Raw genomic sequence first — 144,179 nt, forward strand, 5'->3', positions numbered from 1 at the left:
ATGAAAAAGATTAGATTGCTCCTGAAAAACTAAAATCCTATTTCCTTGCTTTTCATGCATTTATCTCTTCAATATTTGTGTGAATGACTGCACTGCAGAATGTCTGACAGCAAGCAGCTCTCTCTGGTATCTTAAATGAGAAGCTGGTTAGACAGTCAGACTGTCAGATGTAGTGCACTGGAAAATGCTTCCCCACAGGAAACAAGACACTTTGGACCTGATTCTCTGCGCTTTGTTTTTCATTCCTTTCCAGGGGCTGAGAAGGGGGTGTCACTTTATAAGAGCAGGCTAATTTGAGCATTCACAGTAGCTTTTGATCTAGCTTAAACTTAAACTGCACTTGAACCACAATGTCTTTTATAATTTGTCACGTACAGCCATAAAGCATTTCATCATTCATTTTTAATCACGTGTGTCCATTTTGTATAATGGAAATTGACGCATCAGATTCAAAAGATTAGCAATGATTGAATCCTTAAAAGATAATTCCTTAGACCCCCTTCACTGTTAGTCTGTTTCTTAGTAGGGCTTTTTGAGCTGTAGCTCAAATGTCTTCAGAAAAGCCCCAAATCTCTGGGGTTCCCGTCCACTGCACTAGCTGCAGGCTCATATTTGGTACTGTGGTGGGTGTGAATTCAGCTCCAGCCGTCCTGTTGACAGTTCTACTGCACTAGCTTTCTGGGGCATGATGCGTTCACTCTGGATGCTTTCCAATCATTTTTGTACAGGAGAGCGGGGAGCCCAGCCTCCTGCAGTATTTTATGCCTTCAGACAGGTACAGGGGAAGATTCAAAAGGATACTGAAGGTTGCAAGAAATTTGCACTGGTAAACAATAGTGTCCAGTGACCTTGCCACCAGAGCACAGTGAAGGAACAAATCAGCTCTGAGTCTTGGCTGTGCTTTCAGTTGGAAATGTCAAGTCCAAATTATGTTTTTTTCACAGACAGATGGAGGAAAAATATTACTGCACTGTAGCTCGGCTATGACTTAATCCTTTCCTTTCCTTTCCTCATATTTTTTCTAAAATCTGTCCGTGTGTTTCTTCAAACTGGAGTGTTTCCAGCTGTCACACTGAGATGCTTCCCTCACCACTCCTTTGCCCTGCTGTCAGACCTCAGGAAGTTAATGATCTTCTGACACCACAATATGGCAAGCTATGGTGACATCATGCTCGAGTATGAACGTCTCAGCTATGGAGCGTTTACATTGGTGTGTCAAAGCTAAAATAACGAATAACTGAGGAAAATTTTTACCTTTGTTCAAAATAAGTATATATGTGCATCACAAGATATACATTTGAACAACAGAAAGCTGAACCACCCTTCATTGACAGGAAGGATGAAATTAAATCAAACACCCTCCTTCTGGGAGAAAAAAAAAAAAAAAGGTAAGCAGCAGTGCAGACTGGACACCGCTGAATGGCTTTCCTGCAATCCTTCACGCCCAGCTTTTGCACTCCTGAACTAAGAGGAAAAATAGCCATTCTCAATCACCTGCTGCACCTTCTGTTCTCTTCTCTTCTCTTAATTAGTAAGTAATGATTTCTATATAAAATTTCATAATTCGCCAGCACTTTCAACTCTCTTCTTTTTACTTTTTTTTACTTTTACTTTCTGAGTGTAGTTTTGAAGGGAGAAACCATGTAGTTCATATGAATTTGTGAATATGGGAGAAAAAAACAAACAAAGGGTGGATTGGAAGAATGCTTTTTAGTGTTCTTAACATAGTGAAGATCATCGCATTAACTCTAGGGCTGACTTAGATTGGTTTGATGAGGAAAGATCAGAACAATAAAGTAGATTTATCACAAGATGAAGCAGACCAGTGGGTCTGTGATTATGAGATGTGCAAGGGCTGTAAAAGCCTATAAAACCTATAAAGACAGCTCGGTAGTTAACTATTTTGACAGGTTGTTGTTTTTTTTTCATAAAGAGAACTGTACTGTATGAAACTCTGATCCCATCAGTCAACCAGTCAGTCATTCAGCATTTCAGTCAGTCACACTCAGTGTCTGCTCACTGCTTGAAGCTGTAATGCCTTTACGCATTGCAGCAGTACACACCTCCCAATGTCTGGGACTTCAGAGGTTGATGGACACACACACACACATACTCACACATATAGAGACACACACATAAATTACATGCAATCCCTCAACTGCCCTCCCCTCCTTTTTATCCCTCACTTCACCTCCTCCCTTTCATTCTTTCAGCATCTCTGAGGACCTCAGAGTGCAGCAGGAATGATGGACAGCAGACTAATATCCAAAGAAAACCACCCCTCCCCTCTGACTTCACAGAATAGCCGGAGAGAGGCCAGTATGCCCTTCAGAAAAAATAAATAAATAAATAACATGACCTACCACTGAAAGAGAGGAAACGCTGGCAATGATACAGCACTAAGAAAAAGGGGCGGGCTGAGAAGTCATCAATATTGTAATCTGTTCTTTAAAATATGAATACTGAACATCTGCTCTAGAGACATAGACATTTCATTGTCATGCAATTATCACCTTGTGAATGCACTGATTCACTGGGGACTTTAAATATGACTAATGCACACAATGTCCCCAGTGAATCATGCTATTTAACATTTTAAGACTACAATTATGGAAGTAGAATGGATCTTACGTTTTTAACATTGTGAAGATCATTAGAGGCACCTTTGACAACACACAGGAGGTGATGCATGAATGCTCTATGCTATTTTAGGACCGTAACTATGTAGAAACTTGCTTGGGTCTGCAAGGGGATAGAAATGAAAGCAGGGATATCATATGTAATGTGATAAAAAAAATTGTAAATAACAATAAAACAGAAATAACTTTTCAACGAAATACATATTTTAATCTTATTCAATTCAGTTCGGTTCATTTTATTTCAGTTCATTTTAGTTCAGTTTATTTAGTGTTAAATCACGAAACCTCAAGGTGTTTATATTCTTAATTTCATAATAACGCTTACCCTTATTCTTCATCGTGTGAAAAGGTCACACTTATTTCTGTGGAGGAGGTTTTTTAAGTATTGAATGGACCACCAGTAAAAGGTCATAAAACAGGGGCCTACTGGTTAGTCAATCAGTCTAGGGGGATGGGATTGGTGGATTTGGGTTGTCTAAGAAGATACAATCCACATATTTACTGATGTGTGCAGGCAGCATTTAAACATACAGCTATGAAGAAGAGTTGTCTGCAATGAAATTAACAGCTGGCTTTAAAAAAACAAACAAACAAACCTTTCTTTAAGAAATGGTACAGCAGCACTAAGGTTCTTCATGTGCCATAATATATAATTCAACAGCAGCAGTGCCATAAGCCAGAAATTTAGCACCCACTGTGTTGTATTTTACTGTCAGCTTCTCTATTTCCTGTGGCACCAGCTTAAGTAGACCAGGTCCAAGTAACAATTTCTACAATGGAAATTGAAGTTTATAAATTGAAGGCCATTGCTGATTATCCTTCATTTATTCTAACATTGCTGCCGTTTTCATTTATTCCATACTTATAACTATTCTCTGATGAAGATTTTCTAGCCACATACCTTCAAACCTGAAAAATTGCTAAACGGCAGATGTTCACACTGTAAACTAAGATGCTGGATAAGATAACTTTTGAGGTCACATTATGATGTTGTACAGTCATGTAAATAAATAAATATATGAAGTTGTCAATGACTCTATGGTGCAATGAAAAAAAAATACGAACACTGTGAGAATTAGAATGGACCATTCAGGTGTGTGTTGATATGACGCCAATGAAAAGACATCAGGAGCGAACCGATTGTTTCTGCTTATCTGAAAAGGATTATAAGACCAAACAGTCCGAAATCCATCATTCTACAGTAGATTATACACAAGTGGAAAACAAAAAAACTGTTGAAAATCTTCACCAGAGTGGACACGCCAGCAAATTAACCCAAAGGTCAAACCACAAAATGCTCAGAGAAATTGCTAAAAAAAAATCCAAAGTGTTGACAGACACAATTACCTCATCCAGTTGTCCCACACAGTGGTGCAGGGGTGCTGATCTGGACTTGTTTTTCAGCTACAGGACCTGTGCACCATATATGTAATGAGTTGACTCTGACCTCCCATTATTCTAGAGCCTAATGTGAGCCCATCAGCCTTACAGCTAAAAATTGACCAAAATTTAGTTATGCAACAGTACAATCATCCTAAACCAGCAAGATCTACAACACAATGGCTGAAAAAGAAAAGAATCGAGGTGTTGGAGTAGGCCAGACAAAATCCTGACCTCAACCCAAATAAATGCTGTGATGGGACCTTAATCGAGCTGTGCATAAAGAAATGCCTGAAACCCTAAATGGACTGAGTTAACGTTATGAAGAATAGTGGGCCAAATTTCCTTTAGAAGAACAGAGACGGTTAACATCTTCCAGAAAATGAATACTACAGTTAAAGGTGACTCTACAAGCTGCTGAATAATGATGTGTCTAAGTAGAAGCCTCAACCCAAACTAGAAGAAACACATTGTAGTGATGGAGGACAATCACGGGACAATGGCGTATCTCCGTGCGTATGCGGGATGCTATTGTTACTAAATATTCTTAGGTTGTAAACTGCATGATGGATGTGTGTGTCAGAGTGTGCTGACTGGACACAGCTTCCTATGTCTTGATTAATTGATGGCAGATTCAGCAGTACAAGCTCCCTTTGGTGCATAGTGTTCTCTCTGCCTGTCTGTCTCACCATGTCTGCAAAGTGTGTCAATGTTGCAATATGAAAAAAAAAAAAGCACGGACATTATAAGTAGTTACAAGGGCATTAAAAAAATCTTCTTTTAGAGCTGGAGGTTCACTAGGCCCGTAGCATCTGAAACAAGGTTAAGTTCAGGTGATAAATATATACTTTGTCCTTTATGTGGGTCATCTCCTAGGGTGTGTACGAGAGAAAGACTCGCATAAGGACAGACTGGAACAATTAAGAGTTTCTAACCTTAGAAATATACAAATGCCTGCAAACACAAGGGTCCACACAGTAAAACAGCTTGACACCGAAGCATAGACAGACAAACAGCCCCAGGAGGCAGTAAAACTGTGGCACAGAGCATTACAAACCAACGAGGAGAAAGGGCAAATATGGTGGTGGGCTGGTAGGCAAACAGGGAACAGGTGAAGATGTGGATTTCAGGTGGAGACAAAACAAGCTATAAACCTAAAAGAACTGACCTGATCCAGCTGCTGTGATACCTCTATATGCTTTCTGGATGAAAATGTGGATACTTTTTGGCTCCAGACATTGTTCACACAGACTGTGGCTCAGGAGAAATAGAGCGGGTTGCCCAGCATACAGATTGATCTGAACTCATCCAGTCCACAGGTTAAAGAAGGGGAAGATATTGAATCTCCAGTTGACGCAGCCATTACTGTGTGGGTGCGTGTGATAAAAGCACCATGCACACTGAATGTCACAAAGCACCGCATAAGTATGCGTGAATCTGACTTATGAATGGTCAATAAACCTAAAACATACAAGTTCAGACTGTGAACTAAAGTCATGGTACCGGCCTCCCTACTCAATTCCGAGCATTGCAAAGAAACAGTTACTAAAATTTATCTCATCAAATCTCATCAAAACTGGAGCATAGACTTCTTGAAGGGCCTGCATTGTTGTGTGTTGGAGTTCCTACAAGAGCCTACACAGAGCGTCATCTGCATGTTGCAGCTATGGAGTGAGACCAGGAGGCAGAGTCAGAAATATGTGGAGCCTCTGGCCGTACTTGTGTCTGTGCTTTTTGAGCAAGCTTCAAGTGGCTATTCCAGGAACTGCAGTTTTTGGTATTTCTATCTTCATTTTTTAATCCCTGAAGGTTGACATTTCTTTTACAACATGTTGTGTTTGTTACTTTACTTGTTATCCTGCTTCTTTAAATCCATAGTACTACATAAACTGGTGTGGACATAGCGGTACAGTGGTAACCACTGTCACCTCACAGTGAGAAAGTTCTTGTTTCAAATTGTATGTTATGTTGTTGTTACCTCCAGGAGCTGCAGCTTCCACAGTCCAAAGACATGCAGTTGGGTTAACTGTTAACCCTAAACTGATTATGGATGAGAAGCAGATAAAATGTTTAAAGTGTATAAGGTCACAAATCAGAATAAGGCACTGTATGAATGCATGTGAAATGTGTCTTAACTCTTTTAGTATGTCTGTGAAGGTTCTCAGTCATCCAGGTCATCGTAGTCAAAGGAGCTTTGACTACATATCTGGGACTCTCCACCATTTGACCTTAGAACTGAAGAAGCTTCTCGGATGAGAGGTGAAACGTCTTCAAGCAACTTAAAGAAGTCCAGACGCTTTTCTCTGCAAGCTCCTTTGACAACTCTTTTAGTAGTCAATAAGATCACCAAAGTGTTATATAAATGCTAGTCTGTAAGTACTGTGACACAGTGTATCGAGGAAATAATATGAGGACTCCTTCAGCATCATGACAGTAAACAACTGATACAAAACATCTGGCTTGACTCACTAAAAACAAAACTTGCAACAGTCTGATCTCAACAATGACGGAAGACGTCATATCTACTCAATAATACCTGTTTAGTATCTCGTCATAGCTTTAGTTATTCATTAATTAGTATTATTATTGTTGTTGTTGTTGTTGTTTATAATGAACTTTGTATAATGTGAATTCATAAATACTAACAAACAAATCTGGAGCATGTTTCTTTTGTGTGTGAACACTGGTCATTTCAATTGAGGTCAGTTTGTATTTATCTATGTATGAATTATTTATGTTAACCATTTCCTGTGCCGTAGTATTTACATTATGATTACGTTCTCTATAAAGAGATAATAAAAATACGAATTTTGAATTGTGAATAATAACGAATCAAGAGCTAATCAGTTAAGAGGTGTGAGAATATCTGAGGTAACGAACCAACGCTGTTATAGCTTACTTCTTGCACGTTGCACCGGGTAATTAAGGCGCTCTTGTTACTTACTGTTACTGTTAGTTTTTAACGTTGTTATAATGAAAAAGAAATGGAGTTTGGAAACTAGATAGACCCTCCAGTTAGCCCGGATTAGATTCATGAGCATCCCTCCTGCCCCCTCCCCCTCCCTCTCCCTCTGCATGTTCTTCCCTCGTCCTGCAGGAATAGTCTTTCCTCCTCCACCGCTGCAGCCCGGCATGTCCGCAAACTGAGAGCGTGAGCGGTGAGACACGGAGAAAGACACAAGCCAGCCTTTAAGACACACGGCTTGTATTTTGCGCCTTCCCTTTGAAGGAGAGAAGATTTTAACACCGCGACGAAGCTTTTAGAAGGGACTTGGACGAGGATCAAAAACAAGGTAAAGGATGTCCCGAGCAACCACTGGGATGTTGACGTGTGGCTTCACTGTACGGGACAGGGTGCGTGATTGGTCCGGGCACTTGGTACAAGATGCCGATGCTTCCGTCCACTGAAAAACAACAACAAAAAATAACAAAGAAACAAAAACACTGGCATGTGTGTAAGTTGTGTCCCCTGAAAAGAGTAGGGGATGCATCGCTCTAAGCTTGTAGAGTAGATAGTACATTCTGTGCACGAACTGTGGCGACATGCTGCAGATAATAATACAGTGTTAACTGCGAGGGTTCATATGGGGGGAAGGAAAAAAGGTGCAGCTAAGGAGACCGATGAAGAGGAAGGAATCCAGGAAATGATTTGAGCATCTGAGCATAAAATCGCTGACGAAAGAGCGATGCCGCAACCGTGCAGCAAGTTCTCAAGTGGATTTTTTTAAAATTCTGCTATAGTGTGTATTGCAATGTCAGTGGGATGGTGCGAATGCTGCAGAACTTTACATGGTTGTTATGTCCTAAAAAGGGACTTAACTCAGGCTTTGAATGCTGTAGAAATGTCTTTGGGACATTATAATCTTTTGAAATGACTACAAAGTATCCACTTGTGAGCCCCTTAGCAGCAGCGTAGAGAATCATAGCTTTTTTCTTTTTAAAGTTTTAAATGAACTGCTGATTTGTTCTGAATACCTACAAATCCAATGTAAATGATTATTATAGGAATAAGACATGCAGGAAAACGCCACAGTTACCAATATACTCACACAAAAGAATCAGACGTACTATAAGAAATCAGCAGAATGCATATTAAAAGCAGTGTGGTCAATCTTTCTAAGACCCATGCAGTGACACAAATTGTGCCTAGGTTTGCTCATCTTTGACCCCGTGTTTGTTTCCCTTTGCTTCTGGGAGTTATCTCCGTGAAGACAAATCGCAGGCAGTCCAGCACTGTCAGCATAAAATGCGCAAGACAGAGCGCAGTTGTAAATTGAGGGCACAGGTGCCTCAACCAAACTCAGGACACAGTGTTATCCTGAAGGGTAACGATGTTTTAACCGCTCGAAGTTTAACTATTCCCTGTTTTATTCACATTTTGAGATGGTTTCTGTACATTTTTAGCGCAGCTAATGGAAATAAAATTCCAGAGAGCTACTAAATATGAAGATATTCTCTTTAGAGTGACTCCTTTACCAAACAGGGATCTCCGTCTGAACATCGTGTTGTGTCCGCATTGTGCCTCGTCATTTCTACCCCCACCCCAAACCCATCCCATCAAACTTGTGTAAGAATCACTGGAGTGAAACAGTGGTGTTCCTACAGTCACAGCTTGTGTATTCTGTCTCCCTGGCTGCAGGTCTGTCCCTGTAACGCGACCACTGAAGGAGGAGAACACAGAACTGCTTCATCATGAATTTTGTAATGAAAGCTGCGCTGGGAGGTGAGTAGACTGCCCGGCGTGAGGTTGATTTAACAGCACTGCAGCGTAAAGGATTTAACAGGATGCTTGGCGGCAGTAGCAGCAGTATACTGGTACTGGCCTCATAGTTATGGAGACACTGGACTGCATCCAACATCAAACTACTCTCTATAGCATCATATTTCCTCTTTGTTTTATGCCAACTGTTTTTTAAAACCTCCAAGGCTGCAACATAACTTGTTTCAATAAATGCATTCTGTTGGCCAGTGCTTCATTATTGTCAAGAACTGCTGAGTGTTTTAACCTTGTCTTTATGGCCAGCATATCAGTCTGGAACCAGGTTAAGGACCGCTGCAGATGAAATAGGACGGCGGCAGCAGCAGTGATAGATCTAGTCATATACCAATAATACGTCTGTCAAGTGAAAAAGCCGCGTATCTCCAAAATGTCACCTTCTGAGGATGGAGGCAGCCTTACTGTAGGTTGATTTTAATGCATGAGGTTTTCACATGGTTTTAATACCCAAGCAGACTCGGCTTTTCAAGTCCAACCAGTGGCACCTTTTGAGGCAAGAGAGATAGAGAAGGGCGGTTTTGCCAAGAATTAATGCTGACTTTTGTCCTTTAAAGCCTTCAGGTATTATCCCTTAGAATATTATCTCAGCTATTATTTGCCCCCTAATTAATCCTCATTATAGCTCTGTAATTCATCCTTCTCGTCAGCTATAGCTTCAAGGTGAAGGGCAGGAAAGTGGTACCAGTAGCTACAATGCAGCGGTTTCACTCATACCTGGTCAGTCGTGCATGATGTTGAGCTGTTGTCCAGGTTACAGAGATGTTAGGCAGTTACAGCTGGAGTTAAAGCATAGCCCCAACTCCTCATTGGGATGCAAAGGATGCAAGCGCTGCCTTGTTCTGCATAGCTCCTGTGCTGTGCAGCTGTGCTGTGAATTCTTAAATCAACTGCACTGCACTGGATGTAGTTTTGCTCTGCATAGGTTGGGCTGCACTCCCCCTGCAGACATTGGGAATAGATTTGACAGTGTGGGTGTTTATCTGTGTACACTGCCAGTGCAGGGGCGGGGTAGTGTGTTATATAGATGTGTGCACCTTATAAAAGATAAATTACAGTGAATGCAAAGGCCTGTCTGCGTGAACAGATCCTTGTTGTATATGTGAGAGAAAGGTGAGAGAGTAAGGATGCAGAGAGAAAGTTTGACGATTATCAGGATGGGTGTCATATTTAATATTTAATAATTATTCCTTCTGGGATGCATTGCTGTTAATGCCTTTGTATGTTACACAAGCTGTAGTTCCAGTCTGGACACAGTGACCTCTTTCCACGAAAATGTCCACAAAGTATTGACACTGCAAAACATCATTAAAGCTCCCTAAGGGGGGGTGAAAGGTTAATGAAGGAGGCAAGCCAGTTAGCCAGTTAATCAATGAGCTCAGCTATCAATCTGATGCTCAGAGCCTGAAAATCAGTAAATCAATATTTGTGAAATATTATTTAATTAATTAAGTTGGATCATTGAGTCTCCTCCGTGCTTTAGCAGTTTGAGCTATACAGTGCTTGTGGTTTCATTCCAACCAGTGACCTTTGTTATGTGTCAAACCCCTCTTTCCCTTCTCGCATTTCCCCGAGGCTTCAGTGACAGCTATGAAATTAAAAAAAGAAAAGAAACAGAATAACATGTTTTATTAATTAGCAATGTCTTACAGTGGATGTCTAATTGAGACTGAAATATGTTCAGTAATACTGGGTGGATTTCTATGACATGAGCGTAACTTAGGTACCGACTCAAGCACCAACATCAGTTCTAAATTTAATCTGTGCAGCACTGTGCTTAATGAGATATCAGGGAAAGTATCAATCAAAATGCTGACCGTGCCATAAATATCACTGTTCCTGATTTCAGTTTTGTCATCCTTTTCAACATTGTCAACTTGTGCAGCAACACACTGCTCGGAGGCCCCCCTGCTATGTGTGGAGCTGTCAAACAATGACTTACAGGCTTAAACATATCCTATTAAATGGTCAGGATGCACAACCTGTAATGTGAAATGGTGTCAATGTAAAACCTCCAACACATATTTAGGCTAGCCTGCCTAGCATGGGATGTGGCATAGCTTGTCAGGCTAGAAATATCCTGGATGTCAAAATGGAGACTTCGACAAAAGCCTGGTCTCCATAGCACTAGACTAGAGGGAACATCTTGTGGTGCTGTTGGGGAAATATGCTTACAAGTAAGGGCGATCGTGGCTCAAGAGTTGGGAGTTCGCCTTGTAATCAGAAGGTTGTCGGTTCGAGCCCCGGCTCGGACAGTCTCGGTCGTTGTGTCCTTGGGCAAGACACTTCACCCGTTGCCTACTGGTGGTGGTCAGAGGGCCCAGTGGCGCCAGTGTCTGGCAGCCTCACCTCTGTCAGTGCGCCCCAGGGTGGCTGTGGCTATAAGCTTGCCATCACCAGTGTGTGGATGACTGGATGTGTAAAGCGCTTTGAGGTCCTTAGGATACAAATACAGGCCATTCACCATGTTGGAAGTTAAAAATGCTTTGAGTAGAACAGTGTTATATAAGAGCCAGTCCATTTACCAGAATGGATCTAGCTGAGGTATCTTGGGGATCTGATTAGAACTCCTCAACAATGTTGTCTCCGAGAGGTTGTGTAGTCATGGGCAACCTTAAGGAGACCCAGAAGCTCTGGCTTGGAAAAGCTTTGGTGTTCCCTCAGAAGAGCTGGAAAAGCTGGCTCGGGAGTGTTGACCTCTAAAATCCACACTAGCATGTATACACTGAAAAACTCCTGACAGAAACATTTATATGACCTCCATTTATTCCTGTGACTATTTCTTTTCTCCTTAAGTCAATATTCAGACAACCTTAATGAGACAATTTAAACAATCTGCAGAAAGGTAGCTTGCTGAGAGACAGAAAACAGAATAAATCAAGCAGCATTTCTTCATTTCTACAGCATTCGTTTCCATCCAGTGATGATTTTTTTTACCTGTTTTTGGATTTGCTATCCTGCCACTGAGTGTTTTGCTGAGTATGTTTGGCGATGTGCGGATGAGAGTCTGTGTGACAGAGGATGCTGCCAGTGCATTAAGTAATCCTCCAAGGCTTCTTTAGTTACAGATACTTGAAAGAAAACAGAGCGATGTTTAACTGTGATGATTCAGCAGGACTAAGATCCAAAGCTTGAAGAGTGCTGGGTAGTTTGCTGCATTTGCCACAATCGACACCGCTGGTCACGCGACTCCCAGACATATTATTTTTCCTCACACAACAACTAAAAAAAAAAAAATGAAAACCTACCAACGTATTTTTATACTGTTGCTGTGTGCAAGCTGCAGAAAGCTCCTAGATGGGATATACAAACAGTGTAACTGAAAAATTTGTAGGCACCTGCTTGGTGATGCAGACATTTTAAAATACAATGAAACTTCTTTTGTTTTTATAAATTTCCGTCTTACTGAGAAGCAAAAGAAATGCAAAGAAAAGAACAAGATGTAATGAGATGAAACAAGTATTTTAATCCAACTTAAGGAACTTCTCAGAGTAAAATGGCATGCACGGATGGGCACATACAGATGAGGGGTGCTTACAACCACTTGAACAGGTATGTTTAGGCATGTTTATCTCATTTAAAAAAATTATTAAATTAAATTAAATTATACAGTACCTTGAGCTTCTTGGACTACAGTTTAAAAGCCCACAGCATCCTAAAAATCTCCATTATGGAAACAAAAAATTATGCAGTTAGATTAGATTTTATTATTATGATTCATCCGTGAAGATCTGTTGCTAGTTCTGAGCTATGGTACAGAGTAATGCATCTTAAAATTCCAGATCCACTTTTGTCTCCTTGTTAAGTGATTGCTTCAACCTCTGAATGCTTGGGTGCTGACTTGGCACCTCCTGACTCCTAACTAAAAGTTGAAGTTAGTTTGACAGAATGGGAAGCTGTTAAATGCGCTAGTCATTTAGTCCCAAGGTCTGGAGCTCAATCAAACTCTGAAGGCCTCAGGCAACAGCAGTGACACCATGACTGCTGCATCTGCAGAAAAGTCAGAAGTGCAATCGTCTAGTCAATAGTCACATTTAATTACTCATTTAACGCACGTTAACGCAAGTTTTATATTTTTTCCATTTGTTCAACAATTTCTTCAGCTATGGGAAGGTTAGATGTGCCAAGAAGATTGTCTTTACACAGAAGTTTGCAATGCGTGTACACTAGAGTTTATGTGTTTGTCTGTTGGTGGCACCAAATGTGCAAAACACAGTCATGAAACTTTACAGGTGTGAAGTTCAAGTACACCTGAAGGCCAGCTTTAAAGATCTGTTTAGGGGGACTTTGCAGTACGACAGTAGACAGCTAATTGAATCGGCACAGTGGAATAATTATTGATATTGATATAATCATATTGATATAATCATCAATATGACACCCAAAGAATAAAAGGCAGGAATTAGAAATTAAATAGAGTGCATGCTTAATATTGAGTATTTTGTTTTATTTGTCAGATGTTGTGAATGATATGGAGACTTGCATGTGAAACCAATGAACAGAAAGCTGACCTTTGTTTGGGTGAAGATCAAAGTCCATGAATGGCAAAAGTCCATGAACAGGTGGTAAAACATAATGTAAGACTGACTAGAAACACAGAGGAGGTTAAACAGATGCTCTCACAAAGGAGAAAAGAACAGTCTGGGCCTATATACTCAAAATGGGAAAAGAGGCAAGGGGAGGTTAAAAAATAAATAAATAAAAGCGCAAGGAACATATGACTTTCAAAGTAACACAGGAGGTAACCAAACAGGAAATTGCCAATAGTGGTGAAAATTTTTACAATAACCCATAGAGAACTCAGGGGGGATAAACAAGGTAAGACTGAAAAATAAAACCAAATAAAAAAGATTTCAAGAACAAAGAAACTAAACACTGAGGCATGACAATTATATGGAAAAACCAGAAGGCCATAGACTAATGAAAACAATGAAAATCAAACTATAACCAAAAGCTGGAGCTAAGAAATCAGACTCAGTCCCAAACTTGAAATGCTTGGTCAAAGACCTGAGACCATAACATGAATAATGTCTCATAATTAAATACACACAGTTCCTTCATCATTAAATTAAAAGATCAGTATGCCAGCATAGCTGAATCGCTCATTTCTGCTGTTGTCTGGAAACCATTAAGGCTAGATACCATCGTCTGACCCATGAGCACCCAGTAATAATTTCTTCACCACATATCTGGTAGTTCCTGCTGCAGTAAAAGACTCCAAGACCACATTTTACCATGATCAAACACGCTTACACACAGACTGCTAACTGTTGGCTAAAAACTACAAAGAATTTACCGCTTCAGCAAATTAGTGTTCTACATATTGTAAACAAAATGGGAACATGCTAGTTTTTCCTGGTAAAAATATGAAACCCCATCGTTTCTCTGCTGTAATAATATTTAGTTATTTACTCTAACACATAAATGCGATCATAAGACATTTTCATTAGTTAAGTCTGACAAAACTGTGTTATTTGAGGTGGAATGAACAGAAGAGACACCTTGAGATTTTGCTTGCTCACCCCATCGCCTCAAAGTAGAGATAATCACATTTAGCAAGCTTCTAATATGATTGGCAAAGGGAGTGAGGCCGTCATTACTTGATTGGTGTGGAGGTCTACAGCTGGCACCCACACATAATTTTCCCATTTTCTTCTTGTGTTAACTCCAAGAAATCAAATCATTTGCAAAAGTGACCTTGAGCTTTTGCTAGAGTGCAAGGTGTGCGTGACTGCATGTCTGTTTGGTACATCCAGATTCAACAACTAAATTATTCAACCGTATAAGGCATGATTAGTGAAAGAGAGAGACGGGGGAGGGGTTCTGAGAAAGGCAAATTCACAGAAAGTATCACTTTTCGAATTCATAGCCTGACGATTGTTACATGCTGCTGCAGCATTTTTATTACTAATACCATTTTTCCTGTGCTGAAATGGCCATGTACCTTCAGAACGAATCTCAAGTCTTGCTTAGAAGACAGCTCATAAGCTCAACTGCTTGTTAACGCAACTATCTAATCAGCCAATCACATGGCAGCAATTCAGTACGTTCAGGCTTGTGGAAATTTTCAAGACGACCTGCCAAAGTTGAAATCAAGCACCAGAATAAAAAGAAGACTGACAGAACGATAATGAAAGTCTGTGTATTTCAGAAACTGCTGATCTGCTGGGATTTTCCAGCACAACCATCTCTGATTTACAGACAATGGTCTGAAAAAGAAGACAATATCCAGTGAGTGGTAGAGGAGATGTTAGACTGCTTTAAACTGATAGGAGGGCAACATAACTCAAATAACCACCTTAAAACGAAGGAATGCAGGAGAACACACATGTTGAACAGTGAACAAGACGACACCGGCTGCCAGTCCTGACATCTAAAAACAGGAAACTGAGAGTAGAGTTTGCATGGGCTAACCAAAATTAGAAAATTGAAGATTGCTCACCCCATCTTCACTTTAGCTGCAACGGTCAGGCTGCTGTTGGTGTAATGGGGTGGAGATGCTTCCTTGGGACACTTTTGGGAGAGGAATATAAGCTGGCATTAAAGCTGCTACCAATTAGTAGGCAAAAAAAAAAAAATCAAAATCACAGTTAACATGCTCCCCACCATCTCCTCCACCGTCTCACAAAGCTGTTATTGAGACAATGACTTATATCCCAAAGGCCAAACTTGCTGGAAATCTTTACAGCACACTTGTGAACTTTCTCGCCACACACTGGGCTTAGAGGGGATTTGCCCGAGAACTTTGAGTGGGAAAAGAGAGATAAGTACTGTTTATCTGATTCTGTCAAAAGTTGAAACTCTGTGAGAGTTAGCTAAGGTTAGTCTTCTTTGCCACTTTCCCTCAAGACTTTGGATTTAACAAAGATTTACTGAAGAACTTTCAGAAGGAAGGGATTAAAGAAATGACACTTCTTATTAAGCAGGAAATGCCCAAACATGGAGGAAAGAAATCATAGTATATTAATTAAAAAGAGAGGTGATACAGGAAATGACTTAAAATGTTGTACTTGGATTATCTTGGAATTGTATTTTCGATGTGGTCAGTAGCAAGATTATCTACAATATCCAGTGGCACAGCAGGGCATGTCTATGTCTGTTATGGATAAAGTGGCTGATATTACTGATTTTAATTGAAAAACATAGCTCACCACAGCTTTGTGATAAGAGCAAGCTAAATAAATTTACTTTGGTTTAAAAGGGCGTTAATGTATCTGTGGCAAATGGCTTACAAAACAACAGCCAGACTCATTGTTCAGTTTTAAAGCTATCGTCCTTTATTCTATTTGAACAAATATGATCTGAATGCACAAATAGGATTTTGTGAAACCAGACCAAGTTTATTTTGGTTTGATTTAGTGTTGTTAAAATAAGAGCTGAGGGCCCTTTTCACCGTGTTTTCCTAGGGAATTATTTGACAGTGAGGCTCAGCTAGTTGTGAGTCATTGCATTACTGACGGGATTCAGCGGCATTGTTTACACAGCTTCTGCTGGAAATATTCCAGATCTGGGCCATAAGCTGATCTTGAAGTCCATGTTTATCTGGGATTTTCTGACACTGACAGTATCGATTCATGTAAACATTTATTTCAGTTTCCATAGTTTCGCATAGTGCAGTGCCTTTTTCCTGACTAAACCAGTGGTCAAAGAATAGTGGTGTTTATTAGTAATCATTGTCTGGGCTGGTAACATTCAAAAAATTTTAACTTAATACAGCAGGTTCTCTACTAATTGGAAGGTCGGTTGATCCCTAGTTCCTCCAATCTATGTGGTGAAGCATCCTTGGGAAAGATACGGAACCTCGAGTTACCACCAATGCATCCATTTGAGTGTGTGTGTGAATGTTAGATAAAAGTACTATATATCTATAACTGCTAGTCCATTTAACATTTAAATGGCACCTTTTCTCAGCACATATGAAAGCAATACAATGTTTATCATCGTGTGAACATGTGTGCACATTTATCACTTGCATTCAAAGACATATAAAAAGAAATTGCATAACCATGCAAAACCTCATGTTTGACCATATATGTTGACAACTAAGGACTTTAGCTGTAACCTGCCTCTCTTTCACTGTCTGATACAGATGCAGACTTGAAAGGAGCAAGTATAGCATGCCAGATGTTGCTGTGTTGGCTTCTATGTGCTGCTCATCCAATGCTGATGCAGCTAATACCTCACTTTACCTTGTATTTCTTTCCTTCCCTCTGAATTTATTCTCTTTAATAAAGAGATTCTGACTTTCTCTGTCCTTTTCAGTTTAATACAAGTGGCTCATTAATGCTGTTGATAAATTGCTTTAAATGCTGAAAAAAGTGCTGCTATTGCAATGCTTAAAATCTTGGTTGAGAATAAACTCACTGCTGGTTGGGTGTGGATAAGCAGGGAACACAGATATGGAGTGAAACTAACTTGCATGAACATAATTTGTATTGATGGAAAAAGAAATAGAAGAAATTCAGTTTGGATTGTTTTTATTCTCATTGAATGATAGAACTGAAGGAATTTGGAGTATGAACTTTTTCAGCCTCTGCGGTGGGAAAAAGGTCTGAGAACCACTGAGCTTGTTAATAATTGTAGCTTTGCTGCTCTACACTTCCCATACAACACCTGTTCAAACTGTCTTGAGATTACAGTCTTCTTTCCTAGCCCCTGGGCTAGAGCTATTACTAGTTCTCCAGTTGTCAATCCCTTATTTTTGCAAGCCTAGCAAAGTATAAGCGGGTGAAACCAGCCGTAGGTGGTGTAGCTCCAGGGTTAGAAAACTTTTCCTCCCTGTTATAGATTTTATTTTTATGTTTTTTTAACATTAGAACATTAATGTGTTCCATTTCATGCACGAGTTGGAGCTTATTCCGTTGAGTGTACTTTTTTACATAAGCACTGGCACAGTATGTGTTTGCAACTTGAGCTGTCAGAGTCTTACTGTTGTTTTAAGTCTTCTTCCTTTGTAATAAAGTCTCTGAGAAGCTGTGGAGCCCCAGAGCCTTAGAAATAGCCTTGTAACATTTCTAAGACTGATGTCTTTCAATCGCCCTCTTCCTCATTGTGTCTGGAGAGCTTTAGATTTTGATATTGTGTTCTTCTAGGCGATCTTTCAGCATACTTAAGTGTAGCCACGGCCCTTTAGCTGAGGTCCTGTTTTGAAGCCTTATTGTGAGCTTTTTTACCGTCACCATCCTGTTTAGTTAAATCACGAGTGAGAAGTGGATCTGACTAAGAAAATGAGGACACTCAATACGCTTAAGTTAGCATCTTGTCAGTTAAAGTAGTTCTGTGCTAAATCGTACCCTATTTCCATTTTAGGACTATAAGTTGTAAATTATATGTGCTATAATGTGTATAATCTGTTGTATTAAATGTGACTTAAAATAAAAAATGTGACTTTTTAAATGTATTTTTATTGAGGTTATAGATCAAATGAGCTGTAGGGCCTTTATTACAATTAGAATTTTTGCAAAAAAAATTTTATAATTTGGGGGTTAACTAAGAGGGCAAATAAGCCTACTTCTCCATACAAGCTGTAATGATTCAATGTTACGAGTGTTGTCCCGCAGTTTTACTATTAGTCTGTTCTAACAAAGCCCAGATAACCTTTTTTGCTTATGGAAATACAGGCATCCTTTAAAACTTGTGTTTTGTGACTACTCAGGTTGCTTTTTTTTATGCTAAATTCTGTTTGAATATTTGATGCAATTTATTTTGAGATGTGAGCAGAAAAACTGGTGTCATTTGTGTTTTGTTAATTACCCAACACAAAAATGTGTTTTTCGTTTTCTGTCCTTCAGCACCCTTGTGCTCGCCCATTGCCAACTCATCTTTTCTCGTCTTCTGCCTTAGATGTCTTTTATCTCTCTCTACATTTTGCTACAGTTTGTTTTTATTATGCTGATGAATCAGAAAAACTAACAGCACCAGGGGAAGACTGAAGGAGTAGTCAGTCTTGTGCCTTGGTTGCTTGATTTTTCTCGTCCGACGTCCTTGCCCGCCTCTTACCTTTTCAATCCCACTCTTCGTTCTAACCTCACTCTCTCGTTTACTTCACTGTTTTCTAACACAACTTATTCCTTCATTGAGCACTTTCTCCATATTGCTTCCTTTCCAACTTTCCCTCTCTCTGTGTCACACTGTAACTTCACATGAACTGTTGGATAATCCCACTAACTGGAACACTTCAACAAATTGGACGATTATTTTTGACAGATTCTCTCCTTCTCATCACACTCTTCTTGCTTCCCTTCTTGTTGTGTCAAAATGTTCGAATGTAGACTGCCTTGATATCCTAGATTCCTTATTGTCCAGTTATTCTTTCCGCCTCTTCGCTACTTATCTCCTCCCGTCTTTGCCAAGATTCTTCAGACCACTGGTTTTTCTCCTAATCTTTTATATCATGATGCTTGATGACTGTTTCTACTGTTTTCTATTGTTCGTGTTTGCAGAAGTCAACATTTTCTGTACTGAAATCAGGAGGTATTATTTTATTAGATGTATAACTCTGACAGGCACAGGAAGCAGATTTGTGCAAAGCATATTCAAAGGCTTATGCCTTGTAGATTAATATACAGAACTGTGTACTCTCTGAAATCTGTCACCATTCTTTCATCCTGTGTCATACTGATTATACTGTTAGTCTCATGAGTACGTCTTTTTTTCCTGTTTGCTTCTGATTGTTGCAGAAACAGCGTATTGCCGTGTCATCTGGCAAATAACTGTATACATCAACAGTGTGCTATGCAAAAACCGTTTGATCCATAGCCTATCTGATATCATCTATGTTCCTCAAATTCCACATTGAGACTTATTAGGACTGCAGCCATTACTGGGGTCACTAACATTTAAACTACTTAGTTAATGCAGAATTCCATTCAGTTCAGTTATATTTACATAGCACTAACTCAGTGTGCTTTATATTGCAAGGTAAGGACTCAACCATCAGGCATTTACCTGGCAGCAACACTCGGCAACAGTGGGACAAAAGAACTCCTTTTCAACATGAAGATTCCCAGCACAACCAAACTCATCAGGGACAGGTTATGGGATGAGGGGAAAGAGAAGAGGGAAAAAAAGGAGAGCATAGAGACACAAGGACAAAACACAAACTGTGGGAGAAAAGACTGCATTTCATGGCGTTTACTAGCTGAAGGAAGTCATTTTCAGTGCATCATGGGTCATCTTCCAGCAGCATAAGGCAGATTAACAAAGGGATAGGTCAGCGTCACCTGCTGTAGCCCTCACTATGTGCTTCTTCAAAAGGAAAAATAGAAAAATTGTAATCCTGCTTTTACGAGTAGAGAGCGTGTCTGTTTCCCAAATACAAGCTGGGAGATGGTTCCATAGGAGAGCGGTCAGATAACCTAAGACTCTGCCTCCTGTTTTACTTTTAAAACTCTAGGAACCACAAGCAAACATGCTGTGTGGGAGCCAAATGCTCTGTTTAAATAATGTGATTCTATGAGGTTTCTATGTTGTTTGACTTTTTTTTAAAACTTTGTATATCAGGAGAAGTTTATTACATTCAATTCAAGATTTTTAGGGGCAAAAACAATAATCCCAGCTTTGTTTTATTTTAGAAGTGAAAGGTTATAGGTCATCCAGACCTTTGTGTCTTTAAGACATCCATTCACGTGAAGTATTCATTTTTCTGCCTTTTTAGATAATAACAGCTGGGTATCATCTGCATAATAGTGAACATGTATCCAGTGTTTTATGATAACATGACTTCAGGGAAGCATGTTTAATATAAAATCCATTGCTTTCAGCACAGAGCTCTGTGGACGACTGGAATTTAGAAGGAAAGGGCAAATTCAGCTATGTTTTAATTGCCACCAGTCGTCAATATTTGCTTTTTTTTAATTTTTAAAAGGCTTTTAATGATCTCATCTACAAGGAACTTGCAAATGCCTTTCCAGCAATATTAAATAGGGTCCAGCATAAGGTTCTATTTTGCTGCCTTTTTTGGTATACTTTGCTGTCCATTTCATCAAAATGTGTCTCAGTTTTGTATGAGTCAGATGATTGTTGGGACCAGATCATCTGCACTGGTCTTTTAAATAGGCTTTGCCTGATATGTTTTGGTTTCATTTCCCAAAATCAAGCAAAATGGGCCACACTGTGAGTTCTGAATTAATAACCAAGTGTTACCAGCAGAGGGTGAACATCATGGTCAATGCAGACATCCATTTCCCTCTATTTTATTGTGACACGACATGTGAGGGCACCAACTATAAACACATGTTCCCCAAATGGACTGTGAAACAGTATCTGGTTGGAATTAGAATAGAAGAATCAGAGAGCCAACAAAGAGCAATGACAATAAAGCGAAATTATGGGTGCTCCACGGCAACTGTGCAGGACTAAAAAAAATACAAATAGTAAAGACATCAGGAATAATTTCAGTCAGTTGTGGGTAACTGAAGACACTACAGTAGAGTACTTGTTTTTATTGGGTGCCCTTGTAATGCAGTGTTTGCATTCAACAAAGTGGATGGCATGCTAGATTAATAAGAAGAACTGTGGTGTCCAAAGCTAATCATGAGAAAAGGTAAGCCCTTGCTTTTGTGGTGTAGCTGGAAGTACCACATTTTAATTTAAACCATGCTTGTAACTAACTCAGGCAGCAAAGGAGCTGTGCTAAAACAATCTTTGAAATCAGCTTGTAAACATATTAGAGGTGCCATTAATAACTGCTCAGACAGTATCTGTTTAAGAAAATCAAATAGTGAGTGAAAAGGGCCAACAAAAGACCAAAAACGGAAATGTTTTTGCATTTGATGTCAAATAGCATTGGATACTGGCAGATAATAATAGCTCTAAGGTGAAATGCTGAAGGTTGTACCTGTGTTTGTGAAATACATCTGCCTCTATTTCATTCAGTCAGTTTATCTGCTTGTCATCTCGTGGCTCGCAAACTAATTTGACAGCTCAATCTTGAAAGCCTGCTGGAGCAGTTGTTGTGTCTAATGTGTTTCTTTTTTGTTTCGTGTCTCTCAGGAGGCCCTCCTGATGTTGGCAAAATGCTTGGTGGGGAGGAAAAGGAAGAGGACCCTGATGCAGCGAAAAAAGAGGAGGAGAGACAGGAGGCACTGAGGCAGCAGGAGGAGGAGAGGAAGGACAAATATGCCAAGATGGAGGCTGAGAGGGAATCGATGAGACAAGGCATCAGAGATAAGGTATAATGAAAAAAATGGATTTTGCTCTGTGGCTAGCTAAGGTAGTCATAAAGTAAAATTTACAGTTTTCAACCCAACAAACAGAACTATAGTAAGTCAGTCAGTCTTGTAAGGAAAACAACCACCAAAACAAAGACAATAAAGAAACAATTAATGTAGAATTAAATAATGTCATACAATGAGCACTGCTTACTGCGCGAGAGATGCATATGGGCAAAAAACTTGGATTTTTAGAAGCCATTCTCTCTTTTGTTTTTCACGTACCTTCTAAAGGCTTCTCATCTTGGTGGCTTGACAGCACAACTGTTTATTTATATATATATTAAAAACTTGTTTAAAATAGACTACCGTGACATTGTTGTGCTTGCTTTGTGCTATTTTTAAAGCTCTCGTACCCATGAAATAGATCAGTAGATCAGGAAGGAGCTGTAGAGAAGTAAAAAGCTGTTGAAAAATGAGATGAGATTAGATTGATTTAGAGAAAGTAATGGTAGCCAGGATACAATTGAAGCTACATATACATTATTAGGCCATTATTTGGACGTTTGTCTTTGTTCCATGATTACACACTGTATTTCTTTTATACAAACTAGTCAGGGCTGTAGAGACGCTGAAACTGCAGTGGCTGCAGTGTAACCACTTCACTGCAGTGTGAAAGGCAGGCAGTCTGTGGGTGGGACAGGTCTGAAGGGAATAGCCCACTGTGAATCAGCGGGTTGAAAAGCAGCACTCCTCCCTTGGTTCGTCACCTCGTCTATACTTCTTAAGTTCTCCTGGAGGAAAACAAAGAGTGAGGAACAGCTCCTAAAGTGCTTGTCACCAAAAGGATACTGTCAGTTTCCTCCACAGCTTCATTCCTTTGTGCCAGATTGTGTGAAAAATGCCCACACTATGTCCATGTCCTTGCTGGAGCATGGCAAAGCTAGCAGTGTCACATGCATAGCTGCTTTATTTTATGATTACCAAATTACTTGACTGACATTTGTCAACCAGAAATGGCATCTTACAAATGTAGTGTGTAGGCGTCTATAAAAATGTGATTCACAAGAAGCACTCACTCTTTAAAAAGCTGGCTGACAGCGCAATAATACTTCTTTTTCCATGATGTTTTGATTGAAACATGTTTTTTTTTTTAAATGGATGCTTTTTTTTTCTTTGTGTGCTTTTGTCAAATACAAATTTGCAATGTATTTTTTGTCTGAGCTCTTATCAGCAAACTTGTGTTTCTGTTTCAACTCTAGTATGGCTTGAAAAAGCGTGAAGAGGCCGAGGCTGAGGCAGCAGCTGCCCAAGAAGAGTCTGCAGCGGGCAGCTTGACTAGACCTAAGAAGGCTGTGCCAGCTGGCTGTGGTGATGAGGAGGAGGAAGAAAGCATCATGGACACAGTGATGAAATACCTGCCAGGCCCACTGCAAGACATGCTCAAGAAGTAAGCTAGGTAGCTAGCTAACACTATCTAGCTTAGTTCACAGGCTACAGTTACTTTAATTTAGTTTTTCTCATTTTTCAAACACATCTAAACAAATAACATGAAGTTACATTTTGGCAAGGTGTTATGTTGTTTGGCAAGTCAAGGTTTTGTGATGAAGAAATGCACCAACAGTGTGAACTGCAGCCATTGGACTAAGCTAGGCTGGCTTACCGGCCATGTGAACGTTAGTTATGTTAGAAAGCTAACAGCAAGCAGAGGGCAAAGACAAATCTTAGACGGTTTATCCTTCTAGTCTGAGAAGTTTTAAACTCCCTTTTCTGTCCCCTGCAAGGGATGCAAAAGCTTTCTTGCACCACTGGAAAATAATACCCTTGTACACCATATTCATTCAGTTTGTACATAAATAAGGCAGTGCATAACAACCCTCCATGTGGGCAAAAAAACAATCAAAAATATTATATATTAAAAATATTATTCTGTATGTCTGTCTTTAAAAGAAAAAAAGTAATAACTTGATAAGCCATATTTTAAAAAGGAACTTTAAAGACTACTCTTGTGTGCTCCTAAAGCTCGTTTTATGTTCAGCCTTGTCTAAAATTAATGTGAAACCTTTTGCACACAATGTTAAAATCTCTGTAAAACCTGTCGTCTACTTTCCCCACACACTCCCACAATGCCCTTCATGTAGTATAGTGTTTAAAATGTTTCCATTCTCACATTCTGTGTCTCTTCACGTCCTGCATGCCATTTGTCTGTAAGAGTTAGTCGTGTGAATATGTGCTCCCATCATCTCGGTCTCCTTTTATCCTCTTTGTTATCATGCAAAAAATAATATGGCAATAACACCTGAGTTTGACTGTGTTTTCATGTCTATATAGCCGTTAATATTATTAGTAATAAAAAGAAATATATATATATATATATATAAATAAATATGTATGCTTTCAGGAAGTTTAATTTACATGTTTGCAGGGTTTTTCTTTTTTTATTTTATTGTTTTGATGAAGAATGACTGCTTGGCTGTTCATATAATAGCCAAAAACCTTAAGCTTTCAGCCATAAAACCAGAATTTACAGTATATATACTATTACCATCAGGATCACTTAAAAGGGAAAGAATAATAACAAAACAGTGTGAATAAAAAAAAATGTGTTTTTGAATAAGCAGCGTTGAGCCGAGAGTGAATTATAAGACCAGGTTTCGCATTATACAATGATTTGTGAGAAAAAGACCGCCTTCCCTCGATACGCACAGACACACAGTGAATACTGCAGTTTGCCTTCTAATTTAGCTACACAGAAAAAAGCTGGTGTGTTTTCAAAGACGATTTAAAGTGATGCTTGATTCAGTTTCTTATTGTTGGCTTAGATATGATGATGGTCCAATGAGGTTGCCATGAGCAATAAAGGTTTATCATGTATGTTTCTGCCTGAGATTCAATAAAAACTTAAAACCTTGTTCACACATAAAAGTGTGTCGCTGTCTTATTTGTGATATTCCATATTTAAATCATGATGTAAGTTGCACTTTACAGTCTCAGTATACATGCAGTATTTGTTAGATTGGAACAATTAAGACGTTCTGCACGGTACAATAATAGAATATAAATATGTGTTTGTGTTTGCCATGTTGAATTTCACCAAATTAACAAAAACTAAAGACCTTCCTTCCTGAATTTTATTTCATTTGTTACTTTTGTAATAATAAAATTCCATTTCCATTCCACAATTATCAGGGATTGTAACATCTAGCCCTTTTACTGAATCAGTCTCATTTTTATTTTTTATCACGATTAACTAAAATCGTTTTAGTTTAGTCCAGTTAACTCTAATAACCTTGTACTGAAACAAATGATGCATAAAACTGTAATTTTTCCCTCCAATGAAATTAAAATAAATTTTTTTTTCCAGATCATTCTTACAACCTCCCTGGAATGACAATGAGAACCTGTAATTTTTCATAAATATGACATGTGGATTTTTTTCCTTGTTGCTGTATAAAATCAATTGCAACCAAGCGCCACCATTGAGGACCGTAGCCAAGAGAGCCAAGAGGGATGGAAAGCTTCACCAGCTTGGTGTAATTCTTCTCTTTCGCCACAGAGTGGCACTGTGGGCCCTGCGGTCTTTGTATCAAATGTGCTGAAGGTGTATAAACAAAGACAATTTTCAAGCTTTATTTAATTCATAAAACAGAACAAAAAAATGTGAACTATCTATGAAAAAACCGAGTCAAGCAGTACAATATGAAAAAAGCCCTACACAGGAGAAAAGAACATGACACACAGAGACTGTGAGAGCAGAGTCCTCTTTCACTTTTAGCTTTCAATTGTTCATCTTTATAATGAAGATATCGACCATTCACTGGACATTGTTACTGACAGTGTCAGTAACAAAGTGGTGATAAATAATAACACTGAATGTGTTATTAGCCCTTAAACATGCAATCAGAATTTTGAGCAAGAGTTGTTCACATTAGGAAGACATAAACGTTTCCTAAAACAAATAATTCATCGACAGCTAATAAAAGCTAACAAACCATCCTGTGATTTCTACTGGAACTGTTCTAATTCCTGCTTATATAACAGCTAACTCTACTTTTCCCTCATTGCACTGCTGATTTTTAAAGTTATGAGAAATCCCGCTATCTGCTCCAAAGTATACAGCAGCATAAAATCAACATTTATTCGGGTGTTTTTTTGGCCTATGATGAGAACCATTTCATTTTGATCTCCAAAGGATTACGGTGCAATACCATATCTCTGATTTGCAGTACCTGTCATAGCCAGACATGCTTGTAAATAGTCTGTTTTTCATACGAATAAGGGGGATTGTTATAGTCTGAAAGCTGCAAAGACATGAAAGGTTTCCTGCATACAAAAATACAACAAACCTGGATTTAGGGATTAATGTGAAACCTGTAGTAAAAAAGTCATTTCATACTAAAACACACATTGTAGCTCCAGTAAATACAAATCAACACAAACAATCAACAAACCAGACCTGGCTGAAAGTGTAAAACAAATCCATTCAAATATTCACAAGTTGCTTGGGTTAATATAATCTGGTGACTGTAAGCAAAAACCCTCTTGCCACTCGGCAGCTATGTAACATTTATTCTAAAAAACTGCATGTAAAGAATCTCATCAAATTATGTTTAAAATTGTTACATTTCTTTGCAGATTTTGTCCCATCACAAAGTTTTTCAAAAGCTTTTTACTCTCTGGGAGTTTTTTTTCTAACACCATCTTTAGTTTTGGGAATTTCTCTCAGAATTTGTTGAGCTTCTTGTCTCTCTCTCTCTCTCTGGCGCTCTTACAATGCCGCTGCTGTAAACACTTCTATATAACAGTGCCGTATTCGCTGGATATTTAAAGGAAAATATAAAGCACATTACACTGGCATTTGAATATTGCACATTAACAGGCAGCGAGTGCTAATATAAACACTGGATAACGTCACAGTGTAATTTGACAGTACATTTTCTTTTACAGCAACGTTTTTACTACTGGTTATTTGATTATCCAGCATAATCAAACCAAGTCATATGAATGGCTTCTGACTCTTTCCCAGGTCTGTTTCAATAAATACGTATGTAGTGACAAATCTCACAGTTGCCAGGTTTATACAGCCATTTGTAAATTGCTCAAGAATCTGTGTAGCTCAGTATCGAAATGAGTCACTAAATACTTTTTTTCACACTGAAAAATGAAAAGAGAAAAACATCAGAAGATGGGGGCAAAACCAGATGTTCATTTTTTTTCTCAATTCAATTTAAATGAATAATCTGACATGGCAGAAATTCGTAGTCTTGTAAGGTGTCCTGGAAGCAACAGCAGTAGTGACAACACCAGTCATTTACAGCACAGTAGTAATAATAATAATAATAATAACAACTATTAAAATTCAACTCAGCAGACTGCTAAAAGTTGCCCATCACTTTTCATATGGGACCACATTCAAAACCAGACCTTAAGCCCTTCACTGAGGTCTAAACACTCGATGAAGCATTGAAAGACTCAAAATTACAGAGTAGGAGTTGGTTTGTACAAAAAGCTGCAGTTATAGCTGTCCAAGCCTAGAAAATATGTCAAAATGCAAACTTCAGAGCACAAAGTAATAATATTAATGTCACTTTTTTTGTTGTTGCATGCACTGGAAACTCAGAAGGATCTGTTAATTAATCCAAATGGATCATTTAACATTTACTAAGTAAAAGTCTGTGAGTGAAAAAGTTCAGACACTGTCTCTGAAACCAAAACAATTGAACCTGATAGAGTGGAAGGGGGTGACAGATGGCAGGAGTTGAAGGTAGCCCTGGTTTCTACACATTTGTCCGACACTTTGGGAAAATGGGTCCTCCTTCAAGCCTTCTCTTTCTTACTGTAGACAGAGGGAAAATGGAAGGTTACAGGAAAAAGAAAGATGAAAGACAACATCAACCTCATCATCTTAAGCAACAGCACAGCAAAGCTGACCTCTTTAACTGACAGGAAGCAAGATAGCTGACAAAAAAAGCAAGGCAAAAAGAACATCACAACAAATTGGTGGCTGCAACGTGTAAGAAGAGTTCTTTGTGAATAAATACACAGGACAAACGTAAGCAAGTGGAAAGAACAGGACAGCGTCTTCTTAAACGTGATTACTTTGTGGTTATTGTGCACAATAAAACAGAATATATGTTCAGCTCTGAAGAAAATTCTGTCTCAAGATCACGTGATAATGCATGTTCAACAACCAGAAACTAATTACTAAAAGGTGATCAAATTTCAAAACAAATTTCCCACGTGTGGGACTAATAAAGGTTATCTTATCTTATCTTATCTTATCTTATCAGAGACTCCATGAGAGTCCTGTGGGTCCACTTTTGGGGCTTTGGAAAGGAGTGAAAAAACAGGAGGAACCAAATTCCTCCAAAAATGCAGATGAAAAGAGCAGAAAGACCAAAGACTAATCACTCAAAGTCAGTATAGAAAAATACAGCATAATTTCAAAGTCAAATTCTGTGCTATGAGATTCTTTCTTTTTTTATACAGGTAGTTATCTCATCTACATGTTTCCAGAATTGCAAGATTTTTGCACTATTTCAGGAATGCCGTGGGACTAAAGAGCAGTCTCCGTAAGCTAGAGATGATTAAAAGAGTGAAGATGTGGACAAGCAATAGAAACTCTCAGAAGAGTATGACAGAAGGCAGCAGAGCTTCCGGTAGTCCGGAAAAGAACCGGGAGATGTTGGCAGCAGAAAGGCAAGGCTGAGCGGTCATACAGTGTGTGACTGTACTGTACTTTTTTTTTTTTTTTTTACTTAGTCTTAGACTTGAACTTTTTCCCAAAGGCCCTCTCCAGCTCAGGGACAGATAGAGTGAGGGTGAAAGAGCCGTCTGTCTCCGACCTGACGACCCGGGCTTAAAGATGACGTGGGGAAGAGAAAGCATCATAAATGATGTAAAGTGGTTTTGAACATTATATATATACACAAAATACAAGAAGATAGTAAGACCATTTAAAACAAAACACAAACAAAATCATATCCACATCTAATTTAGTTTTGAAGCTACATTCTGTAGCGTGAATGTTACAGCAATCGAGTCAGAGAGGATTTATTCTGCCCTAGTTTGTTGTACAAAGTAAATATTTTGGGGGAAAAAAGTTGGAAATCAGGTCAGCAAACACAACAATTACTGGTAAAATTTGTGCATGACAGGAAACACTCCACTCACTCGCTTCATTATGTTCTCTCTCACGCTCACAGGCTTTTCTTAGTGCTGAGGTCATAACTCAGGAAGGTACTGTTATGATTGGCTGAGGCTGTTTGGCAGCTCTACTGAGTAACCAACTGATGATATCACTCTCATTCTTCTATTAGCCTCTGATTGAAGTAGAACTCAAGGAGATATAGTGATGATAAAGTGCACTCGTGCCCATACTAACGTCTAACTCTGCCAAATGAAACATTACAAAAAGACATAACTAAAAGAATGAAAATAATATTACTTGAGTATTTACTTGACGTTCTGTCAGTTCGAGACCTAATGCCACATCCATACAGTGATCATGCAGGTGTGTGTACCCACCCAGGTCATTGTTGTTCATCATGGCATTGGAGCCCCGGAGGCGTGGACCCTGCTGGGTGAAATGATACCCAAACTTCAGCAATGTGGTGTTTTTCTCCAGCATGTTGGCTATTTCCATCTCCACTTTGTTGCCTAAGGGCTGACTCTGGAGTTCACAGAGAGTGCAGGAAAGGATGGTGGAGAGAGGAAGACGAGAGAGGAGTAGATGATTAAAGGCAAAAAAAAAAAAAAATCAGTGGTGGGATTGAGGGTTTAAAAAAAAAAAAAAGTTGATTTCAATCAATAACTGGACTTGAAAAGCAAAAAAGAAAGGGCCAAGAACAAGGAGAGAAATAAAAGTAGGCATTAGTGGGCAATGAGTCACAGATGTCCAACTATGGCATATGAGACATTGCAATGCAATCAGCGAGCATTAGACCAAAGTGGCAATGATGAACTGTGTACACTGCATGACACATACATACTGTTCCAGTGTGTTTAAATCTGTCTGTACTCTATGGAGGGTGTGAGCTTTTACCTGATTGTCTATCTTGAGCTCCAGTAGTGTGGTGTTATTCTGCAGCGACTCTATGAGGGCCAGGATTCCAGTCCCTGTTATGAAGTTGGACTCAACGTTCAGACTCTTGAGCATCGTGTTAACTTTCAACATCTCTGCCAGGGCCTGAGAAAACACACAGCACTTTGTATTCAGGAGCAGCTTTGAAGCCAGGCTGCTCTTGTCAGGCTTTCGTTGTGGTTTGGTCCCCGTTTTGATTTTGATTTGGTTTTTCTTCTGTTCATATTGTACAAATGTCTCCACTGTTTCCTACTCTTAGTCTCTGTTTTGTCTGTGTTAGTTCCCTCGTCTTGCTTGTTTCCATCTCCTGCTTCATTTTGGTAACTGCTATTCCTTGTGCGTCATCTGTGCCCTCACTTCCTGTCTTTGTTTTTCTTCTCATTTCCTGCTTGTTTCCATCTGTGTCTTCGCCTATCCGAGTTCCTTCCACTGTGCTATCTGCCACTTATGTCCACCTATGTCTCATTCTAAAATCTGGCCACTGAGTATATGCAAGTCTTTTCTTTTTTTTGGGGGGGTGGCTGTAGCTCAGGTGGCACAGCAGGTCAGCCACTAATCAGAAGGTCGGTGGTTTGATCCCTGGCTGCATGCCAAATATCCTTAGGCAAGATACTAACCCCGTGTTTGCCTACTGGTGGTGGTCAGAGGGCCCGGTGGCGCCTGTGTCCGGCAGCCTCGCCTCTGTCAGTGCGCCCCAGGGCAGCTGGGGCTACAATGTAGCTTGCCATTGCCTGTGTGTGTGAATGACTGAATGTAGTGTAAAGCGCTTTGGGGTCCTTAGGGACTGAGTAAGGCGCTATACAAATGCAAGCCATTTACCATTTTCCCTTTGTCTGATCATCTGCTTGACTCCACATGTACTCCTATTTGCGTCACATTTCTTTTCTGTATTGTTGGGACGAATTTTCCTTGTTGCCTTGAGTTTGGATATCTTGCTCTTGTTCTGCAGAGCTTTTTCTTCTTTTTGTTTACGCCCTGCTTTTTTACCCTCTTGGTGTATTTTGATCTGTTTAGGAGGAACTTTGTCAAACCACATGTTTATTTTAATCTTCATATTGTTTGTCAAAATAGGACTCATCCCCATTAATGATAAAAAGTGAAAAACTGGGAAGCTGTTAAGATAAAAAGGGAAGAGAACTGAAAAAAAAAGCAAGTTAGGTTGAAAAGCATTAGACTTACAAATGCTACAGGGTCATTGCTCCTTGTTCCTACAATACTGAACCTCTCCACCACTGTGTTCTTCATCAGAGCCTCGGCATATGCCTTCAGAGTTGGGATAGGAATATTCTGGGTGCAGAAAAACAAAAAATTAAATGTTGGAAAAACTTATTTCTATGTATTTTTGCATTTTCCCTTGTCATAAACAGTAAAAAAAATATTAATTGCTGTGATTCATAAAGAAACAAATGCTTGAAGTTTATGTATAAAACTTGAAACCAAATCCAATATACATCCAAATTTAAATATAATTTTTATAATAGATATAGATTATTAAACCTGCACTGTCTCTCTCTTTTTTTTTTTTTTTTTTAACACAACCCAGCATTCTTACCTTGATGTTATTGAGGTTGACTTCTACCAGGTCGGGATCATTCCTCTTTACTCTCAACAGAGTTTCCTCTACATCAGTGGAGTTGGGCTCCTCATCAGGGACTGGCTTGTACTGGGTACACTGGATCACACCTGGGGTGCAACACACGTATAATATAAAAATATATTTACAAAATCAGACTGCTGATGGATAAATTTGCTTTACTCAGGGTCTGATTGGACTAAATCTCATTTCAAAAGCAGCACAAAAAATAACCTCTCCATTAAGTAGTTGACTCAATTTCTGAATCTGCGACTCTAAACACTGTAAACAGCATTTTCTGGATGATTGCTTGAGACTTTGCTTGTGTCAAGCAAAGAGAACACATTTATTTGGTGAAAGTATAGTTTTCCACATTCAGTGTTGCTTTTGGTCGTGGAGTACTCTGCTGGTTCAGAAATGCTGTTCTTCTTCTCCATGCTTGCCCCCTTTTTTATGGTAATCCAGGCTAAACATCTGTGTAGCTTCACATTTATTTTACTGACAGGGGATTGGTATCAATCTTAAGAAGGTGATTAAGCGTACTTCCAACGATAGTTTTTTGCAGAGCACAGTACTACAATAACCTCAGGAGATTTTCAAAATGATATTTTGTATACTTTGCAAAAGCTGCACAGAGTACCTCGTTGTAAGTGCTCTGCAGCAGAAGATCTAAAATACGGAAAAACTAGAATCCGTTTGGTTTACCAGCACGAGAAATGTGCACCTACTTTAGTAATGGATTGCAAATCTCTGAGATTCAGTCATTAAGGTTAATATGGACCAATGCTTTTGTAAAAAGGGTTTTTGTGCCCTCCTCTGTATCACTACTCAAAACAGAGTGACAACTTCAGCAGGAGACTGTGGGTTGCTTTATAAGGTAGTCATATTTGGATGTGAGATGCTCAGTCTCTGTTTAGAGCTGGAAGTGTAACTATAGGATGAGCCACCACACAAGATAAACAATAGCTCATTAACCTGTGAAGGAGAGCTAAAAGTAATCCCACAATTCAATCGTTTACACGATGTAGCATAACATGAAGTGCAAACAGATGAACCAGCGATAGTGTATTCCTGGCAGGATAATAGCAAAATGTATGTGTGCTTATACTCTTTTATCTACCTATCTATTTTACTTTAACCTGTTTTACATTATTTGTGCATGTATCAAGTGCAAAACAGAAAAAATATGAGCATACACTGTTTTTGGTAAAATAAACATTCTGCAAACATGAGATCACACTTTATTCCAATCCAACTGCAGCATTTTTCTTAAATGATGCAATTTTTTTGGTACTAGTTGAGTGATCTGCTTTATTTTAGAGTACTTTTACTTGTTCCTCGAAAGTCCCTATAATTCATGTGTACTTGTGTCCAGTAGTATACATTTCGGTAGGTGAGTGCAAGCGTGTATGTGTTTCACATACTGTTAAGGCCTTGCTTGTTGACTATAGTGCTGCTGGCCAGGGCTTCATAGTACTGCTGGTTACTCATCAGCGTGTGCATGCCCAGGATGGCTGGAAGAAGAGAAGGAGACTGAAGAATGAACATTTGAAAAAAAAAAAAGGATCGAGAAAGAGAAAGCAAGAGAGCAGTGCTGACACTGAGTGGACTTATTGATTGGCTTGCAACCTTAGACCAGACCACCATGCACCAGTCGCTTTCAGCATCGCAATCAAGGCAAGCATGAGGAAAAAAAAAAAAGAAAGAAAAAAACCTGCACACTGTATGGATTCAGCTCCCGTGTACTGGCTTTGACTTCTGCAACCACAGCTGACCTTCTGCTCTTAGCAGGCCGAAGCCAAATCAATGTGCAATATACTTTATTTGTTATAAAAAAAATAATGAGATATCAGCCAGCCAAGGCAAAAAAAATCTATGATGTGCTCTGGCAGCAGGAAATCTGAAATATGTTTCCAGCCAAGCAGTTACTCTGAGGACACAATTAACAGAGAGTCTTTGCCTTGTTTCTTTGTCAGAGAGATTGAGAGTATCTGACTGTTTATTCGATTACTGAATGCAGTGAAGTGCGTGTATTGCAACAAGCTAAGAGGCTTGTTCACCACGAGCATTTCTCATTTTAAATCTCCGTCTTCTAACAGCAGCAGGGTTGGATAATATTTTTGTCACACATGAAGTATGCATCGTCTTGTAATTACTCTGACAGTGGTTAAAACTAAATGTGTTTACATGGTATAAGTAAGTATACTTCCCACAAAGTCAACTCACTGTCATCATTAATATAATAAGTTCAGCACATTGACTGCAATAACTCAGGCAGGCTAAAAACAAAGAAACAAAACAGACAGAAAAAACCCTGAAACATCAGCAACACTGTTTTAATGGCAGCTCGAGTTTCTCCTGATGGTATGGACATCGAAAAAGTTATTATTTTATATTTTAAGGCAAAGAAAAATAACTTCAAACACTATTCAGACAAAATCCAGCAAATGACAATAACTGCAGTGTGTAAAGCAGAGCTGCGTCATATCACATCATACCTGCTATAGCGGTGTCATGCACTTACATTCCCAACTGCCGCCACCTGCAAGCTGCAAGCTGATAAAACACTGGGTGTTTTCTACATCGTCATTAATATCATTTTTACAATTTTTTGTGATGTAGCTTACATCGTCCTTCCCCACTATGCAAAAAAATGTACCAGCAGGTCCACTCGCCCTGCATGAACCAAGTTTTTTGTTAAATACAATGCACGGTCCGCACATGCAACAATACGACTACAAAGTAAAACAAAAAGCACAAATGTCACAGAAGACCAGTGTTGTTCCATGCAGGACTATGTGCAGCGTACAGATACCCTGGACGGTGATGAACTAATAGATAGAAAGATCCAGAAAATGAAGGTACGGATGATGATGATGAAGAGTTGAACGGTAAGAGTGGAATGAAGATGAAAGGAGTGCTAGAGGAAATGAGTGAAAGTTAGATTAACAAGGGCTAGTTACACCTATGGTAGTCTACTTACATTCATTAGTGAGAGCATGCCTAAAACCTTCATATAGAAATATATAGAAACAACTCTTGAAATGGAGAAAAGTTACAGTTCAGCTACATGTGCAGACGTAAAATCCAATTAAACTTAAGTACTTTTATTTGTTCATTTTCTTGGAAAAATTAGCCTACAGAGAGATGTTGTGTGATAGTTACCTGCAATATCACAGAGTTCAGCATCGGTAGCACTGGACAGGGCTTCTTCTAACTCCGGCTCCAGAGTCACAGACTCTATGATTGGATCCACTCTTGTTTTAGGCACCCAGGCTTTCCCTGCAATATGAGGGGATATATTTTATGCAAAGTAAGTGACTGCAAGCACTACTATTACAATGACAATTATCAGTAACTTTAATTTAGCATTTAGCTTACAAGTTACATTTGACAGACTCCAGTTTTTTCCTGGATTTTTGTCAATTTAGGGACCTCTATGGCTACAGATTTGCTTCTTAAGTAGCATTTTTTCTCAAAATGACCCAAAATTTCTATACATTCTGTGTGGTGTGACCGCATGTAGTGGAAATGCAGCTTCATAGTATATGCACTGAATTTCTCTCTAAGGTTGAATTTGTTGAACTGCTGTGTATTGAGGTTATTAAAGTTAAAAATATAACTAAAAACTAAAGTAATAAAAACTGAAACTAGGCATGAACACATATTTTTGTGAACTAAAATGAAAAAACAAACAAAACTACACCTTTGGAAAAAAATAAAACTGATGGAAAAGATTTTGTGAATTTGGAAAACTAAACTAAAATACAATTACAGATGAAATGTGTTTTCCTTGTCATTTATTATAAACTGCCTGATGAGGATTTGATGAATGCTTCTATTGAGGCCAAAAAGTCGAAAGGTTTGTATTTATATTGTATCTACACTCATTTTTCACAGTTCTTGCCTCTGGCGTTTGCCGTAAATGAAATAATAAGAATTAAAGATTGAAACGAATGAAAGCTAAACATTTTCAAACAATAAAAGCTAAACTGAAACAAGCAAACCCACTCTGGAAACAAACTGAAACTAAACAGAATTAACAAAAAGTCAAAATGAAGTAAAATTAAAAACTAGTAAGAAAATAATAATTTAAAAAAATCTATGATAACTCTGTGATATATTGTTTTATTTCTTAAAATAATGGCATAAACAACTTTGGATTGTCCCCTCACAGCGAGGTGTGTCAAATCCACTAGACAGTCGGGGTGTTTCTGTGTGACGTTAGCATGTTCTCTCTGTGCCTGTGTGGGTTCTCCTTGGATACTCTGGCTTCCTCCTGCGGTCCTCCCATGTTAGGTTAATTGGACATTCTAAATCGGGTGTAGGTGTGTATGTGAACATGAATGATTGTCTGTCACTCTGTTATTCCTGAAACACAGCAATCATTTTCATTGCTACTACCATTAACAAAGGCTCACTCTTTTGTCATAGAAAGTCATGTATAAAAAAGACAGAACAAAAGCTAAGTAAATGTGAATTACAAAAACAGTGAAGACCATCAACCTGTTAGAACCTATAACTAGTACTGAATACAGTACATACAGTAGTATGGAATTTGAATGTAACTGTCAGTCTAAGGTGAGGACATGTAAGACAAGGTCAGTCCAGTTGCCAAAATCAGTTCTGTTACACAAGCTGTGTGAGGTGAGTATGCTTTCATGTCACACCTGACAAGCGGCTGACTCTAGAAGCCCAGAGATGTCTTTACCGATAGGTTTGCTATGTCTGTATTTGTGTGGCTTGCTCCTCGAGTTTCAGCCAGACATTTTTTCTGATGCTCATATGAACACGTGGCTCTGTGAGAGGAGTTGTGAGAGCAGTTTTTGGAAAGTCACGTGTGACCTGTCTTGGTTAAATGTCATGGCACCGCTGAGGGCACGGCAAATGCTGCGGCAAGTGGAGTGAGTCCCAAAGCAACAACACCAGCAAATCAGAACGTAACAAAAGTCAGAAAAACAGAAAGAAACTTTACAGAGTTTAAAGAGTTTGACATGGCTGAAGTTCTTCACCACCAGTCAAGTCTGTGTCTACGCTGTGGATTTCTGATAAACCGAGTTTTAGTGTTAACACCTGAGCTACAGGTTGGCTGTTTTCACTGATCAATTTGCCTTTTTGAAATCCATCCAAGAGTCCAGAGATATTTGTTTAATTACAAAGTAACACCATCATTTAAATCATGTTTAAGGAAGCTTTAAACAGCTTTCATTTATTAATAATAATAACAATAATATCTTAATAAAAAGATTAATCATGAAAAGATTTGCCTGATTAACTTGATTTTTATTAAACACACCAGTTCCTACCTCTCTTCTCCCCGGTGTAGGGCACCAGGTCTTCTTTGTCAGGATGCTCTTTGGCCTGTTTCTCCAGATGGGCCAGGAGGTTGTCTCTTTGAAACGTCCCTGTTGGTGCTTTCTTTGTCTGGTCCTTCTGGCGCATCCCAGCAGGCAACAATGCATTCTAGACACGGATTAACATTTACAATATGTTGGTATTGCATGTTGGAAAAATAACCCATACTTTTGCTAATTTGACCAGTCTATGTGTGAAGTCTATGTGTGAAGTGTGAAGGAATTTTTCAATGCTTTTAGCCAGACTTGCTCCCTGCTTTACAATTCCGATCCAGCCTAATGTAACTCAACATTCATTCCCCAGAGAATGAATCCTTGAGTTTCCCAAAGTGCCTTTCTACTTATTCTATCATGTTAAAAAGGTTTTCGTTTTTTTTCCCACAGAACTTGGTAGCAGAGACTGTATTACGCTCCAAGAAAGAAGAAAGAAAGAAAATGTACTTTATTGATCCCCGTGGGGAAATTCCTCTCTGCATTTAACCCATTCACTCAGTGAAGCAGTGGGCAGCCATTGGGCGCATGGGAAGCAGTGTGTAGGGACGGTACCTTGCTCAGGGGTACCTCAGGGTAGCTGTTCAGGGGAATCGAACCCCCGACCTTCCGATCATGGGGCCACCACTCTACCTACTGAGCTATCCCTGCTAAGAAGCCAATCACATAGCAACAACTTGGTCTCAATCATGCAGACATGGTCAAGACTACCTGGTGAGGTCTAAATCGAGCACCAGAACTGGAGTCAAAGATGGTTTGAGCGACTTTGAATGTAACATTGTTCTTTTTGCCAGATAGGCTGGTCTGAATATTTCAGTGAGTACTCATCGACTGGGATTTTCCCCACACAGTCATCTCTGCTTTATAGCACAAGACCACACCTGCTGTCAGCTAAGAACAGATGAGATGATGTGAGATGATGAGATTTTTTGCTGCTGCAACATTAACGTTCCATGTCATAAAGTTCAAACCATCTCAGTGACAGTGAGCTCACTGCACACAAATGGCCTCCACAGTCACACGAGCTCAATTGAACATCTTCAGGTTGCGGTGATGTGCCGACAACAAATCCGAAGCAACTGTGTGATGCTATCGTGTAAACATGGACCAAAATCCCAGAGGAATGTTTCCTGCACCATGTTGAATCTGAGCTACAAAGAATTAAAGCATTTCTGAGTGCTTTAACTAAGTCCAACCAAGTATCTCATATCTCACCTCATGAGGTGTCAAGATGTATGTAGCTTCTGAAAAGTGAAGTGACTTACATCTGCATTCTTTCTAATGGTCAACAGAGGGCAGCTTCTTTGACTGCAAAAGCAGGGCAGTGCAAAGTCTATGATAAAATTACACTAATCAGGCTTTTCAATAACATCCTTCAAGCACAGCATAGCATATCTTTCTTTATATTAGGATTAAAGTCAGTAAGTAGCTGTGTTGGCACCGGATCACTTAGTTTATGTTTCCCTATGTCTCTGTCAGCAGTTATCTCATGCTAAAGTGGTCTCGAACAGGTGCTTATGTGGTTTTATTTTCTTTATCTTGTTCAAACTTCTCTTTTAGTTAAGTCTTGTAATATTTTGAAGCAAAACACAAAGCTAAGAACAAATGACTTTGATTTTTTTCTTCTGTAACAAGTTTTATGAGCTGCTGAGTGAACTGTATGATGTCAGGCCTAGACAGCATGACACTATATAATTCTCTCTCTCTCCTCTAGCTCAACACAGGACCAAGAAATTTCCCAGACCATTAGTGCACACCAAGTTATTTTGAACCTAAAGCAACATTCAAAACCATGCTCTTAGAAGTGCTACTTATAGCTGCATATCTTATCTGCTTCTCAGCACTTAGGGGCCTCCCTTTCTTTATAAGTCTGTTTCTCTTTTTGCTTCTCACTGTTATTCATCTTCAGTCAGACTCTCTCCTTACATTAGGAGCTTCCAAATAATAATCTGGTTGTACAGCAATTAAAAAAAAAAAAACCCAACCGAACATACCCGACACTTTGCGCAGTCAGCACAATCTAAGATATCACCAACACAAAGCTTATATCAGCTTTAGATTACAGCGCTCAGTCCCAGTATTTTATTTTTAACAGCATGAGTCGGCCTCTGTTTCTCTCCCATCAACTAACAGTCACATGTACAATACGTGTGTCTATGTGTCTATGAGCCTGAAGCTGAGACGATATCATTTCAAGATATATGACACATCAAGATTCATTTCAGATACCAGCATATAAAAATGCACAATGCAAATAAAAATGACCACCTGCAACAAATGCAAACAAACATCAGCACAGATTTCAACTTTCTCACGCTCTAATAAACATATCCAATAATACCTGCCAGCAAAACACCACCTCCACCTCCTCAGGAAAATATCCATCTATTCTGTAGCTACAGGCTCTCTACAACTTTTTGAAAATGGGAAGTTGCAGTCTCAGAGCCATTTTGATGGTTTAATCTATGCCAAACTTTTCACTTTGATTGGAACTTTTTCTACGTGTGATTTGTATTAATCCACACAAACAACTGAGTATGAAGCAAGCTTGGGTCAGTACACTTGTGAGGCAGTACTGTGTGTTGTAAAACACAAAATGTTCTTGTAATTGTTGCTGAATAATCAATAATGGCAGACATGCGTGCAAACTTTCAGTCTGTTTACTGGAACCGATGTGGGAAACCGTGCTGGGAATGTTACAGTCAGAGCAAATGGGCACTTTACTGTTGTGTAACAGGTGACCCTCATAAACAGGCACAAACAAGGTAAGGACATACGCACTGCTTCTCTCTGTTTCCTCTGTTTACGTCAGCGAGTCCCTGCAGTCACTCACTGCTGGCATGAGCCTCGCTAACAAACACACACACATATCTACTCCACATTATACCCTTCGAGTCATCCCCTTGGCACTGAGGGGGACTCCGGTCTCTTTATGAGGAGTTAGACATTCATCTGGCAGCTATTGCAGCAGCTGTCCACACCTTGACCCCTGATTTATTACTCGGTGGTCTGTCGGTGGACGAGAATCAAATGCAGAAATAAACATATCATAAAAAGCAGCAGCGAATTAACACGAGTGCTGATGTAGTATTATAAGTGCTTTAGCTGTACTTAATACAAAAGGAGAAATACTTTGAATAACAGGGAAGACTAAACAGTAACAAGAGGTTATTAATTTAAGGTTAGTATTTTACTTTTTCACACTTTCACTCTTCGTTTTTCGTTTGTTTCACCATTTTTACATGTATTACTGAATCAAACCCTGCCGCAGACACAAAAGACCTTCATGTTTAGTTGTAATACTTTTACACAGAGAATCTAATCTGCGCTCAGCAACTTCTAATACAGTCGCGGTCCAAAGTTTGCATAAGCTCATTGTGGTAAATGCTCTAAATGATTTATTTGAACTGATATTTTTCCAGGGTGGAATGAATATACAGCATCTATCTTTAATGACTTCAAAACATAAAAATAAAGAATAAAGAATTTAATTCATTTAGGATTTTCTCTAATTCACACAAGGTCAAAAGTGTGGATTACACCCCAACTAATATTTGGTTAAACGTCCCTTAGAAAGTTGCACCTGGAATAGATGTTAATCAAATTCTTCTAAGCAAAATTGGTGGAGCTCATTTATTTTGGCTCATTTTGTGGCACAGAACCAGCTTTACAGGTTATCCCAAACATTTTCAACATGGTTAAGGCTGGAGGTTCGGGAAGGCCATTAAAGAAGCTTAATGCTGACCTGTTTTATTTGGAACACCCAATTCTGTCCATGTTTAGTCTAGTGTGGAGTAAAGTTGAAGAATTCCATCTATTTGAGTAATGTAACAGTACCACTAGCAGCAAAACAGCCCCAGAGCATGATGCAACCACCACCGTGCTTGAGAGTTGGTACAGTGTTCATAGGTTTGAAAGCCTCATCTTTACTTCTCCAAACATGCCTGTTGCCATTGTGGCCAAAGAGCTCAATCTTTGTCAAATCTGACCAAAAAACCTTTACCAAGAGGGATTTTAACTTGTCCATGTGGGACCCTCTCAGGGCATGGCGATGTAAAAACTGGCTTCCCTGTGCAGTTGGTATTCCAGTAGTTTCTGGTTTCTGGTAACCTTGAACTTGGGGTTTTTCCTGAACAACCATCATCTGAGGGTGACAGTTTGGGTTTTCTTCCAGACCTTGGCAAAGTGGTGACACATCCAGACAAGATGTGCTTGCGCATAACTGTTTTGAATCATCTTGGAATGTGCACTTGTTTAGAAATGGCTCCAAGAGACCTTCCCAACCTGTGCAAATCTACTCTTTTCTATTGCTCTGAGTAGTGACCAACACTCAGAGCAATAGACAACTGCTATGAAACAAATCCTTTTTATGCTGGCAAAGAAAGTACCAGTTGTAGGCCTTGGCTTTGTCAATTTAAAAGAGACTATGGAACCTTCAGCACCGCTTATGAAAAAATGTGAGTGTATGTATATTTTATTTTGTATATACTTTTGCCGGTGTGGATCAGAGGAAATCCAAAATAAATTGCTGCTTGTGCACCCAATTCTTGTTTTTACAAGTCATTAGAGATATATGCTGTTATAATCAGGGGTGCACATAAGTGGTCCGCAGGTGCGCATTCGCTGTCAAAATAAAAGACGCGCACAAGATAAGATGTTGCAACGCACGTTTGCGTACATAAGATTTTCTGGAGGAGGACAGACATTTGTTTAGAACTCTTAAAGATGTCGAAGAAGCTCCTTTAAGCAATTACTTTGGTGTTCCTCCACCTCCAAAGAAATGTCAGAAGGAGTCCGAACCGCAAAAGAACCGCATATTCTCAGAAAAGTGGTTGCAGGAGGTGAGCTGGCTTCAAACAAATGATGAACGCACAGAGATGTGGTGCAGAATTTGCCGTGAAAATCCCACTCTAGCGGACACAAACAGTACCTTTTATATGTAAGCAAACACGCGTTGCAACTTCTTATCTGGTGCGCATCTTTTATTTTGACAGCGAATGCGCACCTGCGGACCACTTATGTGCACCCCTGGTTATAATCAATGCACCCTGGGAAAAAATGTCTCAAAGAAATCATTAAAAGCTCAAAAGTATCACGACATTCATTCCCATGATGAGTTTATGTAAACTCCTGACCATAAATGCCATGGCTTTGTAGACTTTTATTTTCAGTCCTTTCCTTCAAACATATTTTAACAATTGCTACTGTACTACCACTATAAAAACTAAGATTTATGTTATTTTAAAAACAGAAATTACCAGCTAACAGCAACTCAAACGAAAGCACACTGCAGCTCCAGTGATATACAATGTGATACATTACATCGTGCTGTCTGCTGAGCATGTATGCCCCCATTAATCCCCACTGATACCAGCATACTGACATAGCTTCTCCTTATGGATTTCAATGTTATAAACTTACATCAGGATCCAGCTCCTCTAATTCATCCTCTAACCGCTGCAACTCTTCTTCTGACAGTTTCTTCAGCAGCTCGTCCTCGTCTATGTCTCTGTACTTCTCCATCTCCTTCCTCAGAAGCGCCATTGTGGACAGCACACCTGGGGGGGAAAGAAGAGTACAATATCTTGGAAAACAACAGAAATAAAATATTTACACATCAATTATGAGCAATGATGGCAATCAATTTGAGAGTTATACTGTTTGAGGGAATATACGTGGCAATAAAGCATAACCGTATTTATCATTTTCTTGTATTCTCTTTGCTCTTTGTTATTCTTGGGATGTGTTCAACATGTGAGGCATATTCAAACTGTTCTCTCACTTCAGCAACGCCTCCAAATGAAAAAGGCAAACTGTAGGAGATCAGGAGCCTAGATTATATCTATGGATGGAAACAACCAAGAAGTGAGTAATTAAAATGAATGTTGGAATAACAGTGGGTTTGAAGGATCAGAGAAAAGCAACACAATGCTTTAACAGTGGAATTCAGAAGACAAACTGACCTTAATGACCCCCACCTCGGGTAAAATAACAGCAAAGGCAGCCAAGTGCCCGTAGCCCTCTTGGGAAAGCAATTACACCTGAAAGAGGCACAAGTAAATAGTGTGAAGAGAGATTAATAGCTCGCAGAATTAGAAAACAATAGTACGTCATGAACATGGAAAGAAGTGAAACATCATATTTCTCTGCTTGTCATCTCTTCTCTACTACTCCGATTTCTCAGAAAGCAACTGTCCGGAAATACAGAAGGCTTGAAAATACGAAATTCATTGAGTGCAAAAGAAATGTATGAGAATTTGTCAAACATTTTCACTGGTAATGCTTTAAATGTTCTTCTTTCCATTTCTCTTATATCGTCACAGAGTTTTTGAGAGCTGTTGGAGTGTTCATTTTCATGTCCTCAAAAGGTTTCCATGTGCCACACTCACATCTTTAGATTAAATATGACGCTACAGCCAGCAGGTTAGTACAACTTAGCACAGAGTGGAAAGATAAAAAGCGCTAACCTAGGCCTTCTCAAAGCTAACAATTCCCATCTGCCAGCAAATATACAATTAAGCTGTTAACAGAATTGCTAGATGGAACTGCTCCTAGCCAAGACAAGTCTGGTATATAACTGCATCTTTAAGCTTTTATGCAGGTTTTTGAATGACTTAATACTAAATATGAATGAGTTTACAAATGCAGACAGGTGAACAAACTGCACCGTTAATTATTATTTAAGGAGAAATATTTTGAAGCCTTCCTAGGTGTTTTATTGTTCTTCTCTGCAAGAATTTTTCCATTTATTTATCACCATTTCAATTTGATTCAATTAGACAAAAAACAGTTGTCTGATTGAATTGGATTTGCTTACAAGTTTTCACCTATTTGCTTGACACTTGGTAATTTTGCACATATCCTGCTGCTGATCATCTGCTTATTTTCTCCAAGTGTTGCCCTGAAAACTTTATAAATGTTGGATAGGTCAAATATGCTGTCCGTAAACGTGTCTTGCTCTTGTTTCTTTCTCAAACAGCTATGAAGACTCATTCCAAATCTTGCTCTCGAACTCTGTCTTGGCTCTGTGACCAGATGACTGAAAATGGATGAGCTGCAGTGGAACATTTGTGGACCAGAGCACCAAACACTGGGCGCGCACACGGTCACTAAGCCCCAAGTTCTTTAAAGCTGTAGTTCAGACTCTGACAAGTGTTGAGCTGCTACCGATGGATGCCCACATAACAACATTAACTATAACTTCACTGAGCTTGTATCAGGCGATGGGAATGATCTCAAATTAGGCAGAAAATATTGAGCTGGAGCTCAAAGTGCAGAAAATTGTGTTTTTGAGGAGCACAAATGTGAAATAAAGCTTATCTTTTTGATCTTAGCGATGTCACCAAGTGTGCTTTGGCTTTAATCCTAAAAAGCGGGGTCAAGCGTGTTGTTCTTTTGTTCTGCTTTCTCTTTTCACTCCATGTCAAGAAAAGTTTCCAAAACCAGAGATGAAGAACTGGGCTGCACTCCAAATAGCACTGCAAGCCCACTGGAAGACTGCAACCTGTTCTGATGATATCGAACAGACACTTGCCTGTATTTAGAACATTTCTATAAGCCTCTGCTTCATTACAGGACATTCACTGGGCAGAAAGAGCAAAACAACTAAAAATGACCTGAACCAGAACGTACCCTCTGCAGTCATAAACATCTAACTTGCCTCTTGCCCTTGAAAGCAGGCCTATCCAATCCTTAAGCATCTAAGAATAGCCCACTGATACGGGATAATTAATCAAGTCAGATATGTGTAAAACCTTGGGAGGGCAACTGGTCTTGCATGAGCACAGCCTTTCACTAACTGAGAGCAGAAGATAAAAAGATTTCAGAATAAAAGTCTTTTTAAAACTGTGTGTATACAAGTTAGCTACTCCTGGGTGAAGGCAAGATTTTTTTTTCAGTCATGAAGTACGCAGACATTTCTGCAATATTCACAAATGCTCTCAGAGTGAAGAAAACTGAAATATTCATCACAGAAATAAGCTCATGCAGCAATATTAAAGTAACTTGATTTTTCTTTTTGCAACTCCTCGTTAACTGCTTTCAAACAGCATACAAATGGTACGTGAAGCCTTTGTTGCCATCTTCTACAGGCTGCTGAAATGACCTCCACAACATCTTTGTGCATAACTACTTCACAGATTCACATTCAAATATAAGCATAACTCTACATATCTAAAAAAGTAAATTAAAAGTGATTTTAATTGATTAAATTACCCCAAACATATCTTAGCTACTCAGTTTGTTCTAGGTCTGATGCTGAAATGGAATAAAACTACAATAATCACACTTAACTCTGCTCATTTTTGAGAAAGTAGAAGAATTAAACCCTAATTTTGTGCCACACAATCTAAAGGAAAGATAGCAGTTGTAAAAATTGCACAGATATCTGAAATGTCCCAGCAGACAACAGCTGAGAGACAACTGTTCTCCTTTACTCAGCCACATGTCACAATGCATGTGGCAGAAAATAAGCTCTGTGGAAAGGATGGCGTGTTTTATTACTGGCACTCCAAAGAAAAGACAGTTTGGTTCGTAGATTTAGACCTGGCATTGAGGTGTGCATACAACCAAAACCATTAAAGGCCACACGTTAAATAATCCTTCATTTTGCTGAGGACATCTGTGGCCACTGTTTTTTTTTTTTTTGCTTTGGGGCCAGCACAGAGTCATATATCATGATCTGTATACCAGACCAAGTAGCTCACTTGCTACCTTGGACCTGGGGTCAGGCCATTTGTTCATTCTGCAGAGGTCAAAGTGTCATAATGTTTTTGTTAAGTGTAATATCACCAATGAGTGCTGTTATACTCCAGCTGATAATATAATACATGGCTAAACCAGGAGGTAAACAGCAGACTTCTGAAGCACCATTAAGAGCTGTGCTCATAAAATAAAAATGACTGACAAACAGAAGTTCCACAGCTTAGTTATTTCTAGAGTGGATGTGTGGAGGTCACAGAAAACCAGCAACTTTTGTATACTTCGGAACTCCTGTTTCTGCAAAGTTGTAATAACTTTAAAAATTAAATTAAAAGATGTAGTTATGATTGGTCCAAATACAATCACAATAAAATAAAAATAAAAAAAACCCACCCAATCTGCATCTTTCAGTTTAATATTTAACCTGCAGCAGCCAAATGATGAAAAACAGAAACAGGGAACTTATATTTGGTGTTCATTTTTTCTAGAAAACCACTTTCCCACTTTAAGTAAATGTTAAACTAATCCGGTTCACGGTTTTAACACGGAGACGTGACCTTAACTTATTTGACTGCTTTGCTGCCCGCAGTATAATATATGCATTAATTTCCCTACCTCCTCCAGCGCTATTTATAGCCGGCTGGTCCCGCTGGGTGACAGCAACGAATACTTTGACCAGATATGGTTTCCTTCACAGCCGCCTGGAGTCGCAGCAGTGCGAAGTACGGTCCGCTGCAAGCGCGCAACTCCGGGAATCCGCCAAATTTCCCCTAAATCAAACCGTCCATGACCCGCGGACAATCTTGAATCCAGAAGATTTCAGCGCTCACAAAGTTTCCTCCCCCGGCTCTGGTCGACTCTCTGTGGACCTGTTGGGACTGAATCTCATCTCCAGCAAAGGGCAAACCAAACTTTTGGGGAAGAGATCCTCCTCCTCTCCTCGCTCACGGCTGCTGTGTCACTCCTGTGATGTCACGAAGATGCGCTGCCTCCATTATCGGACAATGGTTCACTATGTAGCGTAGCTCACGATAACGTTTATGGTTTACATTAAAGCTGCAAGAGTCTGGGTAGGATATCGGTTAGTTTGGTGACTGTTAACCGCTTAAGTGCTGGACTCTGGATCCCTATTATTTTACTGTGCAATAAGTTATTGTATTCTTACAAGTACAGAGAGCAAATCTGTACCAATCCGTTTATATTGGTTCTGCAATAAGCACCAAATTAAATTTAGGTTGGCTGAAGCGCAGACAGATGACTGTCTGTTAAAAAGTACTTGTATTTAAAACACTGTGTAGAATAATAAGTGGAGTAACAGATGTTTGTGCAGACACGTTACAGTATATGTTTCTAACACTGAAATCTTAAGTCCACTCAAATCCATTAAAATTGTGAAATTATAATTCAGTCTGATTCAGTTTGTACAGACAGCCAAGTAAAACTGTTTAAAATACTCATTCTAATGTGGGTGAAGCTACAGTTCATAATAAGTGGGGGGGGGGGGGGGGGGGGGGGGGGGGGGGGATGTGCAGTTACAGAATATTTTGACTACAAATCAACCGTTTTAATAGGACCAAGTTTTTTGTTTTCTACCTTCGTGATTAAATAAGTTAATAATAATAATAATAATAACAACAACAATAATGCTAAATATTATGTAGCAAAACTCAAAGCTGTTTAATAAAGCACCTGATAAACAAGCAGCACTCTCCCAAGGCAGCTCACTCTGAGCATTATTTGCTTTAAAGGTAATATTACTGTATTTCATGTATATTAACTTTATGTGTTTTTCTTTTTAAAGTTACTTGAAGACATTTGTAATGCAGTTAGTCAGGTCAGGGTAACATGACAGATGTTTACTTGATTACACAGACATTATGTAGGACTAAGATAGGTAATGGATAACAGGTATCAATTTTAAATAACTGGACATGAATAATCTGAGCTCCTTTAATATTATAAAACAACATATTTCAAACTTACTAGACAGCTCTTTTGCTTGACAAAAGTGCCTTTAAAGGTTAGAAGAAAGGTAGAAATGTGAAATGTAAAAGTGAAATCAGGGGTTAAATGTGAAAACGCTAACATTAAACATTCAACATTAAACATTAAACTATATTGTCCATTATACAAAATGATACTGGAAGGCAGAGGTTAAACTTGAAATCTTTATACGGTGCATGCTTTCTATATTTTGAAAATACACATCACACTTGCAAGAATCTGCTGACAAGAAATTGCTCACCCCCCCCCCCCAATATTTGCCCAACAAACCGTTAAACTGACATTGTTGATATAAGGAAAAATTTAATGGATTTATGACCCTATCTAGAAAATTGTAATCAGAATTAAACTTTTTGAGCCAGAAGGTATGGATGCACATGCAAACCCCCCCCCCCCCCCCAAAAAAAAACAACAACAATTTCTTCATAAGTATACATTTCAAATATATATTATATAAATAAACAGCTGGATTCACTGCAATATCAAACTCTGCAAAGTCAGCTCAGCTTAAAGAAAAAGCAAAACATGCAATAAAGAACACATATGGCTTAACTAGAACCAAAAGAAAAATGCAGGAAATTTTTATTAACTTCAAGACTGTGACCCTACCAAATCTCAAAAGTCTTCGTACAGAATAATGAACACTGAAACAGAACAGAGGACATTTATCCCCATGCTTGTGTTTCCATTCTAGGAAGTTCAAGACAGCTCGACATCAATCGCAGTGATAACTGTGTGGATCCAAAGGTCCTGATTATCCACTGTGGTGTCCACTAGGTAAACTGTCAACCTGCGCTCCCAAGGCTCACCTTTGACCTCCGACACATCTTGCACACTGTCCACCACTGCGACCAGTGCGCGATTCTCTACATGATTTCTGAATAACATCGAGGAATCCTCTGACCATTGGTGCTGTGTTACACCTGTGTGATCAGGAAAAGGAAACAACTAGTATGTGTACACCACAGATTTCATATAAAACATGGACATGTCTACTACAACACCCCCCCCACGGCCTTTTGCATTTTGGCTTCCACTATATTGATTGGTAGTAGTGACTATGTTTGGATGGATGGATGGATGATCTCCGTCACACCTCTCTGATCTTTCAACTAACAAAACCTCCAAATAGAACTCAGTCAGCTGGTAAGTTGCTTCTGATTTTCCTTGAAGCAGGCTAAAATAGGCCAAACTTTGGAACAGTCTGCCTCTTCAAACTAAGATCTCTCCAACACTCGACATCTTTAAAACCTGTCTGAAAACACATCTTTACTCACTAGCTTTTAATTCTGACTCAGTTTTTGTTTTGTTCTTTGTGTTTGTTCTACTTTTTACCTTTTTAAAATGTGCTTATAAATAAATTGATTGATTGGTTACTAAGTTGGGCTGTCAAGTTAAGTCACATGCAACAAGATTTGCTTGTTGAACACTTCTTTGCAAGTGGCAAGCAGTCCCATGAAGGACACTCCAGGTTTCAGATGGTAGCTAACCCTCAAACAGAATTTTGCTATTCCAATAGTAGACATAATTGTACCTAGGGCTGTGGGATATGACCAAAACCTCATATCCCGATATAAGACATTTATCGCCCCGACAACGAGATATATCACAAAAATGTTACATTTTCTGTAAATTCTGTGAATCTCGGGCAACTCTACTTGCGTGAAGTTTTTTCAGCTGGGCGTCGTGTACCTGGAGTTGAGTGTGTCACATAAGTTGAAACTGCCACAATTTTCTTTGTATTTATTACACTGCGTGCTAGCGAGACAGAAGCTAAGCTCGCTGCAACATGGCAAATGCCTCAACGCTACCCGAAATTGAACCTCCCCCACCCTCATTCAGATCTGGCATTTGGAACTATTTTGGTTTTCATGTGAAGCATGACCCTGAAGGTAAGCGCGCCATGGACAACAGTAAAACAGTATGTCGGATGTGCCACGTAATGCTCAATTACATTGGTGGGAACTAGTGCGTTAGCGCAGTTAGCTCATTAACGTGTTGACGCCGTCCAGCCCCACACACGGGGTGATCCGCGGTAGCTCGTTAATGGAGATTTACGCCATTATGGCGTTAAAGTAATTTTAACGAGATTAACGCTGACAGCACTAGTGGGAACACAATGAATATGACTGCACATTTACGCCAACATCATCCTAGTGCAAAGACAAGTGGAAGCAGACAAAAACAATAAGCACGCATGCTACAAACTTTACCCGAGTCATTTAGACAGCCGTTAGCACATGCTTCTCCTTATGGGGACCTGATATGTTTAATATGCTGCTGAGAATATAGCCCAGAAGAAGCGTATAGTATAGCTTTTATTTTGGAAAGAGCCATTTCTCTGTAATAAACCCTCTTTTCCAAAGATGAGTGATTTCTCGATCAGATAGATTTTATTTTTTTATTATTTTTTTGTTTCAGCAACATTAAATTTAAAAACTACTTTTGAGTTAAAACATATTTATAATTTTAATGAATGACAAATTAAAAAGGCATGAACATTTTTTGTGTCGAAAAAATATCGAACCGTGACACCAAAGTATCGAACCGAACCGTGAATTTTGCGTATCGTTGCACCCCTACTATCCATCTATATGTAAAAAACCAGTGAAGCTATATGAAGACAATAACTCACCTGCCAGTTGTGCAGTCATAGCCTGGAAGGGCAGCTGTCTGAACTCCTCTATTAAGGGCCTGATGAGCGTACTGTGGACTAGCTCATGCTTACCGTAGTCCAGCTGGTAGACAGACACCAAGCCATTGGAAAGACTCCCCTTCACCTTCACACGGTGCCAACTACATACAGGTAAACATCGGTTAAGCCATTGACCCTGACACAATAGCAACTTATTGATTTTAAACTGTGAACCTTGGCATCACACAGCAAAGCAGTTGAAGGTTTTCCTCCTAATATAAACTTATAAAAGAAGAATTCTTTAAGAATATCTTTTATAATTTTGGAGTCTCAAAAATATGCTACAAAGACAACAATGTGTTAGGGAAGGAGAGAGAATAAATGAAGTAGTTGATTTATTTCGGGAAAAACTGACAGACCTTTAGCAGCCATGTGTCGACTTACTTTTTGTCTATTTTGGCAGCATAGATGTGCCCTTTCTGGATGGTGGTGGTTGGGTTGGTCTTCCCTGTCTGGTTGTAATAAAGCATCATCTCCCCCATCAACACCACCAGCTTATGCAGGTCATGCCAAGCCTGCAGCACAAAGTAACCAGGGTGGCATGCCACTGGTACGAACACATCTATATTCTGACCAGGCTGAAAGAAGAGGACAAGGAAAATGACTTCTTGGTACTCCAGCTTTTTTTGGGTCTGGAATAACCCCAAACCCATATTCTTTACTAATTTAATTTGACCATAATCTGTAAACGGATGTGAGAAATTGCGCACACACACACACACACACACACACACACACACACACACACACACACACACACACACCAAATTTGAACAGCAAGATTATGTTGAACTTTTAACTGGAAAACTCTATTCATTTTCAATGCTTCAATGTTACAGTTTTATTGTTGGACTGTAGTAGAGTAACTGCATGTTTCACCATGCAAAACAATTGTTTTATTTTAAACTAAGCCTTGATGAACTTCAGTTTATTCTCTCTGAAACAAACCACTTTGGCTTCACCATGCTCCCCTCTAAACCAACTTTTTTCAGATTGGCTCCCCTGGCAACAAAAGCATTTAAAGGAGTGGTAGGGAGGAGTTTTGTGCTTAAAGCCAGGGCTGCGTGCTTGAGACTATTCAAGCACACAGACTATTCTTGCAGCCATCTTTTACTCCCAATAGAAGGTTATCTCATCTTCACGCACCAAGGGGAGATCCAGCAGAGGTGGCAGCTGAAGTAGTTGCGTCTGAGTTTTGGTGGTAGCATCCCCGCCCCCTGCTATGTGACGTAGCTGCGGTGAAGCCTTCACAGCGGGATTCGAGACTGAGCTGCTGAGAGACGACCTCTCCATCACAGGAGTGAGACCTACAAGTTTAAACAGCACCCCATTCCAAATATTACATTAGAGATTATGAGCTTAAATAAAAAAAATAAAAAATAAAAGTTTCAGGTCAAATGTTTACTGCTGGTAGGAAGTATTTCAGACCCAGAATGTTTATGATGCGCACCATTACCTGTATTCATGTTGCAACTGGTGATTGTGTTGTTTTGTATTGTGAGCTTCTTCCACAACTCTGACTGGGCCAAGTGATGGTTGATGCTCTCGTCCAAATGCTGACCGCCAACGCCAATGAAAAGATACATATAGACAAGCGTGTCCTTTGTGTCCTGGTTTAATTTCAAGATCTGAAAATGAAAAGAATGGTTAAAAGAATGCATGGACAAAATGTACAAATTGAGAGCTTAAATTTATCGTGACTGCTTTACACAGTTGCACTTTGGAGTTAACTGATATTTAACTGCACGTCTACTAATGAATCAAAATACGACAACCAGAAGTCTAACACACTGTTAGAACCTACAAGACCTGTGATTTGCCCTGTGATGTACAGCACTAATACAGTGCCAGCAGATCCTTTATTCTGTGCATTTTGAGTGAAAGAGCCAACAAATCATATTTGGTCCAACACATTCTCATTATCCATCAGAAGTTCATGGTTTGTGGATCGTTAGACCAGTGCTAGTAGATGCTGTCCATAGCTCTTCCACTAGCAATGCTGGTTATGGTATGTCTCAACAGTCAAATCTTTCCTGTTTAGAGATATTTCATTCCATTTACCTGAAAATTTGTCAAAAATCACTTCTTTCACACTGGCCATTATTCCAGTATGCAATTACAAGTTACTGTGCTTCAAAGTGAAGATTTTATTATCAGCAGCATTTACCAAGTCTATTTTTTGATGTAGATAGTACCTTCATTCTACAGGCTTCAGAGCCCATAACAGCCTCCTTCACCCACAGAATGGCCTCTTGGCTCCAGTCACCCTCAGGAACAGGAAGGTCAGCTAGGCGACATTTAATAGCCTGGAGAAGACACACTTACAAACCTTTACATGTGTTACAAAACTCGTGAAGCCTGTCTGACCACTGATCTCTCCATCACCTAGAACAAACACAAGTAACTAACCTGTGGTGGGATGATAATGAAGTCTTTCAAAAGAAGAGGGGGGATCTCCCGAAGATCAGTGAGTTCTAGTGTTGCTGGGACACCAAAGTCAATGACAGAAATCTCCATCACTCTGTTACCGTACATATTGGTGATCTAAAATTAAAAGCAACAGAAGATGAAGAAGAAGAAAAACTTACTGGTCATGATTTTTGCCATTCTCAAAACATTTCTTTCAATTATTTTTAAGTCTTCAAACAAATACATTGCCAATATTTGATTCCTACCTCAACTCTGGCCCACTTTTCTTTGTAGCGAGCTAGACAGAACTTGCCAATGAAGGGCCTAGACACCAGGAACTCAGATGTGATCTAGTAGTGGGGGGGGGGGGGGGGGGACGACGACAAACAAACAGAAAAACCCAGTAACAGTGTTAGAAAGCTTCGCCCATTCCACAGGTGAAACGGCAGTTGCAAGGAACTCATATCTGAGAGAAGTACAAATAATGAATAAATCCCAGTAAATGACAGACAAGTGTCTGAAGTCTTTGGTGGGGATCAAATGCACTGTCAACGAGATAAAAGACAGGCACAAAAAAGAAGAAGAAAGGAAGCCATTCGTGCTCAAAGGTCATCCTTAAGGAAAAACCTCCAACAAGAATTTTTTTTTTTTTTTTAAAACTAATGTTTTTTTGCATTCATTGTTCTTTGTATTTAAAGTAAATGCATGCTTCTGAAAAGCAATTTAAACAGCCAATGTGAGGTACAACAACTGCACAAAAACCTCATTGTCCCTGAGGCCCAGTATGGGGAATGTATTTTTCCCCCTCCTTATCTTTATCACTACATTCTCTCAGCTGTTTAACTTCTCACAAAAACACATGACGAAAAATACAATCCTGCACACATAGTATGTGGAAATACCCTTATTCCATTGTCTTCCACTCTTCCATGAATGTATGTACTATAAAGTATTATATACCTGGGAAATGAAGTAGGCCTCTGTTTCTTCTAGTAACTTGCTCAGTCTTGCAGTTCCACGGGAAGGGAGCTGGCAGTACAAGGTGCCATCTTGACACACATTTGTGACAGACACATCCTGATAGGTAACATTTACCTACAGGCAACAGTATCATATTATACAATGCTGGAAGAATTCATCAAAAACTTGTGTGATGCAGCAATGATGATAATGGTTAGAGTCTCACGCACAAAACAGTCTTTGCATTTTCATCTTATTTCTGGCCATTTGATGAGCTAAAATGAGTGCATTATGCTTCAATAAATGAAACCCAGATTAATTTATTGAAGAATAATGAACTCATTTAAAAAAAAAAAAAGCAATTTTATTACTACAATACATTAAAAAAAAACAAAAAACAATGAAGATAATGAAAGTTTTGCTGCACTCCCAAAGTTATTTTTGTACTCTTGCATTTTTAAATCAAGTAACACGTGTTTCTCAGGAAAAATAACAAGCAGCAAGCTCTGCCTGAGGGCTAACAAATCACTTTGCCCAAAGCTGAATATAAAACTGCAGTTTCCAAACCACCCACACACGCAAACACACACCCCTACTGTAACATAAGACACAATAAAGTACGGGTAACACAGCACCACTTAGTGGTTATGTTGAGTTTATAAGAAAAAGGGGAGGAAAATAATTACAAATCTAAGTCTTCCCCACTAGAACTAATTGTCTGACCACATTTTATTTAAAAAAAAAAAAAAAAAGTATATCCTCAATAATATGTAAACCTACAGACAGAGGGTTGTTCATGGTCTTGTCCTGTAGAACCTTCAGGCAGGCGGAGTTGATGTTGAGGTCGTCATCCTGTGAAGTATCATAAAGTACTGCTGTAGGTACTTCACTCTCTTGGCATGGCTCTAATGTTTCCATCAGCAGGATCTTTCCAATTGCCACATTATCCATAAGTGAGAGCACCAATGGATGGGAGCTGAATCTTTCTAGGCCTGACAGGAGGATAGTAAAGAAATGGAAAAAGATGAAGACAATGGCAAGAGCATCAGGGTAACAGAAACTCCTAAAAACACTTCCTTTATCTAGAGATTGAGTTTGTTCTGTATAAAACAGTTAAACAGAATTTCCTAATGTTCTACATACCTGCAAGCTGAACATTAGTGGCTTGAAAGGGCAGGGAAAGAAAGTCCCTGTGTAGTTCCAGCAGATTTTTCATGTTAGTCTCTACAGAGAAGCCATAATCCATGTAGTAAACCTGACAGACACACAGAGAGGTTCTTTGGTTTCACATGTCTACGTACACACACACACACACACACACACACACACACACACTAAATATTATAAGACTTTTGGACGCCTTTTAATACACATTGTATTGTGATGGAGCTTAAACATCAGTCTCACACAATTTGAGACTAAACTTACAATAAAACAACAACAACAACAACAACAACAAAAACATAGAGTATTAATTTTCAAAAGTAAGAATGCACTCTTTGCAAGTGTACATAAAGTTGGTTTAGTTTAACATTAGAACCACAAAAGGGGGTAATTTGGCATTTATAAAAAAAAATTAAAAAAAATCCTTTTACCTCTGTTAAAATAAAACCATCATCTCATATTCCTACACAGGGCTTATTCATCAAATACTGAATTTCTAGGGGTGCTGAATTTTAAACAAATATTTTGACATGAAAGATGCTATAACATGAGCCAGAGCTAGACAGATGTTATAGATAAATAAATGTATACGTTATAGTATTTAGATAAAAAAATAATAATAATAATAATAATAATTAACTGCCAAGGTGAGCATGGGATTCTGAACTACAGGGAGTGCATAATTATTAGTCAAGTTGTATTTTTGAGAAATAATTTTATTATTGAACAACAACCATGTTCTCAATGAACCCAAAAAACTCATTAATATCAAAGCTGAATGTTTTTGGAAGTAGTTTTTAGTTTGTTTTTAGTTTTAGCTATTTTAGGGGGGTATCTGTGTGTGCAGGTGACTATTACTGTGCATAATTATTAGGCAAATATACATTTCTGACATTCAAAAACAAAACAAAAACAAATCGGCGACCAAGATAGCCACCTTTCTTTGCAAGGACACTCAAAAGCCTGCCATCCATGGATTCTGTCAGTGTTTTGATCTGTTCACCATCAACATTGCGTGCAGCAGCAACCACAGCCTCCCAGACACTGTTCAGAGAGGTGTACTGTTTTCCCTCCTTGTAAATCTCACATTTGATGATGGACCACAGGTTCTCAATGGGGTTCAGATCAGGTGAACAAGGTGGCCATGTCATTAGTTTTTCTTCTTTTATACCCTTTCTTGCCAGCCACGCTGTGGAGTACTTGGACACGTGTGATGGAGCATTGTCCTGCATGAAAATCATGTTTTTCTTGAAGGATGCAGACTTCCTCCTGTACCACTGCTTGAAGAAGGTGTCTTCCAGAAACTGGCAGTAGGACTGGGAGTTGAGCTTGACTCCATCCTCAACCCGAAAAGGCCCCACAAGCTCATCTTTGATGATACCAGCCCAAACCAGTACTCCACCTCCACCTTGCTGGCGTCTGAGTCGGACTGGAGCTCTCTGCCCTTTACCAATCCAGCCACGGGCCCATCCATCTGGCCCATCAAGACTCACTCTCATTTCATCAGTCCATAAAACCTTAGAAAAAACAGTCTTGAGATATTTCTTGGCCCAGTCTTGACGTTTCAGCTTGTGTGTCTTGTTCAGTGGTGGTCGTCTTTCAGCCTTTCTTACCTTGGCCATGTCTCTGAGTATTGCACACCTTGTGCTTTTGGGCACTCCAGTGATGTTGCAGCTCTGAAATATGGCCAAACTGGTGGCAAGTGGCATCTTGGCAGCTGCACGCTTGACTTTTCTCAGTTCATGGGCAGTTATTTGGCGCCTTGGTTTTTCCACACGCTTCTTGCGACCCTGTTGACTATTTTGAATGAAACGCTTGATTGTTCGATGATCACGCTTCAGAAGCTTTGCAATTTTGAGACTGCTGCATCCCTCTGCAAGATATCTCACTATTTTTGACTTTTCTGAGCCTGTCAAGTCCTTCTTTTGACCCATTTTTCCAAAGGAAAGGACGTTGCCTAATAATTATGCACACCTGATATAGGGTGTTGATGTCATTAGACCACACCCCTTCTTATTACAGAGATGCACATCACCTAATATGCTTAATTGGTAGTAGGCTTTCGAGCCTATACAGCTTGGAGTAAGACAACATGCATGAAGAGGATGATGTGGACAAAATACTCATTTGCCTAATAATTCTGCACTCCCTGTAAAGCAGAGTGGGTAAGAGGTGGGAGTGTGCGACCAAACATGTGGAGAACTGGCCATTTTACTGACTGTACAGAGCAGCGAGGAAACCATAGCTGAACCCAACTGAGAGTGCACAGTATGGAGAACTAATCCAAGGGAAATACATTTTTTTGTTGCAGGAGAGGTCAAAATTACACTTTCTGGCAGAGACAGAACAATAAATTCAAATTTCTTTGTATTGTGAGAAACTGGAGAAACCCATGCAAATACAAATTTTCCAGTGTGTCAAGTTTAAAATACTTTCAAAGCAAACTATGCTGCCTATCTTAATTTGCGTAAGCATGCCATTTTCGTAAGTCACTTGTCCTTAAACTTGCATTTTTTATTTATTTACATAGACTAACAGCCACACTATCAAACTCATCTTCTTCAACTAATTCTTAAGAAAGGGAAACAGTAGTATCATTAGATTTTAATCCACCAATGTGTGGGATCATCTAGACAAGCGGTCTCCAACCTTTTTTGCACCACGGACCGGTTTATGCCTGACAATATTTTCACGGACCAGCCTTTAAGGTGTCGCGGATAAATACAACAAAATAAAACTAGTACCGGTACCGAAAAAAAAGAAGATTTATTCATAACACACGTGAAAAGACCCAGGAAAACCGAGTTAACGATAAAAATGATAACAAAATAACGCTGAAAACCGATAAAAACCATACATTTCACACCTGAGCCTCAACTTTTGCGGCCCGGTACCAAACGACTCACGGACCGGTACCGGTCCGAGGCCCGGGGGTTGGGGACCGCTGATCTAGACTGAGAATGAAACAAAAAGAAGAGCTTTGAATGACCTTCAATATGCCTGGAGAACTCTTCCTGAGCACCACTTAAAGAAATTCCAAGAAACAGAGTTCAGTCTGTGTTAAAGAGTAACATGTGGGCATACCAATATTGACTTTCAAGTCTGTTCAAGTCTGTATATGCTTTACTTCTATTCATGTTTCATAAATCACTGCCACCATCTCCAATTTTCCCAGCAAAATATAGAGAAATGAGACATGGATCAAGACTTTTGGACAGTTAAATGCTCTTACACTTATAAAAACTGCCTGATGGTTTAGCCAAATTAAAAAGCTTGGCTCTATCAATATAATTTACTGAGACGCATAAAGGGGATTAAAAAAAACAACAACAACAACAAAAACAGTGACATTGTGTGTCAGAAACTCTCAGGGTGACTAAAATTGTAGTGGGTGCAACTAGATATTTTAAATATAAACATTTAGGACTTTAAGGACTCATAAACACTAGCACAGAACTATGGTTAAAAATAAATAAATTCAAGAAATTTACCTTGACCTTGTTGGGGCCTGTGACCTCTAACACCTGCCCTCTGGCCATCTCAGCTCCATCCTCACCTCTGACAGCTACAAGCTGACCAACTATGGGATTAGACACAGGATGCTGAATGGAGTTTTGGCTGTAAAAGGTTTGCATGGCATCCTCCATGGCTTCCTGGGCGTTGGAGTAATTCTCACCTACATACCTGAAGAAAGACAGATTTTCACTTCACTCTTCAATTTGTCATAACTTACTGTGGGGGAAAACATTTTTGTATTTTCAAATTAAATCCAAATAATGAAGGTTGCAAGACATGATTTTAGTCATAATAAATCACAAACAAACAAAAAAAAGACTGAATTGATATTATGTAATAATAATAATAATAATAATAATAATAATAATAAATTGCGTTTATATAGCGCTTTTCGAGACCCTCAAAGCACTTTACAATTCCACTATTCATTCACTCTCACATTCACACACTGGTGGAGGCAAGCTACAGTTGTAGCCATAGCTGGCCTGGGGCAGACTGACAGAAGCGAGGCTGCCATATCACGCCATCAGCCCCTCTGGCCATCACCAGTAGGCAGTAGGTGAAGTGTCTTGCCCAAGGACAACGACCAATATGTAGGTGAGAACTACTCCAACGGCCAGGATCGTGGCTCAAGAGTTGGGAGTTCGCCTTGTAATCGGAAGGTTGCCGGTTCGAGCCCCGGCTTGGACAGTCTCGGTCGTTGTGTCCTTGGGCAAGACACTTCACCCATTGCCTACTGGTGGTGGTCAGAGGGCCCGGTGGCGCCAGTGTCCGGCAGCCTCGCCTCTGTCAGTGCGCCCCAGGGTGGCTGTGGCTACAATGTAGCTTGCCATCACCAGTGTGTGTGTGTGAATGGGTGGATGACTGGATATGTAAAGCGCTTTGGGGTCCTTAGGGACTAGTAAAGCGCTATATAAATACAGGCCATTTACCAAGACAGACAGAGCTGGGGATCGAACCGGCAACCTTCCGGTTACAAGATGAACTTCCCAACCCCCTGAACCACGGTATGTTGATAACAAAAGGTTTTGGATTTTTCTCTTCCATTTTGTTGACTGGGTTTAAATTATTTTTTAGATTTAATAATGCATTAAGAAGTACAAAAATGTCTGCATTAATAAAGTCTGTCTCACCTTACAGTAACGGCATTGGTGGTCTTGACTTCAGTAACCAGCACTGATGGGTATTGCACTGAGGGAAGAACTAAAGAGGGAGGAACCACAGGACTCAGGACCTTCAGACCAGAAGGAAGAGGATGCCTTATACCCTGCTGGTTTTCTCGACCGTCTGTGGGTTTTATGTCTGCTCTGCTTGATTTGTAGAGGATGGCCTGATCACAGGAAAGAACGAAAACATAACCATTGTTAAAATCATTGTTGTTTTAGCTGCAAACAATCACCATTTTCACCCCTACAGTTTCTGTGTTACCCATCAGAACACCTACTGCTGTTTACTCAACTTATACGTCACCTACACTGCATCAATCTCTTACCTTCTTCTTGTCATGTGGCGAGGGGTACTCCACATTGCATATATCAAGCAAAAGAGACAAGTTGTCCAGCACATGCTCAGGGAATGGCACCTTGTATGCCTCCATAAAAAGTTTGGGCATAGCATGGGCCCACAGACCCTGGCTGTATTTGGAAAGGAGCTCCTTTATTTTCTGACGAACATCAGCTGAGACAACAGCACACGGTTTTGATGGAGGACATGGTGTAGAATCAGAAGTGGGATTGAATGTGACTTGTGTACAAGGGCTTTCAGGTGTTGAGGGACATGAAGAAAAATGTGTGCTGGTAGTGCTTAAATTGTTGAGCGATGCTTGTGAAGTGCTGGTGGTGCTCTTTAAAGGAACAGGAGATTTCTTGGTAGGCAGAGGAGGGTAGACCAGCTGATCGGCTCGGTTGGTGGAAAGTTCCTCTACCTTTGGAAGAAGATAAATGAGACACACAAAAAAGTGAACATCTTAAATAAAGCTGTTAAGCATACAATCAAAGACCGCAACACACCTCCAACTTACCCCATCTCTAACACCCTTCTGTCATTCTAACCCTCTCCATGACCACCTTCACTAAATCCAGGAATCTTACATGTACTCCTGCCTGGCAGCTCCATTAAAATTCTTTGTCTAATAAATCCACTGTACCTCATTTGCACAATTCCAAACCATCTCAACCTTGCCTCAAACTTTGTCTCCTCAAACTCTGACTCATTTTTAATCTTGTCTATCCTGGTCATTCCCAGTGAAATTCTGAGCATCTTAAACTCTGCTACCTCCCTCTCATTTTATACGTGTGTATTCTGTCTTGCATCCAACTTTCTTCTTCACTCCAGTGCATACCTCCATCTTTCCAGACTCTCCTTCACCTGCTCGCTACTTTTACTACAGATTGGTGCTCACAGATGACATCCAGGGAAACTCCTACTTGACCTCATCTGTCAACCTGCCCATCAACACTGCAAGCAAGAAGGGGCTCAGAGCTGATCCCTGATGTAATCCCATCCCCATCTTGAACCCATCTGTCACTCCCATTACACACCTCACCACCATTTCAGTGTCCGCATACATATCCTATACCACCTCACATGCTTCTCCTTGCCACTCCTGACTTCCTCGTGCAGTACAATAGTTAGCTGGCACCTTATCATATGCTTTCTCTACATCCACAGAGACACAGGGCCTGTCTCAATATGCGTTCTCGTGATACGTCATCAGTCGGAGACCAAGTACTGTTCCAATTCAAAGTACGCATCAAGCCGAGAACACGAAAAAGTCCCGGATGTGTTCTCGCTCCGCCCGTTTTATCGAGCATGCATCGGTGGTGACTTGTGTGGACTTGGTACAGCTAAATATCCCAGAATGCATTTCGTCCAAAACTCAAATGCAGTAATGGCGGACGTGCGGGGCTAAAAACTTTTAAATATTACTCTTTCTGAGTCACAAAATAAACTTTTAAGTTATTTTCAAGCGAGAATGTAGCTGTGTAAGCTTCAAATATCTGCTCGATTTATCAAGATATCATATATTTCAAAATGTGCTCTGATGTTTTTGAAGACGTCTGTGACCCGCCAGCTCTATAGCAGATATGGCCTGCATGGTAAATGGCCTGCATTTGTATAGCGCTTTTCTAGTCCATAGGACCCCAAAGCGCTTTACACTACATTCAGTCATTCACCCATTCACACACACATTCACACACTGGCGATAGCGAGGTTGAGGATCACTAGAGCCGGCGAGAGCAGCGGACTCCCGGCGCAACATTTTCAACCCCCCCTACGGTCTTTTCGCTACTCAGGTTAAACAAACCCCAAACCCCAGCAGCTGCCTATTGTATTGAGTGTCCACTAAAATATAAATAAAAGCGTTCTAACATCTCACCTGCTTGTTTTTATTAAAACATACATGTACACTATTTTTATTTTATTTCGCTACTGAGGTTAAACATGATATATAAGTCACTTAGATCACTTCTAAAAGTTAACGTTTGGTTTATTTCAGTGTTTTATTTGTTCCTGAGTAAATCGGTTTGGCTGTGATTAAAGTTAAGCTTCATAACATATTACTCAGTTAAATTAAGAGGGGACAGCAGTAAAAACTCCGGACCTGTGACATCATCAAGTACGCTGGTGTTCCAAATGTAGAAATCGCGAGTCTGTGCTCACGTTCTCGGCAAGTCCGTACTCCCGTGCGGTCTCGGCAAGTCCGGTCTCCCCGAGAACGCGAGTGCGTACTCGCGTACTTAAAATTGAGAAAAGGCCACAGTGAAGCTCCTTCTAGTGCACTCTTCTGGCATGAAGCCATACTGCTGCTCATTGACTGCCACCTCTCTTAAGCTAGCTTCAACAACTCTGAGGCCTAGCATTACTTTTTCATTTGCTATAGGTCTGAAAACTAGTACTGGTAACGATTTCAACTGAAAATACTATCACTTCCTAAGAGTTTGTTAAAGAAAAAAACTTGACTAAAAGTACTTTTTTTAAAAGGCATCACGATACGTCCACAACCACCCTTACTAACCCTTTTTTGGCATTTTAAACTACAAGTTTTCAAAATAATTGATTCTGAGACTGCAGAACTGAGTGTGAAATTGAAAACTGTCACTGGGTTTACAACCTAACATAAAACAAGACATTAAAAAGAACAAAAAAACAAAAAAAAAAACAAAAACCCAAAATACTCAACTTACGGTACACACGTGTGTCCACTTTGCCATGTCCCTGAGCACCTGAGGATGGAGGTTCCGACTGAACGTATCACAATAGAGTTCTGAGAGTTTTGACATCCACAGTCCACTGTAGTACTTCTCCAGGAGCTGACTTATTTGACTCTGCACCAGCTCCACGTCATACTCACTATCCTGCATGGAGGGATTTGAACGATCATGTGTTGCATTGCCACCTATGGGTTAAAACTTTCTACTATACCATATTATCAAAACTATGCAAAAGTTATTTTCTTAAACAGAAAGCATCTGATGTGACTTCAGTGATCAAATAGTTTAACTGAAAATATGGATTCTAAGTGTATTTTTTTACTCAGAAGTATTAAGATTGTCCTGACCATCTAAAGAGCACTTTGTATTCTAATATTGACAAAATTAACAGCAACAGACCGTACCTGGGATTGGCTGGGCATAGATACTCGCTGTAGGTTCACTTCTGAAAAATGTTTGAAAAGATAGAAATTAAGTAAATACACTTTGATACAAGCCAGTCTCAAAAGCAGAGCACTGCTGTTTGTTGTTAATCTTTATACATATGCTGTATTAACTTCTTAAATCAATCATTAGCACTAGAGCAAAACTTTGTTTCATTTCAGATCCTATGATTATTGTGACCATACATTGTTCTGAGCACTATAGCTGATAAAAAGTCAAACACTTCAATATGGTGCTGGTTAAACTGTCATCTGTGCAGCTGATTACAAGAGTTATATATTGTGATGCTGCACAGCCAAATTCACTTTGCTAACAAGCTTGGTACTGTTTGTACTTTTCTTTAGTAATACATTTCTAAGCCTGACTTGAAAAGATCTAAAAAATATGCCCAAAGAGCAGTTTAAAAGCAGATATATGCAAAAGCACTATATTTGTGTAACTCTTGTTATACTTGGATTCAACTTAGAAAGTTGTGCTATCAGAAAAAAAAAAAAAAGAGGAAAAATCTCAAATACCTTTGGAGTTCATCAAGTTCTTCTCTTTCCTGTTAGCAACATAGATATCTTAAAGCACAATGTGATTTCATAACAATAAGCTGTCACTCAACAGGACACAGAATTTTGCATTCATGTAGCTATGATTCTTAAAGGCTATACATACTAAAATTACACAGTACATTTTTTTGAGGAGAGCTTAAGCTTAATTTGCCCACAAGTGTATCTTCACCTGTTAAGTGTAACACGTGCTGGTTTTAAAGCTGGTTGAGGAGCTGGTTGCCGGTGTTCAACTGGTGTGATGGAGCTGAAACCTTGGTCCAACTTCCTAGCATTTGAGAAGATTATGACAGAGTGTGACAAAGAATTTCTGCAAAGCTGAATTTATTGTCTAAATATTGCTTATAATTCCTTGAATAAATAAGTAAAGAAGATATTGTTAACCTGTAGTCCCCTGAGGCACTGAAACCTCTATAGCCACCATAGGGCCAAGAACGGTTTTTTGATGAATAACATTTACTATGAGCAGAAGGTTGGCGGAGTGAAGTCCTTGGCTTCACTAAAACCAAGGAAAGAAAAACAAACCATATAAATAATGACCAATGTTTCCCCACAGATACAGTGTATGAAAACCTGCCCAATCATTATGACATTAATCTTTTTTTTCTTCTCTGTCTAAGACGAGACCATGATTAATTAGTTGTTCCAACTAAGAAACACCTACCATTGAGCATGTACGAGTTGGGAGGCTTGAATCTCATCTTGCAGTTCACAATCTGGGAGCGACCAGATTTCTTCGAGGTTTTCTGCCTGGCAACCAATTGAGCAATGTTGGCAGTCTCCTCATACACTGCAGCTAAGCACTGTAACTAAGGTAAAGATTAATAAAAAATTGTTTAATAAAAATTTCCAGCAGTTATACGTCTCCCAGTTCTTTGATGAGGCAGTAGTGTAGAGGGAAAACATTTTTTAAACAATACACTCACCTGACCCATGCCGTACTCAAGTTTCACAACGGAGGGAATGCTTCTGAGGTAGTCCTCGAGCTTTGAGAAGCCCAGCTTCTCCAGTGGGATGTTCTCTCCACACAGTGACCGGTACTCCGACTGAAGGTTGTCAATTGACACGCCGTCTTTGCTGGACTGGAGGACAGCCCGCAATATCCTCTTGACGAACTCGGCATCTGCCATCTTGGCAAACTGAGACTTGCACAGAACTGAGAAAAAACGGAAAGCAAAACATGTTTTTTTAAAAAAACAAAAAAAAAAACAAAAACATAACATTGTAACAAAAATGTGAGCTTCAACAGCACATTTCTTATTTTCAAAGAGCTCTGATATATTTTACAGTTTGGATACTTTAAAAATCTACAAATCTTTGGTCCCTAAGTTAACATACCAACACGTTTGGGGCACACTCATTATGTCCGAAATCTTTTTTTTTTCTCTTTCCACTCAGGTTCATGAATTTAGCCTGTAAAGGGAGTCACAGGAGTGACTAACGATTAGGTAGGAGTTTCAGGTGTCGAAAACCTCACCAATAAGTTTGGTGTGTGAGATTTTGGTATACCACGTTTGTATCATTGATGCAAAGAGCAAAATCTCAGTGCCTCATTACTGGACTCCTTTTTAATCCTCATGGAGAAAAATGGCGCAAACCGCGGGAGTTGACTAACGGCTAACTGTTAGTACAAAGTAGCTCGTTCAGAGTTGACAGTTGACATAAACCATAAACCAGCGAAAAACATCTATATTGCGCAATTAACATCAACTTAAATTTGGTAATTTTATCGACAGGGAGACGGTTAAAAGTTAATAGTACCTGCACCTGTTAACCAAACGCCTGGAAACTCTTCTCTCGCGAACTCAAAATCTCGCGCACGCCCACAACTCCCAGTAGTTAATTATCCTGAACCGCCTCATATACGTTTAAACATTACGTCGCTTTTTTTTTTATTTGTCTCGTAAACATTTAGCTAGCTAACACATATTTTCTTACATCACACAAAAAAGGTTTAATCAATTTTTTTGAAAAGCTGCTTTTAAGTGTTGTGGAAAATTTAAACTTTTATCGCAGAAAAAGACTTCACTATTCTCAAAGCAAATGTTTGTTGTAAATTTATTATTAGTATGCTGTTTTGCATCATTCATACAATATACCAGTAATTTTGCATCTGGTATACATTATCCTTGATTAATTGTTCAAAGTATTAATCCAAATAACATCAACTCTAGGATTTCTGGTATCATTTTATTAATTTGTATTTTGATTTTATTTTCAGCAACCTACAACCTACACTGGCCTTTCTATATATGTACTACTATAAAAAATTGTATGAATGCTCACTATTAAACACAACCAGACATTTAAGGAAAAGTAGTGTTTATTAGCAGTTAGATTTTATGCTGCCAAGACAAAATAAAAATAACAAGCACAATAGCTGTGTGGTGTAGGTCAAGTAACTGTATGGCCAGCTCCAACTCGAGATGTTATAGAGGTTGTGACAATATACAAAGGTTTGTTTATCCCTGCATTTATACATTTATATATTTTTTTAATTTGCCTTCACAGCAGATGCTTTCATTCTGAGTCAGGGAAAGAGATGGCATGAACTCATGTTTGAATTCTTATGCCAAGTCTGAGTAAAAACTATGTATTTGTAAAAAACAATACACGCATAAAACCCACAGACCCTAGGCCACAGAACTCCATTAAAAAGAAGTACATTCACTAACTAGCAAATTAGTGAAGTTGTTCTAAACTTATTTATGGCACTCTCAGCTGGTGACATAACAGGTAGTGAGATTATGGCAGTGCTGAAAAACTTCCTTCTGCTTTATAACAAGTTTCCATTAAAGGTCTTCGTCATTCATTGGATTCCAGCTTATATTTTTTTAAAGAACCGGAATCAAATGTGTTATTAACAGTCTTCTTCTGGTGGCAATTTGATCTCTGGTGGCAGCTCTGACAATGCCTGTTGCCTCTGTGTTTGAGATGCCAAAATCCAAGCCTGCAGCACTGTGTCTGCTGGGGGAGATGATGACGAGAGGTGGTGCTTTCTTAGCATGATCAGGGGAGGGTTCCTTAGTAATGTGTAAAGCAAAGCCCAACGCCTCCTGGCCCGACTGTTCACAGGGGGTTCTGAACAAACAGAAAGTGATAATAAAACAGAAGTTTGAGAAAGATCAGATGACAGAAAGGTCAAAGCAGTATAAAGGTGTCTATAAATGGAAGAGACACACAGACACACCACTGACCTGACACATTATTGTCGAATGTGGAGTAAGCAGATGAATTGTGTCTCTGCAGCGTACTTGACACCAGCATCTGACAGAAAGATACCATGACTGGGTTGTTGTGATAATGGTCAGCAAAGATCATCCCAATCCATGTAGTGTAGCCTGGATAAAAGGGGAAATACAATTATCAATATTCAGAGATACAAATTCACACACCATCAGACAGGGTATTGCAGTAACATAAGAACAAATGAGCACAAAGCTGTCATTTTACATGTCTTTTACATGTTATTTGTGAAATAACATCTTTTTTTGTTGTTTTTTTTTTACTAGCTTTAATCAATATTTGACTGATACCAATATTTGCCTTGAGACAAAGTAACTTGTAATTCTCATTGAAATGCTGCCATCTCGTGGATGCATCTGAATGTGGTCTTCTGGACATCAAATAATATGAATGATAAAATTATTTTTCATTATTACTGCAGTATATTAAAATACCAAAGAGTTTAGGTTTGGCTGTGATCTTTTTTTCTTAACTATATGTTTTTAGTTGAATCTAAGCTTACCAGCATCCATGTTCTCATACCCCCGCTGCATAATAGTTCGGTCTATGCGAGACACCAACCATGTTCCCACCACAATGCTTAAAAGAAGCCTCAGTATGCAGGTGGTCATCCCCATAACCACGTTGTAGAAAAAGAAGAAGTAGTTGAAGCAGTGAAATGCCTTCCTAAAAAGGGGGAAATTGTGATTTCAAGTTAATGTGCTTTGAGTTAAATTCTTTTGTCTTATTAATATTTGAAAAAAATTGTTAAGTGATGTTAGCATTGGAAATCAATATATATCTATTAACTATTAAATATTAACTATAATTCTTTATGACTCTGGTGGTCATCTGGTTGCTTGTGAATATGCAAATCTCCTTGAAAAAGTGCCAATAATGCTTTCGTACTACTTTAAATATTTTGTATCTGCTATCTAATGAGCCACTTACTGAGTATGTGAGATTTACGAGAGATTTTGGGATTTTTAAAATGCCTTTTGGCATTTTTCTACCACGATGAATTGCTGGCAAATGAAAGATCTGAGTGTTGGTGTGACTCAAGAACACACTTTATATGAGATACACCTACCTGTTGTTGAGGGCTAGAGGTTTCTCTTTGTCTGTGGCATCTATTTTGTTCTGAAGGAAGAAGATCTGAACCAAAATTATTTGAAGAATCACCAGGCTAATTACAATGCAGATGGTCAGACTAAAAGAGACACAGAAAAACATTAAAGGTCAGCCAGAGTGCACATTAATTTATATATGTAATCATAGCAACACACTTATAGAAAGAAAAACAGCCTTACAATATAGTTCCCAGTGTGGAGAGCATGCTAAGCACTTTCCCATTCAGTATAGGAAGAACCACCACGTAAGCAATCAGCAAAGCAAACAGGAAGTGGACAAAATGGACAATCAGGTAGCCTAAAAAAAGCAGAAATAATTAACAACTGTAAAAATATTTTCCTTATAATAGCTGCCTGTATAATAAGTCAGACAGCTTTTCTGTGATTAATTTCATCTATTGGCATAGATTACATCTACATAGATTTGCATTTTGATGAAAGCTACTGTATGAAAATGATTCTTAAGATTTGGTTCTCAAGTCCTAATACAGGATGTCCTATTTAGATCAGGCCAGTTGTCCTTGTTTTGAAAGTTTACGGTAAGAAAAGCTTACCCCACAGTGTGAAAGCGATTTGCCAGCCCGAGTATCTTGCAATGGAAGCCTGGTAAAATTCATGGCACAAACATTTTTGTGTACTTTGTTAAGAATACAATAATTTAAAATCACTTCAGCTCTACAGTATGCGTGTTTGCATCCAAGTGTTTTGCTTACCACACTCGTAGCAGATCTAGGCTTGTGAAACTTCTCAGGAAGAAATACTTTCTGTCCTTTCCAGAGCCTCCTTAAGTGTTTCCTAAAGCAACAGTAAGCTCATTAAATTACAGACAAATTCAGATCTGTTTGTCTGCTTGCTGGTAGTAGAAATGGTAGTCTTGCTGTAAACTAAATATAGCTAACAGTCATTATACCCGTTTCTTAAATTTCTTACCTGTAACATGCCAAAACATGGAAGGTGTAGGCAACAGAGTTAAGACTGGCAAAGATGGTGGTGGCTAGCCAGGATTCTTAAATAAACAAACAAACATAAATTCAAACATACATAACTTTATATTACTGTATATTACTTTGTATTCTTATAAATGGCGATGACCATTGTGTTCCTAATATTTAACAAAAATATTATTCAATTTTCTAATAGAGGTTTATTTGGTAATTCCTACTGGCAATATTAACTCTCAAAACAGCAGGAAATAAAATGTGTCTGATATCCACTTTACACATAATATGTGATATTAATCACAGGGTTCATAAATGCTCCCCCTTTAAAAGTCTGAAGGGACTACTTACTCCTGGCCACAACGATAAATTCTTCCAGCTGTGGTACCATGTATCCCAGGGATTCTGTCTCGTTACATGCAGTAACCACATCTTTCAGTGTATTTTTCCAAGTTTCAATTTTGTCAAAAGTAGAACTACTGACACTGTAGTCTGCTAGTGTCATCTAAAGGAATGGAAAAGATAAATGAATATAGGAGTCCCCGCAGAAGAAGTATAAATCATTTAAATAACACCAAACAAAGGGAATCAATTAGACAATTCAAGAAAATCATAAAATATATTTTTCCGTACCGTATATAGGCCTATTAGGGATATTACAACAGTGCCAATGATTCTGCTGGGATACTTGAAGTGGGGGTCCCACTCATAAACCCTCCTTTGGAACCAGGTAAGTGGCATACTGCAACACAAACATGGATGAAAAGTTTCAATTTGTCCTGTTCTTAGGTTCAATAGCAGCTGCAGCATTTTTTTAACAGCACTGAAAATTCTCTACAGAACTGTGACACGTGTGATTTTCAATTAGCTGGATTGTTAACTCTCACATTTTTGATACTAAAACCTTTTGAAATGGCTTGAACACAGCAGACTGGACTTTAAATCAGTCTGAAACTCGGTTTCTATAAAATGCAGTCATTAAAACTTAACATCCAATGTTGAGTCACATTTTATATTAGAATGAAACTAGGATACCCTGAAGATTTGTAAAAATACAAATACTGGTGACACTCTTGATGGAGGAGATTGAACAACATCTACCTATTCGGAACCATGATAACCATGATGCTGTCTATGCAATGAGGGGGGATGTCTATTCTGTTCTCTATTTTGTTCTCAAACTGATCTCACTTTAGCGGCTCAGTATCAGTATGGGTGGAGTTCCTTTTTCTCCTCCATTGTTCTACCTCTCTGACCTGTCTTCCCCATGTGATGTCTGTGTAATGTCTGTACGGGAGGAAGGGTAAGATGGCGCTGGTTGCCGGCAGCCTTAAACCAATTTCAGTCGTGTACACGAGTGGGTGTATTTACCTATGTCCGGGTGTCTTTTGCAGCAGTCTCTTAACATGCTGAACCTGGTGTCGCTCAGTTAGCTCTGCAGAGTCCTGGCAACAGATTCAGACATTCATACTCGGACAAAATTCACTATATTCATAAAAAATTGTAACTTTCTAATCTATTATGAAAAAAAAAACGTTATTAAGATAGCAACTGACATCGACTTCAACCAAGGCAGCTACTATCTGGGTAGTATTCATTTTATTATCTTTGTATTTTTAATGTATGAATTTTGTTTTCTTTGTTCTTTTTTTAAAATGTATGGAAGTTTGTACTGCAGGCTATTGTTGTTTGCCCTGCTGAAGCCCATTTCAATAGAGAATACCTGACATAATTTTTATTGTAATTATTTTTAGTAAAATGTGTATGTGTGTTGAAAATACAAACTACACTGGTAAGAATAATAGTTTGTGTGATGAGGTAATGAGACTTTTTGTCCATTTTTAACCAATAAATCATTAAGTTCAACTTGAAGACCTTGGTGAATGTAAGTCAAATTTTAATGTAATGTTAACACATCCCCACTCTACACCCTTACAAAGTTTTATCAGAATTTAAAAAATATGTGAGCTATTGTGTTTACAGGCAGAATGGGGCACATGCACACACATTTGCTACCAACAACATAATATTCTTGATGGCAGTAATGACGTTATGTTGTACACGTATTTAGTAGGAATCATCACAATCCATGTATTGGTATTTCTGACCTCTTGTTCCATGTGCAGGCGTATTCGAATAGCTTTGACCAGGATGTAAATAAATCGCCCGAAGAGGAAGATGAGGGAGAGCATACGGGGCCACTGGGAAATCACCTTTTGGTATTTACCCAGTATCTTTAAAACCATAAACACAGACAATCATAAATGTGTTCTTCAAAGCTTAATGCACTAGGCAACTTCATAGCTAAATGTTCAGCAGAGTTTGAATGCCTTTAATTAACATGGGTCGAATATTGTGAAAGCTTGATGGACGGTACATTGCTGGGTTTCCTACCTTACCACTGGGACAAGTGACTGTTTCCCAGGCTGTAATTCCTATCCTACAACATAAAAACACAAATGTGTAATACGGTTGTTAATAAAATTAAATCACCCACACATCAACCAGTTAATCTATCTATTTAATCTCCAACTTTTTTTATTATATTTTGTGTTTTTAGTTCCTTTTTTAAATTAACCATTAGTTTATTTTTGTTTTAGTTTATGAGAAGCTTTAAATGATGTTGTAAAACATGCATACATAGACTATGTCTGAATATTTACCAAAATAGAGAGTAGAGTATTCCCAGCACTGCCCCTGTCATTCTGAATGGTGTGGACAGACAGGCAAAGAAAGGGAAATAAACCAAGCCCACTTCTAAAGCTCCAATCAGGTACAGAAAAGCTGAGGATAACAGTCAGAACAGTGTATCTGTCAACACAATTCTTGGAAACTCTACAGTAAAAAAGTAAGAGGATAACAATGTACCTCTGGCCCAGGATGGAACAGTGAACGGGACATAGTTTTCAGAGAACAGGAGCAAGACGCTGCTTGATACGGCCCCAAAGGCAAAGCCATAAGACCAACGATTACTGAGGCTGCCTACAGTATCCAAAGGGCTGAGGCACAATGATTAATAGAAAAACAACCATAAGTACAGAAAAAGCCATAGTGATGCTGTAGTCATACAGACACAAGTAAATGATTCTTAAAGGATGTCAGTGAAACTTAGTAGGGGATATCCCAAAAAGTTGATTCTGGTCATCTGGACGTAGCGTTTTCAGTAGGACAACGGTTTCGTCACCCATCCAAGTGACTTCTTCGGTCTCAGCTGAATGCAGGTTTCCCCAACGTTATAAACAGTGGTTTTGCATAATGACTGAAACTAGCACTACTGACAAACAACGGGCTGACGAGTAATTGTTCCCATTGTTCATCAGTGGTGCTGGTTTCAGTCATGAGAGGAAGAGTGACGAAAACTTTCTCCCACTGAAAACGAAGAACAAAATCAACTTTCTGAGAATTCCTTACCTAGATGATTGCATACTTAATTAATTTTTACACCAATACATTAGTTTAAAACTACAAACTTATGACTGATATTTACGTCTCGTTCTATTGTATAATAAAAGATAAGACACTGACTTGAGGACCCATCTGTTGTTACTACTCCTGTTGACTTACACAACTATAGCAAAACGTCGATCTAGGAATGGCAGTCTGTCGTCAATGGCCAGCCTCTGGGCTCGTTTCTGAAGGAATGACAGCACCCCTGCAATCAACACCTGGATGAAAAGATATCACATCATAAATACTATGATAAATAATAATGTCATGTTCGCATCAACTGTGTGAACAAGGAAATAGGGTGAGCATATGGGTCTCTTATAAAGGCTTTATTTGATCCTTATATATTGCTGCACCAGTCAGTGCTGCTCACTTATTGTGGCAGCAGTTTTTTTGTATGTTGCTATGCTGTTACCCTGCATTCCCAGTAGCACTGCGCTAGTGCTACTCGTAATCCTTGGTTACACAATACTATGCAAAAGTTTAGAGTCACCCCAGACTTTCTTTTATTTTTTTTCAATGTTGTCTTCAGTAAAAGTGACTAAAGTTACCATTCAAAGTTAGAGTGCTAAGTTTTCTGTTGTGAGCACACACAACACTTATTCATTTCTTGAGTTAGGTGACAGTTTCTGGCTTGTATTTCTGGCCACTGTTGGGTGGTATAGTAAATATAATTTTTTTTTTGATAACGTAATTTAACACATTACTTGCATTACAAATATTTTTCAATTCTCTACAAAAAAAGTTAATAATAAAAAAAACACCCCACCATGGATAATAGACATCTTTTGAATAAAATAGGCCTGGCTGAAATTAAGTTGGGACACTACATACTTGAGTTGTTCAAATACAAAACAAATTTCAATTATTAAGGGAGTTTCTGAAACTCTGCATTATTAATATGGTCTTATTATAGGCAGTGTTGTAGTTGACCATGTCTAAGATCCAGTTTTAATGAATGAATAGCTTACTGCTGGTATGAGTGAAAGATGCAAGATTAGCTCCACAGACACTCTTTGGTGACAATCCTCATCCGGGGAGACCCTGGAGACACAACGATACTATGAACACAATGTAACATAATGCACTGTAACACATGACAAATTAAGGAACACCTAGTTTGTTCCCTTTTGTTCTGCTGAGTACAAATTAATTTGATAGACTAAAAAGACACCAACAGGACAGAGCCTATTTAAACTAAAGTGCTGATCTGAGTGGAATAAGCCTTACAAAACCTTACCAAAGCTTTACTTACGAAATCAGATAGAGATAAAAGAGCATTTAATAAAAAGGGTTCATAGTGCACTGATAAAGTCAGTTCAAGTTCTGTCCCTGTGTCTTTGTTTCAAACTCCTAGAATCAGTTTGTAAACTCGAACGGCGACAACAATATACAGCTGATTACAACAAAGTAAAGATCTGTAATGTAACACATTTAACATTTAGTGTTTAAAGTTTGTACTCACTCATGTTCCAGCAAGTTTCTAATCATCTTTCGATAAGTTGGTTCATTACTGTCCAGAAAACTTTGTTTCTGCTGTGCTGTAAAGATAAAGCAGGCTGTGGAGTGATCCCACTTCTCCTTTTCCTGGTTTTAGTCATGTGACTAATATGAAGTTGACCTTTGGCCTCAGGACTCAACACTTTTATAACTCTGCTGTTTTACTGTCCTCTGTGTTTTTTCTTTTTTCGTTTGGTCTCGCTCTTTGTCTGTCCAGTCCTTCCTCTTTCTGTCACTCTTTCTGCCACACACATACACTATCGACCACTGTGTTACTCAGTGAAAGGAGTGTAAACAGTTAGCTCACCCAGTTAGATAACCAAGTGTTCATTCACCTTGTGTCTTCACTTTACAAAGGAATGTTACACTGATTCCTGTCTCTAAATAACAAATCTCTTCTTTCTTTCTTCTATTCAGCATTGTCTTCACTGAAACATTTGTTCAATCTTTCGTCTGTTTCACTCTCCTTATTATTGTCTGCTTTGGTGAAATGTGAATTTGGTGGATAACAAAAGAAAATACCCCAAGCACACTGTTGAATGATATTTATTGATTGCGGTAAGTATTTAAAACAGTTGGAATCATTTCACTTGATTCTGATTGGGCCCTTGACAGTGACTTCACCAGGTGTGGAGGTCAGCAGCTCTGCTCTTTGACAATCATAATGTCCACCTTCGTTGATCTGATAAGAAAATAATAACAACATGACTGGGATGATTTCTGTCAAATGACTTTTAGTTTAACATATGATAAAGAGTGAAAATGAGGTCATGTTAACTACAGGTCACATTTCATCTGTGAACAGAGATAAAAATGTGTCAGGAGTTACCGGGTCATGAACAAACAGAAAGAGGGAGAAACAGAGACAGAGATCTTTTTTTTAAAAGAAATACATCATCCTAAAATAGCATTACTTTCCTGTAGCTAAATCTGTCTGTCATTTGAGGAAGATTCAAGCCTATATAAGATAATGTTTTACTTTAATTATCTGATAATTAAATTATCTGATAATTAAAAAAAACCCTCACATTACCGCAGCATTGACTTTATTTATTTTACTCAGACTCACAATATTCCCTATGTAAGGATTTTATCTTATCTTAATCCTATCTTCTATAGTTTTGTCAGTATTTTTGGCAATATTGAATAAGAGCATTGCTGCTAAATTACCTGTTCAAATGTAGAACTTTATCATTTCCCATGATATAACTATTACTTTCCTAAAAAATCACTAACATCTACATGCTTATTACTCGTAAAAATGAATCAAGAATGACCTGGAAAGCTTCATTATTTGAATCATGAAGCAATTATTTGTCTAATTTATTTTTTAATTTATTTTTTACAAACAGATGGATGTGCAAGTATTATATCCTCCTTAATGCAGGCTTGGGTGATGTTGAAGTAATGTGTGAATACTGGGAGTGTAGAGCAGCTGTGTGTACTCACTGTCTCTGGGCACACAGCTGACACTCATTTGCATAAGTGTTTCCATCGCTGCCACATACAGGAGAGAGGTTCAAAGGACACGCCACAATCTCTGCCGTGTCAGGACAAGTAGGCTGGCAGAAAGGTAAACATTTGTCATTTATATTCTATAATAGATACAATAATACTAACAACATTTCAGCAACAAAGCTGTAGCTTCAGTTAAAACAAATCCAATCCCCGAAAGTACTCAAATATAAAGTTTCTATTTAAAAAATATGTCACCTTTCTCATGAGTCCAGACCTCTCTTCTGCACCTTAAAAAAACCCAAAGAAAACTTTAAAAATATATATATATTAAAAATAGTTCATATAATAGTCAAGAAATAAAGAAAGGCCAAAAAAAAAAAATTGGCCTTCAAAGAAGTAACTACACTGATTCAAACTGTGCACTAGAATGAGAAACTACTACTGCTGTATTGTTAATATGTAAAATGTTCACTAAGTGTATGAGTGCATAGAATTTAATAACTAAAGTAAAACTGACACACCTGACATAACAGCCCCATATTGCAAAATGCGTATGCATATGTAACCAAGTATTCTGTATTTCCTATTTATAATGAAGTCAACTTAACTATACTTTACAGAGATATTTTGTCTGTGACATTTGACTGTTGTTTTTGGTGATCAGTGTTGAAGCATAAAGCCTTCAACTCAGTGTTGTAAAACAATAAAACTTCATTATGTCAGTGTGCTTCTACAACTGCAGCTGCTCCCCAAACTAACTAACCCCGATCTAACACAAATATAATTTCACTTAAAAGTACCCCACATACAGAAGAATGATTGTTTGTTTAGAATAGAGGGCTTTTCTTTGTTACCTGCAGTCATACAGATGAGCAGAAGTCCCAGAAAAACAACTCTCCCAGTCATGATGTTGGTGGGTGAATAACTCGGAGTGACAGGAACCCGTGAGTATGCTTCTCTTTTTAAAGGCAAATAAAATGTGTGTGTGGTGGGTGTGTATACGTGTGTGGGAACACAGCAGATGAAAATGGACACACAGACGCATGAAATCTCTAGAAACTTAGTCACCAGCACACATTAACCCACACACCCAAACATAAACTGATCTTTTGTTCATCCAGTAGCTACAAACTTCCATGTGACAAGCCCACCCTTTTTTTCTTTTTTTAATCTAGCACACAGGTACTGTGAAAGCAAAGTCAAAGTAATCACATCGTGAACCTTTTTTTTTTTTTTTGAAAATGTATGAATTTATTACTGTAAAGAATAACTATACATAATGGGTAACAACCACAAACGGCCATAATACTTAAAAATGTAAACAAATAATAATATTGAGCATGAGAAGAGAAAAATCCCTACCTTAGTACTGTCTCGCTCTCTCGTTAACTTGCTACTATCTCTGCTTTTGACTATTTCACTCATTTCTCACGATCACATGTAAGCCTTTGTTCTCTATTTCAAGTTTCAAACAAATCGTTTTATGCAGTGGATTAACTTTGTTTTGTCTGTATTCCAGTGCAGAGATTTGTTTTTACATGTCTCTTTTGCCATGATTTCCACTTTAAAATAGTTGAAATAAAAGACTATACTAAACCTATAAAGTGCTCAAATTTAAAACAGGGGTTTGGTGGGATGGGGATCAGACCCTTTGTGTTGGTAACAGAGTCAGCCCCAGAGCAGTTATCCCCGAGATATTGGAACCCCCTTCCGAGATTCCGCGTGAAACAGAGCACCTGTTATCACCTTAAAGCCTGGATTGGACTTCTGAACTATAAAGCATTACAAGCATAAGTATTAATTGACATGGTCCTCGATTTTAGCCTGGCTTACTGACTAGCTCTTATAAACAAAATATCTCAACAGCTTGTCCTATATCAGAGCTACTGACAGCACAGATACCTTCAGTGTGGCAGTTTATGGACGTGGACAGAGTAGAATTTGGCAACATGACCAGAGGATAGAAAGAACTTGCAGTCTAAATAAGACTGAATGAGAGCACAAGTTTGTTTCACGCTGTTGACAATGAGAATAGGAGGATTTTGACTGAGCTGATGGATAAAAGCACAACACAAACTTTAAAAAACATTTGCCTCCTCCAGATTATGCTGGTTGGTTAAGGATACATATTCATCTTCATTTGGCACAGATACTGTTTGTTCACTCCACTGGTAACATCTTTTTTTTCGACTTGACATCACAAAATTGCTACTGTACATAATATCCACATCGGCACTGGCTCAGGTCTGAAAAGCTTCCGTGGTACCCTCGCACTGATGTTTATAAAAGCACATCCTGGTCACACTCAGATCTGGCGGCATGCTTTGGTACACAGAAAAAAGGCCAGACAGTCCAGGTGTGTGGCCCATTGGAAAGCATGCACTATATATTTCCATTTGACTTTCAAAAATTCTTCAGTAATCCTTAGCCCTCCTTTGTCCGAACAGGACAGAGTGAGTAACAACAAGCCAGCATAGCAGACTGTACATCTTGTGCATATAACAAAGAACCACAAGATTTTTTTTGTTGTTGTTGTTGTTTTTTCACGATGAAGGACACACTTTAAAACAAAACAGTCAAGTTTCTCTATACACACAAAGAAATTGGGCTTTTTTTGTGCTTTGATGCATGTTGGTATCTGTCTTATACATTCCTTGGCAGCCTACATACATTGTTGTTTTAATGGAGTGCTCAAATTTCTGTCTCCACCAGTTTAGGCACTATGCTGGACAATGTCAAGGACACCAAGTACGACAAATAAAAACAAAACAACTTGGTTAGCAGTTCTTAATTGTTATTTGAAGAAAAGTAACTCTGTCAAGGTTATGTTTGCCTGGAGGAATTAAATTACCTTTAAAAATGTAATTAGTAAAAATTACTATGCTGATGATTGCACATTTGTGACTAAAAGTGGATTGTAAAAGCTTTTTTTTTAACCATCATTTGATATAGAAAAAAATCCCCCAAACTGCGCTTGGTAATGAAAAGAAATCTAGAAAGGTTTGACCCTGAATAAAAAAGCAGTCAGTCTGTTTTTAACCAGGTTAAAAAGGTTGAACAGATTTAACAGCTGGCAGTGACTGATCCAAATTTGTTTTTTTATATCATCCTGATTTCTCCATACAGGCAAATATATTAACACCCTCACTGACCACAGCTAACTACTTTAGGAAAGGGGTTTAAAACTGAGAGATCTTCTGCCGTCCCCTGGGTCTTGCCCATTGAGTGGGTAGCTAGGCTACACATGCTTTCCAGTCTAATACAGCATTAAAATTCTGCTGTCAGTTCAAGTGTTCTGAGTCTTTCCTTTCTTTCTGTCAATCTAGTGAAGGAGAAGCACCTGTCTCCTACCCTCACAGAAATATCTCGTCATCTTAAACATAATTATATATATATTTCTTGCATTGATTTGCATTGAGCTTTCATTGTTTCAGTGTCTGTCACAATACCTGCAGTCTCTGCCTTTTCAAGAGGCTGTGCATTGAAATGCAGGTCCACTGAGAAATGATGACAATTGAAAAAGACTAAAAAGTAGAAAAAAAAAATGAACGCAGTCTGTCTCCCCAGAGTTTAGTGGTCCATCTTTTCTCGGTCGTGGGGAGGGTGGGCGAAGCATTGCAACTCCCACAGATGGTATGTTGTGGAATCAGACACAGCTCTCCCTGGTCTTGTTGTCTGTGAGAAAAGAGTTCAGCTGGGAAATGTCCACTACAACAGCGTCCCGCTTGCTCAGATGGACATCTTTCAAGTGGTCCTCGTCACTTTGGTCCTTGGCAAAATTTACGAACACCTGGAAAAGGAGGGCGAAGAAGAGGAAAAACAAATGAGCATGCTTAAATTGAAGTTGGATGTTCATAATGATTGTTTGTAAGTTTGCTTACTTGGTCTAAAGTGGTCTGAGAAACAGAGTAGTCCTCTATGCTGAGAGCCTCTTTGTTCTTTGAGAGCAGGGAGAAGATTCGGGCGAGAGAGGTGAGGGATGAGGGAAGCTGGTACTGGAGCATGTTGCGGTGCTTCTCCTTCAACGTGCTCCCTGGTAGCTCCCTTTCTATGAAGTCCATTACTGGCCTAAGGTCTGGGTCTGGTCCCGCCACCCGTAGGATGATTGTGTAGCCATCTCCAAATCTAACAAGTATATTAAATATATATACATTCAGTTTTTTTCCCCTGCTATGGGGCTGAAGACCAGTCTTTCCTTCATATGAATCAGCTGACAGAAATACAGAATCAGGATTGCTGCCATATATAGTCATAAACATAAAATAATACCATTAATCTTGCTAAAAGTGTAAAACGACTTTTTGTGAGCTACAATGTTGTGAGAGGTGATTTTTTGTGGTCTGACCTGTTTTTGAGATGCTGCACGCTGCCCAGACAGCGGAACCTGCCGTTGACCATGATGGCCATCCTGGTGCAAAGAGCTTCACACTCCTCCATACTATTACAAGACACATAAGAAAGATATTCATAAGGGGGGAATTAGAAAAAAAAGAAAAAAAAAGAAAGAATGTCCAGGTAAACAAACACATGGACCGGAAGGGCCTGTCGAACCTGTGAGAGGTCAGGACTACAGATCGCCCCTCTTTGATGATGCTCAGGATGGCGTTCCAGAGAGCACGACGTGCCTTGGGGTCCATGCCTGTAGTTGGTTCATCCTGCGAACATGTAAGAGCAGGTACTCAGCTGCTGCTACACAATCATATTTACGAGACAGTTCACTGACTTTAGGAGCTTTAACATTCAGCAATGCTTTATTATTATTGTTATTATTAGTTTCACTGACCAGAAACACAACAGGTGGTCCTCCTATTAGAGCAATAGCAGTAGACAGTTTCCTCATATTTCCTCCACTGTAGCTGCCAGCTGCCTTGTCCACATACTTCATCAAACCCAGTTTACGGATGCCCCAGTCTGCCACCTAGTGGAGGGTTAGAGTTTTGCGTGTGTTAAACTGACTTCTGGCTGAAACATCATATCATGGCTGAAAGTGTTATCATTATCAGGTAAAGTGTCTAGTTGAAATATAAAATAGGAAAAAAACCCAAACAAACAACAACACTGCACAAGTAGAATTATAGGTGTAGTTTACGTGTAAAAGGCAAATATGTATCACGTGTGTATGCTTGTTGCTGACCTCACAGACTTCCTTCTCGGGCACTCCTCTCAGGATAGCATAAAACTCGAGATGCTCTCTGCCAGTCAGTAGGTCATTGATAGCATCAAACTGAGGACAGTAGCCCATGTTCTGATGGACTTCATCTATCTCTGTGGTTACACTGCAGTAAGAGAAAATAGATTAAAGTGGTTTTTTTAAGTGATATGAAGAAAGAAAAAGAAACCTGAAATGTAACACCTTTTCATGAATTAAGTAGTGTTGTAATCTACATAGTGTCGTATGATATGACGTCTTTTCTTGTCTCTCACCTCTTGCCAGCCAGGTAGGCCTCGCCACTTGTTACCACAGAATCTCCTGTCAGCATTTTGAAGGTGCTGGTTTTTCCTGCTCCATTCACCCCCAGCAAACCAAAACACTGCAGGAAAGAGGAAGAATATATTCTACTTAATATTTCACATTCAAAATGCCATTTGCTAATCCTTAACTGAAAAAGAAATTACTCATCCTCATATGTATAAAAGCTAAAAGACAGCAATACCTCTCCAGGAGGGATGCCAACACACAGCCGGTCCACTGCTGGCTTCTGTTTACGCTTGTAAATCTTGGTGAGCTGTCTGAGCTCCAGGATGTCTGACTGTCCTCCACCGCTGAGGATCCGCTGTCGCTCTCTTGCCACATCCTCGTCTTCCTCTCCGATGGGCTTCAGATGACTAGTGGATGACCTGAAAGTTACGGAGGAAAGGAGTTAAGTCTGAGTGTTGTGATATGGAGAACAAAGTTTAATGCATTTAAAACAGAATAATCACATGTATGTAATAAGTTTCCCCCACCTGGCCTTGAAGCAGAAGTGATACTGAATGAGGACGGTTATACAGAAGAAGACAACACCCTCAATGGCCATTGCAAACAAGTTCTTTCCAACCATGTCCCAGGCCAGAGGAGAGCGGAACCGGTTTTCACCTACAACAGGACATACATTTTAGGAACAAACACTTATTTTTCGTACCTTGTCAAAAACTAATAAGAACACATTTATTGCTGTAGTTAACAACTGCCTGCTGTGTTTACCGAATCTCTCCAGAGCATCAGCCATTGCTTGATTCTTCACCATGTCAATAAGTCCTCTTCCCAAGCAGAAGTGAGGGAAGATGAGGAACACATTCTTCAGGATATCATTAATGCCACCGATTTCCTGAAGGAGGAATGAAGGCAGCATTTAGCCAAGAAAGGTTGAAAATTCAATGTCAGTCATTCAAAAACCTGCAACTCTAGATATTTTTGAGTAATTCCTTACAAATTTACAAGTCTCCTGCTACTAATAACTGCTTACATTGCTTCCAAACAGCTCGAGAACAAATGTGGACACGCTGCCGTTGATTCCTATCAGTATGTTGACGCTAGTAAGAACCACGTAGGCTGTGCTGGGTATTTTAAAGAAAAATGAAGCTGGGTACATCAGAGGGGTGATTGACCATCTGAAAAAAGACACAAACAGAATTTTATATGAAAACAGGTTAAAGATAAACAAAAACGGAAAGAGACAAAGAAATTGTGTTTGTGCCTAATTTACCCATATAGTAGCAGCAGCAGAGCCAGCACAGGCAGATTGGTGGAGGAGACGTAGGCGTCTTGTTGGAAACACAGAAAGATGATGATCACCAGTGTGGCGGGAACGATGTAGTTACACTGCAAATGGGATAAAAAAATGTACTTTCAATAAGCTAGATGTTGTATCACGACTGTGGTTTTCAAGTCTTTTTCAAGTCTTGAGCCAAATGAACCTTAAGTTTCGAAAAACTAAAATGACTTACCATATCCCAGACAAAGTTGGCCAGCCAGTAGAGGAAGGGTTGTACTCCACTAATGAACTGCATGTGTTTAGCCTTGTTCACTCTCTCTTGGATGAGAAAGACCACAAAACTGGCGGGCACAAAGGACATGGCGAAGATGACGCAAATGGACACGAGCACGTCCACCGATGTTGTCATCCTGGAAAAGAAATAACAAAAGACACAACGGGAGTAAGGAGAGGCCAAAGAGATAGTTAAACCTTTGAATTCAGCACTGTAGTCACTGTAATACTCACAACGCGACTTGTGAGAGCTGCTCCTTGGTGAGGTTGAGTGGATGATTGTAGGCAGTGATGCCAAACTTTGTGGGGTCTTTTCCACCTGGCAGACTGACCCGTAGAATGGCGTTGTTCATCACATTGAGGAAGGAACCAATGCTGTGCCAGCCTTTGTTGTTAAACCAAATCTGCATTAAGAGAGGCAATTGTGAGAGTTTCACTTGATGTAACATTAGAGACTAAATAAAAGGAGCTTAGACATAAAACAGCAGCTTGGAGATCAGCTAAGTGTTACAAGTCTGTAAGAGTAAAGAAAGTCTACAGCATTCATTTATTTTACCCCCTCTTGAGCACTTATTATCTTTCCACAGTCAAAGTAGCACTTAAAAAAACCCACTTAGGTTCTAATGTTATAGTGCATTTGCTGTTATTTTGGACACCAAATAGTGCCAGACACCATTTGCATTTAAAATGTGAAAGTACAAGTACAAGAAAAATACACATTACTTGATACTCTGTAAGAAAGAAAACATAGGGCAATAAATCTCACCAATGTGGAGGGGAATCTATGTAATGTTTATTATCTATGACATACTCAACATAAATAGCATGTAGGTTGAGTACTACACATTTTGTGTGCAAGCTGCAGGTTTAACAATGGCACTGTTGAAGGAATTGATCAAGGAGGCTTAACTGTAATGTCCAGAGCCACGTGCTGTTGTATAACTGCTGTCTCGTGTGTGCATGTGTGCGTGTGTGTGCTAACCTTGACGTTATTCTTGGTGTCCAATCCTTGGATGAAACTGGAAAGACTGTGAAAGAAACGATCTGCTGCAGCTCCCTGGAGAATGGGCGAGGCAGCAGACAGAAGAAGTGAGCCAAGTCTTTTTTAGCACATGTGTAAACTGACACTGCTCAGACTTGTAATAAGATACCATGTTTATCATCAGTACAGCTGTAATTATAACAGCACAGACAGACCCCCTGTAAGAGTCTTATCCCGACAAAATCAAAGCAGGCCATTATGGAACGGTTTATGGATTATGTAGTACATAATGTAATAAAATCTCTTACTCTTTCAAGATGGAAACGTCTCCTCAGCTGAGCAATTGCCCGATCAGTTTCATCTGCGTGGGCCAGAAATTGTGAACTCCTTGCACCTAATGAGAATCCGCCATATCTGCAATAGATTACAGCCATTTTAATACTTTGAAAGGACACAGCGGAGAAGCACTCACTCAGTATTATTGATTTGTGAAGGAACTAAAGATGCATCATGTCTGTTACTGTACCTGAACTCGTTGACCCAGATCTTGTTCTTCAGGCTGTAAGAAAGGAAAAGAAATTACTCAGTGCTTGATAGTTGCTTGAATGAGAACAATTTGCATTAAAAAAAAATCAAGGTAAATAATAATAACATGTCAGAGGAGTGTTACCTCTTGCCAATGATCTGAGCGTAGGTCTTAACCAGATAGTCTGAAACGTTTCTGCCTGTCAAATTCTGCAGAGTGTCTGTCTCACTGAGCTTCATCTGGATACAAAAACAGACAAATCAGTTATTTCGTGTTCATTATTCATCTAGTTGGTTGCTCACACTTATTATATGACTTTTGTTTTAACTGGTTTTAGATTTTATTTGCCATCTCAATTTCAATTATTTATTTATACAGAGCCAAATCACAACAACAGTCGCCTCAAGGTAATTTATGTTGTAAAGTAAAGACCCTAGAATAATACAAAGAAAACAGAGAAAATATAATCATATGACCCCCTATGAGCAAGTGCTTTGGTAACAATGAGAAGGAAAGAACTCTAACCTGTGGTGGTGGAAGCCCCCCAGCTCCAGATGGACACTCGGGCAGCATCCTCTTGCGCCCTTCGCAGCTGCACTCACACAATGGAGACGGATTCTGCATGGTCCAATTTCCTTTGTCAAACATGTCCTTCACACTTTGAGAGACTTGAGGGACCGACCACTCATCTTGAACTGCAGTGCAGGGAATGTCCCTGGAGCATAAAGAGGGCGCTCATATTAAAATCTCCAATTTGTCCATATGCATTAAGCATTCTTCCTGAAATTCTGACTGATTCTTACACGATCTATAATATAGATCTAAATATTTTTCCTAAATGTAAGTTAACTCACGGTATTGGCTGTCCTTCCATGCAGCGTGTTCCAAAGCCAGGTTCTGCTGTCAGAGCTCCAAGCAGATTGTTGGTATGAGGGTCTTCAGGCATGTCATTACTGCAAAGGCACAAACAAAACACATTCCTTTTAATAACACATGCCATTTTAAACTATCTCTAAAAGTAGGAGAAATACATGTTAAAAGAACATCGTCACAAAATTCTACTTAGCATTTACAGCTTTGGTAAGAACACTAAAGGATAGGCAGCGTTATGTAACGTTTTACATCTTTAATGGGCTGAGAAAAATGGGCTATTTTGCAAAACAATGGATTAAAGTTCTTTGCAGACAGATTTTATCTTACCTGATGAAGGTAAACTGTTCTCCATACATGCCAGGATCCAGAGCCAGGCTGGGGTACTTTCCAAATGGAGGAACGATCAGGCTGAAGACCAAGGCAATACACACAAACACTGCCGGAAGCACAATCTGAAAGATAACAGCACTGATGTTAAAAGAGAAAAATACAGCTATTATTTTATAGAATCAGAATCAGCATCAGAAAGACTTTTATTTATCCCCAAGGGGCAATTAAGTTAGTAGTTAGGAAGAGCCTCATGATTGAGCGAGGCATAAACATTCATATAATGGCTAGCACTGTGTGTAGAGCCCATATATGTGGGTTTAATGCCAGTATACCTGGGCAAAAAAGCCCTTCCTAGAGCGTCGAGCATAGAGGAATCGTTTCCACAGTAGTGCTACAAACTGCTGTCTCTTCAGACTCCAGCCTTTCACTTGGTATGACCCTTTGCCATCTGTTCCACTAAGCCAGTCGGTCTCACGGGATTCTGAACACAGACAACATGATACCCATCAGCAAAACTGCAGTGTGACAACATGGAAACATAACTTGTGACACATGGATTGTAATAACTTAATGTCTGCAAATTTGTAATTTTGTTTATATTTATATATCTGGTAAAATGAAACTTTAGGTACAAGCATAGGCTGAAAGATTTGATGAATGATAGCGAAAAAGATCTTTGCTATCACTGCACTTCATGCTGGGTAATCCATTTCTACCTGGGTCACCTTCAGAGTCATTGAAATCAAAGTCATCCTCAGTGAAGGGTTTCAGGCAGCTCTGGTGATCTCCGAACGCATGACGACGACGGGTTCTGGTGGGCACGACTCCATCTGCAGCCACATGAGAATCAGTGAGCTGAGCTAAACTATTTAAATTCCATTGTTTTGTCTTTTCTATGTTCCCTGATGCTTCTTATTTAAGACTCAGTGTACACAGCATTTAATTTCTAATTATTTCATCTAATGTTTACCAACAAATGGTGTTATAATGTAGATTGCATAGGAGACGTTAGGTGTGGAAATGTTGGAATAAATATCCCAGATTTACCTGAGAGCTCAACTGAATCCACTCCACTGTCCTCAGCCACTTTCAAGAAAATCTGAAGAGTTAGAGGGAAATAAATTAAAATACTGGCTAAGGTGAAAACAGACTGCAAAAAATAATGCAAATGACATATAAATATGTAAAAAAGTTAACTCCAACCAAATGAAAATGTAGTATCTTACTTCTTCTAGGGTGGTATCAGATATTCCATAACTTGAGATTCCCAAGTCAGTCAGTCGGTCATCAAGCTCATGAAAGAGCTCCACAAAGGCGCCATCTTTTGCAGCCTGGTAGGGCAAGACATAGGCGAGTTCATGGCCGAGATCCTCCACCAGGCGAGCCTCAGGGACATGCTTGAAAATCACATTGGAAATGAGGGAGACATCTGTGGGGAAGAAAAAGCAGAGAGAGTGAGAAGTTAGTAAACGGACAGAGGTCATTTTACATTACAGCTTTCCTTTTTGGAGCTCAAACTGATAATGTGGGCTTAATTTTATAAGAAAGACAGCCACTTTGTTATTGATTCTTACCAATAGTAGTGGTTTCACTTTCTGGTTCACTGCCAAGACCAGCATCTGAACTGCTTTCTGATACATTGTCCTCCTGTTTAAAAGACAAGACAATGTTAAGAGGGAAGACTAAATCAGTTGTCCTTCATTAGCAATCAGCATGTATATTTTCTATTTTACTATAGTAGAGTATATTTCTGTATTAATGATACAGAAAGTTTTTTTTCTTCATTTGAAAAAGCTTAATATTGCTTTTTACATTTCTTGTACCTTTTCTGTTTTCTTGCTATAGGAGACTGTGCTGGCAGAATTCCTGCATGACTGTAGTGTCAAGTCATAGTCTCTCTTGACCAGGGTCAGGTAGTAGCCTGTCCCCAAGTGGGTCTTCAGGAAAAGAGAGGAGCCTACGCAACACAGCTTCCCGTGCGAAATGATGGCAATGCGGTCACCCAGGATGTCAGCCTCGTCCATGTGATGAGTGGACAGGATGATAGTGCGGCCTAAGAATAGAAAAAACTGAATTTGTCATTTCATTCTTGGGGGTGGATTTCTTGACTCAAATTCTATGTAAAACTACAAAAATAACAAGCTAAGACAATATCAGATCTAGTTACCTTGTCTGTATTTGAGCAAGAGATCCCAGATGCCCCTGCGTGCGTAGGGATCAACACCAGCTGTGGGTTCATCCAGAATCACAACCTTTGAACCACCAACAAAAGCCAAGGCCACTGACAGCTTCCTCTGCATCCCACCTAAAAAGACATCAAGAAATAAAAGTCAGAGACAGACTTTCTGTAGAAGCGTTAAACAGAAAATCCCTTTGCACAACCTGCCCACTGAAATAAATCAAATTTAAACTGACCGGACAGGGTGCTTGTGCGAGACTTTCGTTTGTGAGGCAGTCCAACATCATTCACAATTTGTTCCATTTCCGCCTTCACCTTCTCCTCTGAAAGACCCTTCAGGCGGGCGTAGAACCAGATGTGTTCCTCGACTGTCAACCTGCATTACAGCAAGCAACAGTTCACTTAACAGCCAAAGCACAAAAGACTGAAAGTTTCCACAAAAGTCTGTCCCCCAGTAACGCATACGTACATGCTGAAAAGTACGTTGTGTTGAGGGCATACGCCCAGATTCTGCCGGATTGTGCTGAGTTCAGAACGAATGTCTTTGCCGAGAATGTAGGCTGTGCCAGAGGTGGGTGGAAACAGCCCTGTCAGGATTGACCTTGATCAGAAACAAGAAGGAAACACAAAAATACAGTCAGCACTTCAGCTGAGCAAACTTTTAAATCCTTTATCAAGTGTCAAACTCTCAGCTCAGCAAAACTTGGGAGTACTGTAGACAACATGTGCACTATCTTACATAGTTGTGGTTTTGCCAGCTCCATTGTGTCCGAGGAAGGAGGTGATCTGTCCCTCATAGAATCTCAGGGACAGCCCGTCCACGGCCAGTTTGTTTCCATGGCTGTAGATCTTCACGAGATTCTCAATGTAAACACCTGGCTCTATGTGGCTTGGCTCTTCCTCAATGCAGACAGCTGCAAATCAGACACAAAAAAACAGCATAATTTATCCTGGTATGCCATCCAAACTTTAAGTAGTTTAAAGTGAAGATGTGTTGTATATCTAAAAATTATGATAATAATGATTATGATATGTACCATCAGCGTTACCCTTCTTTGACAGAGGGGTGGAGATGTTCTTGTTCTCTTTTTCTCCACACCAATATGTCCTAGTGAAGGGAAAATACCAGGGCCTAGGGATCCCATACTGACCTGTAACAGAATGTATTGCTTGTCAAATAATTCATATTGCTCATGTGCAATTTGTCCGCTAAAGGGAAAAATACCCAAACTGCAAAGTTTTTGCACAACTCACCAGGGAACACAGCTTCAATGTACCAGGTCATTATTCCGTACAACACAGCGTCAAACAGCATGAGGCAGATGGAGGTGGTCAGGTTGTAGCTGTCTTCCTCTAGAGGGCTGGCAAGTAGGTTTGACCACTGTATTCCCACTCCTTGCTCCTCAAAGAGGGCAAAGTACTCACATCCAAAACCGAAAGCCACAGGAGAAAGGAGACTCTGTGAAAATGAAAGAGCATTCAAATTTTAGGACAGAAAATTATGCCTGCATACAGCAAGCTTGTTTTTAATCACTATATTCAAACATAGAAGTAATATTTTAAGACAAAGAGTACAAAATGCAAAAGAATCATGTTTGTATTCATAAGTGTGTAATTAAATCTATTCAACACACCACAACAATTTTTGCTCCAAAGCCCACGTAGTCCTGCCAGGCAACACAAAGCACGTAGGGCAGGTAGAGAGTGAAGTATATAATGCCACCGCAGGCGGCTGCCAAGTTGGCACGAGAAAACAGCGTGCTGATGAGAAAGCACTGCATGATGGTAACTACGCCAAACGATCCCAGGAAGAGAAACACAACGCCGGAGTCACTGTAAGGCAGCAGGTTACCCATCTGAGAAGGACGTCAGACAAAAGAGACAGGGAGAGAAAAGAATGATGTCAGTTGTTTTCCACCTTTTAATTAAATTTGGAGACATCATGGAAAAAGAGTGACTTAATTGTGCTGAGTATGAACATCTGCAATGATCAGTGCGAGCATGTTCACTTGTTTTCTATAATTTGCTGACATTCCTTCATGGTGACATATTGGGCATACGTGTGTGTGCCTGTGGCTGCACCAACCTTCAATAACATCACCAACAACCCAGCGCTGATCAGCAGGGGGATTAAACTGCTGATGAACCAGCTGAGCCAAAGGGTGCCGTTGTTCAGTCCCATGATTCTCATAGTCTCTTTGAGACGTGCCTCTTTCTCGTATACCACTCCCTTGATGATGATAGCTACTGAGTACATCCATGCCAAGGTCATGAAAAGAGGCATTGACCGACTCATCACACGCAGGAATCTGAAAAAGCGCATTGAATGTTACACACATATCCTCTGTAGAACTGAAACACATTCTTTTTTTAACCACAGCATTCACTTACATATCATCAACGTAGCAGGGGTAGGGCATCTGCTGAATGTAGATTCCTGTCTTCTGCTTGGTGCCGGTGACAGCTCTGATAATTCCTTGTTCGATTACATCCTGCAGGTAGGAAAACCCACCCCAGACATACCGCAGGTCCTCAAAGGGGTCTGCCCTGGGACCAGGGTCCCAATATCTGCAAAACAAGATGAAAATCAAGAGGGTCAAAGGAAAAGGGAAAATAAATAAAAAACGTCTGGTCAACACGGCCACTTACCCGTCTTTAATCTTGTTTGTTCTCTCCACATTATCGATGTCCATACGAATTTTGTAATTGACATTGGGTGGCAGGTCAGTGCTGTTGTTGTGGGCAATGTCAGGAAACACGATTCCAGCCCAAAACCTCTGGTTATCAAGAAGACCCATGGACTTGTTGACCAATCGCTCCTCATTAGCCACTGGCTCCAGCTTGTCCAGGTTCACACACTGAAGGATTTTGATAAAGAATGGTTTTAATTACAGTTTAGCTAGAAAAAAGGCACTTTTGCAATAACTTTTATCTGAAAAGTGTTCATACTGAAGACGCCATCAGCCTGCAGACATCCAGTTCAAGTGTTAAGTCCTTAACAGCTCCAAAACAAACTACTCAGCTCTTACGAATGCTAAAAAAGTTTCAGCTCAAGTAGTCACACAGTTTCTCAGAATTACATTTATTTAAACTGGAAAACAGCAATGAACTTTACATCTGATTGCACAAACTCAGGTGCTTTTGTAACCACACCAGGATTGTTTAGCTGATTTGTTGAGAGCTCCTACAGATTAGCTTCAGACTTTTTTAGTTGACAGAAACAGACTTGTACCAGATCCTCCCACAGCAAGTCTCTACTGTGCCAACAGAAAGCTAGAAAGCATAATGAAATGTGGGTGGACGATAACAATTAAAATACACCATATGCTACATATGTATGTCATTTTTGACTGTGTACAGTTGTCCTCGACACAGTTCACAGTGCAAGAAGCTTCACACATCATATGATCTTAAAGGGTGAAACAGTCAGTAGGTCAGTGAGTTGTTTGTGATTTTGCTGAACATGTAATTGACCCTAAGTGAGGCTTTTTAAGTGATTTGTATTGCATTTGTGCATTTAATAACATTATCCGCAGTGGCTAGAGACAACAGGTCAGACAAAACCAGGTCAGATTCACATTGAGATTCACACTAAAATGATCAATTACAGTAATAAAATTATCTATATATGGGAAGTAAATAGCTGTGAGGATCTGAAAGCAGTTCAAATGCACTGAACAGTCGAAGATGATGGCAGATTTGTACTGTGATGCCAAAAAATGTGAAATTAGCTGTTATTTTTCTGCATGCATGAACACCTATTCTACAGACATAACTTCAGACTCACGTTATTATGGCTTTAATCCCAAAATCTCAAAAAACATGGCAGCACATGACAGTTTGTTGTGCACTTTTTGCTAATACATCCTTTTATTAACACTAACCTCCATGAAACGAGAAATGGTCTGTATGGCGTGGTTGGTTTCATTGAAGACATCTCTCCAGGTGTAGACCGATCCTGCGTGTTTTTTGTTAACTGAGGTCTTAGAGAGGAATGCTGCTATGTCTGACACGCGCAACTCAGTCCCACTAAGCTGGGTGTTAAGGAACATAGCGCTGGCATTATTCTGGAGCAGGGTCTGCAAAAAGAAAAAATAACATTTAATAACAAATAAAATCAAAATAACAATGCTGATTTTGATAGAAAAAATTTTTAAGATGCTGGAAAAGCTGAAAGTTCTTTTTTCTTTCATTTAAATTGTCTTTTAACCTTCTTCTTTTTGTGATGCAAAATGCCAAACTGTGAAAAACTCCTGCATGCATTCTTGCTTGTTCAGGCAGTTTATCCCTGACAGCAACTTATCATTAAACTCAAAATGCAGCTCATTATCAGTCAGTAACATCAAAGTATTTTTACAACCCTTCACCACCAGGTGGTGCTTTATGTAATTCCCACATGAAAATGCTGAACAGATTTCTCAGGCACAGCCATGCACTGATGTATTTTTGAGAACATAATAACAAGTAAACTGACTCCAATAGGATGAATCCAGAACGATGCTCACTAATCGTGGCAGAACAAGTAGTCAACCAAGCACATGTGTGGTTGGTCCGGCTCTTTTCTTATTTGAACGAGAACAAGTGTGGCCTAAATGAGATCAGTTCTTAGTTTTGGTTTATGAGGTTTTTTTCCTCAGCTGCCAAATTCTCATTTCGATAGCTTCAAATAAATTCATCAAAAAAATCCCAGAACATAAACACTCTTTGCTATTGAGGTCACATCAGATATATAATTATACATAATTACATTTCAGTAAAGGCGATCCTTTCATGTAAACAGGAAGCACACAAAGCAGACAGTGCTGATGTGTGCCAAAGGAAAATGCCCCTGCACGCACTCACCCTGACCATGTCCATTTCCTCGCTATTCTCCATGAAGTTCCAAATCTTGGGCTTCATCTCCTCCCACATCCCTCCAAGGTCCCTCAGCACACCCAGCTCCTGGAAGGTCTTATTAACCTGAAAGACCCACCAAAGATAATTTCATTTAATGGTTCATACACACCTCTAATGGGGATTTTATATGTTAAGCGATAGCTATACCTCGTGGATGATCCTCTGTGTTGCTGGAGTGTCTGGTGTATAAAGGATCTTCCCCATGAGAAGGGGCTTCAGAGCTCGCCAGATCATTCTGGAAATGGGACTGGACTCCAGGTTCTTCATCAAATTGTTACAATAAGGAGCTGAAAAATAAAAATAGAGACATTTAAATGGTGAACCTTGTATTAGTAACAACAAAATATTTGACTAACAAACTGTACTATTGTGAAACTAAATTGATAGGTGAGCTCTGGACACTTACTGGAGGAGTTATCGTAAGTGGAAATGGGTTCACTGTCATTATCGTTGCCGTGGTTTCCAAAAAGGGCCTTGTAGTTGTTGTCTTCATACCAGTTGAGAGACTTGATTTTGAGGCCCCCTCCCTCAGGATGTCCACAGACGATACGTGACACGGCCTGGTACATCTGATTTGGAGACCCTGTAGCATTTGCGGTAAGATACAGGATCTCCTTTCGCATATCCTTCCAACTCTTCATGCTGGAAAGCTGTAGTAGAGAGAGGCAGATAGAAATGTCAACATCTTGATGATTGCTAGGTGGCAGTAGGTCAAATTAGAGATCTACTTCTCATGTCCTCAAAAAATCGGTTGACAATCTTTGGTTTGTCTACACAAATAGAGATAATGCTCCTGAAAAGACCTATTTTAGACACAAAATATCATCTTAATATATTAGAACAATTTTTATGTTTCAGGCAGGAGGCTTTTTTTTTTTTTTTTTACCATATTGCCTTTTTACAGTAAAGTAACTGCATATATTTAAGACTGTCACTTTTTTTTTTTTTAATTATGCAGATCCACATGGTTGAAATTCATCCTGAATGACAACATGAGTGTGTTTAATGCACCGCTGATCACTTCAAGTGTCATCCCATATGTGTTCAAAGTTGCTCTGCACACATTTCTTCTTCAGGTATTCTCAAATGTCCTGAATGATTAAACAGATAACGAGCAAAATGAAAATAATATGCCCACATCCTTATTTGAAAAGGGATCATTTGTGACAACAGTAATATAAAATGTTTGAGTGCCTGTGTGTGACGCAGGAGGTGTGAAGATATTGAAGGTTATCATCTCCTCTATGGTTGGTATTCTGGACGTGGAAGTCAAGTGCTGCACTGAGGGGTGGAGACACTTAGCTGTCTGCCTGCCTCAGATAAATTTAACTGGTGTTCCTGGTCTATCGTTATGCCTGAGTATGTGTGTGCATGAGGAGAGGTCAGATAAAATGTAACACGTATTTCTGCACGTGACTTGCATGCTACTGCTGAGCAACTTACATAAAAAGCAGCTGTGATGATGATATTTATCATAGTGTACATCTCACATGTGTACGTTTTGTAACAAATAACACAGAACTTGCATTGCATTTCAACAGCAGTTATCTCTGCTAGTTTTCTGCTGCTTATGCATGTGTTTTTAATGTGCACACAGATAAAGGGAAATTGACTTTTAAGTTAGATAAACTTTGTGACATTCACTCATCATTCTGTTAAACATTTGTTTGGCATTGGCACAAAATGTAACAAATATAAAATGACCAAGATTATCTTCTTTTGCATATCCTTCCAGTTTTAATCTCCAGAAAAACTGGAATTATTGTGATGTCAACATACATTTGCATTGTTTCATCAAAGTGAAGGAAGCAGGGAGTTCATTCTGGTTCACACTGAGGTTACTATAGGTCATCAGACAAGTCCACACTAGTTCACTGTTAAGTTTCCAAACTGGTCATCAGCTACCTACACACGCAATTATGTCACCGACTCGTGACAGAGAAGGATGTCTTTTGTTAAAGTAAAAAAGAAAGAAAACAGACGATAACTTCAGCAATTCCAGCGTCACACACGCACAAAAAAAAAATCAAGCATTTCAAGTCCACTCAAAGGGGGACTTTTGTGAAAGGAAGGGGGGTACTAGGGCATACGGTAATTTTGAGCTTTGTGCTTTAAGCATGGAGGATGAAGAAATCAGACCCTTTCTTGAAAAAATGAGATAAAAATGTGAAAGAAAGAAACTGAAGACAAACAAACAAACAAGACAGTGTGTGAGAGGCTGCAGCAGGAGGTAGAAATGAGCACAGAAAGCAGAGGAAGGTACAAGAACAAAGAAAGGTTACTATCGGGCATTCTCGTAACTGGCAAACATCCGCAGGCTCCACAAGTACAGCCCTATTATTCTGACAACTGTTACTGAGTACATGCTCATTGACACAGAAACACACATGCACACACACAAACGCATATAAACACATTCAAGCCAGACAAGTAGAAACGCACACGGCTTTCTGAAATGCCACGCATTCCTGTTTTAGACTGAAATCTGCAATTTTCTTTGTCATCTTTGTCACTTAATATCAGCTGCTCCATGTCATTTTTATTCATTTATTTATTCGCTATTTGCCAGGCAAACAAATATTCAACGTAAGTTTCAAACAAAGAGAAACTGAGCCGTAATTTAAAGACCTGTTGCGTCCTACATTTGCACTCGCTGAGCTCGTTTTGTATGCGGTCGCTTTGCAGCTGATCCTGCAGCCACATCAAATGGTCACATGCTTTCCTGCTCTGTCATGTACAAAGAACTGTGGGTGATTATTTCTGCCAGTATGTGTCTGTCTGTAGTGCTGACTGGGTGCATATCAGAGTCTTTTAGGAAGTTTTGTTTTGTGGCTGTCAAAGTACATTAAAAAAATATCAGGCTGTGCATATGTGTATGTGTGTGTTTGTATTTAACACTGCATGTAGCCACCAGGCAAAATTTATATATAGGTCTGCATGAGTGCGTACTTGCCTTGTGCTGAAAACGCTTTTGTGTGACTAAATTAATGTGTCATTTCCCTAGTGGGTTACTGCCCATGTTATCTTGGGTGACTAGGTGACTAATACACACATCCATGCAGGAACTTGCACAAAAATACACACACGCACATCGACACAGACATGGAGGCAGCAGAGAAAGATCATCCTAGAGTAACCCCACAGCTGAGTCTACACAGGTTACTAAAGTTCAAGTTTCCGCTCAAGCACACAGCTATTTAGATGAGAACAGACCCTCGGAGGGCAATCCTAAAATAATTGTGAACATCAAGTCACAAGTATAAAATACATTTAGATAACTTCCAAAGAGATCCAAATTCTCAGACAAAACAATAGAATGGGAGTTGCAGGTGCACACAGTTGTTCTTTCTAATAACGTAAACCTATTAGAAAAACACATAACAATACACTGATCATTTTAAAGCAGGAAAGAGTAAATAAGCTAAGAATGTTGCTGTATGCACTGTAAACTGGGCTTCTTTGTGAAAAATTCTAATGAACACTATACGAGTCAAAAAAGTTAAGTTATAAGCTTGTTCTCTCTTGTTCATCTGGTCATGTTAAGAGATTCAGCTGACTTTAAAAACTCTAAAAAGAGTTTTAAATCAATTTTTCACAAATAGTCTGCATTTGCCAGTCTTGCCAGAGAAGACAATTCATGACCCCCTTTTCAATAATTGCCACCAATCATAATGAAGGTTTTAGTATAAATTCTAAGGGGGGATTCCAGATTATTAGTGCACAAATGCCTGCCTCCTCAGCAAAACCAAAATAATCTACTTACAAACTGAGAAAAGGCTTCAGATAAAGTACTTAAGTAATTAGTTTAACAATACATTAAAAATTTAAACTCATCATGGCTAGCAGAGAAATAAAAGGCAGCGATGTCTGATTCAGACAACGACCATTATGTAAGTCTGACATGGACCATTTCTTTTTGCATAATTTTCCATGTAGTTATGAGATGCTGGTTGATAAGAATAGTTACATCTCATTGCTCCATAATGCCAGGCTCGCTCATACTACTTATCCAGTGTTTAATGAAAAGCCACGAGGTAGCTTAAAAAGTAGACATTTTTGAAAAAAAAACCCCCAAACAAACATTTGATAGGTTTGTAGCTTAAACCTATTCGCTGGAACGTTCAAGACATTTTAACTACACAGCAAAGCAAGACACGAGTAGGCAAAGTTCTTCATGTTTCTCGTGCACGGGAGAGAACTGGACAAACGTCGTTCCTTCACTTGACCCCAGTTGCTCTCGTCCGCTCCCCCGTAACACTGCTCTTTTTGAGGTTACATGAATATACATAGGTTCATTAACATATGACGTCTACATACACACAAAGAGTACCTTGCCTGTGCGTTGGGTCAGAGTGTGACCCCATAAACGACTTCCCTAAACCTGCTGGTCTGGAAGTCCAGCAGTTCATCTAAACAAAAGGCACTTAGAGTAAAACAGATATAGATGTGTTTGCTATACCATGTATCAGCAAGAAAAGATACAACCTTGCTCATGATCCCAAGAGTGATCTATGCCAGAACACTCTGGAGAGGAGTGAACGCACCCCCCTCTTCATGCTACACAGAGTTGTTACAGACCTCCTAGGATGAGACATTCTTTCAATCTACAAATGATTATATACTTCTAAGCATATATGAGTAAATATTTCTAAGCATAAATGACAATCAACAATATAAACCTGACACATTAAAAACATTAACATCTGTACTTTTTTTCATGAGGTTTGTCACAGGGCTGGTAATGTGGAAAAGGGCTTTTTCTTTGCTCCTGAAGAAAAATTCTGAAAATGCATTAAGCTCTTTATGCCATTCAATAGTGATAAGCCTTGGCTTGAAACACAGGCTGTGAATGATTTTTGGTTGGGAACAAGAGGGTACATGATTGCACGTCTCCATTCTGGCAGCTGCATATCTCATCTATCAGCCAGCTAAGCAACGTCATATAATCTGCTTCTAACAAAGTAACAGACTGAAAAGAATTATAGTCTTTTTTTGGTCATTACGCCACTGCATGATAGCAATTCATTCCCAATTTCAGCAACCTAAAACATAACCAAGTCTCCAGTGACGTGTACAAGTTTCCAAGCAGCTGTGGCCAAAATGAATATAATCATGGTAAAGCACAGAGGAAGTTGTGCAAGAATGATTTCAGTTGAAATTCTTTTTTAAAAAAGATTTCATGAGATTATGCTTATCAATCATTTACACAGAACAGAGAGTGGAATAATGCAACATCAGCTGCCGAGAAGAGGAGAAGACAGAAGTACATTGGTGTTCTTGCAGCTGCTTAGGAGGAACATACACCAACACATACACACACTTGCATTCACGACTGGATCTTTATGTTTTGCCAACTCACCAAGCAGGGGCCTGAGAGAAAGAAGGTTCTGTTGTAGCTTCTCTCGTTTCTAACTACACTCCAGCAACGCTAAGATACATTAGCTCAGACGTGGAAGTGAGCGTGCATGCACGTGATTCTATACTGCTTGTCTGCAATGATGTGAGACAAGCGAAGACAGTGCACCTGGTTGCCTGCTGAGCAAAGCTTTTACAGGAATATTTCACAGCCTGCTTACTTTTATCTAAGCTTCAACAAGATGCATTACTGCAGTTTTTTATGCTTTAGACTATAATTTATTTTCTACTGTTTGTACAATAACGTGATCTGTGGTGCAAAATCGCTTAAAAACAGAGGGACCCTAGTAAATCAGAGCACACTGTGTCAGTAGAGGAGATCTGATTTTATATGAGGTGTTATAAAAGACTCATATAAGAACAACCTTTTCGAATCAAAGTGCACAGTGTGCTTTCTATTACTTATTACTACCTCGACCCTAACTTTAAATATCTTTAGTGAGATTTGGTTCTTGGTAAGCATTGATTTTATAGGGGACTGAACTTTGGACACAAATACCTCAGTAACCTTGTTTGTTCGTGTTATGTTAACATGGGGGGGTTGCGTTATCTGTATACATCGGCGGTGTGTTTACCTCAACGGCCAGTGCTCCCAGGCTTTCCAGAAGATTGTCGGTTGCAGCTGAGACTTCCTGAATGTCTTTTGGATCAGACCTCACATCCCTCTGTGAGATACAAAGAGGACAGTTACTGTGCTGTAGAGATTTTTAAGGTAGCCTGCACAAATAAAAATTGATTGGCTATTTTCTAATTGCTTTTGTTCTTGCATAATATACTACTAATGACCACAGGAAAAGATTTATCACACAGGCAGAGAAAGGTGAGAAAGTTGTGGGGTAAAGAGGAAGAATAACATTTGGGTCAAAGGTGAATGAAGAGGGACCCAAGAAAGAACAACAGGTCAATGTTAGTTTGACCTAGGTTTCCATTTGTCAGACTGCTGTGAGTATACAAGTGCGTGAGAGTGTTCTTATATATCACATTTAGTTGTCAGCTGCTGGAATGTCTGAAATTCGATAAAGCACAGGTGCTTCTGAAGACAGAGTGGCTTTCTAAGAAGAGAGAAAGACAATTTAACTTTCTAGTAAGTTCTTTCTCTCTAAGTTGCTCGCTCGTCTGCCTGACTTTCTCTTGCCATAACAATTTCTCCACTGTCCCTCTGTTTTACACACACACACATGCACATACACATGCACAAATGGGGAGAAACGGACTTATGCAAGTTCCGGTCTTCATATTATGCAATTCAAATTTTTTCCTGTTGGAAAAATTTCCCAGTCTTGCATCATTGTTTTAAAGACTCAATTAAAAAGACATACACATGATTTTTTGGCTTGATAAAATCACGCTTCTCTGAGCCAGAAATGTTCCTTATTTACACGCGAGTGAGCAAGACAACACCAGCAATGGTTATTAACTTTACTGACAATGATGACATTCAGAGATATTCTCCATTTCTCTCCTCCTGTGTTTGTTTCTTGTTTGAACATTCTGTGCTGCATAATGTTGGCTGACCTCTTCCCATCCTTCCAATCATGACTCACATTTCTATCATGGGTTTGGAGGGATAGGGCAGGCGTTTTGGAAACATGCAGGGAGAAGGGAGGTTAAGCTGAAAAGAAAAAAAAACCCCAAAGCAAACAAAAAATAGACATGGGAGCACAAAATATAAGAGATTGTGGTTATAACTATAATTCCTTTTGACCACTGACTGGTCAAAAGGTGTTTTTATAAAGAACATTTGTGATTCTCCTTGCAAAAGAAAGCTAGGGACTTCTAAAAAAAAGTACTTTGTTTGACTGAAAAACACTTTGGGGATATCTGAATAAATACATGAGCACTAGTAATAGTTTTACTATAACCACGAAGCGTCACAGTTCCGTGACAATAATGCATATTTTCCATTTTAAACAGGAAGGGCATGTCTTCCTAGTTCCGGGCAGGTACACAAAATACCACATCCCGGTCAAATATGTAAACACAGATGGCAGATTTAGAGTGCTGTACTCTGACACACTATTGAGTTACAAGTTTGTTGCTTTTTTTCATCTGTTTTCTTATGTTTCATTTTATGCCAGAAATACTAAAATAAGACGTTATATAGGTATTATTAGCAATATTACATTTGATGTCAAAATTAAGATCCATTCTAAACTTATCATTTCATGGATTTCAACTTACCCGAACAGGTTTTAGGAAGTCCAAGTTAGACAGGAAGTGGCTCTGGGCCTTGTTCAGCCAATCACTGGAACTCTTACAGATGATCTCTTGAGTCATGCGGGACACGTTGCGGTCAGCAATGTGGACAAACTCCTCCAGTGGTGTGGTGTTGCAGAGATCTCTGAGATGGAAGCCGAAACCTTTTGTGAGGACCTAAAAAGAGAGGAGGGAAAAAAGACAAAACAGGATTGAGATAATATAGAGAATAATGAAAAAGAATGCATAGGTGAGATAATGTAACAGGAGAATTTAATGTCTGTGTGTGTTTTATATATTGAGTTAAGCTACGATGGATTTACAAGTAAAACTGCATCAAAATTTGGTGAATAACAAAGTTTGCTAGGTGACTGTTACTGGCTCTTATATGACTAATATCCAAAAAACACGCACAAACTGATAAATTCCTGAAAGCTGACCATGTAAGCAAAACAATGATGTTCCCAGAAAAAATATTATTGAGCAATTATGAGGTAAGAAACGTTCTGAATGGCGATGCTGGGTAAGCCAAGAACAAACTGGACAAACGTTAAAAGTACTCCAGTACTCCAAGCAAAACTCAATTCCAAGAAATTCATTTTGCCTTAAAAAATTATCCCTCTTTTTCTCTTTTAAAAACTCACAAAGATAGAAAGAAATTTTATTAAGCAGCTGCAGCCACAATTAAGGCCCCTTTTCCTCAAGACTGTAGAAATGTGTGTATTTGTGTCAGTGTCTTGTTTTGTAAATGTCCTTTAACGTTTTTTGTTATGCCATCATGTCGATTAGACTTCACAATCTGCACAGACATACACGACTTCCAGTGTTTTCACTGGGAAAACATCAGTGCTTACAGCAGACAGTCGAGGGACTGGGAATCACTCTCACTTTATACAACAAAGGACACAGCAATATATGGCAACACATACTTCCTTGAATTTTCTCTCCTCTCCTTCAATAATGCTCTTTATGAAATTTCTGACCAAAAGGACATCGCCCTATCTGATCAATAGCTGTCCGGGAGAGAGGAATGAGATGAACAGATGGTAAAACATGATCCCAGAGTGGGAATTTGTCTCTGAGCTTTGGTCTCTGCACGTGAGGAGAAATGTGGGGAAGGAGGAGCGGCCATGTGACTTCAGCCCTCCAACTGCTAAGCAAGGATGATGTGATGTGCTGAGGTGGGAGCTGTTGTTGAGGGTAGGCAGATCAGTCAATGTATGTTCTATGGAGTTTGTTTGCATAGAAGAAGTGTTCTGTGTGTTGACCTGCGCATGAGCATGTTCTGAATTATGGAAAATTAAACACAAGACGAGAGGAATCGTTTAAAAGTGAGGGAGGGAGCAACAGAAAAGGGAGTTTTGAATGTAAAAATAATGGAAAATAATTAAATTACTGACTTAAAAAAGAAAAAAACAATATATATAAGCATACATGACCTCATTTAAATTGTTTCCATTACACTGGGTTTAGAGAAAAAACAAACTGAACAAAAAGACTAATGATAAGGGGACAACCTCTTCACCCATCTGCCCCTCACCCACTCTGATTTTTCTCTCGGGTATTAAGGGCTTAGCTGTGCCACAGCAGAATACAGTGGCCCAATAGACGCTATGAAGCCAAGGTCATTGGATTTATTCACAAACACTGTGGCCAGGGGTGGTTATGATTATCTCATAAAAAAGAAAAAAAAAACAGTGATACAAGTATTGGTAGTGGTTCTCAGGTGGTAAGAGAAGCTGCACGAAAACATTTAACCCATTGGTGAATGTTACTGAAGAAAGATTTTAAAATAAATAATAATGATTCTAGACAACTGTCTTCATTTACCTTCTCAAGATTGACATCAGCCTCCACTATATGCTTCAGGGCGTGACGAGGAAGTGACGCATTGTGATGCAGGAAGTGAGAAAGGGTTTCATCATCACGCAAAAAGTCTTTCAGCTTGAAACCTAAAGGAAAGAAATCCAGATACACTGATTAAAAATAATAATAATAATACCACTTTCTAGTGGTTGATTCTGACATAAAGACAAATAGCAGATATCCCAGGAGAAGAGGTTTAAACAAACTGCTTTCAAAAAGTTATAAGCTCTACCTAAGCACATATCTGCAAAGAGACTGTTTTTATATTGTCAAAATTCAATCTCACAATTGTAAAATTTAAAGGCCTTAATTAAAGATTCAGTGATTCGATGATAAATGACCTCCACACACAGATAATCCTTGTTTTTTTGGCTAATTCCAAAAAAAGATAAAGGAAATGAACAATGATGGCTTTACCCAGAAACACAATGTCTCATCTGCACTCGTTGTACTTTGCTGCATTCCAGTGAAGTCAAACCATTTCAGAAACTGGCTTGAGTAAGCTGTGTGGTTAAACACATGCACGCACACACACTGACTTCTCTCTATTCCTCAGCTCCAGGTTTGGAACTCAGGGTTACTACAGGGCATTCAACTTTGGACTAAATATTGTGTCTTCTTCTCCTCTATAAGGATTTATCTCCCCAGATTTTCCCATCTCTCCTTTCACACAGCGTTCTGCCCTCTAACTAACATTTTAGACCATTTGAAAGCCATCTATTTACTAGCCGTGAATGAAACTACTAACTAGAATAATCATGTAGCAAGAACAGGAACTCCTTCAGTTCGCAAGAATAGATTGTTGGTGGAACGACATACTTTTATATCAACTTTTTCCCTTTAAAAAAGGTTTACGCATTCTTTTACCACCCTGCCTGATTACTGGCCGTCTATTCTGTTTTTATCTGCTCTCATCTAGTCTGTTCTCAACTATAAATCAGGAATGCTTGTTTAAAAAACATCTTCCTACAACCCCTCTCATCTTCCATTCCTTTCCCATTATCTTAAGTAAATCTTTTTCTGCTCTCTGGTTTTTATAACAAGCACAGATGCAAATGCACACAAACTCATGCAGACAGGAAACACTTGTCTCGACTGAACTGAACATCCCCCGAGAGGAAATGAAAGGGAACAGTGTGTTTCTGTGTGTTTGAGGGCACATGTGTGTTGTCACTTTTTTTACTGCCTGCAATATCTACGCGCCGTAGTGTGTGAATTGTTTGTAAGGGTGAAAGTTTTAACATCTACATCCTTTTAAAGTCCTAAATACCCTTACCAGTCCTTATGGACCTGTGCATGTACAACTAATTGTGTGCCTTTGTGTGTCTTTGTCTATGTGTGACCTCAAGTCCCAGCTGGTAACAGCTAGGGAGTATTAATAAGGTCTAATCAGCGCCCCAGTAGGAAGTCAAAGCTCCCATGGTGCACCGCATCCAAAGACCCTTCGGGACACACCAGTGTGGATGGTGCAACCTTGTTGAAATGGAAAATCTAGCAGTACTTTGTGCAGTCAGCAACTTATCACTTATCAGGAACAGGAACAGTTTTTGAAGTATTTGTGTATGTGTGTTTTTCCTGCGTTGGTGCCAGCCTGATATGAGGGCAAGTCCCATATTAACATTTGCAAGTCTGTACATGTTCCTGGCATTACCTATCAATCTTGTTTGTAATTAAACAGTACTGACATCACACACCTTAGCGACCGTGGCATCACTGGTCAAACTAGTTCAAAATCAAGCTGTCATTTCTGTGATACCAAATCTGTCACAAAAACTCATCTAACAGACTTAAGGTGAAATTAACCTCAAGGGGGGAAAAAACCTGCTGGACTGTCTACGAGTATGTTGGCATGTGAGCCTATTTGTGTTGTAGATCACTCTCCATTCACTGATTATTGATGTTACATAATAAGAACTATAATCACTGTTCTGAAAGTTTTTCAGTGTCTTTGCAAACTGTTGTTAAAGTCTCTACTTCAAAAGCTCGGGCTCAAAAAACAAAACAACACTCAAATAAAGTCTTTTAAAGCAGTCAGGCAGATTGAAGACGGTGGAAGATTCACTATGCAATTGCAATTAAGCTTTACTTCTCTGAAGATTAGCAATATGGTTAGGAATCAAAATCAAAATATATTTACCTCTCATCTACTCTTATGATATTAAACACATTTCAAAAACATATTGCATATATAGCAATGGCAATATGCAGCATATTGGATATTGCAAATTACTGCTGAATTGTTTACTTTGATGTAATTGTCCATGTCATCTCACACCACAGATATCTGTTAGATCTGATCAATGAAAATAACATACAGTGTCATCCACTTGTCTTGTTATCTAAAGTCAAAAAGCTTATCCGTGTCCACAACACTTCACAATCCACCTTTATCAGTTAAGGTCTTATTGAAATGACCTCCCTACAAGTGCTGAATTATTAACCAACATGTGAGAGGCTCCACTCTCAGCTCTTTGATCTAGGCTGTTATTCTTATAGCATCACTCTGAAGCAGCACCAGCTCTGTTTGCCCTCTTTGGCATCACACAGCGCTGTCTCTGCTCTATATCAGCTCATTTCCTTTACAGATAGATAAGATATATCACTGGTTTTTAAGGCATTCCAAAGAAATTCTGACAGAAAAAAGGAATACAATATCACACGCCACACAAGGCATGGAAACTGAGAAATCTTTACAATTGAAAACTGCCAGTCCATATTTTCTTTGTGTGAGCTGATTTGTTTGCAAACCATGCTTTGCTTTGTAGGAATCATTGCATAATGAATTGTATCTCCAGGCTAACAAAACGGCAAAGTCAGCTAAGGTACCCAAAATAACAAGAAACTGATTGCCGTGTTTTATTGCATAATTTATAATTGCTTTAGCTTCTCAGTATATCAGAAAATAAATATACTTATTATTGTGTGAGTATAAAAGCAAGGAAACACTAATGAGTCAAACAAAAGAGCAGCCAGATTAATTAGACTTCCTCGTTTCACATCACCAATTAAGGGAGGTTAGTAGTTACATCACTGCTGTTTAATGTTGTTATACACTGTCCTGAAATGTCATCCTTCTGGTCCTCCTTTTTATCCTTTAATAATGTTTTTTCCATAACATCATTATATGTTTCCCCCCTAAATGTGCAAACTTTATCGGTAACAGACAGGAAGAAACAATACTCCAATCCAGACAAAGTAGAAAATCCTTATTATGATTATGCTGTGATTGTCAGGGCAGTTTAGACTTTGCTACCACCAGCGACACATAAAAGTGGAGAAGTGCAACACCCACTAGCTGCTCAGAAAACGGGCCCATGACATCTGGTGGACTGAGATAAGGGGCCTCTGAGTACTCAGGGTACCATTAGTTGCACGAGCTGGTACACTGCAAACGTGATCTTAAGTCACTTTATCTACGTTTAGCATATTTTTGTCAGTGTATTGATCTGCAACGACTGAAGTCTATCTCACTGCAGATCACAAGACATTACAGCTCTTACTTGTACCTGGAAATATATTCTTGGGTCTTTTTCAGAGTAAAAAGGGAGGAGGAGTGGGTTAAAGGGTGATCAATGATCAGTCACCTGATCCTCAAACACTTACTAACACAAAAAATACCAAATAATCAAAGGCACAAACTTACGAGCAGTGTTTTTCTGAAGATTCCTGAGGGCTCTTAGCAGTCCCTTGTAGCCTTCATAGCTCTTATCATTCTGAGTGTACAACAGGATCTTCTTGGCATCAGTGAACAGACGGGAGATTCTGGTGTTTAGAGAAGGATGAGAATTGGATGAAACAAAAAAAATGTGTTGTTTGAATTCTGTGAATCAGTGCATAAATTGTTAAATATTAATACATTTGACAGCCAAAGTACTCACATAGAATCATTAAAATTTCCCACCACCCCAGGACTCTCTCCAGGTGTGGGATTACGGAAGCAGGGGTTGTTGGCATTACAGATGATACCTTGTACCCAGGGCAGAGTACCTGCTGAAGGCATGGCCTTGTTTGGGAAGTGACCTGAAAAATATACATACAAATTCAGATATAATTTGATGTAATAATATCAGCTTTTGTTAAATGAAGTCATAAAACAGATGACAGACACTGCAGAAGAAAACCTGATAGCATTAAACTACCAACTGGGAACATATACATCATTGCAACATCAGTATTAAAGAGTGCTGATTTTATCTTTAACATAATTTGAACTCTCATGAGCTAACATTACCGATATAACCACAACTGACAGAGTAGAACCAGTTATTATAATACAAAAGATAAGAAGAGAAAGCCAACCATTGTCAGAAAGTTGACACAGCCATGATTAACTTTCTGTCATGAGTTTATTGGGTTAATTGCGATGCAGCTGAATTGAAAATTTGAGGAAATTCTGTTGGAGGTGACAACTTTCCTTTTCAAAAGTGGAAAAAAAAATCTTTATGAATACTACCAGGATTATTTTGTGCTTTCAATCAATGAGTTGCAATCTTATTGACTTAAATGGGGCCAAAGTTGTGAAACCAGCTGTATTGACAGCCAGTAATGTAATTCCCCGAGTCTCATCACATGTTCAGTCAGTGCAAGTAAATGTTGGCAAGTCCAACAGATTCTTCTATGAATAAAACAAAAATTCCCTGGATGAGTAAAGTAGTGATCTAACCCATTTGGCATAGTTTTCCTGAAATTTTTTTTATAAAATGCAGAACAACTGTTAGAAAGTTCAGACCGATGATACCAAGTTCACTTAAAAGTAGGAAAAACTTGCAGAAATTTTTAAGATGATGCTTTTAACAACACTTACATTCATGTTGTTCATAGGGCGGATAATATATTCGGACTGATATCAGGATGAAAAAGATGAACAGGGGCCAGACGATCTCAATCAGCAACTGGATCTAAGACACAATGGATGATGACAAAGCTTAATCAATGAAAAGAAAGCAGGCTTTAAAATCTTCATGTGAAAAAATAAGTTAATCATCCCAAAACAATGGGTAATCTATTTTTTACCTTGCTTTTGTGTGTTTGTGTATTTACAGTTCATCTAAGGGTATTTCTACTGCTTTAAGACAGAAAAATATCAAGTGCGTGAGGAAAGGGGCTATCAGCTGTTGCTCTTCAAACATTAATCCCAGCATGACTCTAAAGTAAAGTATATGGGTTAATAAGAGGAGATGGAGTGAGACAGAGAGATCTGCTGGATTTAAGGACTGTGGATTTGTCCATCTGCTCCATATGGCTTCCTCGCTTCATCTGCTTTTGACACAGGCTTTAACAGCATGCTAGACATACAATGTAGGGATAAAGAACAAAGCCAACGTCTCAGAAAATGTACTGTATCCCATTGTTGCAAATAATTGGACCGAAAGTCACGCAGCTAAGCCGTCACTTTGAGCAGCATTTTCGACTTGATGGACAAATGGCTTAATTGTACACAGAGAAGCCTCTCCATTTATAATGGAATACTATTCAACACTTGGGAACTGAATTTCATTTACATAACTTTGAGTGTGTAGGCATCAACCAACACAAGAGTAACTGGATAATGGATCTGACACATAATTGTGTCATCAAGCTGTCTTCAACTGATTCACAGTAAACAGCAGCACTTTTCTTTCCAAGTGGCACAAAGGACAATTACACTGTTGCCATTGCATTGGGCTATGCAATGCAATAACCCATATAAACAAGCTTCTGCAATGCTTTTATGACTAGGCATGTGGCATTGGAAGATCACATTCAAAGATTACATTTAAAGTAAACCAACTAAAAAGTGAGACAAAGCATTGCTGGGAAATCATAAACGATGGATCTGTCTTTTTTGTGACGAACAATACCATGGGCAATAGTAGGAAATTATAGCAACGATAAAACCAAACTGAAAGAAGAAAAATAAAAGGTACACAATTTCCTTGTGGGTACTGAATAAAAGGTATTTAACCCCCAAAAAATTGGTTTAGTGAAACACTGATAAATAGGAAAACATTTTAAGAGTCACGACAAACAGATGAAACAAATACCCAAATACAGGATTAATCAGTCAATTGAGCTACACTGCTACTTACAGTCTGTCTCCGTCGGTAGGTGAAGTTCTTCCAAAGCAGTAAACCCAGCTGAGTGGAGACTGCCATGTTGCCGTCTTCCCAACCTCACTGAGCACGCTCCTGCTCCTCACTGTGAATCCACACAGACAAGAAAGAGGATCAAACACTGTATAAAGGACTCATCAATAACAATCTGCTCCGCGTGAAAAGTCCACTAATTAAACAAAGTCAGCTAACTGACTAACTAAACCTCTATTCCCTGTGGATAAAGACACGGATGACAAAAAATATACCCCACTGACGCACAAAAAAAAAAAAAAAAAGAACAGGAAGTTGTTACATGTTACATTAGCAAAACCATGATTACCAAGATCACGCATTTCTACCGAATATGGCTGTAAACTCGGCCTCGTCATGTGACAGTAGGCCATGAACATAGAAACAAGAAATCAAAAAATAATAATGATGGCAAAAACATTCACCTATTTAACAAACTGTTTCAATCTGAAACTCAGAGCCAAGCCGAAAGTATCGCTACAGTCGACAAATGAAGCCAACTCTACTGACTGAGGAAGGGTGCTAAACCCTGCAAACTCAGGTCCACTTCATGTAGCCCCGTCTGTACCAAAGTTAAGTGACGCTTCTTCTGGGAGAATGACTGGGTGGGTGGGGGGCAAATTCGTCATCTGGTACGAGTTGTTAGCTACCACCCCCCTACCCCTCCAATCCCTTCTTTTCTTTAATCACAAAATAAAATTCATCCTGTTAACACTCAGTATCGCACACAATACTGTGTCTCGTTTAAAAGTTAAAGTTATCACCGTAAACCCATTTATTCCTATTGTTTAAAACAAAATAATCCACTGATTAATCAGAGTTTCTTTCAAATGCTTGTGAAAATCTGCGTGGGTGGAAACCTTTCCCTGCCTATTTGTTTGCTCTATCTGCAGCTCAAAAAGTCCTTGGATATTTGCTCAGATGTGTTTTATGCAACGCGATCTAATGAGACTACCTATACAGTCACTTATAGTTTTATTTCAGTTTCTTTTTTTTAATACCAGGAACAACTGATGATAGAAAATTAATCAATGTGAATAATTAAAACAAGAAAGCCTTGGAAATCTGAAACACGGCATTATCAAGAATTAGTCAGTAAATTTGGTCTCCTGGTGATCAAAAGTTAACATAAAAACTCTTTAATAAAGAACTTAAGAGTCACTGCTGCTCAAGGCTGATACAATTATTAATTAAGGTCACTGAAATCTATTTTACTTGATGTTAACTGCAGTTAGAGAGGAAGACGTTGTAGCATGACATATCAAAAATAGTATAAGGGCTCATTCCTGACATCTCAACATTTCACTGAGCTCAAAAACTATTAACAGTAATGCACTTTATGTATTTTCAGATTTGATGGTTTTATTGGTGATGAAGTTGGATTATTTTTGGTGGGAGAATTAATGCTGTGCTGTTTATTACGCAGAAGTCCTTTATACAGAGAAAAGCTGGCTGGATTTCACAAAGAGCAGGATGACAAAATAACAATGTCAAGGACAGGGTGATGTTGAAACACGATCTTAACTGATCTGCCTGTGGGCTGAAAAACCTTGTCCTTATTAAGCCATTCATACACTTCTCTATGGTTTTACACCGCATTTTTGCTATTTCAAGCAAATAACATTTTAGTCAATCTAACCACATTCTCAGGTGTTTTGCAGCGAATTTATAAGTAATCAGTAAATCCACTTAAATGCATTAAATGTCGCAATTAAAAACTAACATGAACTTTGGGAACAGCAAACAATACTCTAACCCCTGTCCTTATTCAGCTGTACTCCTACATCTGTTTTCTCCATGAGTCACTTATTTTAATAACAGAACTCGGGGGCATATATAACAGTTTCAGAGAAACAATGTAAGATACCTGGAACTGACATGTTGAGAGCCTCTTCACTGAAAAAACAAAACTAAAAGCAAAACATCAGCTGTCTGATTTTTCGTTATTATTTTAACGCTGTTGACCATTTGTGATGACCATTCACTGAGGATGTGGGGGAGAATTCTGAAAACCCCGAAGACAAAAAAACATCATCAGCACGATCTTGTGTTTTATCACAGCTGATGGTGAATGCGGAGAACACCATGCTTATTACCATATCAGAGACAGCAATGGTGCTGTAGCAGATGGTGAACTATGCATACAATGCATTCTTTCTATGCATTTCGTCATTTAACACACACAGTGAATAGATGTCACTATTCTTTTCTACTAAATACATGGGATTTAAAAAGAAAAACATATGTTTTGTCTTTTTACTGGCAAAATTTATTGTTCTGTAACTGCCCACCCCCTTCCCCTCAACTGAACCCCGCGTTTGCGTCCTTATTGCCAATTACAAACCTTTGCATTCATTTACCTTTAATTCTATCTATATTTTCTCCAATAATACAACCAGCTCAACATGACATCCCGATAAATCATTATCGATCAGTCCACCCTCCGGGATTTGTATGATTCTGAGACACGACGTGGTGGAAATGCGTCGCATACAGAGAGACACGAGCGGTTCTGCTTAGTGATGAGAAGCCCGTACAGTGCAGAGCCAATGCGCCTCTAGTGGTAGACACACAAATTTTTTTCTTTTTAATACTTGTTTACCATCAATCCTCGCTCACGTGTTATATCACTCTCACACATGATTTCCCCCCCTTGACTTCATTGTCTTGCTTTGTGTAAAACACCTGACAAATCACTCAAGAGTTTTTATAGAGAGCGTTTTCGATATTAAGAAAAAAAGAAATATAAAATCGTCGATGGTTTACTGGAAAGACGCGTTTATGCTTCCCTAAATCACGAATGAAAAAAACAACCTACAGTAATGCATCTCGTCATCACTGCGTACATAGCTACACATAAAAAAAACCTACATTCTCGTCACCACTGCGCACATACACATAGATTTAAAAGAAAAAGACTTTTTTTTCACTGACAACAAAAAACTAAAATAAAGGAAGAAATTATAAGCAGCATATAGTTAATAGTCATAGTTGAAATTGGCCACCTTTTGCACTACAACCAAATGTCAACGATATAGCAGACTTCAAATCATCGTCTGACAGAGTTTTGTGCTTCTGTTTCACTGTGTTACTGAGCTGAGGTTACTGGCGGTCATCAGCTTTGCGACGCTGACCCACAGCAGCAGCATCAAGTAAGCCAAAGTGAAGGCACAAGTAGGGTGAGCAAACCTTCAGCATTAAGAGGCAACAAATGGGACGAGAAAATATCGATGTAACAAAGACCACCTATACATACAACTGTTACCATGCAAAGCGCTCTGTCGTGGATTTGCGTTAATTGAGGAAGAATGTAGATATTTTTTGTTTGTTTGTTTTTACGTCTTTAGTTTTTCTTTAAGGGTTTGCAAAAGAGGACATTGCAACAAACTGCCTTTTATTTTTGGTATACCTCACCGGAAGTCCTGTACTTGACTATAGCTACCTTGACATCGCTTTTTTTAACACCACATAAGACACTTGCGCCACAAAAGAGCAAAAAATAAGGTAAGAAAAAATGCATTCACTTGTACTTAAAAAAAACCCCAACAGTACTGACTTAAACTTAAAGTGTCTATTCAGGCACATTAACGTCACTGGTTAACTCCGCGACGTTAATGCAAAAACGTCGACTAATAATTAGCCAATAATTAAACAATATAAATTTTCATCAAAGAAGAAAACTAAATTTTCACTCACGCGGACTGAGAATATTAAGATGACAACGTCTTCATAAATAGTAATATGAATTTTTTTCTTTAAAAGAGATATTCTCACACTCTTTGTTAAACAAAGAAACGCACAGTTTCTCACAAAAGTCAAAACTGCGCTTCCAAATCACCGACCTGTATCCTGCACGGTGTTTATATCCACTCCTTCTCATAAATTGAAATCCTTCGTTCAAAGGTTGAATAAAATGTTCTCCTCAGTTGTTACGGTGTACCGTTGCTCTCTCTCTCACTGGCTGACAAAATGTTTTTTTCTTGTCCGCCAGGGTTTTATAGCGCAGCTCGATGCGGAGCAGAGAAGAGCAGCAGCAGAGGTAACTAACGGTCACCGTTTGTTGCTGCTCCCATATAAGGAAAGCACGTGCGGAGGCAAAACATGTCTTAAAGGGCCAGCGACACTCGCGCGCCTCTGTGCACTGTGCCGCTTTTCAATAAGTGGATGATTCATGGAAAAATTCAATTAGCAACAACACTTCTTTTAGACTTAATCAGATTACTGACCATTGTTCTATATCCATTCAATAATAATAATAATAATAATAATAATGCGTTATTATCTCTTTCTCTTGATAATTTAAGTAAAATTATGCACAGTGGATTGAGTTCAAGAAATTTAAAATGATATTAGGTATACAACATAATCGTAAAAATGTAGAACACAATATGTATTAGATTCTGTAAATTCTGTAAATATAACATTTCCATATCCATATGTTGTGTGGGTAAAGGGCATGGATATATTGATAATTTAGAGAATGAATGTTTAAAAGGCCTATACAAACACAGAACAGTTTCTATTTCAAAAGGTCCTGTAGATAAACAAGGGAGTTGCAACAATACTGGATACAAGTGTACAGTTTGTTGACTGAACAGTCAACAAACTGTACACTTGTATTCTTCCTGAAACGCAATACTATAGGTGAGTCTTAATGTGGCTCTATCTGTATATGTGTATTCTGCCTCCTGGCCAATGTGTGCACAGATAGGCTCCGGCCCTCTGTGACCCTGAAAAGGATAAGCGGCTTAGAAAGCGCATGGATGTTAGCTTGTCATTGCTTCATTTCTAATTGCTGCTTTCATCCTTCAAACCTAAACTCAGATCACGGCAGGCTAAGACCACTCCAGGTCACGTGGAGTGATTTGGTAATGCACAATAAACAGTAGATGCTGTACAGCAACTATGTGCTGTAGTGATTTGGATAAGAAATGAGATTATCCTCTTTCAGAGCTGCAGCAGTGCTATCACAGTCAGCTGGGATAACATTGCTGGGCTAAGTAAATAGATCCACTTCAAAGGGATGCAATCCAGCAGAATCTCCTTCGAGATGAGTTTGAGTTTTGATGTCTTTCACCAAACTCTGAAACTAGGAAGCTTTTATTTGTAATTCTTTGCTTTGTATTGCACTGTGGTCAGATATGTTTAATGTGGCCTGTTCATAACTTACTGACTGACTGAACAATGTTAATATTTAATAACTTGTGTAACTTGACTAAGCTCAAAAGTTTAATTATAGCTGCCACAAGTTGCTGCTGGTCATTCATATGCGTCTATCTGGCCATCACTTTCACTTTGATCAGTGACTGTGCCCAAGTTTACAAAAAACAACAACTTTCACATCATCACTTTTTAAATGTTCTTTTTCTTTGAATGTAAAGAAAAAGCAAAAACAGAAATTCTTGTAGATTCTGTTTAATCTTAACAGAATCTGTAAGAATCTGTAAACTCGGGCTCTTTAATGAAATGCTAATAACCAATGCCTTCAAGAATCAAGAAAAATTGTTACAATCTATTCTAATGAGAGAACACTATCTCTATTACTTTGCCTGCTCACTAGCCCCAAAACCTTTGTCAACTTGCTAAGTGTGGTTAAATATGGATAACTGGATAGCTCTGCTGTCCAACAAACTTCCATTCAGGAACAACTCTAAAACCTTTGCATGTCCACAACGTCAGTGACAATTGGCAACAACTTCTGCTGTAAGAAAAAAAACATATTTTGACAAATTAAGCACTACTACTGTCAAGTTTTTGCAAGATAAAAGTTTGGACCTCTCTCTCTCTCTCTGTTCTGTATCAAAGGGATAAAGACCAGCAATCCCCTCCAACACTGATTCTATTTGTTTACTGGTAAGCCTTTGTTGATGTTTGAGAAAAGCTGCAAGATGGGTGCATGATGTATTACACAGATTCTCTGACGTACAAAGAACATGACAATCATCTGGCAATGACATGTCCTTTGATATACTGCAATGAATTCTGACTAAATGAACTGCAGAATCTGTCCAGAGTCTTATCGTCCTTTGTGATCTTGCAAACTTCATATTACTCAGCTTTAAAAAATAAAAGAAACATTATACACCTCTATTTAACTAACTATATAACTATAACTGTTCTCTAAGCATGGGGTGAAATTAAAGCACCATCTCCTGTCTGTCACAGTAATTAGTTACAGAATCTCCAGAATTTTGTGAATCGGTGAAGATGGATCACAGTTATCTAGGTCATACAGAAACAGTAATTAATTGACTGAGTTATACAATAACCTGTTTAGCTGTTTATTTTATCTGAAGACTTTGGACTAACTAGGGACAATTTAAACTGCTTCTGGGCTACAGAACTCACCCAGCAGGCATTACAGAGATCTAAATGAAAGCTCTCAGAGTACTTAAAGACAAAACAAACGCTTGTCTGACAAAGCCAAGTGGATCCTAAGATGCATGTCTCCTTCTCAGTTTACTATAACATCTCTGGACAGTTCATTGTTTCATTAGAGTCTGTGTTTACGTTTTGTTAACTCAGTCAGTGCTGGACTGAAGGCAGCGTACACAAACACTAAGGTAATTAGTCTTTCAGTTAGCTTTTGACTGAGCTGCACACTTTAAGTTCTCTGGATAAATCGTAGTTTCTTTTCTCTTTGAAACAAAGGGAACTGAAATAAAATGTAAGATGTGTAATCTCTTTATTGAAAACAGCTTATTTTATCCATAAAGAGACACATTGTGACACAGTTCTGCTGTGTAAAAGAATGTAAAAAATATAGCAAAACCTTGCTCAAGTTTCCATAGTTTTTAAAAACATGTGTCTGCATTAAAAACGAGAGTCCAACCACAGCAAGTGTTTTTCTCAAAACTGATATTTCCAATAATTGTCCATTTTCTTTAGCTATCCAAAGTAATCTTGAGTGAAACCAACAATAATCTTCTATCTTTATTTATTCCATTGAAACAAAACAAATCATACACCACAATGTTTGAGACACCCAAATCACCTTCCTACAAAGAGACAATTATACCAGTGTTTCCACAATGAAGACTGATATGGTGCCAAACCTTAGATCCATTAACCTCCACACTGATCTCATTCTTAATAATGCTTCAAATGTACTGACTCCAGCAGTTACAAATGTCTCACATGCACTGAGACTGGTTTCCTCAGTAATATGAGCCTCATTATGAACTAAATGGTAAGCGGACTGGTTCTTATATAGTGCTTTTCCAATTTACCTGAGCATTCAAAGTTCTTCATACTTCATAAGCTACATGAAGTTTCTGTAAACTCATTCTCCTATGATTCATTCACAGATGAGCCATATAGAGCAATATTCTCTAGACAGATCTTCACTCAGCCTGTACATGCATTAAATTTATGTAAGAGGATGTTTGTTCGTGTATACATCATCCGACATTGCTTTTAAATATCATCATTGTTGGTCATTTGATCTGCAGAAAGATGTCTAAGATATTTAACCTTATTACAGACAGTAAGATTATTATCTGATTATTTAAACTTGAAAATCTTTGATATTCGTCCTCCTTGTTTCTACAAATCATCGTGCAGTGTTCTGGCATTGTGTCTGTTTCTCTGTATTTCTATACTGTTTTCCACACCATAAGCAGAACGTGTGAAGAATTAGAGACTACTAGGACTAAATACCATAAGATCATTTGCATACATAATATTACCAACTATGCACTTAGTGTTATAGGCTCTGAATGCCTTTGATAATTCATAAACATGCAGATTAAAAACTATTGGGGACAAAATTGGTCCTTGTTGAACTCTGTAGCCCACCGAGGGGCCAAAATGATAACCCCCACCCCCCATTTTCTTGCAAAGTTTGTTTTCCATATCAATAAAGCAGAATTCTCACACATAAAGACTAATGAATTTCTAATGTTCAAAAAACAGTTTAATAAATGCACTGTCAAGAAAAGTAAGAGTTAATGATACAGCATTTGTAGAGGAATGTGTCTTGAAAGTACAATAGCATACATTGGTGAGCTGGCAACCCAATAATGTATATATATCACCAGTACAAAGGTAACTAACTAACTATTTTTTTTACCAATAAAGAACATTTGAATGATCCAAGCCAACGGTCATATCTTCATGTGGTCACAAGTCTGAATTAGAAGAGATTCCAAAAGCACATTAATTTCCCAAGAGCTTGTAGTATTGTGATCAAGTAAGCGAACTCACACTGTGCCAGCCATGGCAAACTATTGTTCTCCAGTCAGTGGTAATAAAGACACCAACCCTTTACATATAATTGCAATAAATGAAGTGAAGAACACTTCACAGGAACGACAGATATTCTGATCAGTTTTCATGAAACTAACTTTACATCACACAGTTTCTCAATCCTCCTACCTCACTCTAATGAAAACAGGCATCTCCAACTATCCCTCTGGACTGGGCAGAGCTGAAAATGCTGTACTCGTGTGCACCGTTTAGATTTTGCTGTGTGATTTTTAAGTCAGTTTTATCCCTCTTATTCTTGCTGTCTTAAAATACTCTGAAACCAGACACTGTGACTTCTTATTTTTCCTAAATGTCATTGTCATAGCATTTTTGTACTTCCCACTGAAAATGTGAAAAAGTGATGGAAGGGAAATATGCCAGAAAATACTTTTTTCTTATTGTGACTCATTGTGACTAAGAAATCAAGCCAATGTTAGCAGCCTTGTTTGTGCTAAAGCGCAATTTGCACAGATACTGTGATGGAAACTCTGAGATAATAATAAGGGTCCACAGTTATGGTGCACATCTAGTCAGTCTCTTTAGAAAAGGCATTGAAAATGATTAATTTAATTAACTGGTTAAAACCTTGAAACCATTGAGAAAGACCATAGTTATTATTACACGGGACTAAAGCCTTCTTTGAAAACAAAACATATCAGTGTCACTGGTGTAGTTTGCTGTTTCAAAAAACACAACACAATCATCATATAAAGCTTGTTATCTGAGACACTTACTTGTGTCTAAAATGTGAAAAACACAAAAGAGAAGGACATGGACTTAACAGGGGAACAAGGCTCCCATGTCAAGGTTGACCTGAGTGATAAGGACTTCTCAAGAATTTCTTGCAGGCAGTTTTTATTCTGGGTTTCTGAATGTGGGTTTCCATTAAAATACAGCTTGTTGATTCTCTCGCTTATGCAACTGAAAGCATATCTACTGATTTTTTCATCTCCTATTTTTGTGAGTAAATATTTTAATGTGTCTTTGTCTCAGTTAATGAATCGTTTCTTTGTTTCGTTTTTGAATAAGGGACCAAATGTGTCTCAGCTTCCTCGTTTTCGGGTTGACCGATAGTAACCCGGGTCTCTCTCTTTTTGCAGGATTTAATTAACATGCAACATGTTTCACTTTCAGCCGTGCAGCTCGTAAATTGTCGTCCTTGGAGAAACATATCGTAATTTTTAAGGAGTACCTATGCTTGAAAAATATGCGGGTCCAGAAAAACAGGAATAAAACAGGTCAGGATGAAAATGAAGAAGAACGGGAGGAGAAGGAGGATGATTTTGTCCGATAGTAACCCGGGCAGTGGAGGAAGGGAGGTTTGTCCGATAGTAACCTCGGCACAGAGAATGATGGAGAAAAGCAGAGTAGGAGGGGGTGGTGTACATATCACCTAAATTTAACTTCGCATCGCAAAAATGTGTCACATCTGTTTGCTGTGCTTTAAAGAAATTACTGCCCTAAAACTGCATGGTTTTTAAAACCGTGTCAGTGCCACATTACACCCGTGGTCTTTTGCACTAAGCAATGCGGCGAGATAAACACGACACGGGAGTTTATTATTATTTTTTCTTATATTTGCATATATTTATCTAATGACTGTCACAGATAACATTGAATTGGTCTAAATACAATAGGACACCTTTCTCCTAACTGTGCAGCAGGCTACAAAAATGACTCCCGTATTCAGGAGTTCTGTTATACCGACTCCCTGCATGCAACGTAGACATCTTATGTAACATTAAGGAGCTGTGGGAAATTTGATTGACTAAAACATTAGTAACATAACATAATAATGAGGTTCTTTCCCCCACTTGTTCTAAATTCCGGACTATTGTGTTCTATTGTCTGGCATTCGTGTAGGGCAGTATCATTTATGATTATGGCAGCAAGTGTCACTGTTCCTTAAGTGCTCCACAGAATGCAGTTTACCTTCCTCTCTTCTCAGGAAGTGAAAAATGCAGAATGTCCTAAAGACACATGCATAACACAATCAGCGTAGTCTTTAAATTCATATTTGTCAGATGTCAGCGGACATACATATTTAGCCTATCTGGAAAAATGAGCCCACGTTAAAGATGTGTGCTAGTATCTACATCTAGATGAAGGTACTAGCGATTTATCTGTGGACATCATTAATGGAATATAACATCAGTGTGGAAGTCATTGCCTTTAATCATTGCCTAAAGCAGGAGGCTGGCTGGAGTTATTAAAAAAAATAATAAATTAAAAAATGGTACTTTATTCTACTGCAGTCTGTGCCCTGTGATATTTTTTGTGTTTGACTTTTGTGTTACAATATGTATATTTATCATATTTATTGTGTATGTTATTCATTTAAATATTTTTTAAAGGCCCAACAAGGGACAGACATATTTCTTTTTCTATTTCTTTTTCCATCTTTAATCTTACGGTTTTCGGAGGTTAAGAACGGCATTTGAACGCATCGCGGTTTGACCGCAAGTTACCTCGCACTGCAGCCGACGGAGAACTGGGTGAAAGGGGAATGATGTCACTGCTTAGCCGACGGATGAGAACAATAAAGACGCCGAGACTACTGGAAATGGTTACTGGGCATAAATACAGCAGCGAAGACGCTTGAATAATTTATCACTTAAAGCATGTTTTAAATCTGAACAGGACAGAGATACTAAGTTTACATTTCTTAAACTTACAGTATCATTTAACGTGGAGTCAGTTATACCGCATAGTTTTAGAACAGTTTTGTTTCCCTTTCCTTTTTCCTGTTTCATAATCACAAACAAAGAGGCTTTTCATCTGTCAACTAATGACTTGTTAATAGTTCACTTAACATGTTTGTTTTTATTTTCATTGCCACACTTCAACACTTATTTAAAGATCCATAGCTGCAGATAATTTAAGATTAAATCTCAGAATCGTTGCTGTTTGTTTCCTTTTTAAACAAGTTGTGTGTTGTGGATCCAACCAGGTCACATCAACAGCAGAAACTGACACAAGCTCAGCTCAGAATGAACTATATATGCTGCGAGGTCAATCCGTGCTTCACTGGATAAGTAATACATCAGATTTAATTGGCTCTAATGTGGCAAGAAGTTCTAAGAGGACCTGGGGTTTTAAATCACAAGAAAGGGTCGAGAAAGGATCACAGCTTTGAATCCATGACCTATGACAGAGTCAAAGGAATAAATAAACTTTTCTGTATTGTAATTTAAAGATCTAAAGAAAAAAAATCACCAGGATGGCACATAAGTAAGCTTTGGGTGACCGTACAAATTTTGTGTTGAGTACAGTGTGGTCACTGAGCTGCTTTCTTGTGTGTATGTAAGGTGTATATGTGTATGTTGTTGTTTTTTGATCATGTGGGCTATTATCAGTTGCTATTAAATATCTCAAAATCTTAGCGACAAAAATGCAAACTGCATTGTTTTCCTTTATTTTGTCTCTTTGTTGATTTATTGCATAAACTCATGACCAGTAACTCACACACTGAATAATGATTTTCCATGTAGCTGCAATGAAGCTCTTTCACTCCACTGGGGACGACCTACATATTCGCAGTTGTTGAATGAGCCTGTTGTTGTTGTTGTTGTTCCACTGGGTTTCAGATTTTTGATTTTTTTTTCTGGGAACCATCTGAAAGAATGTATTCTCACAAGTCATGACCCAAACTAATTTGTATTCTGTTATGTGCCCTATGTCCTGCTTTATTTCTAAGCAAGCATTTCTAAGCAAGTGGTAAACAAGTGTTTCAGCTTTTGGGACCAACTGTACAAATAGATCCATACACAATTATAAAATGTTCTATTTTTTGGTTCCCATTATAACATCTCTGCAACAAATCCAGCTATGATGAAGCTTATAATAAGCTTATTGGCTTCACAGCTTGTTTATACTTTGTTTAATCATCTCTAAAATGATATCAAAGGCCCTTTTGAAGGGTGTGAAAAGTTAAGTCTTGACCTTTGAAATAAAAGCATGGGAAAAATATAGCATTAACTTCATATAGTGACAAAGTGACAAGTGAAAAGTGGACAACTGTAGTTTCTGGTATGGCTACTGAGGGTTTCTTCTATGTTAAAACACCCAACTTTAGTCACGAGAAGGACATGTTTATAGTCTGACACCAAAAAAGCAACAAGAAAAGGTTTAAAAAAACATTATGATGGTTGATTTACAATTTTTTTTAAACTTTTACATTTTGCTAAGGGTTAAGTTAGGTTTATGGTGTGGTTGGTGTGTGTAAACACAGGCAGCTGTAGACAGTATCTCTCTGTTAGGCCTCGCCTCCGCTAATGTGAGTCGTTGACCTGGACATCTCAACTGTGTTTGTGGTCTTTGTTCTTTTGGAGCCTTTTAATGAGATTATCTGATGTTATCTCGGCCTGTTGCAAGGTGTGAGCCATCCTGACATTTCTTTATCTTATTAGTCTTTTACTTAGCACTAATTACGAGGTATCTGGTGCTAATGACACTTCAATCTTTCATCAAAAAGACAGCGATCTTTTATTAACACTATATGGTAATAATATGGAGTTAAACTGGATATAATTAGACCTACTGGCATGAAAAGACTTTACATCTTGCCATGTTTGATTAATTTGTGTCACCAAGATGATACGGTTATCTTCAGGCAAGGATTTGAAAACCTTTTCTTTTTATTGTTTTTAGGTCATTCTCACAGGAAACTTTAAAGATCAGTACCTTTTTTTAAATAAATGGGCTACAGTTAATATTACAGATATATAAACTCATAAATGAAACATTCATAACACCTCTCCTGTCCTTGACACCTTTTCTTGCAATATGAAAAGAAAAGAAACACATTTCCTTTCAAGTTCGATTGATGATAGTACGAAAACATTCATCAAAAGAAATCACATGATTTAGCTTAGGTGAAACTTGTTTGTTGAATACAGTATGTTGCATAATGTGTTTACAGTGTGCTTTTAGTAGGCTGCTATTGTAAACTTTTCTTTGACCTGACCAGAGCGTATGTGTGAGAATTTAAGGATGTTTATGTGAACATATTTATATGTGATTTGATTTTATCTCAGTGGATATCTTAACCGCAGCTGCACTCACTGAAAACTCCTCACAATATCAGCAAGCAGGTGTCAGCAAAGTGTCAACTAAACTGTTGCACTTTGTTTTTCATTCAAGTTTTCATTGCTTTGATGACCTAAAATATTTTCTCACTCACTGCCAATGGGCTGTAAACCACACCACGATGTTACTTTTTGTCAGTTTATTCCCGACCTTGTACAGGAATTCCTTTCCTTATAAATGTGGATAATTTATGCCACATGATCAGATATCCTTTTGGAATGCAACAAGTCTTGCATGTTTGGATAACTCTGAAGAAGACTCTTCTGCAGGTCACAGAAAGCAGGTCACAGAGACAAATTTATGCATTAGAGTTGCACTTTTACTGTAAGCTGCTTGCATGTTTTATGTCGTGATCACAAAAAGGACTTAAACAGGACTTAGACACACAAAGTAAACTGGAAGGTGAAATAAACAATAGTGACTTAAATAAAAGCTTTTGGCAAACAAAAAGCCTCTGGAAGAACAGATAAGTCCCAATAAAACCATCAAAGAAACATCTGCAGATTAAAGCTGAAAATCGAAAGGCCTGAATTTGTATAGTGCTTTACACGTTCAGTCATCCACACACACACTGGTGATGGCAGCTACATTGTAGCCACAGCCGTCCTGGGGCGCACTGACAGAGGCGAGGCTGCCGGACACTGGCGCTACCGACCACCACCAGTAGGTAACGGGTGAAGTGTCTTGCCCAAGGACACAATGATCGAGACTGCCTGAGCCGGGGCTCAAACCGGCAACCTTCCGATTACAAGACGACCTGCCAACTCTTGAGCCACGATTGCCCCAGACACAAAACATAAATCATACTGGGAATAATAAAAACCAGCTGTTGTGGATCTGTGCCACTGCTTTTTAGATATAGCAGAATAAGAGAAACTGGAGTCTAGTTTACCCTATTTTTGTGTTATATTAGAATTTTAATGTAGATATTTTATGCAAACAAACAAAGCAGTCACAATTATAGTAATGGTTGAGTCAGTAAAATGGACTTTCTCACAGAATATAATAATTCTAACTGACCTCCATTGTGCTGAATGTGTGAGGAATACAGGAAAGGGACCTCAAACATCTAAAATGATATAGAAGTTATTATATGTGATAAGTCAGACAGTGGGCAAGTTTTCATATTTTGTCATTTGAATGTGTAAATAGTGTGTGTGTGTGTGTGTGTGTGTGTGCGTGTGTGTGTGTCAGTGCTGACTAGCCATCTGCCGCCCTCTGTTCTATATAACGGTCTATTCTTCTCAAACAGCTGGCGACCACACTGACCTCCGCCTATTCTCTCTCTCTGTCTGTCTGCTTTTCTTTTCTCAGTCTAGCATTTAGTAAGTATTTAGGTCCCTACACTGCATGTGGTATCCCAGCCGCACCATTTAACATCTGTTTAAATGCTCTTTACTTTTTCAAAGGTAACGCTCGAGATCACATTTGTAACTTTGTTTCACTACAGAGCGATCTCACTGAAAACAATGAGTTGCTGTTGTGTTGTTGTCCTGCCTCAGTGTTGTGCTAAATGTTTAAAAGACTAAGAGTAAGCCTGTAACACAGGGGAGTGGAAAGTAACAAGGCGACAAGGTTACTGGGTTCAAGATTAAATGTAACAAACCTACCAATGTCAAACACACTGATTTAACTGTGGGCGAGACCAAAATTAAGGGTGTTTAGTCTTTTTTGCTCGAGAAGATTTGAAATTGTGTAAAATGCATCTAAGTAGTGGTCAAAATATGAGCCTTGAATGTTAAAAAAAAAAAACCTGTTTCAAAATTCTTTTCAAAAAGCCCAGTGCAAGTAGAGCTTGAAGGAAGATGAAGTAGAAAAACAATGGGTGTAATTTGTTTGACTGAACCCAGGAGACCTGCTGGCTGATGCCAGCTTTTATAATGTAGAGCTAGGTTCACCAGTTTTCCTGATAATTTTTAACTCAAAACAGATGAGTAACCTGTAGGTGGTGTCATTATTACATTATATCTATGCATGCAAGCAAAGCTAAAGTTAGCTATAAAAGCATAAAATATGTTGTTATTTAAGTAATCTTAATGTATTCTATGTTAACCGCTGGTGGTCTCACAGTCTAAAAAGGTGAACAGGAACATAATTTAAGAATGTTTCTGCAGAGATAACCTGTTTTTATGTGTTCAGATCTTCTTTTCGTTTCCTTTATTTTGCTCCTGTCTCTTTAAACATTTCACCCCTGCTGACAACTTTCAGCCATTTTAGGAATCTCTGCACACTGTTTGCAGGGAAGTAATGCTATGTTATTTTGACCCCCTCTTTCTGTTCTGCCTCTTTCACCCCGCCATTTGGAATTCTTGTCCTATATTTTTCTTTCTCTGATTCTGCTGTCGCGGTTGTTTTCTCCTGTCAGGGCCTCTGTCTGCTTGTGCTGATCAAGCAACATTTATGTCCTGTGCAAGTTATTCATGCTCACAGACACGCACATGCACAACCACACGCACAACCAGCAACACACAGGGAGTCTCATCAACCAAGTTCAATGCCATGCTCAGAGATAACTTATTTAGAAAAGCTAAAGGAATTTATTTCCTAATAGGTTTTGGTTTCAGCTGTGAAAGTTCCCCTGCATGTAATAAAACACAGCTGACAGCTATTCTTTCTCAATCTTAAATGATGCTGTGTTGGGGAAGATGTCTCTGTAAACGCTTTTGAAACTAGGCACACACAGATGCAAGCACGCATGCACGTACACAGACATATACAAACAGATTATTACAGCAAAGCTCTGCTGTCGTTCCCAAAGGAGAACCCGTGGCTATTTTTGGCAGTGTGGAGGACTTAATACTGAGTGAGAGAGGTTTATAGAAAAAGGATTGAATAACCCCCGTGATCCTCTCTAGAGTGAGAGAGACAAAATTATTGCTGGTAAGATAATTTGCATTAACACAAATGACAAAACAGAAGTTTAAAGTTATAAATATAGCAAAAAAACAAACAAACAAACAAACAGTCTCCTCATTTTTCTCAAGTAATTTTCAGTAGATAACTGGAAACTTGAAAACCAACAAGTCTATCTGTAAATGCCAGTGATAAAAGTATCTGTCTGTGGTACCTTCAGAGGTTAATTATTAACATGCACAGCTCATTTTATGTAATGTACAACAGCTGAAAAGTACAACACCTTATACTAGAGCTGAAAATTCTGGCTGTGTGAGAAACAGCCTGCTTTCAAAAGAAAAACACATTTGCTATTAAATGCAATATCACTAAAAAAACAGAGATAATACTAATGAGAGGCCCAATGACAGCAACCAATCTTAAATTGCAGTGGCACACTGTGGTACATAAAGTTCAACATTTTTAAAAGGCTACTTATTAACGAGAAAAAAATATGCTAGTTGAACCTACAAGTTGCTCTGCTGATTAAAGAACTGAAAAATACAACTTCATAGCTGTATGGCGCCTTTAAGGTATTGATTATATATATATATATATATATATATATATATATATATATATATATATATATATATATATATATATATATATATATATATATATAAGTATATATTCTAAATATACATATGTATATATGCAAGAATACCAGAGGCGCAAAACACCAGCTACTGGCAGACCAAGCAGTCAGCCTAGACTGCAGGACCAAACTGACCAACCTGTGCACTGCCTGGATTGATTACAAGAAGGCCTATGACTCAATGCCCCACACCTGGATCGTGGAATGCCTAGAACTATATAAGATCAACAGGACCCTGAGAGCCTTCATCAGGAACTCAATGGGGATGTGGCGGACAACACTGGAGGCCAACCTCAAGCTCAAGCCCATAGCACAAGTCACCATCAAGTGTGGGCTCTACCCAGGAGATGCTCTGTCCCCACTGCTGTTCTGCATAGGCCTGAACCCCCTCAGTGAGATAATTGACAAGACTGGCTACGGATACTACAGCCACCTCCTGTACATGGATGACATCAAGCTGTATGCCAAGAGTGAACGAGACATCGATTCACTGATCCACACTACCAGGATATACAGCAATGACATCGGAATGTCGTTCGGGCTGGAGAAGTGTAGTCGGATGGTAACAAAGAGAGGGAAGGTAGTCAGAACTGAGGGGATCAGACTACCAGAAGGCAACATTGCAGACATAGAGGACAGTTACAAGTACCTAGGCCGCTAGGAAAGCTGCAACCACCAAGTACCTGCAGAGGGTCAGGCAAGTCCTGAGGAGTCAGCTGAACGGTAAGAACAAGATCCGGGCTATCAACACCTACGCCCTGCCCGTGATCAGGTACCCTGCTGGGGTAATAGGCTGGCCAAAGGAGGAGATAGAAGCCACTGACATAAAGACAAGAAAGCTCCTTACCATGCATGGAGGGTTTCACCCCAAGTCCAGCACCCTGAGGCTGTACGCTAAGCGGAAGGAAGGGGGCCGGGGACTGGTGAGTGTCAGCACCACAGTCCAGGATGAGACAAGGAACATCCACGAATACATCACGAAGATGGCCCCAACTGACAGCGTGCTCAGTGAATACCTCAGGCAGCAGAAACCCAAGAAAGTGGAGGAAGGCGAGGAAGCATCATGGAAGGACAGGCCCCTGCATGGTATGTACCACTGGCAGATAGAGGAGGTGGCTGATATCCAGAAATCCTACCAGTGGCTGAACAAAGCTGGACTGAAAGACAGCACGGAAGCCCTAATCATAGTAGCACAGGAACAAGCACTAAGCACAAGATCCATTGAGGCTGGGGTCTATCACACCAGGCAAGACCCCAGGTGCAGGCTGTGTAAAGATGCTCCAGAGACAATCCAGCACATAACAGCAGGGTGCAAGATGCTAGCAGGCAAGGCATACATGGAACGCCATAACCAAGTGGCCGGCATAGTATACAGAAACATCTGTGCTGAAATGGCCTGGAAGTCCTGGGGTCAAAATGGGAGATGCCCCCAAGGGTGATGGAGAATGACTGAGCTAAGATCCTGTGGGACCAGATACAGACGGACAAAATGGTGGTGGGTAACCAACCGGACATAGTGGTGGTAGACAAACATGAGAAGACGGCTGTAGTGATCGATGTAGCGGTTCCGAATGACAGCAATATCAGGAAGAAGGAACACGAGAAGCTGGAGAAATACCAAGGGCTCAGAGAAGAGCTCGAGAAGATGTGGAGGGTGAAGGTGACGGTGGTCCCCGTGGTAATCGGAGCACTAGGTGCAGTGACTCCCAAGCTAGGCGAGTGGCTCCAGCAGATCCCGGGAACAACATCGGAGATCTCTGTCCAGAAGAGCGCAGTCCTGGGAACAGCTAAGATACTGCGCAGGACCCTCAAGCTCCCAGGCCTCTGGTAGACAACCCGAGCTTGAAGGATTGACCGCCCACAGGGGCGAGTGGGGAAAAAAATTAAATAAAAATAATACTGGATGGAATATCAGAGGGGGGGGAATGTAATGTTTTACAAAGAGACAGCTTAAGGTGACTAAAAAAAGCATTGTGAAAATTGTGAGTTTGGGGTATTTTAATGAAGGTAAAGTGGGACGTTTGTGCTTGATAAAGGCTACTGTATCATACTCCCTTCTAACACAGCACCACACCCTGTGGACAAACATCAATGAGAGCTGTTTTCCTCCCATAACAGTGCAGTGACCCAAAGCACTGCTCCAAAACTTGTAACAACTATTTAGAAAGTGAAGCAGTCATCTGACATTCTGTCTCTAGTGAATCAGGTAGCACACCAACACCAATAAATTGTTGTGGGACCCGCTTGACCATATGATGCATAATAACAGACAGCTAGAATGCCAGATGTGTGTAAACATGTGACTGATCATCATTGTGATGGTGATAGCTGATTCTTAGATCAAAACATAATCTAAGAAAAACATTTCAATTACATTTTTAAAGATTAGTTCTTCAAGCCTCAGAAATGTCTTTTATTCACTTCAATTTCACGAGTAGATTTTCATTTTTCCAGTCCAGCGACTGTCAAAAACACACAATTCACTTTTATTGGAACCTGCACTTGCCTGCACATGTTTCAGATCTGCTACAATGTTAGTGAAAGCAAATTAAAGGAAAACCTAGTTGAGATCAAAAAGACAAAGCTGAACAACTCAAACGAGAAAAAAATGAAGGAAGCATGGAAAAATGAAGAAAAAGAGCAGAGGTGTATAGATTGTGAGAAGAGAGGACACAAATAGGGGACAGCAAACCAGCACAGCTGCCCCAGTGAAAAAAGATGAGCCTTTTTTTTCTTTTTTTAACGTTCCTCCTCATGCTGCTCTCGCCGCATCCACGTGAGAGACAAGGAGAAGGAGGGGAGAAGCAGAGAAATGAGGAGAAAAGGGCTAAAAACCACTGCATGGCAACCTGCGCCATCTCTCAGCCAAAAACCCTCCTTAAGAAGTTATTTGATTAAAGACTTAGGTTTAAAATGTCTTGGTATAACAGTGAGGTATTTAGAAAATATTATTATTGTGCAATAAGATACAAAAAGCACAAGTTAAAGCTAAATATAAGAAAAAAGTTGTAAATTAAATGTTGAATTGATAATAGGATAAATGGAAAGAGAAGTCTAAAAAGGAAAAGAAAAAATGTTAAGAATGGGTATATTTGATAGCAAGATGATGACCCCAAAAGACATCTAAACGCACGTGCTTGTGCTAGGGTTTTTTTGCTGTGAACCCGAGCTGGTTTGCTGAAAGCTGGTTTGGCGATTTTTGGCGAAGCCAGTGATTTGGGGATATAAATAAATCTGTCATGTGATGGCTTTGGCCAGTGGAACCCGGGAACCAGCTACAGGATTCCATCATGATTTAGTCAGCCTCTTAGTCTCCATGAAACCTGGAAGAATCCCTTATCCTGGTGTCAAATCCATGCACAGCACACTGAACAAAACACACTGATGTGTGTATACATAAAACATATTTAACAAGCGAGTCCAAAAACTTTTGACAACGTGACTGAGGCTGAGGCTAGTTATTTCTTTTACAGGAAAAACTTGCAGCAAGCAGCAGTATCATAATGAAGCCTTACCTAAGCAGTCATGCGAGCAGTTAGTTTGTGGGAGTGGGCCGTTGCCTCAAGGAAATGCCTGATATCTCATACTGAAACTCCATGAAATTCTCTAGGTGAAAAGTAGGAACAGATAACTCTCATTTCTTTCAGCTACATTTACCAATAGGGTGTGAACGTCTCTGCTGTCAGTCTTGTATTTCATTTCCTTTAGCCTGATGTGAGGACGATGTGTTCTCAAAGTAGTTTGCTTTTATATTCCTAAAATAGAACTGAAACTAGAAGAATGGTCTCCAATTTTTCTTCTTTGCACAAAAGGACAAAAACACTATTAAACTTGAAGAATGATGTCTGCAGCCTCACTAATAGCATTTTCTCTCATCTGTTCAAGTAGTCCTTGTGTCTCCCTTAAAGAAGACTAGAGTTTTGCCACCCCAGAATCTGATGAACTGTGGTTCTCTTCACAGTTTTTTTGAGTTCTCTGGTCACTTCTATCACATCATAACATTTAGCTATATAAATAGACAAAATCTATTGGTTGACAAACATGTCGATCAGTAAATATATACCTATATTAACTGATCGACATGTTTAAACACATTTCATGACATTTCTTTTTCAACAATATTTTTAACAGTAGTAAAACTTCATTACGCCCTGCACCCCAGTCCATAGGGACTAAGTAAAGCAGGCCATTTACCATTTCCAAACATACATATTGCTAATCTGAAAAATCTCATACAGAAAAGGATACATTTTTCTTTCCTCACCTCTTCTCTCTACTATGGTAACAGCATCTTATTCCTGGTAATGCTTCACTGGCAGCATTTTCCCGTCAGTGCTGTTTTTGTATGAAGGCCACAGTATCTTTGTGTAGTCTGCTCTGGTTGGTCCCAGGTGCATTGTGTCCTCTCATGAAGGACAGTCTTTCAGTTTAGTGTGCATTTGTTTTTCTGTGTGTTCTTGTAGAGTCTATGTATATGTTGTTGTCCATACTTGTTACATAATATAATTTCAAAATGACCATGAAGGTCTGGATCCGTGGAATGAATCATCTTATTCTCTTTGGACTCCAGCTGCAACAGCAAGACCAGCAGCAATGGCAATGCTGGTCTCTAGCGCCATCTGCTGCACCACATTTGGAAAAGCACTTTTGTGAAACAAAACATCTGTATACATTTTCAGTTCACTTGGTTATTGTATTTGCCTTTTTTAAAAACTTGTTTCGACCTTTCCCACTTTGTACCATTCTAAAAGGTACAAAGATATGACGTATGAAGTAATGAGGCTTATTTAATGCTGTCTTTAACTCTTTAACGCACACAGAGTGTCTTTAACTCTGATCTTTAACTCCTGATGATCTAGTGAGATTATCTCTTGCATCAGTGCGAATGCAGAGTTGACATCAATAGTGTGAAATTAGTCACATTTACAGAGAAATACTGTCATCCTAGAAAAATGCTCCATTGATTTAGTGTATTACATACTCTCACAGCAGAGTTAGAGCATTGCTTTTACTATAACAACAGATTTTTAAATTTGATTCAGTTCAGCTGAAGATTGTCAACAAATGTAGTGTATTTTACAACTTTGTCATACAGCTTCGATTTGGTCAGCCTGCTAAAATGTGTTTTAAGAGTTAAGTCCTGAGTTTATTAAATATGTTAGACTTCATGTTCCCACAATCCAAGGAAATTTAATTGCAAAATACTCATGAAGCCTTTGATGGTTTGAAGTATTAATTCACACAGCCAGAGAAATAAAGTTACATTAGAGACTTGAAATAAGATTGATAGCTGTTGTATTTCAGGTAAAATGGAACAGTCACTCAAATCATCTACTGAAAAAGAAAAGAATCAGTTTTCTTGCCTTTCCTCATCCAAGGGTGTTTACTCTGAGGGTTTTTTTTTCCCCAGTTGCAAAAATGAAAGAGTTAACCAAGCAGAACCAGGCATTGATTTTAACATTTTAAATAGTCAGTGCTGCTTTAAGTAGTACTGAAACTTTTACACGTCAAAATGTTTACTTCAATGTAAAGCACAAATTTAGAATTTAGATAGAAAAATGTGGAACCAACAGGTTTGATGCAACTTTGCTCTACAACCTTTAATGAGACTTCCACAAAAACAGCAACATTCTGTTTTCTCTTCTTTAATGTCACATCTGCAGTGGCAGATGTGTGGAGCAGAGGGAGACAGGACCCAAGTGCAGACATAACTGTGAGTGAGCCTTTATTTACAGTGAGGACAGACAAAAACAGGAAAATGTCAAAGACTAAACTAAAGTAAGCAACTACAAAAGCAATACAAAGGAACTAAAAACCTGATTGGAGACATGAAACACAGAACAGGAAAACCTGAGACAAGGAACCCTGGAACAAGCAGAGGATGATGCTAAGTAAAACAGGAAACATGAGAGACACGCAATCCAAATTATGTTAATCATATAAACTCCACAAACTGCATCTAGGCTCCTACAATTTCAATGACCCTAAGACTAGAAGGAATCACATGTAATGTTACTCTTAATTTATTGTCTTAATGGGGCCCTATTTGTGGCTTCTTTTCTGTCCAGTATACAGTGCTTTACAAAAGTCTTCTATCACCCCTCACGTGTAGCAAACACAATGGGTATACATTATATAAGAATTAAACGTAGTTTAACAAGCTTGAAGGTCAATATTTGGTATGATCACCTTTATTCTTCAACACAGCCTGATCTCTCTTTCTTTAAGTAGTCTTCAAGAATAGCTATACCAGCTTCTTGAAGCAAATCCAAAGCTCTTTTTTTGTATGTTGGCTGGTGTGATCTGTCCAGTTGATCCCACACTGTTTCAGTAATACTAAGGTCAGATTCCAGCAAAGCCAATCAATGACTGATAATGTTCAGCTGGCTGTTTTCTCCTATGCTTGATCACAGAGTAGGTGGCTCGACTGAAGGGATGGAGCGTTCAGGTCCTGTGTCAGGTCTTTGTTGGATTTTTCTCCCCTGTTTCTTAAAGACGTGACTTTCTGATACAGTATCATCTGCTGTGGATAATTTTTTCAGGCTTGCCACTTCTTTTTAAATGTTTTCGGAACAGACAACACGCCAAACTGACAGCTCTTTGGGAATCACCTTGCTGATACAAAAATGCCCTCTTAAGCCAAAGTCAAAATTTGTTATCTTTGACATTTTTCATGATTTCAACTAAAGAAACAAATTATATGTTTTTGCATCAGACACTAGTAACAAAGTGCCTAAAGCTACACTTTAAAATGAGCGATTTCTTTGCTATGTTTTCTGTTATGTGTAGACACAACATTACTTCATCCTTTGAATTAGGTGCCAATTTTATGCTTGAACGACAACACATTATAAAGTGACTGCAGTGAAGACAAAGAGACACAGACTGTCTTTTGTACCTAGTGCTATTATCATAGTTAACAACACTAAACCGTAAGTGTTGTTGCCATTGCACATTGCACTTTTTTGATGAAAAATCTAGGTTGTTTTATCAGGCTTTTATTATATTATCTTGGTGAGTGTATGTGATGTGTTGGCTGTCTGTTTGTTTGTACGGACATACTGCAAATCAATTTCCCGTTAGGGACAATAAAGTTACCATTGATTGACCATTGATTGGCTTGATCATATTGGATTCAGCCTTGATGGAATGACCTCCTTCAATGCATGAATACAGTCACTGTACAGGCATTTCTATAAGTGAGCTGTGCCACATCAATGGCCATGCACTTTGTAGATTGGTTTGTAAATTCCAAGTTATAATATTAAGAATGGCATTCTACTTCAGGGCCTTTGCCTTCAGCTAAACAGTCAGATTTGATACAATCAGAATCAGAATCGTGTTTATTGGCCGATTCTGATTACAAAGGACTACTTTTGGAACTTGAGCAATTCACACATCTTCCAGCAGAGGGTATTCGTGAGTAGAATTAGTGGCTCCTCAAAGTGCTGTATAAGAGAATTAGAGTAAAGAGAAAATATCCAGTTAGTGACAGTTCTGGGGTGAAAATGCCTTGCTTATGCCAATGGTCAGAGGGGAATGGCTGAACTGCTTCAAGCTAATAGGAAGGAAAAAATAAATCAAAAGTGACCAAACAAAAAAAAAATGTCAGCAATAAGCCAGATTGTGTCATCTTCATGTGGGTCGTGAGGATCCAGGGTGTTGTCCTGCTTAATGCCAAAGCAGAGCAGTTTGAATAGGGAGAAGTATCAGTATCACACAGGAATTGTGTGATCTTGTCTTTAATCATAACTCAGTAAAGTTTGATACATAAAGTTGAGCTATTTTTTCTCTCTCCATGCAACACCACAGCACATCTGTTAAAAAATTAATAAACAATTGTAATTGGATTTAGAGTGAACGTTTTTGTACAAGCACACAAAGCACGCTTGTAAGGTATGTTCAGTGTTAGAGCCAATGGGTACAAATCCTTATAATAATTTCACAATCTTTTGGGGACATCTTTTTTCTGCACCACACTGTACGTTAGATTTGCAAACAAAGTTCTAAAATGAAACATTGTGCGATAGTCCTACATTTAAACTGTTGTTCCTAGCTTTTGGATGAGGTTAGGCAACTGCATATAAAACTGAGAAAACTGAATTTTCACATTTTTACATAAAAAGTTCCTTCCAAGAAAACATGAAAGAATAAATTGACTTGAACTCCAAAACAATGAATATCAGTAAGGTCAGCACTTATTTTCACAGAACTTAATCTATGGTAAGAAGCCTTACACTGTCAATTAAATCTGTAATAACTGTGGCACGGACACATCTCATTTTCAGGAGCCAGAAGTCTGTTCGTACCATGCATGCATTTCATATTTTATGGATAAGGGCACCCACACATAAATAGGTATAATTAGGGGGTAAGGTGCTGAAGTTAAAAGATAAACTTTAAAAGTCAGAGATAAAAGGTCAGAAGGTTGAATCCAATATGAGAAAATTAACAAGGTACTAAGGCACCATGTGTGATTTCTTAATAAAAAAATCCTTGCAGGTACTCTGTATCTATAGAGTGGAAAGTTTTAATAGTAATCTATAATTTACTGGTGCCTTATTAACGTGTCCTTCAAATTGGCTGATAACATTTCAGTAAGTCAGTAAACTTAGGCAGGTAGACATGGTTAGGACAACCTGCTGACATTCCCAGAATAGGAAAAAGAAAGATGGTTCAAATGATTTTGAACACGGCATGGTTTTTGGTGTCAGACTGGCACCGGTGGTCTGAGTATTTCAGAAACTGATCATCTGCTGGGATATTTTGTTGGCACACTTTGGACCTCTTACTACCAATAGAGCATTGCTTGAATGCCTCAGACTGGATGAGTATTGTTGCTGACCACATCTATCTCTACAGTGCACCCATCTTCCGATGGCTACTTCCAGTGGGATAACACACCAAATCAGAAATATCAAATTATCTTAAACTGGCTTCTTGACCATGACAGTAAGCCCACTGCACTCAAATGGCCTTTGCAGTCACAGACCTTCCAGTGCAGCCAATGATACCATGATAACATGGCAGATGATGAATCTGCAGCTGTGATGCTATCATGTCAATATGAACTCTTAGGATCTCTTAAGAATATCAGTACGTTGTAAAAAGGTTTCCAGCAGGTTATGGACAAATATAACTGATCTAGCATGGAATCTGCTAGTCCCTCTTAAAAAAGAAGAAGAAGAAGAAGCACAGGACAACCTATAAATGGCATACATTTAAACTGGTCATACATTGAAGACATGCTGTACATGTCATGTCATTCCAACATTGTACAAACCTATATTTTTATGACTTTATTTTAGAACCTAAAATACAAAATATATATAAATCATGTTTTTTAAAATGTGCTTTAAAAATTTGAATCTACAAGTGACAGGAGAACATAAGATTTGCAAATTTAAATCTGACTTATCATTTATATAACATCCAGGACTCTCAGATCTAACGCTGAATTTCTTCCTGTCAGCTACTATTTCAAATCAAATTTATATGGCTTGTTTATTAATTCATGGACTCAGAAACCAAAACTTGCCCAGGTATCAGGTTTTCTATCCCAGATATGCTTCAGGAAAAGCCAGTAAAAAAGGCATTTTGCAGACTTCTCAGCTATTTGGCTTTAATGCAGTGTCCTGACCACTTAGGAGACGCCTTCATCTCCTGGTTCAACAGAAAACTTCATTAAACCAGGGAAGGATGATCAAGGTCAGTAGAATCTACTACCACTTGTTTGTTTTTAGATTCAGTTCAGTAAGTCTGATTACCCACAAAAACTATTCTCAGTTGGTTTTTGGTACTCCAGAGGGCAGAAAACACATTAGAGTGAAAAAAAATTGTAAAAGTAAAGATACTAATGCTTTCAAAATGGGCTGGGGAGAATAAGAGAGGCAAAGTGTTTAGAAAGTTTGCTGAACTGCACTTTGTATTCGTATAACTTTTAAACCACAATCCTGTGATGTAAAATGCCCCAGTTTTCCATATTTGAAATTTTTTGAAAGAAGGCAATTCTGAATAGCTCAAATTTGAGGTTTTTCATATTTTTTCTACACAGAGTAGATCACTATTATCAAGGCTTCAGTCATCACAACATTTACATTAATTTAAATGTTGAACATTTAAGTGGTCTAAACACAATCTTCAGTCTAACACAACTGAAGATTGTGTTAGACTTTCAGAATTATTGTAGTGTCTTGCTTTACCAGCACTGTTGCTGTTTAGTCGTTTGTAAAAGATTGTACTGTTTTGGGCTTAAGGATCTGTGAACTCTTCTCATGCTGCTAATAATAATAATAAAAAATCCTCCTAAAAAAACTAAACAAAAACTGTTACAGACCAAAGTTGTTTTACCTCTGTAATTATTCTTCATCTTGGAAACGAACACAGAAATAGGATTTACCGTCCAAGTAATTCAATTTTACTCATTTTATGTGTTAAAATGGGGCGACCGTGGCTCAAGAGTTGGGAGTTTGCCTTGTAATCGGAAGGTTGCCGGTTCGAGCCCCGGTTCGAGTCTCGGTCGTTGTGTCCTTGGGCAAGACACTTCACCCATTGCCTACTGGTGGTGCCAGGGTGGCTGTGGCTACAATATAGCTTGCCATCACCAGTGTGTGAATGGGTGGATGACTGAATGTGTAACGTGCCTTAGGGTCCTTAGGGACTAGTAAAGCGCTATACAAATACAGGCCATTTACCATTTAAACTCTGAAGAAAGTAAAACCAGAGAGTAAAGCCAGTGGTAATTGGAGCACTAGGTGCAGTGACTCCCAAGCTAGGCGAGTGGCTCCAGCAGATCCCGGGAACAACATCTGAGACCTCTGTCTAGAAGAGTGCAGTCCTAGGAACAGCTAAGATACTATGCAGGACCCATAGTATCTTAGCTCAGGTCCTCTGGTAGAGGACCTGAGCTTGAAGGATTGACCGCCCACAGGGGCGAGTGGGGAATTTTTCATATATATATATATATATATATATATATATATATATATATATATATATATATATATATATATATATATATATATAATTAATTAATCTGTATATTAATTAATCTGCTAGCATCTGCTAGGATTAATTATGTATATTAATGCTAGCAGAGACATATAAGGTGCATGTATTTCCTGATATGATAACAGCATTCCAGCAGGTTTCACTGGGTGCTGTGGGGAGTGAATGACAAGATAGCAATGGAAGGAGATGTGATAAACCTGTAATTGGATGAATGCTGAATATCTCACTCCACTAGGCAACAGAAAATGAAAAAGCCTCCTACTAGCTAACCAATCACCAACTTTGCATATGAATAGTAAGAATATGAGAAATCATAACCATGCCTTTAATAATAACTACATCTGGAACATGAATTATTTATGAGGTGTGCATCCCAGACTGTGTGAGGGAGCCGGAACATTATGGACTACAGATGTTACCTTCTCGCCTCCTCTTCTATTTTCTCATTAAGTGTAGAGAGGAACAATAATCACAAATTTTTAAAACAGTATTATTTTTTTGGTGCAGCTCAATCCTTTACTCTTCATATCTGTTCTCCATAAAATGGGCTTTTGCCTCAGAGGGAGAGAGAAAAACAAACAGGCAGCTTTTTGTTGAAGTTGTGATGACAGAACGTGGGCCAATGTTTACTCATCTTGGGAATGAAAGACTCCTCTGACTTTACAGAGGATTTAGAAGTTAGACAAGCATGTCCAAACACACACACACACGTCCATACAGCGAAGTAAAGCCTTCTGACTGAAGTCCTTCTCCTTCTCGTCTCTCCTTCTGCCACTTACTCCTTAATTAGTTTCTCTCCCTTGTTCTTCCTGTTTCTTTCTACTAGTTTTTCTCCACTCTCACCCTGCCTGTCCTGCTTTCAAAGCAATACTTCACTTTGCAACAAATAAGTTTTCATGCAGTTTCAGCTAGGGAAAATTGAGCACTCAAGTGACTTAGAATAGAAACATGGTATTTTTCATTTTCAAGATGGAAATAAACTTGTCTCTTGCCTCTTTGATGATGTTTACTATCCAGTCATTGCAGCTTTATCTTGGATGCCCTGAATAGACACTAAGATCTGACTGCAAACCTCTTATTCCTGAAGGTTATCAGCCTTCATCCACCAAGGCAAGAGCTAAGGGGAAATATATATTTCAGTGCTGCTGAAAGACAGCTAGACAATATCTGTTATGCAAATCTGTTATGGTTCATTTCATAAAAACATAACGAAGACAGGCAGCACGGTGGCACGGTGGTTAGCACTGTTGCTGCACAGCAAGAAGGTCCTGAGTTCAATTCCAACATCAGGCCGGGGTCTTTCTGTGTGGAGTTTGCATGTTCTCCCCGTGTTTGTGTGGGTTCCCTCCGGGTACTCCGGCTTCCTCCCACCGTCCAAAGACATGCAGCTTGTGGGGATAGGTTAATTGGAAAAATCCAAATTGCCATTAGGTGTGAATGTGCGAGTGAATGAGAGCGCGAATGGTTGTTGTCTGTCCCTGTGTGTTGGCCCTGCGACAGACTGGCGACCTGTCCAGAGTGTACCCCGCCTCTTGCCCTATGACAGCTGGGATAGGCTCCAGCGCGACCCTGAAAAGGAGAAGCGGAAGCGAATGGATGGATGGATAATGAAGACATAGAGCAAAGTGTAAGGCCTAACCTATTGCACAGATCTAAAAGGCTTCTATAAAAAAGCAAGGGCATTTGGCCTTGCAGAGGATGCTCTTTATCAGTATCATTCAAGCTTTTGTTATGTTTTTAAGGCTATTTCTGGTCTTATATTTCTTTTAAAAAAAATGTATTTGATTAAAAGCACAAAACAAATAAATAATAAATAAATAAATTAAAAAGTGGGCAAAGTCATTTTTAGGCTAAACTGCTCTATGATGTTACATAAATTATCTTTGTCAATCTGCAGTTAAATAACAATAAAAATGTCCTTTAGCTAAACAATAGAAAACAATAGAAAAAAGTAAATAATTAGTAATGAACTAATAACAGTCTATGTTATAGAAATACACTGGTCATTTTGAGTTAATTTTATTATCTTTATGATTAGAATACTTACCCTCATATTTTCATTTTTCATTACATAGTTTACGCCTCCATATATCCAAAACAAAACACATTTAAGGAAAACAAAAGATCTTTTTTTTTTTCATTTTATCTTTACAATTAACACAATCTATTGAGTTTTGGAACTCAGAAAAACAACCCAAAAAACTATACCACCAGTAATTGCAGCACGACTATATCAATTTGAAAAATAGATATTTGATTGATTGATTTGATTTAGTATCAGATACGCTAGCATGAACATCACTTTTGAAGCTTTTTATTATTGCATTTACTTGACTGCATTATTACTTAAATGATGTGTATACAGCATTGAAATGGTGTAAATTGATAGTTAAGACCAATACCACAAGCAGAGCTATCTACTGAAGTAACACTGGAAAAATAATAAAGATAAATAGAATAAAGAATAAAACATAAGCAAAGTAACGTAACGCCACTTGGTATTGGCTGCTGTGCTACTGCAAAACATCAAGTCCTTTCAGAGTAAATTCATTTACATACTGGACATTTAAGTGAAAAACCTTTGTAAAAACTCAAATGAAATGAGATCAAATGCCATTAGTAATTACAAGATTAAATCACGTAAATATCATCATCATCATTATCACCGCCATCATCATAATCATTTCCATCATCACTGACCTTCAGAACTGAATTTGAAGCATTTCAAATATTTATAGCATTCGAACAGGTAATCAGAGCCATAAGCAGTTTATAGCCTACACACACACACACACACACACACACACACACACACACACACACACACACACACACACACACACACACACACGTGCACACACACACACACACACACACACACACACACACGTGCACACAGCATGCCTCCACAAAGTACATGCAGGTTAACAGCTGCTGAACACAGAGCTGATAAATATTTTAAGGGGTACACAGATTTTCTCACCAGCTTGCTTCCCCTGCTGATGTATTAGGTGGTGTTATGGCCAAAAAGGATGTGCATGACTTATTGATGTGACCGAGGAGACTGCTAGATGATGAATGATGGAAGGAAATAATAAGAATTTATGCTCATTATGAAGGGAAGGATTGCTTTTGTGTGCTCATTAACACTGACTTTGTTTATACATGCATTATGAATTAACTTAGGTCTTCGAGTTACCTCGATAAACTGATAAACTTCACTCCGAATTTCAGATCTTTTTCACAAACTTCATGAGCAAACACATATTTATAACTGGTGTTCTTTCCAACTTTGTATTTCTATGATCTGATATTTACACGGCCGTTAAAATATAAGATTTTGCTAAAGTTGTTGCCCAGCAGAGATAGCACAGTAGTGTCGTTTTTAGATAAATGCCTGGAGACTGGAGTTCAATCTAGGACTTTCATGTGCCCCTCACAATGAGTTAGATTTAGGTTCCTGTCACTGCAGTTTCAGGAAATTACAGTGGCTCACATTCATTTTGTGGGCACAAACCATAACTGCTAAATGCCTAACTAAATCCCTTGTTTCATCTTGACATTAGCATGATTAATATGGTAGGGACTCTCTGGCCTCAGAAGGGAATATGTCCCCTCAATGTGCAATACACGTGCGTGTGTACACACACACACACACACACACACACACACACACACACACACACACACACACACACACACACACACAGGGTACAGTACAGTTTACCGCTAAAGAATAACATTTGTGTCTTGTCAGCATTTTCTTGTCACTGTATGGGGTCAGGGCAGCTGTGAAGACACTTAAGCTGACTATAAAACGTACTGGATGTACTTTTACATTGAGGACTGGCAGCAGGGGGAAACATTTACTGCGATTCCAGCTGAGTGAGTGAAAAATGATGAGAAAAGGTTGTTATTATGAATGTCTATATGAATTTGCAAGTAAACTTGGATACAATGCTTCCACGTTCCCATAACTACAAATTCATTTAGATTTTCTTTTATCTTTCTTTCTTGAGTTGCCATGCAAATTGCCAAATAAGAAGCACATTTTCATTTATTGAGACTACACTTCCATTTAAAATGTTTTCCCAGTTGTAAGTGTGAAGTTACTGACAAACATGATCTTGGTCATCTCAAACCCCTGTGGAGAAAAAGGGCCTTGCTGCACTTTTCTCTGTTCCGTGTGCCTTTGATAACTTCAGCTCACAGCTTCTCTCAGGACCTCAGGAGCTATTTTCTCCTTTCTTTCCTTCTTTCATTTCTATCCCCTTTGTCGGACCCACTTTCTGTTTTGATATTACTCTGCTTGTTTTAGTCCAGCTTTTTAATCATGGTATATGACACCTAAACCATCTATTTTTCTCTTTATCTCACTATGCGCCACTCATTCCTCTCCTTAGATTTTTACCTCTGTTATTTCAGTTTTACTTGTTCCATTCTGTTCTCCCCATAATGCTGTGTTCTCTTATACCCGCCTGCCTTGTGGTCCAGGGTGATTACAGTATTTATGTCTTTGTTATTCTTGATTTGCAAAGCTGTCCACATCCATTGCTTAAATTGTTACGCTTCGTGCTCGTGAATGCAAAATGAATCCTGAGTGTTTCTCAGCAGCAGCTGAAGCTCAGTTTTACTTATCGTGCAAATTTTTCTTTTCTGTCCTACAAATCCAAATGTAGTAGCCTGAATGCAGTGCCGATGAAGAAATTTGTGCTTTATAGATATATGCACACTCTGCCGTGGACGTACCTGTGTGTGGCACTACACTATTAAATATCGAGCATTAGTAGTGCCAGGAAATAAAGAACTTGGCTCAACCCATTCATTTAGATGAAGCCAATTAGAGGAGCTGTCTGGGGATAAGGCCCTCACTGGGCCATTTATATATACCGCTAATCAGCACACACACACAAACACACACCCATATGTATAGATATGTGTGTGTGTGTGTGTGTGTGTGTGTGTGTGTGTGTATGTGTGAGCTTTTTCATAAGATAAATGAGTGCTGCTTAACAGTGCAGTAAATACTGAGGTCTCACAAGGGTATTGCTCTCTTTATTTCCTGTGTAACTCTCTTCCTTAAACACATGCTTACATTAGGTCTACCACACTCTCTCCCTAATTAATCCCTTAACTTTTTCTTGGTGTCCTATTTTGCCTCATCAGACTTTAAGGGATTAATTTGAGAAATTAGGCCTTTTTAAAAAAATATATAAAACTAAGTGAATAAGAATGAAAAATATTCTGAATGAAAAAATACAAACACAAGAGAATGTGAACTATGAGTGGAAAGATTAGTCTTTATTGAGGCAGATGCTGCTCTCATTGCCCTCAAAGCTGTTTTCTTTTAATCAGAATTGTGAGTGGGGGAAAAAAGGTGAACTGAAAAGAATTCATAATTTTAGAGCCTGATGATTTATCCCAGATCTTTTCCATCTTAGGATCTGCGCCCACTTTTTGTTAATGTTCCCGTTTGTCTCTTCATGACTGCCCCTTATTGCTTTTCCAGAGCCATTTTTTCCCCTTTATCTAATATTACCTTTGTTTTTTTCCTCTCTCAGTCTGCGTCTCCTGTTTTAAGCTGTTCAGGCGTATCATCATTTATCTTATCAGAATATACCATCATCATCTGTCACTGTAGGTTTTGTGGGATGTGAAAAGTGAGTGCGGCGTATGTGCATGTTTCAAAAAGATATTGTAAAGTGGAGTGATAAAACAATATCAACCGTTATTGATGACGAGAACTCGGATGTTTATAAAGGAAGTAAAACTTTACCAACAGCACCAACACAGGAATAAAGTGATTAATCTGCTTGGGTTGGTAAGTGCTTGCATTTATTTCAGACTGCCACTTCAAAAGCTGCCATAGTTGACAAAAGACCATGTGAATATAAACAACAGTGTCAAGTTAAAATGAATCCCTAAAGACAGGTAGCGTGAACATAAAAAAGCAGGAGGGAAATGTGATTTTATTCTTCAATCAAAGTGGCAGGCACTTCCTTTTTAATGCAAGGAGCAATTTCAACTCAATTTAGTTTCCCATTAAAAATGTAATTGTGTCACCCGATGAGAAAGTGATTCAATCAAAACTTCAAAATCAAAACTAAAATGATAGGAAAGAAATTATTGCTTTTTCTTAACTAGAGTGCTGGGTGTTTTATACCCATAGCCAGACATTATTTTCATGCCAATCCAAGTGCCCCCAACTCACTCTCCAATCTAATTTCCTATCATTTTCTCTGGGCAGTCACAAGTGCCATTATTTTTATGGTTGGAAATCATCAGGCACATGTAAGCAATTTAAAAAAAAAGAAAAAAAAAAGAAGTCAAATCATATGGCGTACGAGAGCAAAATTGGTTGAACTGAAAGTGCTTATACCTTTGCAATGAGAGTTTCTAAAGCACATCAATTGTTTCTTGAACTTGTTAAAAGTTACAGACTTCGTTTCAGCTCACACCATGGAACTGCAATTACTGCTGGTGGCAGCTCGCCGCAATCAACACTACAGAAATTGTTCAGGGAGAAGGTGTTCCAACTAAAGGTGCAATCTGTAATATATCCTTGCACACAGTGCCTGTAATTTCAAAAAGAGACTTTGTAAATGGACTGGTTCATATATAGAGCTTTTCTACTCTTCTGAGCACTCAAAGCCCTTTACACAACTTGTGCATTCACCCATTCACATTTTTCTTGGTGCTTTCTAAGTAACATTCACACACACACACACACTCTGATGGATGCATCGGAGAGCAATTTGGGGTTAGTATCTTGTCCAAGGATATTTGGCATGCAGACTAGCGGAAGCCAGGAATCGAACCACCAACCTTCCGATCAGTAGATGACCTGCTCTACCGCCTGAGCTACAGCCACTTTGTAAATGCTGCTGATCAATGGCAGTAACTCCTCAGTTTGCGACTGCTGCAATTTTAAGATTTTTCAACAGGCACATCCTGCCCAACTGGAAATTTTTTTTTTCTAAAGCAAAAAATGTCTTCGCTACAATGGTTCGTTTGGCTATTGTGCACAATTTCATAGATATTTAAAAAAAATTCAACAAGTATTTATTTATTTATTGTCACAACTGCATAAGATTTCGTCACTGTTGGACGAGATCATTATAATTAACTTATGGCTCAGTTGTCCCTTTCTCTCTTTCTATTACCCTTATGCTATATAACCCTTTGGTCTACCAGTTTGAGCCAGAACCAACCGAAACTGTGATTAGCTAAAAATGAAAATGTAATGAATCCTTTTTTTTCTTTTATCCAATTCAAGGCCACAATGGGCGTAGGGCTATACTAGGGCAACAAGTCAGATACACCCTGGACAGCTCGTCAGACAGACAACAATTCACACTTACTGACAACTTAGAATCACCAGTTAACCTAACATGTATTTCTTTGGACTGTGGGATGAAGTCAGAGTACCCAGAGAAAGCCCAAGCAGGCACAAAGAGAACCTGCCAACTCCACGCAGAAAAGCCCCAGCTGGCTGGTGGATTCAAATCCTGGTCTTGCTGTGAGATGACAGTGTTAATCCACTGTTCCACTGTGCTTCCCAAACTAAATAAAAATTAAAGAACATTTTGGATGCAAAAACAACATAGGCATTTGATCAACAATCACACCTCTACATTTTGATTATTTGTGACACAATCGAGCACAGAACATTGTCATGTTGAACTGCCATCTTTATTTTTGGATTAGGAAATTAATTTAAAACTACTGCAGCCATTTTTATATTTTATTTTCAGCCAGACAGAAAAGTCTTTGAGGACAAAATACGTATTCACAGCTGCAGGAAATGCCAAGAGATGTTATTTTCCCCACGTTATCAAACTAGAAAACATTTTCAGTTTTCATCAGTCATGATAAAAATATCACAGGAAAAGGAGGCTTAAAAGGTCCCTGTAAAATTTTGAATAAAGAAGAAATGAAAAGCATCAAGTAAAAAAGAAATTTGACATTACGTTACTCAAGTCACTTTGTTTTGTGTTCTTATGCTTTTCTGGAGTTTATCGTGAACATGAAAGCCAATATGGTAAAAAGTAAAACATGGATGACTGTCGGCGCAGATGTTCATGTAGTTTATAATGTTAGCCACTAGATGCTCCTGAAGAGACATATTTCACTGACAGAACCTTTAAGGTCTGCACCATGTTCTCATCCCTTACTGTGACTCAGAGTTGTGACCTTCCAATCAGAAGCTGGATTTTTCAATCTCCAGACTACAAACAACCCAGCCTGGCCCTCTCTGTGACCCACACGACTTGTGTATAAATATAGATGCCTCAAGCCACGGTGTGTGCGAGTGAATTGATTGTAACAACATGAGGCTGCTCGTGGTGGATTCAGGCCTCACAAGGGAAAGAATACAGAACGGGACAGCAGCATGTCTCAAACATGTCTTGAACCCGACTGTAATTTTATTGAGAAAACAAAGAATCTTTTATTTTTTCAGCTGGACACAAGCCACTCTCAGATTAGAGTTGCGGCATTACAAACAGAGAGAAGGAATTGAAATTCAGTGAGCAACAATGGCACTGCTGTGATGCTAGAGTAGACTGTTGGGGGAGGAAAAAAATCTCACTATAATCATCTCAAATCACAAAGTGAGTCTGCACGCAGAAGCAAGGCATCCCATTCCCGTTAATTGAGATACTACAGCGGCAACCTATTTACCCAAATTAAATTTTGATATTGAGC

At 38.9% G+C, this 144,179-nt stretch overlaps 6 protein-coding genes across 9 annotated transcripts; 1 reads left to right on the forward strand and 5 right to left on the reverse strand.

Moving 5' to 3' along the window:
* Positions 1-7,117: 7,117 nt before the first annotated feature.
* cplx2a (complexin 2a) lies at positions 7,118-24,881 on the forward strand. Its single transcript, XM_080879833.1, has 4 exons — positions 7,118-7,312; positions 8,659-8,742; positions 21,787-21,965; positions 23,207-24,881. Exons 2-4 carry the CDS (start codon positions 8,712-8,714, stop codon positions 23,396-23,398), a joined length of 402 nt encoding a protein of 133 aa, XP_080735959.1. The 5' UTR covers positions 7,118-7,312; positions 8,659-8,711; the 3' UTR covers positions 23,399-24,881.
* Positions 24,882-27,404: 2,523 nt separating this feature from the next.
* tmod1 (tropomodulin 1) lies at positions 27,405-46,589 on the reverse strand. Of its 2 annotated transcripts, XM_080879835.1 has the most exons (12): positions 46,261-46,589; positions 42,909-42,986; positions 42,728-42,787; positions 42,367-42,503; positions 36,907-37,063; positions 34,766-34,882; positions 33,025-33,114; positions 31,580-31,710; positions 31,207-31,314; positions 29,989-30,132; positions 29,472-29,616; positions 27,405-27,780 (listed from the first exon to the last, which is right to left on the reverse strand). In XM_080879835.1, the coding sequence occupies exons 4-12, from the start codon at positions 42,487-42,489 to the stop codon at positions 27,722-27,724; spliced, it is 1,074 nt and encodes a 357-aa protein (XP_080735961.1). In that variant the 5' UTR covers positions 42,490-42,503; positions 42,728-42,787; positions 42,909-42,986; positions 46,261-46,589; the 3' UTR covers positions 27,405-27,721. The 2 variants fall into 2 exon arrangements, with proteins under 2 accessions (XP_080735961.1, XP_080735960.1); XM_080879834.1 differs by lacking the exon at positions 42,728-42,787 and having other exon boundaries at positions 46,261-46,588.
* A 1,528-nt stretch (positions 46,590-48,117) lies between these two features.
* tdrd7a (tudor domain containing 7 a) lies at positions 48,118-65,418 on the reverse strand. Of its 2 annotated transcripts, XM_080881541.1 has the most exons (22): positions 65,367-65,418; positions 64,532-64,761; positions 64,270-64,414; positions 63,990-64,104; positions 63,778-63,873; positions 63,567-63,595; positions 63,012-63,052; positions 62,581-62,751; positions 59,886-60,317; positions 59,527-59,723; positions 58,369-58,561; positions 54,857-54,968; positions 54,494-54,705; positions 53,714-53,848; positions 53,020-53,103; positions 52,754-52,888; positions 52,540-52,650; positions 51,801-51,972; positions 51,491-51,651; positions 50,729-50,922; positions 50,285-50,445; positions 48,118-48,572 (listed from the first exon to the last, which is right to left on the reverse strand). In XM_080881541.1, the coding sequence occupies exons 2-22, from the start codon at positions 64,733-64,735 to the stop codon at positions 48,349-48,351; spliced, it is 3,324 nt and encodes a 1,107-aa protein (XP_080737667.1). In that variant the 5' UTR covers positions 64,736-64,761; positions 65,367-65,418; the 3' UTR covers positions 48,118-48,348. The 2 variants fall into 2 exon arrangements, with proteins under 2 accessions (XP_080737667.1, XP_080737666.1); XM_080881540.1 differs by lacking the exon at positions 65,367-65,418 and having other exon boundaries at positions 64,532-64,856.
* A 504-nt stretch (positions 65,419-65,922) lies between these two features.
* stra6l (STRA6-like) lies at positions 65,923-73,921 on the reverse strand. Its single transcript, XM_080880550.1, has 18 exons — positions 73,811-73,921; positions 73,317-73,389; positions 72,463-72,563; positions 71,767-71,897; positions 71,562-71,682; positions 71,293-71,338; positions 71,007-71,132; positions 70,270-70,343; positions 69,532-69,640; positions 69,250-69,403; positions 68,891-68,966; positions 68,674-68,755; positions 68,515-68,563; positions 68,141-68,258; positions 67,921-68,040; positions 67,354-67,517; positions 66,803-66,946; positions 65,923-66,686 (listed from the first exon to the last, which is right to left on the reverse strand). Exons 1-18 carry the CDS (start codon positions 73,834-73,836, stop codon positions 66,466-66,468), a joined length of 1,935 nt encoding a protein of 644 aa, XP_080736676.1. The 5' UTR covers positions 73,837-73,921; the 3' UTR covers positions 65,923-66,465.
* Positions 73,922-74,400: 479 nt separating this feature from the next.
* On the reverse strand, positions 74,401-76,252 carry spink4 (serine peptidase inhibitor, Kazal type 4). Its single transcript, XM_080880068.1, has 4 exons — positions 76,158-76,252; positions 75,559-75,590; positions 75,295-75,407; positions 74,401-74,527 (listed from the first exon to the last, which is right to left on the reverse strand). The coding sequence occupies exons 1-4, from the start codon at positions 76,207-76,209 to the stop codon at positions 74,482-74,484; spliced, it is 243 nt and encodes an 80-aa protein (XP_080736194.1). The 5' UTR covers positions 76,210-76,252; the 3' UTR covers positions 74,401-74,481.
* A 300-nt stretch (positions 76,253-76,552) lies between these two features.
* Positions 76,553-111,639, reverse strand: LOC308395686 (phospholipid-transporting ATPase ABCA1-like). Of its 2 annotated transcripts, none has more exons than XM_080880612.1 (49): positions 111,481-111,639; positions 107,603-107,711; positions 106,339-106,432; positions 105,413-105,554; positions 105,178-105,296; positions 101,499-101,620; positions 99,654-99,845; positions 98,048-98,137; positions 92,464-92,707; positions 92,205-92,344; positions 92,004-92,120; positions 91,046-91,240; positions 89,811-90,019; positions 89,553-89,729; positions 89,248-89,470; positions 88,796-89,017; positions 88,416-88,620; positions 88,199-88,312; positions 87,901-88,075; positions 87,631-87,762; positions 87,398-87,537; positions 87,150-87,287; positions 86,806-87,035; positions 86,557-86,629; positions 86,209-86,411; positions 86,030-86,081; positions 85,708-85,812; positions 85,315-85,463; positions 84,980-85,104; positions 84,634-84,732; positions 84,305-84,494; positions 83,924-84,018; positions 83,780-83,812; positions 83,562-83,667; positions 83,254-83,328; positions 82,506-82,675; positions 82,231-82,408; positions 81,990-82,105; positions 81,750-81,894; positions 81,488-81,611; positions 81,250-81,379; positions 80,958-81,141; positions 80,728-80,834; positions 80,438-80,579; positions 80,087-80,221; positions 79,855-79,958; positions 79,649-79,741; positions 79,185-79,428; positions 76,553-79,093 (listed from the first exon to the last, which is right to left on the reverse strand). In XM_080880612.1, the coding sequence occupies exons 2-49, from the start codon at positions 107,666-107,668 to the stop codon at positions 78,950-78,952; spliced, it is 6,807 nt and encodes a 2,268-aa protein (XP_080736738.1). In that variant the 5' UTR covers positions 107,669-107,711; positions 111,481-111,639; the 3' UTR covers positions 76,553-78,949. The 2 variants fall into 2 exon arrangements, with proteins under 2 accessions (XP_080736738.1, XP_080736737.1); XM_080880611.1 differs by having other exon boundaries at positions 85,699-85,812.
* Positions 111,640-144,179: the final 32,540 nt, after the last annotated feature.

Source organism: Rhamphochromis sp. 'chilingali' (assembly GCF_963969265.1).
Source record: "Rhamphochromis sp. 'chilingali' genome assembly, chromosome: 4".
Classification (NCBI taxonomy): Eukaryota; Metazoa; Chordata; class Actinopteri; order Cichliformes; family Cichlidae; genus Rhamphochromis; species Rhamphochromis sp. 'chilingali'.

Coding starts and splice junctions, on each gene's coding strand:
- cplx2a (XM_080879833.1), top strand. CDS start 8,712: ATGAATTTTGTAATGAAAGCTGCGCTGGGAG. Junction 8,743..21,786: donor AATGAAAGCTGCGCTGGGAG/GTGAGTAGACTG, acceptor CGTGTCTCTCAG/GAGGCCCTCCTGATGTTGGC. Junction 21,966..23,206: donor GACAAGGCATCAGAGATAAG/GTATAATGAAAA, acceptor TTTCAACTCTAG/TATGGCTTGAAAAAGCGTGA.
- tmod1 (XM_080879835.1), bottom strand. CDS start 42,489: ATGGCGCTTCTGAGGAAGGAGATGGAGAAGTACAGAGACATAGACGAG. Junction 33,115..34,765: donor TGAACTCTGTGATATTGCAG/GTAACTATCACA, acceptor CTCTTCTTCCAG/CCATCCTGGGCATGCACACG. Junction 31,711..33,024: donor CAACAAGCAAGGCCTTAACA/GTATGTGAAACA, acceptor GTTGCACCCCAG/GTGTGATCCAGTGTACCCAG.
- tdrd7a (XM_080881540.1), bottom strand. CDS start 64,828: ATGTTATGTTTTTGTTTTTTTTTTTGTTTTTTTAAAAAAACATGTTTT. Junction 63,874..63,989: donor AGTGCCTCAGGGGACTACAG/GTTAACAATATC, acceptor CTCAAATGCTAG/GAAGTTGGACCAAGGTTTCA. Junction 59,724..59,885: donor CGCCACATGACAAGAAGAAG/GTAAGAGATTGA, acceptor TCCTGTGATCAG/GCCATCCTCTACAAATCAAG.
- stra6l (XM_080880550.1), bottom strand. CDS start 73,836: ATGATTAGAAACTTGCTGGAACATGA. Junction 68,756..68,890: donor CATGTTTTGGCATGTTACAG/GTAAGAAATTTA, acceptor CTGTTGCTTTAG/GAAACACTTAAGGAGGCTCT. Junction 68,259..68,514: donor AATCGCTTTCACACTGTGGG/GTAAGCTTTTCT, acceptor TGCTTTTTTTAG/GCTACCTGATTGTCCATTTT.
- spink4 (XM_080880068.1), bottom strand. CDS start 76,209: ATGACTGGGAGAGTTGTTTTTCTGGGACTTCTGCTCATCTGTATGACT. Junction 75,591..76,157: donor GCTCATCTGTATGACTGCAG/GTAACAAAGAAA, acceptor GGTTTTTTTAAG/GTGCAGAAGAGAGGTCTGGA. Junction 74,528..75,294: donor CAGCTGTGTGCCCAGAGACA/GTGAGTACACAC, acceptor TTTTCTTATCAG/ATCAACGAAGGTGGACATTA.
- LOC308395686 (XM_080880611.1), bottom strand. CDS start 107,668: ATGGCAGTCTCCACTCAGCTGGGTTTACTGCTTTGGAAGAACTTCACC. Junction 84,733..84,979: donor GAACAGTTTACCTTCATCAG/GTAAGATAAAAT, acceptor GTGCCTTTGCAG/TAATGACATGCCTGAAGACC. Junction 82,106..82,230: donor CCAACTTTGTCTGGGATATG/GTAAGTCATTTT, acceptor TCCCATTTGCAG/TGTAACTACATCGTTCCCGC.